The sequence below is a fragment of the Cetorhinus maximus genome, chromosome 29, assembly GCF_964194155.1.
Source record: "Cetorhinus maximus chromosome 29, sCetMax3.hap1.1, whole genome shotgun sequence".
In the NCBI taxonomy this organism is placed as follows: domain Eukaryota; kingdom Metazoa; phylum Chordata; class Chondrichthyes; order Lamniformes; family Cetorhinidae; genus Cetorhinus; species Cetorhinus maximus.
Window position 1 is genome coordinate 23,597,012 of NC_135907.1, and position 144,179 is coordinate 23,741,190.

General features: G+C 46.2%; 1 protein-coding gene across 1 annotated transcript; it reads right to left on the reverse strand.

The window, feature by feature from the left end:
- Positions 1 to 8,351: 8,351 nt before the first annotated feature.
- Positions 8,352 to 71,590, reverse strand: cacng2a (calcium channel, voltage-dependent, gamma subunit 2a). The gene is made up of 4 exons (XM_078531859.1): positions 71,312 to 71,590; positions 25,632 to 25,715; positions 21,031 to 21,171; positions 8,352 to 8,966 (listed from the first exon to the last, which is right to left on the reverse strand). The coding sequence occupies exons 1-4, from the start codon at positions 71,520 to 71,522 to the stop codon at positions 8,434 to 8,436; spliced, it is 969 nt and encodes a 322-aa protein (XP_078387985.1). The 5' UTR covers positions 71,523 to 71,590; the 3' UTR covers positions 8,352 to 8,433.
- Between the last annotated feature and the right edge of the window lie 72,589 nt (positions 71,591 to 144,179).

Below are 144,179 nucleotides of genomic sequence, written 5' to 3' on the forward strand. Positions count from 1 at the left end.
GTTACCCTCCAAGTCACTCACTTGGAAATATATCACCATTCCTTCACTGTTGCTAGGTCAAGGTCCTGGAACTCCCTCCCTAACAGCACTGTGGGTGTACCTACACCACATGGACTGCAGCGGTTCAAGAAGACTTTCATCTTCACATCTTCGCAAAACAGCACCACCTTCTCAAGGGCAATTAGGGATGGGGAATAAATGCTGGTCTAGCCAGCGACGCCCACATCCCATGAATAAAGTTTTTAAAAACCCACGCAAAATGAAGGCTGGATGACCTCGTTCTGCTTCACTGGCCGCCCACTTTGGGAAATTCCCCCAAGGATTTCCACATCCCATGACTCTGGAGTAAACTGTCCAGATTTTGTGCCTTGATATTTCATCCTTGGACATTACTGTCTGCACAATTAATCAATCCATGACAAATCTCTCATCCACTATTTTAAGAAGACACTCAACATATTCAGTGAAATGCAGGGCAAATACATTTCATAAACAAAAAAGAAAAAATTAAAAGAAAAGACAGAAGAATGGATTTCAGAGGATGGCTCTTTCCGAGAGGCAACACAGATGTGAAGGGAGGAATGGCCTATATCTGTGTTATAAAACATGATTGCACACAGAACGTTAAACACTCAGGAGCTGAGACTTGAATACGAAGGTCCACTCTACATTCTAAAGACAGTCCCTCACCCTTCATGCACAGCCCTACCACCCTCTGTTCATGTAACTTTCATAGCCAGCAAACGACAGATCAAATTCCCTCTGTCCTTGTTTCAAAGTGCTTTACCAATCGAGGGATTTAGTCTCTGCCTCTGTATCGATGCCTTGTAGCCGCAGTAGAGGGGAAGATGGCTGCAGTAATACAAATATAGACAGTGCCATTCATCATAGTCACTGGGAGCAAATTCTCCTGATCCATTTTCCAATGTAACCCCTACACTGCTGGACTGGCTGAAACCACAGGAGAATGGATGAGATTGTGTGTTTGTGCCTGTGTGGGTGTGAGTGTATGGCCCTGAGTGTGCATCTGTGTGGGTGTTCCTATAAGTGGGTGTACGTGTGTGAGCTACAACTGATTAACAGGAGTTATTAACCCAATGTTTGCTGCATTTATCTCACAGTGTGAATCACAAGCTTTACTTCCATGAAGTCCTGGAGCCAGATTTTCTGGTTGTTAATGGTGAGCTCTGCACCTCCTACAGTCCATCAGCAGTGCTTGATGAGATGCTCTGCTTCGTGTAACAGTGTGCACAGGCAATGCTAGCCAGGAAAGCAACAGGTGGGTGCATTTTCGAAATTGTTAATCTTTAGCCCTCAGGTTTCCTGATCCTTGTTTTGGTCAGGAACATCTATAATTGCTCAGTATTCCCAAGAACAGACTCTTGCATGCCAGTTGCAGTACAGAAGTTTTTCTGGCTGATCTGCTTGTGGCTTTAATCCACATTCCTTCCTCCCCACTCCCATAACCCCCGAGTCCCTTGTAGATCAAAAATCAATCTAACTCAACCTTGAATATGTTCAATGATCCAGCCTCCGCTGCTCACTGGAGAAGAGAATTCCGAAGGCAAATGAGCCTCTGAGAGAAAAAAATTCCTCCTCATCTCTTCTTTGGAAACTTTGCCATCTAAGATTCACCATGAGGGGAAACATTCACTCAGCAACTAGCCTGTCAAGCCCCCTCGGTTATATGTTTGGTTTCAATAAGATCGCCCCTCATTCTTCCAAACTCCAATGGCCCAACCTGCTCAACCTTTCCTCAGAAGACAACCCCTTCATCCCAGGAATCAAACTAGTGAACCTTCTCTGAACTGTTTCCAATGCAAGTATATCCCTCATTAAATAAGGAGACTAAAACTGTACACATTTCTCTAGGTGTGATCTCACCAATGCCCTGTATCGTTATAGCAAGACTTCTCTATTTTTATACTCCATCATCCTTGCTATAAAGGCCAACATTTCATTTGCCTTCCTAATTGCATGTTAACATTTTATGATTCATGTATAAGGACACCCAGATCCCTCTGTACCTGGTGTTAATCTGACAGCAATGACCTGAGAATGGAATCAGTCTCCTACCCAGCACATTAATCATAACAACGCAGCTGCCGCCATTTTGAAAGGGGCCTTCTGCAGGGCCACCTGTTTCCATTGACAGGCTTCATTTAATAAAGAAAAACCCAGGGTCCTATTACCTCAAATTTAGAAGATGAAGGGGTGATCTAATTGAGGTGTTTAAAATGATTAAAGTAGTTGATAGGAGAGAGGGAGAGAAAATATTTCCAGTGGGGTTATAGAGGGGAATTCAGAAGAAGGGGGCATAACCTTGAAGTAAGAGCCAGGCCATTCAGGGACGATGTCAGGAAGCACTTCTTCACACAAAGGGTAGCGGAAACCTGGAAATCTCTTCCCCAAAAAGCCGTTGAGGCTGGGGGTCGGTTGGAAGTTTTGAAACCGGGAATGATAGATTTTCTTTTGTTAGCAAAGGGTATTAATGGCTCTGGAATCAAGGAGGGTAAATGGAGTTGAGGCACAGCTTGATAGGCCGAAATCCATTGAATGGCAGAGTAAGCTTGAAGGGCTGAATGGCCTCTCCCTACATTCCTTCTTCCCCTCTGTGTTTTAGCCGGAGTTGCATTTCCACAACAGAAAGATTTAAAGATCTGTGGCACGTTTTGTGAGCTCACAACATCCCAATAGAGGCAATGAATTTTTTTATTTTGGAGTGTAGTCACTGCTGTAATGTGGCAGCCAGTCCGCGCACAGCAAGCTCCCACAAACGGCAATGTTGATAAATCAGACATGAACCTGCTCAGAATGGAAGCTGTCTTACTTTCTGGCCAGACGTTGTTGTTGGAGTTGTTTTGCACCACCGACAGTCTTTGTTGGTGTGATTTCACACTCCCCGCAATTGAAAGTCTCTTTTATCTGGTTATCGACCCTCCAGGTCATGGCACAGTTAACGATTAACATGGTGGAAACTGCAGTTAATATGGATGTCCAACTCTTCAGGGACCTCGCTGTGCTAGAAACCTAGATACAGTCCACCTCAGTTTATTTTTACCCACAAGATATTTAATAAAAGATGTATATATATTTTTTTAATTAATTGCCATAAATTTATGGCCTCTCCCAGGTTGCGTAGGACGGGGAGGGGGAAAAGGGGTGGGGGAGGAAAGCGATGCGAGGGGTAAGCAGTTTGAAGGGGGGAAGAGGATGGGGAAGGGGGAAATGACTGTGGGTGGCAGGGTGGCCAACTGTCCCATATTTTAAGGATTGTCTTATTTTGACAATCTCGCCCCCCACCCACATCCCTTAAGGGACACCTTTTAACCCGAAGGACAGCCTGTGGGAGACTGAGCCTGGGAGTCTCTGTTGAGCAGGGCTGTAAGTTCTGATTCAGCCAGCAGAGAGATGATATTGTTGTGACTCTTAAGTTATAAGATTTGGTCACTTTAAGCCACCCCACCCTCTCCCCCCATTCTTATGGGCATTAGAAACACCCCAACAACCCTCCCCCCACCCAACTTTAACACTTAACCTCCCCCCCCGCGGCTCTAATGTCTTATGGTCACCAACCGCACCCCCAATCCCCAACCCCCAACCCCGAATCCCTTCCCCACCAATCCCACAGTCAAAGTGTCCTTTATTTTATTTCATAAGAGTTGGTCACCCTGGTGAGAAGGCAACATGGGTGTGAGGGGGTATGGGGATGGGCAAGGGAGTGGGGGAAGGGCAATGGGGTAGGGGATGGGCAAAGGGGTGGGGGAGGGGCAAGGGTGTGGGGGTAGGCGAGGGGGTTGGTGTGGGCGAGGGGGTGGAGGAAGAGCAAAGGGGTGGGGGATGGGCGAGGGGGAGGGGCAAAGAGGTGGTGGGTGGAGGAGGGCCGAGGGGATGGGGGGTGAGCGAAGGGGGTGGGGGATGGGCAAAAGGGTGGGGGAGGGGTGAGCGGATGGGGGAGGGGCGAGGGCCTGAGGGAAGGGTGGGGAAAGGGTGAGGGGGTGGGAGAGGTGCAAGGGAGTGGGGGAGGCGCAATGGGCTGTGGGCAGAAGCAAGGTGCCACTATGTTTAAGTGAGTGAGAAAAATTGTGGTAGATCGAGGTTCGACATGGGGAGGTACAAAGTCACCTATCCATCCTCTTTGGAGTAAGAAGATAGGTCAAAATATTTTTTTAGAACAGTACAAGTTGGGAGCTGTGGAGGAGCAGAGAGGGAGTTAAAGATCCATGTATAGAAATCAGTAAACACTCATAGAAAGGTACAAAAAAATTCAAAGACAAATGAATGTTGGTCTTTATCTCAAGGGAGATAGAATACAAATTACTAGTAGTTGTGCTGCAGTTGAAGAAAGTTTTAGTCAGACCCCATCTGGAGTAACTGTGTTCAGTTCTGGGCACCACACCTCAGGAAGGATTAACTGGTCCTGGAAGGGGTGCAGATTCCCCAGACTGATACTAGGTCAAAAAGGGTTAAATTGAGGACAGGATGCATGGACTTGGCTTGTATTCCCTTGAGCATAGAAGATTAAGGGGTGAGCTAACTGAGGTGTGTAAAATGATTAGAGAATATGATAGAGTAGTTAGAGGGAAACAGTTTCTATTGGTGGGAGGGAAGGGGATATAACCTTAAAATTAAAGCTAGGCAGTTCAGGGGGTGATGTGAGAAAGCACTTTTTCACACAAATGGGAGTGGAAATCTCTTTCCCCGCCCCCCCAAAAAAAAAGCTGTCAAGGGCAGGATGTCTATTGAAAATTTCAAAACTGAGATTGTTCAATTTTTGTTAAGCAAAAGGTTTAGGCTCGATGGAACCAACCGAGGTGGGTAGATGGAGTTAAAATACAGATAAGCCATGGCCACGCTGAGTGATGGAATAGCCTCGAGGGGCTGAATGGCCTCCTCCTGTTCCTATGTGCCCAGCCCAAAACCAGACTTGCCTTCAAAACACAATTGGAGTGAAATTGCCCAACTACACTACACCACAACTAGTTTTATTTCTTTTCAAGTTAGAAGTCTTTGTAATTCCCATTTTTTTGTGGTTGCACAACCCGGCATTATGTCCCAGGATTCATTTTGTGTCTTCTTTCTCTGGGGAAGGCTCAATCTTCTATTCCCCACCCCCACCCTCCCCCACAGTAAAGATTAGTGCCAAGGAGCAGCAGATTGGACCTCCCACCTCCACTTGCATTAATCACCTGATCTCCATGGCACCCGTTTAGAAAATCCCATTTTCCATCTTCTGACCCAGAGACATTAGAGATAAAAACCCGTTGTAAACTTAGAGCAAACTGACCCTTCTCTTTACAGTCTGGATTTGGCGAGAGGTGGTAACCCAAAGGCTTATTGTCGGGCTGCCTATTGGCTCCCACTCTCACCTCCGAATCAGAAGGTCATGGTTTCAAGTCCCACTCCAGAGGCCTGAGCACAAAATCCAGGCTGACAATCCCAATGCAGTACTGAGGGGAGTGCTGCACAGTCAGAGGTGTCTTTTGGATGAGACATAAAACCAAGACCCTGTCGGCTCCCTCAGGTGGGTATAGAAGATCCCATGACAATATTTCAAAGAAGAACAGGGGAGTTCTCCCTGATGTCCTGGCCAATCAGCATCACAAAAAAAACAGATTGTCTGGTCATCATCATCATATTGCTGTTTGTGGGATTTTGCTGTACAGAAATTGGTTGCAACATTTGCTACACTGAAGCCACATGTTGGCCCAGACTGGGTAAGGACACCAGCTTTCCTTCCCTAAGGGACATTAGTGAACCATCTAAGCTCCTCTGACAATCCCAATAACTTCACAGTCACTTTTGCTGATCCCAGTGTTTTTTTCCAGACTCAATTCCTTGAATTCAAATTCTCAATTGGTGGGAATTGAATTCATGTTCTGTGGATTATTCATGATTCGCAGCATAACCCCTACTGTATCCTGACATTTATTGCCCATCCCTAGTTATAACTGTGACTTGCAAGGCTTCAACAGCTAGCAACCAGAAATGAAGGAGAGACATATGAACGAAGAGAAAGAAGGCAGAGAGACTGAATGAGGAAACAGGGATGAGAAAAAGAGAAGAGAAAAAGAGAAAAGGAAAGAGGTGGGAGGGAGAATGAGAGAAGGACATGAGGGAGGGGAGAGTGTGAGGATAGTAGGAGGTAAAAGAATGGAGGTGGACTAAAGTGAGAGGCAGAGAAAGAAACAGTTATCAGTAATTTATGACCATGAAATGACCAATAAAACTCACTAATGGTTTACTAATGTCCCTTTAGGGAAGGAAACTTGCCATCCTTAACCAATCTGGCCTTATAAGTGACTCCAGTCCCACATCAATGTGGTTGACTCTTAATTGAAGTGGCCCAGAAAATGATTCTGTTGTCACAGGGAAGGGCAGTAAATGCCGTCCATGCCAAACCATCCCCGCATCCAGTGAATAAAAAAAACACAGAGATGCAGAGAGAGATAAATGGCCACAGGAGTCAAAAGAGACAGAAGAGGAAGAGGTCAAGATTTGGTTGAACCACCATTTGGTGGTCGAGATTCACAGGAAGCCTAAGATAGCTCAAAAGTTGACCCAGCAAACAATTCAGTCTGACTCAAAGGCGAATTAATCAGTCACAGCCTACTCACTAGTACAGATCCAACTGATTGGAGCAAACCAGGTTGTGTCACCCCTGTCCCTGTGCTCCTCACCCCTTAGATGACTGGATGTGGATGGATATCCCATGAATAGATTAGGGATATATTTTTTTTTTAAAAAAGACAAAGAAATCACAAACTTCTTATAAAAGTTTTTATTTGAATGTCTCAGGTTTTTTTTTAACAGTCTGCAAACAAAAAAAGAAAATAATTGTAACAATTGAGATAAATCGATGGGTTTTTATTTCTTCCTATGAAGTGAATCATTAATTACAAGGTAAACAGCCCGCTTCTCTTTCCCACGACCCAATCAGGTTTAGTTTCTGTAAATCATTTTTTTTGGGGGGGAAAAAGAAAGATTTTGTTTTGGTAAGCCAAATTTCTTTAGCTTGCTGAGAATTATGTTTTTATATGTTCAAAAGCCCCTCCAGTTGAACAATCATCTCAGCTTAAAATTAATTTTTCAATTCTCAAACCCACAATGTGTTTTTTTCTCTGAAACTATATTTGAAATATTCCATTGTGGACTTTTATCGGATCTTTTGAATTGAATTTCTTTGTTATTCCCTGTTCAAACCATAGAAAATGTTTTTTTTTTATTTTTGAAAATAAAATATATGAAAAGCTTTTTTTTGGTCAATTTTATTTAATTTTTTTGAAATTTTTTTAATTTTTTTTTTAAATTTGGCGTGAAATGAATTAAACACCACAGTACCACACTCGCACAATAGTTTCCTGATTTAGAGAGGTCACTCACACCACCTCGCCCTCCTCTCCTCCCCCCCTCCCTCCAATCCCCCTCTCACTCCCATCCTCAAGCCTTCGGAAGTTAGAATGGTCACTCTAGCTTTGGAGAAAACAAAATTAGGAAACTTTTGGAAATAAAGCAGATGCATTTTCCCCCACCCCACCCCTTTTTACCCCTCTCAGCTGAAAATTCCTGCTTTGCACAACATTCCATTCCATTTTTTATCTTTTTTTTCTTAAATAATAATTGAAATCGTTAAAAAATTTTCTCGGTTTTAAATTCTTGACTTGAGCTTTTTGGTCGGAAGAGGGGAGTTATTACCCATCCATCACATGCAATTTTCTCAAATCCACAGCTTGCCACACTCCTGTAGAATGTCTTTTAAAAGAATATATATATATATATATAGTTTCTTTTTTTTGTTGTTCAATTTCCTGTGATGACTGATCGCTTCATTCAGCGGCTGAACTAATTAAAAACTGACATTGTGTTGCTGTTGTCTCTGTCCTGTTGTTGTTCTCACTTTGTTTTATTCTCTCTCTTCTGTGTGTTGCGGTCGTAGCAAAGAATGAATTTCTGTGTCCTTTTTTACATTTTTATTTCAAACTCTTCAGCAAGCAAACAAACCTTTTTTTTTTAAAAATGAAAACCATCTCTTTTCCACCCTTGTCCCTCTCGGTGAAATCTAAGGCGGGGGGGGGTCGGGGGGAAAGTAATACGAGAAAGAATTTCAACAATAAGTGGCGTTTAAATTTCATTTGAGAAATGAACAAAAATTCCCTTTTCCTCATTGTCTCTCTCTCACTCTCTCTCTCCATTTCTCTGGCAGAAGTTCGAGGATCTTCCCTTTTTCCTTCCTTTTTCTCCTGGTTTTCGGTTTTAAAATCTTTTTTGTTTGACAAAGTAACTTTTGCATTTTTGTTTTTTGCAATGGAATTCGGGTTTTCATGCAATAACTTTTAATATTCTCCCTTTTTGTAAATTATTAATCGTTTATTTTTGTTCTCTTTCCTCTCTTTCTCTCTCTCTCTTTCTCTTTCGGCAACGGTTCAATAGTTTTTATACAGGCGTTGTTCTCCGGTTGGCCGTGTTGGTGTGTAACGAATCCTTAAGGTCTTTCTGGATGCAGTTGTGAACCTGGAGAAAATTGTGATCACGCTCAGAGTTATAGGTGGCAGTCGAGGTGGTGGTCTTCAGGGGGTCCCTGGTGAGGGTGTACATGGATATCTCGGTCGAGGGCAGGGTGTTGAAGCCTTTCAGACCGACGGGCGAGGCGTCCCTGGAGTGCGAGGGCTCGGTGGAGCGGGAGCTCGACCGGCTGCGCCGCCGGTAACGATACCGGTAGCTGGGGATCCGAGTGATGGCGGAGGACTGCAGGTAATCCGTGGATCTGGCCCCCGCCCGTATCTGTTTGTGTCTGTCAATGAACATGTGGACTGCTAGCACTCCCACCATCTCCGCGATGATAAAGGAGAGGGCTCCAAAGTAAAAAGACCATCCGTAGGAGTAACTGTTCTTTTTTGAGTCGCTCTTGGCTGGGTCTCCAGCGTTGGCCGATATGTACACTATGATCCCGATGATGTTACTCAAACCTGGAGTGCAACAGGAACAGTAAAAACAACACACAATCATTTACGTTCAAAGAGGGACATTGAGGGGAGGAGAAACCCAAAGGCCAGAGGGAAAGAGCAGGGGAGTTGAGACCCTTTCAAAGGGTCAGCACAGGCAGGATGAACCGAATGGCCTCCTCCTTTGGTACAGCGTCCTATCATTCTAAAGAATTTGTTTCTACTCCACCAAACCTAAAAGGAGAGGAGACGAGGCAAAAGTTTCCTTCATTCTGTGGACATCGCTCTCAACCCCAAGTCAGAAGGTGGTGGGTTCAAGTCCCATTCCAGGGTACAAGTAAAAAATCGTCATACTCCCAGTGCAGGACTGAGGGAGTGCTGCACTGTCGGAGGTGCTGTCTTTCTGCTGAGACATTTGAACAAGGCCCTGTCTGCCCTCTTGAGCTCTCATTAAAAACTCCCACGGCCACTTCCACAGGGGAGTTCACCCCAGTGTCCCAGCCTACATTTCTCACTCAGCTCACACCTTAAATCAGATGATCTGGTCATGGTCACATTGCTGTTGTGGGAGCTTGCTGTGCACACATCGCCTGCTCCATATCCTACATTACAACGGTGCCTACACTTCAAGCAGTATCTTCATTGGCTGTAAAACTCTTTGGGGAATCTGAGCGGGTAAAAGGCGCTACCAAAATACAAGTTATCCTTTCTGTCTGTCTCCACAAGTTCAATGCTCAGTGTTTTACTCTGTTGGGTTTTTGTGCTGGACAGTGAAAATTAATCTCAAAGACATATCTGTGAAATGCGGAGCACTATTCCATCATCAGCCCTGCACTTTGCACATTTCAGCTGGAGAGGCGCTAAAATATTGGCATTCACAGAGACCCCTATAAATAGTGACAACCAGTAAATACTGACACACTCCCTGAGGACCCCCTGTAAATACTGACACACTCCATGATGACCCCCTGTAAATACTGACACACTCCCTATAAATACTGACACACTCCCTGTAAATACTGACACACTCCCTGTAAATACTGACACTCCCGCGGATCCCCTGTAAATACTGACACACTGCCTGTAAATACTGACACACTCCCGCGGATCCCCTGTAAATACTGACACACTCCCTGATGAACCCCTGTAAATACTGACGCACTCCCTGATGACCCCCTGTAAATACTGACACACTCCCGCGGATCCCCTGTAAGTACTGACACACTCCCTGAGGACCCCCTGTAAATACTGACACACTCCCTGTAAATACTGACACACTCCCTGTAAATACTGACACACTCCCGCGGATCCCCTGTAAATACTGATACACTCCTGAGGACCCCTGTAAATAGCGGCACACTCCCAGAGACCCCATGTCAAAGCTGATACACTCCCGTGGACCCCCTGTAAATACTGACACACTCCCAGTAACCACCTGTAATCAGTGCCACACTCCCGGGACCCTTTTTAAACATTGACGCACTCTCAGGGACTCCCAGTAAACACGAACACACTACTGGGGACCCCCTGTCAGTACTGACACACCCCAGGGACTGTTTGGTAACTTATATCTCTTGCACTGACTGAGTTGTACGTTAAGCAATAAAACCATTGGAGAGACGGATAGAATAAACTCACCATAAGAATGAATAATTAAACATCACATTCTGTTCGGATAAATACTGTCAGATTTGGGATATCACTCTAGCTATTGCTGCTCCTCATGCACCTGCGTCATATTTATATGTGAGTAACACGAGCACCAATTAGTGGAGGTGGACTGAAACTTGATGTTTAACACCTATTTTCACTGTGTGAGCCAAGTATATTTACTGGTGAATAAAATGACTTCACGTGATCTATGCTCAAGGAGCAGAGATTGGAGTTGTTTGCTTATTGGTCCAGCCGACTCTCAGAACGTCAAGAGTATGTCCTGATTGGACACCGATTTTGATGGATCAGAGTTCTTCTGGGAGGCCTGGCTAACACTTATCCCTCAACCTATGTTACTGAGATAGGTGGTCTAGTCATTATCACATTGCTGTTTGTGGGAGCTTGCTGTGTGCAAATTGGCTGCCACGTTGCCTACATCACAACAGCAATTTGATTGGCTGCAAAGCACTTTGGGATGTCCCAAGATCATGGTGTCACAGAGCCATTTACGGCACAGAAAGAGGCCATTTTGCCCATCGAGTCCGTGCTGGCTCTCTGTAGAGCAACCCAGTCACTCCTATTCCCCTGCTCAGTCCACGTAGCCTTGCAGGTTAATTTCCCTCAAGTGCCCATCCAATTTCCAAATCACTGATCATCTCTGCTTTCACTTTCCTTGTGGGCAGCGAGCTTCAGGTCACTCACTGCATAAAAAATTGTCCTTCCTCACATCCCCCTCACATATCTTCATCTAAAACCTTAAATATGTGTGCTCTAGGCCTTGCACCATCAGCTAATAGGAACAGCTTTTCTTTGTCCACCTTATCTAAACCTGTCATCATTTTGTACACCTCTAATAGATCTCCCCTCAATCTCCTTTGCTCCAAGCAGAACAACCCCAGCTTCTCCAAGCTAACCTTGTTGCTAAAATCCCTCATCTGTGGAACCATTCTGGTAAATCTCCTCTGCAGCCTCTCAAAAACTCTCACATCCTTCCTAAAGGGTGCGGTGAGCAGAGCTGGATGCAATATTCTAATTGTGGCCTAACCAGAGCTTTATTAAGATTCAGCATAACTTCCTTGCTCTGGTGCTCCAAAGTCAAGGTGGCTACCATTGAGCTATAGTGGGTCCCAGGACAGCAATTAAGATTTGACCCTCTCGGGCTATGCTTAGTCAATCGCAATGTCCACGTAACTAATCACCATGGCTAAGGTCACCTAACTTGGCACTGCCGGGGAAATCAAACCTAGAAAATTCTGGATATACATTATTTAAACCCACTGAACTGTTGGGAGAATGGCAAGACCCCTTTTAAAGAGGGTCTCTCATATATTTGTCTTCAGAATGTTTGATCGGAAGGATGTTGGATAAGCAGTGTGGAGACAGTAAGGAGGTCGATAGAGGTAGTAATGTGGTACAGCTGGGTGTCATCAGTGTACACACGGAAACTAACATCTTTCGGATGATGATCTCAAGGGACAACATGTAGATGAGAAATAGGAGGAGGCCAAATATAGATCCTTGGGATACTCCTGAGATAACGGTGCAGTTGTGGGAAGAGAAGCTATTGCAAGTGATTCTCTGGCTACAATTATTAAGAATGGAACCCAGCTGGATGACGGTGGAGAGGCATCGGAGGAAGATAATGTGGTCAGCAAAAGCTGCAAACAAGGCGAGAAGGACGAGGAGGAATCATTTATTTTTGTCACAGTCACGCCTTTGATAAGGTTTGTTTCAGACTCTGATGGGGTGGAAATCTGATTAAATCAAGGATAAATATATCTGTAAATCCATATCTGAGCACAATAGCGAACACGTTCAGATATGCCCACAGAAATTGCCCAAACCCATTGAAAACAGATCCAAATGAATCTATAAACAAAAACACAAAGCCACCATCGCTATATCATGTGACTCACCAAATACAAGCCAAGAAACTCCATAATTTATATATTTCAGCAAATCTAGATCGACCTTGATCTTGTTGAATGGCAGAGCACAGTCAAAGGGCCTAATAACCAACTCCAACTCCCATTTCTTATGTTTTGCCACAAATATACTAATGTCCACTCAGATAAATCTCTAAAGCCATCAATGATATATTGCAGCAAATCTACAATAAACACTATTCGTGATCAATGTAAATAACACCCCCCACCTGCCCCAATACCACACTCCCCAAAATCTGAAATATACCAGATATCCCAACTCAATAAACCCATCGAATTTACACCAAACTCACTCAAACCCCATGCCCCAGATACACTAGTAAGTACATCAGAAAACATCTACAATATGCCAACCTCACCCACAATATGCCAACAAAATTCACCAAAATTACAGCAAACACACCCAAGTGTAATGGTGAAACTATAAGGTAATGGACCCAACACATCAACAATATGAAAGCACCAAGCTAGTATCACCTACTGTTAAGAAGCCGATAAATGCAGTAATCACAGTTACACAAATGTAACACACAAAGATAAAACAGAGAGAAAATAAATTGACCCCTTGGGGACTCCTTCCTTCTCCAGTTGTGACAGAATATTAACAGATCTTTTCTGATCTTTGGTGCTGGTGGAATGGTTGGGTAATCCCGACAGTTAAGAGTTTTTTTCATCTCTGCAATGTACAAACAATCCCCCCAAGGTGACAATTAGAAACAGGCTGTATTGTAGTTACTGGAAAAGGAAGAGGCTGTCAGTCTCTTGAGCCCATTCTGCCTTTCGGTTAGATGTTGGCTGATCTGACCCTTGACTCCATTTACCTGCCTTTGATTCATGTTGCTTGACATCATTACCGAACAAAAATCTATCAATCTCAAAATCTCCGATCGTCCCTCAGCCTTTTTGGGGAGAGAGTTCCAGGTTTCTGTTAACATGTATGTGAAGAAGTGCTTTCTGATTTCACTCCTAAACGGCCTAGTTCTAATCTTAAGATCATGGGCAGGTTGGCCCTCCCGCCTCTCTCCAACCTGTCCTGAAATTTTATGGGGAGCGGGTGAGGCCTAGGTTGACCAACCTCGATTGGCTACTTAAGGTCCGCTTCCCACCCGGCCTCAATTTTGAGGCCGGTAGAAGGAGTCCAGGGATAGGGGGAAAGCCCAACAGCCCTGCACAAGCCTTGGGGTGGGAAGGAAGGGGCGCCTCCCTCAAGGTGCCCCTTTCCACATTGGGAGCCCCCTCCCAAGGCCTGCCCCTCCTGGGTGTTCCCTCCCCACTCTGGCCTCTCCATTAAGATCCCAAAACCCCCTATCCCTACCCTCCTTAGGCCTCAGTTCCCCTCCCTGCCATGAGGCACCAGACCCTCTGCACTTACCAGGTCCTGGACTCCAGGATGGCTGCTTGTCACCCCAATCCTGGCCAGACCTGGTGAATCTATGCTGCGCCCTTCCACGGCCAATATATCATTCCTGAGATGTGGCGCCCAGGATGGAACACAGTTACTCTAAATGGACCAAGGCTCTGTACAACTGTAGCACCCCTTGCTCCCCTTTGTATTCTGGTGGTCATGTTGATTTTTATTATCTTCCTTCATCTGATTAAAATGACTCTGGCTATTGCTCCTCCGAATTTTCCTTTCTCGTTTCTCCTAATCTGAAAATATTCCCTGAACTCCACAAGCGGGCCCTCAGTTTGATCAACAGTCATAAGTGAATTGAAGAGTGTTGAATGGACACTAAAATTAACTGAGTGTGTGTACATACCTGGTGTGCAGCTGCGTGCGTACATGTATTAGATACACACTTCTTGAGGTATTTCCTTGAATGTTACAAATAAAACAAGACTACTAACTCCTCTAGATCCACTCGCACAAGTTCACAGACTGACCAACAACATCAACTTGCATCTATACCTCTATCATAGCAAAAAGTCCTGAAGTGCTTCACAGGAGTGCAGGCAAACAAGGTTTGATAACACGACATGTCAGGAGATGTTAGGAATAGTGGCCAAAAGCTGGGGAAAAGGGACGCATTTTAGAGAGCGTCTAAAAAGAGTAGATGAAGGTAGAGAGGTGGAGAGTTAACATGAGGTAGGATTAATAAGAGATATTATACTTATAAATCTTCTAGGAGGTAGCGATCACAACATGGTGGAATTTCAAATTCAGTTTCAAAGTGAGCAACTCGGGTCTCAAACCAATGTCCTCAATTTAAATAAGGACAATTACAGAGGTATGAAGAAAGAGTTGTCTAAAGTGGGCTGGGAAAATAGACTAAGGGGAAGTTAGTGGATCAGCAGTGACAGACATTTAAACAGATATTTCATAACGTTCAGCAAAAATTTATCCCGGTCAAAAATAAGTGTTCGTTGAGAAAGATGAACCACCCGTGGTTGACAAAGGTGGTCAAGGAGAGCATCCAATCAAAAACTAAGGCATACCAAACTGCAAAAACTAGTGATAGGCCAGAGAATTGGGAATTTTTTAGGAACCAGCAGCGGGTGACTAAAAACCTAACAAAGAGGGAGAAAACTGATTATGAAAGTAAATTGGCAAGAAATATAAAAACAAACAGCAAGATTCTACGGGTATATAAAAAGAGAGTAGCTAAAGTGAGCATGGGACCCTCGGAGGATGCAACTGGAGAATTGATAATGGGGAACAGGGAAATGGCAGATAATTTAAACCAATATTTTGCATCGGTCTTCACAGTGGAGGACACTATAAACATCCCAAAGATATCAGAGAAGCAAGGAGCTAATGGGAGGACAGATCTTCTAACAGTCTCTATCACGAGGGACAAAGTATTTGACAAACTAATGGGACTAAAGGCAGACAAGTCGCCAGGACCTGATGGCCTGAATCCAAGGGTTTTAAAGGAAGTGGCTGCAGAGATAGTGGAGGCATTGGTTGAAATATTTCAGAACTCACTGGATTCCAGGAAGGTCCCAGCGGATTGGAAAGCCACTAATGTGACTCCGGTCCAAGGAGGGAGGGAGACAAAAAGCAGGAAACTATAGGCCAGTCAGCCTAACATCTGTCGTTGGGAAAATGTTAGAGTCCATTATTAAGGAAGAAATCGCAGGACATTTAGAAAAGCTTAACGCAATCAAACAGTCAACATGGTTTTGTGAAAGGGAAATCATGTTTGACAAATTTGCTAGAGTCCTTTGAGGATATAACAAGCAGAGTTGATAAAGGGGAACTGGTAGATGTAATGTATTTGGATTTCCAGAAGGCATTTGATAAGGTGCCACATAAAAGGTTATTGCACAAGATAGGAGCTCACGGTATTGGGGGGTAATGTATTAGCATGGATTGAGGATTGGTTAACACACAGAAGACAGAGAGTCAGGATTAATGGGCCTTTTCAGGTTGGAAAGACATAACTAATGGAGTGCCACAAGGATCATTCCTAGGGCCTCAATTATTTACTATCTATTTTAATGACTTGGAGGAGGGCCAGAGTGTAATGTATCCAAATTTGCTGATGATACAAAATAGGTGGGAGGGCATGCTGTGATGAGGACATAAGGAATCTGCAAGGGGATATAGGTAGGTTGAGTAAGTGGGCAAAAACTTGACAGATGGAGTTTAATGTAGGAAAGTGTGAGGTCATGCACTTTGGTAGGAAGAATCAAAAGGCAGACTATTATTTAAATGGAGAGAGACTCCAAAAAAGTGCAGCACAGAGGGATCTGGATGTTCTTGTGCATGAAACACAAAAAGTTAGCATGCAGAAGCAGCAAGTAATTAAGAAGGCAAATGGAATTTTGGCCTGAATTGCCAGGGCGTTGGAGTTTAAAAATAGGGAAGTCTTGTTACAACTGTACAGGGTGTTGGTGAGGCTGCACCTGGAGTACTGTGCACAGTTTTGGTCCCTGTATTTAAGAAAGGATATAGTGGCATTGGAGGCAGTTCAAAAGAGATTCACTAGGCTGATTCCTGGGATGAAAGGGTTGACTTATCAAGAATGGCTAAACAGGTTAGGCCTTTATTCATTAGAGTTTAGAAGAATGAGGTGTGATTTATTGAAACGTACAAGATTCTGAGGGGCCTTGACAGGGTAGATGTTGAGAAGATGTTCCCACTAGTGGGGGAATCTCCAACCAAGGGACATAGTTACAGAATAAGGGGACACTCATATAAAACTGAGATGCGAAGGAATTTCTTCTCTCAGAGGACAGTGAATGTCTGGAATTCTCTACCCCAGAGAGTTGTGGAGGCTAGATCACTGAAATTATTTAAAGAGGAGGTAGATAGATTTTTGAAATATCGGGTAGTTGAGGGCAATGAGGAGCTGGCACGAAAGAGGAGTTGAGACCTGGGGCAGGTCAGCCATGATCTTCTTGAATGGCGGAGCAGGCTTGAGGGGCCGAATAGCCTACTCCTGCTCCTATTCCTTTGGGGGTGAATTCCAGAGCTTAGGGCCCAGTCAGCTGATATTTGGCCACAGTGGTAGAGAGATTAAAATCAAGGATGCAAAAAAGGCTGGAATTGGAGGAGTGCAGAGATCACAGAGGGTTGCAGGGCTGGAGGAGGTTACTGAGATAGGGCGGGTTGAGATTTTAATCTCTATAAATGCTCCAAAGTACCCATTAATTCACAGAGGATTCATTCCAACCACTCAGCTTGATTCCAGGTTGTGACTCACTCTGGACTACACTACCTATCATTCTATGTATAAACTATCCGACCTCCTCGGCTAAATTGCAAATCACTTTCAGCTTTACTTACATTGGCCTTACAGCACAGAAACAGGCCTTTCGGTCCAACTAGTCCATGTTGGAATCACATGACGAGATTCCTCTCACCCCTCTCCATCTCACCCCATCACCATATCCTTCTATCCCTCATGTTTATCCAGCTTCCCCTTAAATATATGCTGTTTGGCTCAAGTTTCCCATGAATTCCCAATTGGATTTATGAGCGACTATCTTATATTTATGACCCCCTAGTTCTGGTCTCCTCCACAAGTAGAACCAACTTGTCTGCACCTACCCTATCAAAGCCTCTCATCATTTTAAAGATCCCCATCAGGTCTCCCCTTAAGCCTTCTCTTTTCTAGAGAAGAGGGCTCCAACCAGTTCAATATTTCCTGATCAGTATAACCTTGCAGTTCTGATGTCATTCTGGCCAATCTTTTTTTGGCATCTTCTCCATTCCATCGGGTGCCTCAATATCCTTTTAGCAATACAGAGAGCAGGACTGCCCACAGTGCTCCAAGTGTCATTGAATCTCTGCTTTTCAATTCTATCCCTCCAGAAATGGAACATGGTGTACATCGGACATCAAATTCTCCATCATGCAAAACAAATTGGTGGTAAATAAAGCTATAATTTAGATCAAAACAGGAAACGCTTAAATGTACAGTCGATCCATTAGCATCTGGTTAGAGAAATGACCGTTTAAAGTTTCAAGTGTTTCTGCTCCTCAAAGGCTCTTAATCCAATACAATAACCTGACTTACATTCCCAATAGTTTCTGTTTTTATTTCAGGTTGCTAGCATTTAAGGGCTTCCATTTCATCCTGACTCATAACCTGAGCTCCTACATTAATTAAAAACTGAATTGCCCGAGAAGCCACATCACAAGGGAAACAGAAATCTGCATCCTGGTGGAATTGTACGTTATCAGTTCACAATGTTTTTTTTACTGAAAACCCAATGGGTATGACACAGCAAACTCCGGTGATTGGTGCACATTGAAGCAATGGAAAAACCAATAAATCAGCGACCAAAAAGTATAATTGTTGGTGCTGTTGCAGTTTTCAGCACAGACCCGAGACTCAGTATCGTAGTATCATTTGGGAACAATACATAATGTCAAAAGGAGGGTCCTCATAAGGAATATTGCACACACGTAATTTGGAACTTGCTTCAATTAGGTTCAGTTGCCAGAGCTGAGGGCATTTTTAAAATCTGTTGCATTGTCAAAAGAGTGCCCCCATTCCCTCAGGAGCTTAAAGTTTCAAACATTCTCTTTATATCAGCCCTTCAGGATCCAAGACTTCATCGTTTGTTTTGTTCGGAGTTGTGAACAAGATCACCCATTGACTTGCTTTATCTCCCTTATTTATGTCATTGAAGTCCTCCATTCTGGCAAAACAATCATTTGTTCCTTTTCTTACCGTGTGAACGGTATTTGTCTTGGTGAATGGTGTACTGAGGTCAGCCACGCTGACACAGTCCTCAAGCTAGATTATTTTATATCTTTTATTGTTTAACAGCGCCTCCCAAATTTGTGGTCTCCACCACCTAGAAGGACGTGAGCAGCAAGTGAATGGGAACACCATTGTTTCCAAGCTCCCGCCCAAGTCACGCACTATCCTGACTGGGGCACGTATCGGTCATTCCTTCATTACCTCGGCTTCAAAATCCTGGATCTGAACTCCCTTCCCGACAGCGCTGTGGGTGCAGCTTCACCACAAAGACTGCAGCGGTTCAATAAGGCGACTCACCACCACCTTCCCAGGGAGCAACCAGGGATGGGGGTAATAAACAGCAGCCCTGCCTGCAATGCCCACATTCTGAGAGTGTATTTTTTTTTTTAAATGACTCTGTTCCTTATCCGTGATTGTCAGTTCAGCACGTTTACAGCTATTAACGCGAATTCTTAATGCAATTTTATATCAATCGGCCTTCCTTCTGAATACATGAAAACATGGAAAGTGCCATAAAATGTCGTTTCAGATTGCACACACACTCCTCAAATGTCTACACATCTACCCAGTATCAACTCCTCTCTCTCCCCTCAAAGTTATTTCTTACCTAATACCATGAAGGAAGGTGGATGCTTTCATGGTCACAGTTTTTAAAAACTTTGTTATATTAAGTCACTGTTTAAATCGTTCCCAATTAGCTGCTAAATTTCCGTTCACTGGAGTCATCACTTTATCCATTTTACTTCAATCAACTCAGGTTTATGATAGCAAAGAGGCTATGTTTCTGGACAAGCAACCCAGAAACCTAGACTAACAATCCGGTAATGAGAGTTCAAATCCCACCATGGCAGCTGGGGCAATTTAAGTTAAATAAATCTGGATGGCGACCATGAAATGTTCAGGTTGCTGTAAAAACCCATCTGGTTCACTGGTGTCCTTTAGGGAAGGAAATCTGCTGTCCTTATCCGGTCTGGCCTGCTTGTGATTCCAGACTCGCAGCAATGTGGTTGACTCTTAACTGCCCTCTGAAATGACCTAACAAGCCACTCACTTGTAACAATTAGGGATGGGTGATAACTGCTGGCCTTGCCAGTGATGCCCACATCCTGTGAATGACCAGCAAAGGAAAGCTGCACAAGACTTGCTCCATGCCAGGTACTCACAGCGAGTACATACTTCATTTTCTCATTTCTCATTCAGCAAAACTGACACCTTGCTTTATATTGCAACTGTTTTGCTAATAATTCAGCATTGAATAATAAAGAGAGGGAGGGGAGCTCAGATTTATTGTGAAGCTTGATATTCAGGGAAGTTTCTGCTGTCTGCTACCTGCTAAATTCCTCCTCACAGACTGAAAGGTGTCATCAGTCTGTACCAAGTGTCGCTTAATTGAAGCTTTGATTGTCTCACATTCAGACCACTACACCATCACACTTGCACTGTGTGGACCTGAATCCACGTTACATCACATTATGGTACAATACATTCATGCAGCATCACCTTATCACTCATTCACTGCCACCCTCAGTGCAGTAATTCTCTAACTTTCTTTTAAAATTCTTACTGTTAGCAATAGTAACATAACGGACACACTCTTCTAGTCCAAAGTCTAAAATTGTCATCTGCCTTGCTATGGATGGGTCAGTCTGCTTCTACACACAGACACACACACAGACACACACACACACACAGAGAGACACACACACAGACACACACACACAGACACAGACACACACACACAGACACACACACAGAGACACACACACAGACACACACACACACAGACACACACACACACAGACAGGCACACACAGACACAGACACACACAGAGACACACGGACACACACAGACACACACACAGACACACACACACACACACAGACACACACAGAGACACACACAGACACACACACACAGACACACACACACACACACACAGACACACACACAGGCACACACACACACAGGCACCAACACACACACAGAGACACACAGACACACACACAGGCACACACAGACACACACACACACAGACACACACACAGGCACACACACAGACACCAACACACACACACAGACACCGACACAGACACACACACACACACACAGACACACACACAGGCACATACACACACAGACACACACACAGAGACACACAGACACACGTTATTGAGATCTCCAATGAATTTTAACCCCGGAAAATTGAAACCATCTCATTCTTCTCTCCATCCCTATTCTGCCCCCCGCCCCACTCCTGTTTTGTTTCAAACCTAGTCAAAAACGAAAGGTGAACAACTCAGATAGACGTGAGATTAACAAAGGTCTCTCACCTGCAGATACGAAGAAGATGCCAGCACTAAGAATGATGTTGTGTCGAGTTTTGTAGAACTCACTAGCTGCGATGCAGAGGCCACCCATAAAGAGCAGGATCACGCTGAGGATAGGGAAGATACTGGATGCTCGAACAGCTCCTGGGAGGGGAAAGGAAGGGATTGAGTGGGGTCAAAAATAGGGGGCAAGATAGAGAGGACGAGAAATGGAAAGATAAAGCGGAAATAAAGAAACAATGAGAGAATTTATTTTCCTTTTACAAGCCCGGGCACGCTGATTCATAAAATAAAGCATCCGAGATCACCTTGAAACATAAGATTATATTAAACAGGTTCCAGATCCATACTGGGAGACTTATCTTGTTATGTGAGAAATTTTAACTGTTTCCAAGATCTTCTCTCCAGTCTATCTTCTCTGCCTCTTGTTTCATCTCAATAGATTGGTTCAGGTGAGGTTGGAGTTGGTCACAAATATTACTTGGGGTCATCCCTGAATGATAAGCACAGGCTATGAGGGGTCAGAGGGCGCAGCCCATAATTGTCCATCTGTAATGGAAGGAGGACAGTCGGCCAGGGTTGAAGAGCAACAATGGGAGGGTGGGTTTTACCCAACACGGGAAGGGTAGACGTTTAAAAATTCACTCTTCTGACACAGAGCAGCGGGACCACTTGTCAGGAATTCATCTAAAATCCATGGATGGAGCGCCCGTAGGATGAACCAATCTCCACACAGGAATTTCCAAGAAACCCCCTTGGTGTTTACATTATGCTGCATGCCAAGACTGTGGGTTTGTGAAGTCCATCCTTACACATGTCAGGGGAGGATCCACGATGGAGGGGATTGGACACTGTAAACAAAAAGAATTTTCCCCACTCCTACTTCCGTATAGAAATTGGATAGCAGTACCAAGCACTGGTCTCAGTCCCGCAATATGAAGGGGCCACTGAGAGAAGAGTCCGTGAGACTGATCCTGGTGTTAGATGGACGGGGATAAGGAATAACATGATGGCTGGGCCTAAATGGTTAAATTGTGAGGACGTGTTGCATTAACCTGGGCTTACATTTCCTGGAATTTAGTAGGTTTGACCTAATTGTGTACTGAAAATGTTAAAAGGATTAGATAGTGTTGAAATGGAGAAACTATTTTGTCTGTTGGGGTGAGTCCAGAACAAGAGAATAGAGCTGACCGTTCAGGAGTGACATCAGAAAACACTTTTCCACAAAATGGGAAGTGAAAATCTGGAACTCACTCCCCCAAAAGCCCTGGTCAAATGAAGCTTTCAAGATTTTGTTCAATACACATTTGTTGAGTGAGAATATCAAGGGATATGGGGCAAAGATTAAAAATGGGGTTGAGGTACAGATCATCATCGCCTGTTAAGGTTGCCAACCCTCCAGGATTGTCCTGGAGTCTCTAGGAATTGAAGATCAATCTCCAGGACACTGTGTAACCCTGGAGAAAAATCATCCGGACATTAAATAAGGTCATTTTTACATTTTTTTTTACATTTCTCTTTACAAGATATGAAAATATTGAAAATGGTGGGAGTGGGGAAAGCTGTTTGGCTGACAGCCAAGAGTCATCCAATTGGGTAATGAGTCTTTTTGTTTTCAAGTAGGTGTAGGAAGGCAGTATGTCACAAGGATGAGTTCCGAAGAAGAGTCATTTTGGACCCAAAACGTTAACTCTGTTTCTCTCCCCACAGAAGCTCTCAGACCTCCTGAGCTTTTCCAGGGCGTTCTGTTTATATTTCAGGTTTCCAGCATCCGCAGTATTTTGTTTTTATTACATTACAAGGATGGGTGTGTTGGCCAATAAATGGCTGGAGTGTGGGGGCAAGGCATGTGATGAAACGTCCAGGAATACATTTAATCACAGTAGGCAACCCTACCTATCGTCCTATGGGTTTACAAACCACCTTATTCTACGATGCAGTTGGAAGTTGTGAAGGGTTGCAGTGTTCGATAGAATAGCCAAGGCAGGTCTTTATCTTGTGCCGTGAGACCACATTGCTTCTGAAGATGGGAGTTAACACCATTAATGTAGGTGGTGCTCTGAGCCTCTGGTGGTTAATGTACCAACATCTCTAGCATTGTGTCATGACTGCAAACTTTAAAGACAGCATTGCTCTTTTTATATTCAGCAAGTTGTCGTCAATTGGGACACACCCCTCCTGAAAGGCCAGTGGAAGCAGATTCAACAGTAACTTTCAGAAGAAGAATTGCATAAATACCTGAAAGGGAAAATACTTGCAGGGTCATGGGGAAAGGACAGGAGGATATGGGACTAATATAACTCTTTCAAAGGAGCCAGCACAACCACAATGGGCTGAATGGCCTCCTTGTGTGTTGTATGAATCAACAGCAGTAGACTCACATGACAAATTGGGCCATAAATTGGTTGGGTTAAAAGCTGGGTAGCAATACAACATTCCATTTGATGTCATATGGGCTGGGGCTAGTAGCCAATTGTTGGGCCACAATGAATCCTTTGTTGTAAAATAGTCCAGTACAAATAAACAGCAATGATTGGCCTAGAAACAACCAGACTCATTAGCAGTAATTAGTTCAACTGATTCCTTGTGGTCTGTGATGTAACCTAAGCTCTTTGATTGTGTAACTGGCTTAAAATTCAATCATTGTCATCTATTATTCAATCAAGTGTAGGGTTTTTTTTCCCCTCGCTATATACTTTTCAATAGTAGAACAGCTTTGACTGGATAATGTCCAACTTCATCATGAGCCCAAGGCTTTGTTTGCACAATGGGAGGAGACCTTTCAGCCCCTCAAGCATGCTCTCCCTCTCAAGTTAGATCATGGCTGATCTGTATCGCAACCCCATTTACCAGTTTTTTTCTCCATATTCCTCAATACCTTTATCCAAAGATCTCTTGTTCTTAGCTTTGAAAGTGCCAATTGTCCTCCAGCATCCACAGCTTTTTGGGGAGAGGGTCCCAGATTTCCATTATCCCCTTTGTGTGTGAAGAAGTACCCAGAAAGGAAAAAACAGTAAAAACTGGAAAGTGAGAATACTGGCCCAAACTGTTTTTTCTTTCTGGGCTCTTCCTGATTTCACTTCTGAACAATCCAAGTCTAATTTCAAAGTAGTGGATGAATATCTCAGGCTGATTAACATTCTTGGCAGGCCACAGCTCGAACATTCCTTCAATGAGCTGTGAAAATCCCTGTCCGAGCCGATAGTGGGATAGGGACAAGGAGAAGGTTCACCAATACTCACCGGATGTGAGGATCCTGCTGAACATCAACTCGCAATTCCAAGCTGATTCTCCAGCCTCCAACGCTGAGAGTGTCTGGGATGGGGTTTGATCACAGGACCGTTTGACTCAGAAGCAGGGGAGCTACCATGAGGCAAAGGTTTCCAAGAGACTGGAGCATCAAACATTCTTTTAAGAGGGGCCTAATTGAACCAGCCTGAGTAATTTTGTCCAGAAACATCCTTGACCAATGTCCTATAAGGAAGGAAATCTGCCTTTCTTACACGGTCTGATCACTATGTGACTCTAGACCCTCGGTAATGTGGTTAACCAATAATTGCCCTCTTTAAAAGCCACACATTTGTACCAAACATGGACTGAAGTGGCTCAAGAAGGTGGCTCAGCACCATCAATTAGGTATGAGCAATAAATGCTGGCCTTGCCAGCAAAGCCCACATCCCATGAATGAATAAATAAAATAATTTTGTCATTTTTAATATCAGGTTCCAATATTTGAGACTAGAGAATTCAGGACTGTTCTCCAGAGAAAGTAGGTTAAAGGGAGGTTCAAATTTGTTAATGGCTTTGATAAACTAGATAGAAAGTAACTGTTTCCACTGGCAGGAGGGTCAATAACGAAAGGGCACAGATTTAATATAATCAATCAAAGATGGGATGAGGAGATTTTTTTTATGCAGTGAGTTGTTGTGATATAGAATGTGCTGCCTAAAAGGACAGTGGGAGCAGCTTCAACAGTAACTTTCAAAAGGGAATTGGGTAAATACTTGGGAAGGAAACATTTGCAGGGCTATGGGGAAGAGAAGGGGGTGAGTGGGACTAATTGGATAGTTCTTTCAAAGAGCCAGCACAGCCAGGATAGGCTGAATGGCCTTCTTCTGATTCATACCCCCATTTTCTGCTCTCTTGTGGGGCACCATTTCTCATGGGAAAAGAGCTCCACAGAGGCTGAAAACCACCCCAACCACCTGGCCACACTTCCTGTATTACCAACAAGCGATCAACCCAGCTCTCACCTGATGATGGCAGGACACACAATCAGGAGACTGGAACCCTGGCTGCCTTCCCCCCTTCCTTAATCCAGCGACACTGAGCCCAATTAATATCAGTCACCATGAGAGAGGTCAGCACACGCCAGGAATTGAATCTAGGATCTATGGGTTGTTGGGCTAACCATAGTTGTCACCTTGAACCACTAGATTATCAGGGATGTGGGGTGCCTCCAGCCCATTTATAAATGTAATCCTCCAACATTTATGGGTGGATGACCTGCAGTTAATACTTCCCCACAAACAAGCAACCCACCCCTTTCCTCCTGACTTTTTACAAAACACCTTTAATGGAGGTAAGAGGGAAGGCAAGCTTACGTAAGAAATATTCAGCGGCATCTGCTTCGTAATCCGTGTCTTCCGGGAAGTGGTCGATCTGTTTACATAAACCTTTAAAATTTCCTGTTTCAGGAAAGACATAGAAAGAGAGAGAGAAGTCAGTCACCTCTCCCTGTGTGAGCGATGAACACAAAGGCAGTGAATGAACTTGCAGTTGCATCAATGTGTAAAACAGATCAATTAATTACAATGTGTACAATAATTCCCAGTGTTCTCTGGATAAGGAGACCTGTTCAGTCAGGGCGGGGGTACCATTCGTATGGGGCTACCGAAATTCAGGTATCTGGGTGAGGAGGGAAGGGGCACACCAACTTGCAGCCCTGTTTCTATTTATGCTGAGTGGTGTGCCCTGTCCTGAGCATTGTCTCACATACATCCAACTGAGGCAACAGGAACCCATGTCCACACAGAGATAAGGGCAGAAGAAATACGAGCTGGAGTAGGTCATTCAGCCCATTGATCCTGCTCAATCAGATCATTGATGAGAGTCTACATCAACTCCACTTTCCCACCCTATCCCTTAGAGCCCAAAAATCTATCGATCCCAGCCTTGAACGTACCCAACAACGGAGCATCCACAACCTCTGGGGTAGAGAATGCCAGAGATTTACAGCCCTCTGAGTGAAGAAATTTCTCCTCCTCTCAGCCCTAAATGGCTGCTTCCTCATCCTGAGGCACTCCTCTTGAATCTCCTAGATTTTTAATAATCCTGACATGATGGGCGTGTGACCAACTCTGAGCCTTGCCCGTGGGGTCCTGTCGAGCGTGATGAGAGGGTGGTTCGGCAAGACAGTTATTTGTATAGTCGGAAATAAAATTGCTATAGGATCTATATGGAGAGTGAAGCATTCATCATGTATACCACACTCATAGGAATAGGAGGAGGCCATTCAACCCCTTAAACCTGTTCCACCATTCAGTAGATCGTGGCCATTCTGCACCTTAACTTCATCTCCCTGCCTCAATTCTGTAACCCTTAATCCCCTTGCCTAACAAAAATCTATGAATTTCAGTTTTCAAATTTACAATTGACTCCCGACATCAACAATTTTTGTGGGGGGGGTAGAGTTCCTGATTTCCACAACCCTTTGTGTGAAGGCATCACACTGGAACAGCCTGCCTCTAATTTTAAGGATATGGCCCCTTGTTCTGAATTCCCCCACCAAAGGGAATAGTTTCTCTCTACCTACCCAATGACAAAGTAACATGTAAGCCACTTGTATGTTTCAGAAGCTACCACAAGTATGTCTAGGAGGATGATAGTGGGACATATGATAACACAGAAAAGTAAACTGCTACTATTTATAATTTGGTAGAGCGTTTCCAATCACAATGGGATAAAATGTCAGGAGAAAGGAGTGGCACCTTTGAAGTAATGCTTATTTTACTGATTAAACCAAACTTAAGATACATACCTCCACTCAACATGATCGCAGATATGTTTCAGGTATAGAGCTTTGGAACTCTCTGTCTCAGAGAGCTGTGGGTACCCAGTGGCTGAGTATATTCAAAGTTGAGGCATTAAAGGAATCAAGAGATGTTGGGATAGGGCAGGAAAGTGGAGTTGAGGTTAAATTTCAGCCTTGATCTTGGTGAATAATATGGATGGTCCAAGAGGCTGGAGGAACTACTCCTGCTCCATATGCTCTTGTGACCAAGTTGGCTAAATTCTGTCCATTCATTCTCATTGTATAGAGCACCAAAGGATAAAACCCTTTCTCTCCACTTCCATTGTACAATATCCAATAGATTAAACCCCTTCTTGATCAAATCCATCAGAAAGACAATCCAAATAGTCCTATTTAGTCTCATTAAAAGAATTCCAATTAACCAGAGACCATGTGGTCCACAGTTGATGTGGAATTTCAGGACCTTAAACAGTTTTTTTGCATCAGTATTTACTCAGGAAACTGGCATAGTGTATAAGGAAGGAAGGGAAACAAGCAGTAGTTTCATGGAGCATATAGAGATTAAAGAAGAGGAGGTGCTTGCTGCCTTACAGCGAATAAAGGTAGATAAATCCCCCGGGCCTGACATGATATTCCCTCGGACCTTGAGGGAGACTAGTGTAGAAATTGCAGGGGCCCTGGAAGAAATATTTAAAATGTCCTTAGCCACGGGTGAGGTGCCGGAGGATTGGAGGGTAGCTCATGTTGTTCCGTTGTTTAAAAAAGGCTCCAAAAGTAAACCAGGTAATTACAGGCCAGTGAGCCTGACGTCAGTAGTACGTAAATTATTGGAAGGTGTCCTGAGAGATCGGATATATAATTATTTGGACAGCCAAGGGCTGATTAAGGATAGTCAGCATGGCTTTGTGCGTGGTAGGTTGTGTTTAATGAACCTGGTAGAGTTTTTCGATGAGGTTACCAAGAAAGTAGATGAAGGAAAGGCTGTGGATGTTATCTACATGGACTTTAGTAAGGCCTTTGACAAGGTCCCACATGGGAGGTTAGTTCAGAAGGTTCAGACACTTGGTATCCATGGAGAGGTTGTAAACTGGATTCGAAATTGGCTGTGTGGGAGAAGACAGAGAGTGGTAGTGGATGATTGCTTCTCAGACTGGAGGTCTGTGACTAGTGGTGTGCCTCAGGGATCTGTGCTGGGACCATTGTTGTTTGTTGTCTATATCAATGATTTGGATGATAATGTGGTGAATTGGATCAGCAAGTTTGCTGATGACACTAAGATTGGAGGTGTTATGGACAGCGAGGAAGGCTTTCAAAGCTTGCAGAGAGATCTGGACCAACTGGAAAAATGGGCCAGAAAATGGCAGATGGAATTTAATGCAGAAAAGTGTGAGGTGTTACATTTTGGAAGGTCAAACCAAGGTAGGACATACACAGTAAATGGTAGGGCACTGAGGAGTGCGGAGGAACAAAGGGATCTGGGAGTTCAGATACATAATTCCCTGAAAGTGGCGTCACAGGTAGACAGGGTTGTAAAGAAAGCTTTTGGCATACTGGCCTTCATAAATCAAAGTATTGAGTATAGGAGTTGGGATGTTATGGTGAGGTTGTATAAGACATTGGTGAGGCCAACTTTGGAGTATTGTGTGCAGTTCTGGTCGCCTAACTACAGGAAGGATATCAGTAAGATTGAGAGAGTGCAGAGAAGATTTACTAGGATGTTGCCGTGTCTTAAGGAGTTGAGTTACAGGGAAAGATTAAACAGGTTAGGACTTTATTCCTTGGAGCGTAGAAGAATGAGAGGAGATATGATAGAAGTTTACAAAATTATGAGGGGTATAGACAGAGTAAATGCGAGTAGGATCTTTCCACTTAGATTAGGAGAAATAAACACGAGAGGACATGGCTTTAGGGTGAAAGGGGAAAGGTTTAGGGGGAACATTAGGGGGAACTTCTTCACTCAGAGAGTGGTGAGAGTGTGGAACGAGCTACCATCTGACGTGGTAAATGTAGGCTCACTCTTAAGTTTTAAGAATAAATTAGATAGATACATGGATGGGAGAGGTCTGGAGGGTTATGGACTAGGTGCAGGTCAATGGGACTAGCGGAATAATATTTTGGCACAGACTAGAAGGGCCGAATGGCCTGTTTTCTGTGCTGTAGTGTTCTATGGTTCTATGGTTCTATGGTTCAATCTCCTCATATGATATCCAATACTTGCCAATGGGATCATGAACTGTGAGTACCAATAAACCTTCTAACACCCATTAGCACCCTGCATTGACAAAACAAGTCACTGAGAAAAATAATAGATCTCTTCTCAATCCAGTGTTGAAATGTTACTAATCACAGACAGGGTATCTGCTGACTATCACTCTCTGAATTGGTGAAATTGTTTCTAATGAACTGCATCAGCAGTGAAAAGATCTGAAAATGTGTGCAAGACCTTAGGAATATTTGCATATTAGTGAACGATTTATTTCTCACATTCCTGTGCACCATTTTGAAACTGATAGGAGTCGTGTTCAGCAAGGATTTTTTTCAAATTGTTGTTTTTACTTTAATTGGCCAGGGTTTTTAAAAATCTGGTTTCTCTCCTCTCCCAGGAGATTTACATGGCTCCAGGTGGGTGGTGAGTCTGCATCAAGATGCATCACGTCTCACAACTAAATGGGATAGAAAAGATCACCAGTGGGTTTCTTCCTGCTTTTCATTTTTACAGTAACAGGAGGAGGCCATTCAGCCCCTCAGAGCTGCTCCACCATTCAATCAAATCGCGGCTGATCTGTACCTCAACTCCATTTTGCTCCATATTCCTCGATACCCTTACCCAATTAAAATCTACCAATCTCAGCCCTGAAAGCTCCAATTGTCCCTCGGCATCCGTAGGCTGGGATTTTCCGGCCCAGTTGTGGGCGGGACTCACCGTGGGTGAGGCGGTGCCCCAGCCAGAAGCCCATTGACTTGCCGTGGTGGGCGGGTGCAGAGAATCCCGCTGATCATCTTTCAGGGGAAAGAGTTCAATCCAGTCTGATTATTTTCTGACAACCACTTTGTGTGACCAGCTCCCAATTGTGAACACCCTCCCTGCACTTAGCTCCATACAGCTGAATAGAGACAGCAATGTCTTGGTGGGACATTTTTTGTTCAGCTCCAGTCTCATAAACAGCTTAATTTGGGTGTTCTTGGGCTTCAATTTTTGGTGGGTGGAGGTGGTGGGGGTAAGTTTGGGAATGGTGAAGAGGAATGATTCCAGCCAGAAGTGACTTACCCCCCCAGCAAAATAAAACACTCAGTTTCCACTTAAATGCTAACAGAAATAAACTGATAGGAGTAGATACATTCAGTGAAGTAGTGATGCTATTGTGGTCTCAGCCCTGTCTCAGTAAGTAACGCTCTCACCTCTGTGTCAGAAGGTCATGAGTTGAATTCCCAATCCAGGGACTTCAGTAAAAAATCCTGATCTACCCAATGCCGTACTGAGGGAGTGCTGCACTGTCAGGGGTGCCAGATTTTGGATGAGACATTAAATTGAGGCACTGCCTGTTCTCTCAGGTGGGTGTAAAGGATCTCATGGATCTTGTTTGATGAAGGGCGGGTCTTCTCCCCAGTGTCCCGCCAATATTTATCCCTCAACCAAGATCACTAAAACAAATTATCTGATCATAACATTGCTGTTTCTAGGAGCTTGTTGTGTGCAAATTGGCTGCCTGCATTCCAATAATGATTACTCTTCAGAAGTAATTCATTGGCACATTGGGACATCCTGAGGTTGTGAAAGGCGATTTAGAAATGCAAGTCTTTCTTTTTATCACAGGTTGTCCCAAACTCTAAATGAAATAAAACATCTTGTAGGTGTCTTTCTTGTGATTATACCATAATGTCAAAGCAACTTTGAGCTCACTGTTACAGTGAAAATGGCAATAGCTGCCATTTATGTAGCGTATCCATAAAACACCCCAGTGTCCCAAACAGAAAGGAAAATAGGCATCGGGTGGCAATGTAAGAGCTGGAAGTGACCAACGGTGTGATGAAAAACATAGACTTCAAAGACCAGGAGGGACGCAGAAAGAATGTTCAATTGCTTAACTGCCCAAGATACATTGAAGGGAGGGGGTGAGGAGATGCACAAGAAATCAGATTCAGGAGGATTGTAAGTCATGGGGTGCAAGGAGTTTGCTGAGAGAGACAGGAGGGTGACTGACTTGTAAATAAGGAAGTCGAATTTGAGGCTATAGTTCAGCACTTATACTGACAAGGCCAGTTGAATTTAAAAATGTGAGGATCAAATTGAAGCAGCACTTTGTTGGGAAGTCTATTGTGTTGCTAAGCAGAAGGATAGGAGGAGGGCTCATCCGGTGGATGTTTACGCAGAGAATTCCTGAGCCCAACTGCGCTACTAAGAATAGAAAGCAACAATACACATTTCAACTCCTCTCAACCAGCAAGGTCCCCATCATGTCCTCATCCTTGGAGAATGTGTGTGACAGAAAACAAAAGACAAACACCAAAGATCCAATATCGTTATTTTGCTTGGAGAAGATATTTTTTGTTACAAGATGGCTTCGTCAGTAAATACTATCGTTCATTTAAAATAAAAAGAATGTTTCTTGTACACTGACCATGGTGGGTTTTGCTCCCTATCTGTATTATTGTGGTTCTGCTGATTAGTAAGCAGATTGCTGATCGCAAATCGCATTATCGTGAAGAGGCCACTTTGTATTCTCTGCTCCCACACGAATAGCCCTGAGGATGTACCTCGAGGGAGAGAGTTAGCAGATTGGATATTTTGCATTCACATTATTCTTATGTGGATCATTTTTCATTCCATTCCACTGACCCTCACAGCTGAAATTCAGTCCACCACAGTCTCCAGTATAGGTGACTATGACCACCGGGGATTCTCTGATATGCTGCCCAACAATGTCCAGCCTTGAGGCACAACCAGTTGTCCATAGGCAGCAACCCACCTGGAGTAAGAGCTGGACATTATTCAGGCTTGGGCTGAAAAGTAGCAAGTAACATTCGCGTTACCATGCAATGACAATCTCCAACAAAACACACTCCAACCATCCCCCCCCTTGACATTCGATGTCATTGTTGTCATTGTATCCCACATCTTCAACCATCCTGGGGGTTACCATTGACCAAAAACTGAACTGGACAAGCCATATAAATAATGTGACTGCAAGAGTAAGTCAGAGGCTGGGAATTCTGCAGTGAGTAACTCACATCCTGACACCTCAAGGCCTGTACCCTGACAAAGCACAAGTCAGCACCACTTTGGAATACTCTCCACTTGACTGGATGAGTGCAGCACCAACAATACTCAAGAAGCTTGACTGCGTCCAGGACAAAGCAGCCACTTGATCAGCCCACGGCTTTCCAGAATCGTCCTCTGGATCAGGAGCAGGACCAGGAAGACTAGCTGTTTCTTCCCCTCCTAGCTAGCACAAGGGCGCTGACACCAAGACTGTGCCTGTCCTACCATCACCATCTGAGCAGACCAGGATGTGGGCATCGCTGGCTAGGCCCATCCCTAATTGCCCTTGAGGTGAGCTGCTTTTTTTGAACCGCTGCAGTCCCATGTAGTGTAGGTACACCCGCAAAGCTGTTAGGGAGGGAGTTCCAGGATTCTGTCCCAGCGACAGTGAAGGAACGGCGATATAGTTCCAAGTCAGGGTGGTGTGTGGCTTGGAGGGAATTTTGCAGATGGTGGTGTTCCCATGCATCTGCTGACCTTGTCCTTTTGGGTAGTGGAAGTCACGGGTTTGGAAGGTGCTGTCGAAGGAGCCTTGGTGAGTTTCTGCAGTACATCTTGCAGATGGTGGCTGGGAGTAAATGTTTAAGATGGTAGGTTGCTTTGTCCTGGATGGTGTCAAGTTTCTTGAGTGTTGTTGGAGCTGCACTCATCCAGGCAAGTGGACAGTATTCCATCACATTCCTGACTTGTGCCTTGTAGGTGGAAGAAATATTTTGGGACTTCAGGAGGTGAGTTACTCACCACAGAATTCCCAATTGTAATGGTTATATTCAGATCTTGGGTTGGGATTCTCTGGAGGGAAAAAGACATCAGACTGAAACTTTTCCTAAGAATGGGTGAAACTCTGATTTGTGATTTAATTGTCTTGTTCTGGAATTGTTCTGTTCTGCAAGCCTACAATGATTCATTTCTCATAATTGTTTCATACATTCTTTAACAGAGCAAAGTTAAAACACAGCAATAATTTGACAATCATTGGAGAGGTTCTGTTTATAATAGGAACATGAATCGTGATACCTCCTTAGCCACAATATACATATAATTAAAATCATAGAATCTTACAGCACTGCATGAGGCCATTTGGCCCATCATGACTGAGACAGCTCTTTGAAAGAGCTATTCAATTAATCCCACCTCCCCTTCTTTAGCCCTTGCTGATGTTTCCTTTGAGTTTTTATCCAATTCTCTTTGGAAATTTACTATTGAATCTGCTCCGACCGCCCTTTCAGGCAGCGCGCTCCAGATCACAACAACTCGCTGTGTAAAACAAAATCTCCTTATCTCCGCTATGAGTCTTTTGCCAAATATTTTAGATCAATGTCCCTCTGGCTACTGACCCTCCTGCCAGTGGGAACAGAGTAAATAAGGAGAAACTATCGTATTTTAAGCACGTATATTAAATCTCCCCTTAACCTTCTTTTCTCTAAGGTGAACAAGTCCAGCTCATTCAGCCTTTCCAAGTAACCGAGGTCCCTCATCCCTGGTGCCATTCTGATAAATCTCCTGTGCATTTGCTCCAAATGCTTAGCCTCCTTCCTAAAGTGTGAAATAATGGGCGGGATTTTCCACACTTTGCCGGTCCCGCCGCAGGTCAATGGACTCCTGGCTGCGGTGCTGCCTCGCCCGTGGGGGAGTCCCATCCATGACGGGGCCGGAAAATCCCGGCCAATATAAACTGAACCAGCCAAATTCTCCGGGAAGGTCCCCAGTTCAACTTTACACCCATTTTTGAAGTTCTGACTTCAGGACTTGATGTCCAAAGAAGGAGTGTCCATAACATGGATTATCAGCCTGTAAATCCTTCCAATACGCCTGATGGCAGGCGGTGGGAGCGGGAGAGAGTTTCCTGGTCAGCCAGACTGCAGAAGGCAACGGCAAACCACTGCAGTACTTTGCCATCATAATCATGGACCAATCCAATGGAAGTCCGTGGTCACCAATGCCCTTTCGGGCAGGGTACCTGAATGAGGAGGAGGATATACAGAACTGCACCAACCCAGAAACAAACCTTCACCCACTTAACTGTACAACTATCACTAACTTGTAACCATCTATGCACCCAGAGTTAATCAGAGACCAGCTCCTGAAATTTACCCCTTCAATTTCATATACATTGATTTGTATATCTCCATTTTTCTCCTTTGTGTCATCGCTCAGTGTTTTGTTTCATTTATCTATGAAATGCCTGTGTTGCAATTCTCTGTAACCAGCACCCCCGCCAGCCCACCCCTACTTAAACCCCTCTGCCTCACCACCTCTCTCCTGGCCTATAAACAACTTCTGAAAATGTAATCATTCAGCCAGTCCTGCTTTCCTGACTTACGCCTAATATCTAATTTAAGTACATAAGAAAAAAACGAGCTGGAGTAGACCATTCAGCCCCTCGAGCCTGCTCCGCCATTCTACCTCAACTCCACTTTCCGCCCTATTCTCATATCCCTTGATTCCCTCAAATTGCCCCAAAGTCTATTGAACTGAGTCTTGAATATAATTCAACAAAGGAGCATTCACAGCTCTCTCTGGTAGAGAATTCCAAAGATTCACAACCCTCTGAGTGGAGAAATCTCTCCTCATCTCAGACCAAAATGGCTGACAATCCTAAGACTGTGCCCCCTAGTTCTAGAGTTTCCAGTCAGGAGAAACAGAATCTATGCTGTCAAGCTCTCTAAGAATTTTGTAAGTTTCAATGGGATCATCTTCATTCTCTAAACTCCAGACAAAAATAGGTCCATATTGACTCCCCTGTAAAACGCCTTGGGAGGTTAAAGATGCTTTAACTGTCCTCATCTTACTAAAACCCACTTTCTTTCCACCTCTCCCTCCTTCTGCCTACCTTCTCCATCCAGAATCTCTCCTCCTTCCTGCTGACCCCCTCCCCTCATCTGTCCCACTCTGACACAAAGGCCCAGCACAGAAAACCAGCTACATTAAGAAGGGCAGGAGAGAAGATGAGTTAACTCAGCAAGTATTGGATGGCCGACACCATGCTCGAGTTGTGAAAGATTGTGGGAGAAGGGTTGAGGAAGAGAGCCAAAGAGTCCTTCTGTGTTTTCGAGGGATCCTCAGTGGAGGCAATTAATAGTTAACTCTTGCCTCTGAGACAGAAGGTTGCGGGTTTGAGCCCTAGTCCAGGGAATTGAGAACGATCGCTTGGTCAACCCTTCCAGTACAGTATCCTGTTTTGGGTGAAACATTAAAACAAGGTCCTGTTGCGACTCTCAGGTGGATGTGAAAGATTCCACAGCCACCACTTCAAAGATGGCCAGTGGACTTATCCCCAGCGTCAATCAGCATCACTAAAAACAAATTATCTGGTCATTCTCACATTGCTGTTGGTGGGAGCTTGCTGTTCACAAATTGACTGCAGTGCTTCCTACATTACATCAGCGACTACACTTCAAAAACATACTTCGTTGGCTATGACGTACTTTGGGACATCCTGTGGTCATGAGAGGCACCATAGAAATGCAAGTCCTTTCTCTTTGCTTAATGGAGTCAGGACTATGGAATATTAACTACTCACATAGTTTGAGATTGTTGGGCCAATAACGAGAGGCAATTAGAGCTCATCGCTTCTTCAGATGTCCAGTAATGAGATTCAGTGAACACACAGCTCACTGAACAAAGAGACAGGCCCTGCTGTGATACAAATGACAGCCACAGGATGCAAAGATTTTACCTGCTCCCACACTGGGCAGGCACAGCCAAGACTGAATGGAGCAGAATATGTCACCTGGGGTTTTTGCCTTCCAAGCCAATAAATATAGATTGTTTAAAGGCAGTGAGAAGGGCAGATGTGTGTGTCTGTGTGCCCTTCCCCCATCCACACTGACAATCTGTCTTTAAACAAGGCTGTTAAAAAGCAGAAACGTAGAAACATGGAAAAAAGAATCCGGAGTAGGTCATTCAGCCCTTCGAGCCTGCTCCGCTATTCAATATGGCCATGGCTGATCCTCTATCTCCACGCCGTACTCCCGCGCTCTCCCCATACCCCCTGAGGCCTTTAGAGTCCGGAAATCTATCTATTTCCTTCTTAAATATATTCAATGATTTAAAATGAAAAGGTTTAAAACTTTAATCACTAAGGAGGTCTTGTGGTCCAATTCCCCCTTTACAAAGAGTCTGGATGGTCGGAGACCCCATTGCAAAGGAACAGATTCATCCAACGTGAGGATCCCACTGGATTCTGAGTGGAGCTTCAGTCTCCACTCACTGGGACTGTTAGGAATGTCTACCACTGAGAACAGAAGGAAGCCATTCAGCCCCTCAAATCTGTTATTTTTATTCATTTACGGAATGTGGGTGTTGCTGGCTGGGCCAACATTTATTGCCCATCCCTAATTGCCCTTGAGAAGGTGGTGGTGAGCTGCCTTCTTGAACCGCTGCCGTCCATGTGGTGTAGGTACACCCACAGTGCTGTTAGGGAGGGAGTTCCAGGATTTTGACCCAGCGACAGTGAAGGAACGGCCGATATATTTCCAAGTCAGGATGGTGAGTGACTTGATCGGGAACTGCCAGGTGGTGGTGTTCCCATCTATCTGGTGCCCTTGCTCTTGTTCCACCATTCAATGAGATCATGGTTGATCTGCAATCTAAATCCACATTCCCAATTTTTCCCCATATCCCTTTATATCCCTCAGATAACAAAAATTTAACAATCTCAGTTTCAATATTAACAATTCATCCAACATGCCATTTACAAAAGAAAGTTCCAAATTCCTACCACCTTTTGTGTGTAGAAGTGTTTATTAATTTCACTCCTCAAAAGTCTGGCTCTAAGTTTTACACTGTGGCCCTCTAGTCCTAGACTCCCCAACCAGCGGAAATAATTTCTCTCCATCTACCCAATCAGTTCCCCTTAATATCTTGAAAACTTCCATCAAATCACCACTTAACATTTTGAATTCCAAGGGATACGACACTAGTTTCACTAGTTTGTGTAATCTCTCCTCGTGATTTAACCCTTGGAGTCCGCGCATCGTTCTGGTAAACCTACGCTACTCTCCCTCCACGGTCAATACAGCCTTTGCGAGGTGCAGTGCCCAGAACTAAGATGCAATCTGGTTCCTTTAGGTTCTGAAAGGAACCTTTAAGAAACTGCGATGGATCAGGCCACCCCTGATCTGATCCCGTGACCAGGAGGAGAAGTGGGAAAGACAGAGCCAGGAAATCCAAATCATTAAAGCAGCCTGCGGTTAACCCATTGATTTCATTATGTGATCTATGATAGTGCACTCAACACCGACAATTGGTGATATTAAGAAGATTGATGCATTGCGTGCTTGGGGGCAAAATAATATCGGACTTACAGTACATGCTGAGCAGGTCCTCAGCACCACATCAGATAGAGAGATTGTAGCTGGTATTGACATCTCTCTGCCTTACAACTGGGCATGTTTGATTCGGCTCTGACAAAGGAATAAAATCAGGGACAGCAGAGAGGCTGGAGCACAGGATGGGAAATTTATTAAAAAGGAGATCGAGGCATCTGGTGTTGGGCTTTCTCACTGCCCTAAGTCAGGCAGGTGGAAAGGGGGAAAATGGTTTTGGATGGGAAGAGGAGGCCAGTTGCTGTTTTTTTTTTAGGATTTTAAAAGGACTGATTAAAGTCCACAGTGATGAGCTGTTTCACTTTGTCCCAAACAGTCAGTACAGAGGACACGGCCCGAGCTTGAAGGGAGTAAACTCACAAACTGATCTACAGAAATAATCTTTCAGCGCATGAGTGACCAACTTGTGGAATTGGTTCCCTATGGAAGCAGTGGGAGCTGTTCATCCTGATTCATTCCAATCAAATTAGATAGATTTATTGCCGAAAGTATTATTTGGGGGATCCAGGGCACTTTGAGACATGACGTGTGGTGAATGGAGTTTGGGAGGACCAGGTGAGTTTAGACCTATAATTCCCAAAGTTCTCCACCACTGGGAGTTTTCCTCACCTCATGTCTGGGTCTGTTGTAGACTCATTGATAGAGATTGATCACTGCAATTAGTCAATAACTCCATTCTCATTGAAGCATGTGACCACAGGATGGGAGACAGAGAACAAGATGGATAATGGTCTTGTCCAGTACTGTCGGTAACTGCCACCTACCTACCTGTCCCCGGCAGCACTCTGCAAGTGACCACCTGACCCTAGGTCACCCCGGTGTGTTCACATGCCACAGGGGAGTGCAGAGCCCAAACAGCCATCTCTACTGCTGCTGCTCATAGAGACTGACCAGAGAGACAGTGCAAGAGGCCCAGGGCTCCCAGAAACTCACTATTTGACAATCCAAGACCAGGCCATCAAGTAAGAAAGCTTTGATAGCCAAACTTTGCCCATTTAAAGTGGGTCAGCTGGGCAGCAGCAGAGATACGATGGGTAGGATGTCCCTGGGTCAAAGTTCCTGGAACTTCCTACCTATCAGCACCGAGGAGCAGCTTCACCATAAATACTGCAATGATTCAAGAAAGCTGCCCCCTCCCCAACCACCTTCTCAAGGGGCAACTAGAAATGGGTATTAAACTACCAACAACACCCATTTTGTTTAAATCCTGAATGGAGCTCAGCTGGTATTTTACCATCTCCAACTCAGGGAAATTGTTCTGGCAGAATTAGAGTTTCCCACAGTAAACATCACATGAAGCTTCACTGAGGAGAGTAGGCTTGGAAAGACAACCAAGATCCCCATCCAAACAGGTGGGTTTTGAGAAAGGCAAGAAGGAAAAGATTTGCATTTCTGTAGCGCCTTTCATGACCTTCAGGTTGTCTCAATGTGCTTTACATCCAGTGAAGTAGTTTTTGAAGTGTAGTCACTATTGTAATGTAAGATATGTGGCAGCCAAATTATGCACAGCAAGCTCCCACAAACAGCAACGTGATAGCAACCATGTAATCTATTTTTAGTGGTGTTGGCTGAGGGATAATTATTGACACCAGGGTAGCGGGGAAAACTCCCCTGCTCTTCTTCCAATATTGACCGTGGGATCCTTCACATCCGCCTGAGATGGCAGACAGGGCCTCAGTTTAACACCTCACTGAAAAGATGGGTTGAGATGAAAGGTTTTAAAAGGTGGAGGTGAGGTATAGGTGGGGACAGGGGAGAGTTGAAATGAAACAGCTGATGGCTATTCTTCTAGCAAGGGGACAAAATGACACTGCAGGTGCCGGAGAAAAAGTGGGTCAGAAGGTTGAGTCTGGACTGTAGGGTGTGGAGTTGAGGGATGAGTTCGGGTTGAGGGTAGGTGATGTGGTGATTTTTGAGGGGATTTTGCTTTGTGCAATATTTTCTTAGACATGAGCTACTCCTAACTGTAATTAATTTATGCAGAGGGTACCTCAATGATATTAAACAAGCTTTTCATATATTTTACTCTGCATAAAAGCCTGAGCGAATGGAGAATTTTGTCCATGGCTATCACATCTCCATTTCCACTGCTGAATCACTGAAGGAGAGTCTTCCCTTCAGAGATAAACTAACATTCAGCATTCTCCCCAGTAAAGAATGGTTTCCAAGATGATTGCTCACACTGTCTCAACAGAAGTAAGTCAAGGAGGCCACTCAGCCCATCTCATCTCTTCTAGGAAAATGTTTTTTTATTTATTCTTTCACTGAATGCAAGAATCGCTGACTAGATCAGCATTTATTGCCCTTAAGAAGGTGCTGGTGAGCTGCCTTTTTGAGCCGCTATAGTCCATGTGGTGTAGGTACACCCACAGTGCTGTTAGGGAGGGAGTTCCAGGATCTTGATCCAGTGACAGTGAAGGAACGGTGATATATTTCCAAGTCAGGTTGATGAGTGGCTTGGAGGGGAACTTGCAGCTGGTGGTGTTCCCATCTATCTGCTGCCCTTGTCCTTCTAGGTGGTAGAGATCATGAGTTTGGAAGGTGCTTTCGAAGGAACCTTGGTGAGTTGCTGCAGTACATTTGGTAGATGGAACACATTGATGTCTCTCTATGTTGGAGGTGGAGGGAGTGAATGGTTACGGTGGTTGATGACGTTCCAATTCAAGTGGGCTGCTTTGTCCTGGATGTTATCGAACTTCTCGAGTGTTGTGGGAGCTGCACTCATCCAGGTAAGTGGAGAGTATTTCATCACACTCCTGACTTGTGCCTTGTAGATGGTGGACAGGCTTTGGGGAGTCAGGAGGTGAGGTACTCACCGCAGGATTCCCAACCTCTGACCTACTCTTGTAGCCACAGTATTTATATGGCTGGTCCAGTTCAGCTTCTGGTCAATGGTAACCCCCAGGATGTTGATAGTGGGGGATTCAGTGATAGTAATTCCATTGAATGTCAAGAGGAGATGGTTAGATTCTCTCTTGCTGGAGATGGTCATTGCCTGGCACCTGTGTGGTGCAAATGTTACTTGCAGCCCTCTGCACAATATCCCACTGTTTAGAGATTAGAAACTGGGATTGGTCCCCATAAAGCAGAAAAGATTAAGGGGAGATTTGATAGAAGTGTCCAAAATCATGAAAGCTTTTGATAGAGTAAAGAAGAAGATTTTGTTTCCAAAGGCAGGAGGCTCAGTAACCAGAGGGGCACGGATTTGAGATACTTGTCAGATCACCCAGAGCAGAGATAAGAATGTTTTTTTTATTAGCAATGAGTTGTTGTGATCTGGAAGGCGCTGCCTGAAAGGGCGGTGGAAGCAGATTCAATAGGAACTTTCAAAAGAGAATTGGACAAGTACTCAAAGGGGAGAAAATTGCAGGGCTCAGGGGAAAGAGACCAATTGGTTAGCTCTTTCAAAGAGCTAGTATAGACATAACGGACTGAATGGCCTCCTATGCTGTAGGATTCGATGATGCTTTTAACTGTAGAGAACAGAACTAAGTTGAATCAGAAAACCACGGATGAGTCAACACCGAGGAGTGCTTCATCCAAATTCCACACCTCACTGGGGTCAGTAACGTCATGAAGCTAGCTGCCGCAGTGACAAATCACAACTCACTACTTAAACAATAAAGGCAGCAACATCGGGGTATAGAACAGAGGGGAACCATAGTCATCAGTAATAGTCATTTTATCAATAGTGGCCTGATGACGAGCGACTTGTTAATGCCTTTACAGAGGAGGCGGTTTTCTACGCAGCACTGTGGAATCTGACAATACCAGTGTGCACGCTCAAACAGTTTGAAGGCAAAGGACTCATGGCTGCATGGTCTGGGTGCCCACCCCTCTCTCTGGACAGAGGTGTACACAAGCGGGGTGATGTGTTGGTGATGTCTAACGATGGTGGAAGGAGGGCACCTAGAGTTTACTCCATTCGGCAGCTGAGGACAAGGTGACACAGCCAGCACAGGTTTCACCCAAACTGGATTAGCGCAGAAGGCGTGGCAACCAGTGGTGTGGAGCTTTGCTATCTGCTGCCTCCAGGTAACCAGCACATCGTCGCTGGGTTTTGGCATGTCAATGCTGTTTGCAGCTCCACATTTACTTGGCATTGCCTAATGCCAGAATTCAGCATTGCCATCAGCACGGTGCCAATAAGGCACACGTGACACAGGATGACTAATCAGCAACAACAACACTTTGCATTTCTATAGCGCCGTTAACATAGCAAAACATCCCAAGACGCTTCACAAGAGCAATAATCAAACAAAATTTGACACCCGAGCCATGTTAGGAATTATTAGGCCAGGTGATAGGTCAAAGAGATAGGTTTTAAGGAGTGTTTTAAAGGAGGAGAGAGGTAGAGGGGTTTAGGAAGAGAATTCCAGAGCTCAGGGTCCAGGCAGCTGAAGGCGCAGCCGCCAATGGTAAGTGGGAGATGCGCAAGAGATCAGTCATCAGAAAGTTAGAATGCTTCTGTCGAGAGAAAGGATTGAGGGAGATGGTAAGAGGATAGAGAGGATTCAACTTGTTGGGCACAATGGTCTTATCCTGTTCCTATCTTTGGCAGTTAGTGCCTTGATGATTAGTCTTGTTACTGCTACAGCAGAGTTAACCTCACTTAGTTTATAATGTGTAAATACTGTCATTAAACAGTGTGCAGAGACTGTTCAAAGCACATATGACAGAAAATAAAGCTTTTCTATTCAGCATTTAGGTAATTATGATTATGTGTGAAAGACCAAAATTAAGCCCATGAAGGTAATCATTGATCATAGTCTGAAGCTGGGCCTGCACTGTGCACAGCCACGCAGGAGCTAGGCTCAAACCCTAGCTGAAATACAGCTAGAATACAGCAATAGAAAGGGGCAGCCAGCACTCCAGAGGTGACCAATTAGCGCACACTTTCTCCTGATCCACAAATCGCATGAGCTGCAAGTACAACACGAAGACCTCCTCAAACACGCTGTTGTCCGATGAGAGATAATTGCAAATGGTCATATTTCTGGACGTTTCTAATGGACCGGGACCTCCGGCTTGGAATTTGCAGGAGTCATCGATGCACTCTAGAAAGCTCTTTCCCCTTGAATATTTAATTGGTTTGCAACATGAAAGACATAAAAAAAACTAGCATTTCTATGGCGCCTTTCACCACATCAGGACCTCCCAAAGCGCTTAATGACCAATGAAACATTTTGAAGCATAATCGCTTTTATAATGTAGGAAATTCAACAGCCAAATTGTGCAAAGCAAGATCCCACAAAGAGACTTTCTTTTCTCAGTGATGGTGATTGAAGGATAAATATCGGCCAGGGCACCGGAGAAAACCCTTCTTTGAAATAGTGTCCATGGAATCTTTTACGTCCATCTGAGAAGCTTGGTGCCTAATCTGAAAGAAGACACCTCTGACAGTGCAGCACTCCCTCAACACTACACTGGGTGTGTCAGCCTGGACTGTGTGCTCAAGTCTCCGGAGTGGGTATCAATTACTCTCTGTGATAAATCCCTCCTGTGGATCTATTATTCCCTAAATAAATCTCCCTGGGATTTCAATTATTCTGTACATAAATCTCTCCCAGGTATCTATTATTCTCCATAATAAATCCCTTTTGGGTATCTGTTACTTCATATATAAATCACATCTGGTATCCATTATTCTGCATATACATCGCGCCCGGGTATTTATTATTCTGTACAGAAATCATCCTCGGGTTTCTTTAATTCTGTATGTAAATCACTCCTGGGTATCTATTATTCCCTAATTAATTAGTCCCCAGTTTCATGAACCCTCATGTTACAAGAAATTAGTGTAAGAAAACACTATGTGTTTTGGCTGAAATATTCGAAAAAAAATCTAACTCGACTTTCTCCATCTGTTGCCTTAACACTTGCATGAAGGTGAGATATTACATAGAGTGCCTTAGGCACACACACACACACACACACACAGACACACAAGAGATAAACTATGGCCTGTGGCAACTTAAGTTCCAAGTATATTTGGCTGGATTGCCACACAATCCTTAATGTTACAGAGGGAGTCGTTTATCAATGTCACAGATCCCCTGCTGATCCGGCGCATAATTTTGTCAAACAGCTGGCCAGAGGCGACCTGGGAGAAACCATTCTGAACCAAAACCCACCCTTGCTGGAACTGGCTGCACGAACTCTGCTTCCATTGACGGTATCACGGACAGCAATTCTACATAAAATGGCTGTCTCTCATCAGCAAAGTCCAGGCATAAAAACAGGGTGACAAAGTGTGCAGATCGACAGTGATCAGTCATTGCGCACGCAGGATTATTGGTATACTTCAGTTGTCTTTAACCCGGAATAAAATAACATAAGCAATAGGAGCAGGAGTTGGCCATTCAGTCCTTCGGGTCTGCTTCGCTATTCAATAGTGGCTGATCTACGTCAATTCCACCTTCCCTCACTATCCCCATATTCCTTCATTGTCCTTGTATTCAAAAGTCCATCGATCCCAATCTTGATAAACATAAAACGTAACCTTAAAACCTACCTCTGAGCATGCTTTTGGTCACCTCCTACTGTGGCTCAGTGTTGATTGTTCTCCGATTACACTCCTGTACGGCTTGGGATGATTTATTATGTTAAAGACACTATATAAATGCAAGATGTTTTTTATACCATTATTGTCACTGTCTGTCTGATCTTTCATCTCCTGCTCTTTCTGAACTGCAACTGTCCTGCTCGCTCCATTCCAGAAAACTTTGTGCTGAAATTAAGATTCATTACACCATCAATACATTGTGGTTATACAACGTGCTTAATGTATTCAAACATTCCCAAGGTACTTGATGAGGGCATTATGACACCAAGCCAAAGGAGGAGGTATTGGGACAAATAGGAAGGTTTTAAGCAATGTTTTAATGGCGGAGGAGTGACGTAGAGAGGTGGAGAGGTTTAGGGAGGAAATTCCAGAGCTCAGGGCTTAAATGGATGAAGGCACGGCTGCCAATGATAGGGTGGGGCGTAGGGGGCAAAGGAAGTGGTGAATGTACTAGAGGCTAGAATCAGAGGAATGCAGAGATCTCGGAGGAAGTTACAGAGATACCGTCCAATTCTAACCCTTTCCCGCGGTGTCAATAATGTGGAACTCCTCATTTAACATACACCTCTTCCCAAGGTCCCCAGCCTTTCAAAACCTAAGCTAGTCTCACCTTTTATAAGACAATTTGCATGAGCATTTGTAGACATTCCTTTACTTCAGTAATTGCCAATATCACGGGTACAGTAGCGTGGTGATTATGCTATTGGACTAGTAATCCAGAGGTCTGGACTAATGATCCAGAAATATGAGTTCAAATCCTACCATGGCAACTGTGGAATTCAAATGCAATTTGTTAAAGAAATGTGTAATAAAAAGCTAGTGTCAGTAATGATGACTGAAACTATCAGGCTGTCATAAAAACCCATCTGATCCACTAATATCCTTTAAGGAAGAAAATCTGCTGCTCTAACTCAGTCTGACCTATATGTGACTTCAGAATGTGGTTGATTCTTAACTGCCCTCTGAAATAATCTAGCATGGCACTCAGCAGCACCTTCTCAAGACTAATTAGGAATGGGCAATAAATGCCAGCTTTGCGATTGGCATCCGCATCCTGTAAATGAATTCAAATAAATGTTGCACATCAGTTTGAGTATGTAAATTAGCAAAATTACCTTAACCATTAGTACCTGATAATATTTAAATTAATTGACAGGTTTGGAGAAAGTGAAACTGCAAGCTGAAATTTAATGCTATGCCAAGAATTGTGCAGTTTGAAGCTTTTAATAATTCTTTTTCATAAACCTTCGATTACAAGAAAAATTTCTGCAGCTAGTTCAAGGGCATAAGTATTTCACTATTCTCTTCAAATTCCACTCTGAGACTTGAGCAGCTAATCTAGACTGGCTTCAATGCAGTACTGAAGCAGGTGCTGCATTGTCAGAGGTGTGATCCTTTAGGTGAGATGACTTGTTTGCCTATTACTGCATTTCAGGTTGACTTTTTAAAAATTAACTCATTGGATGCGAGTGTCATTGGCAAAGCCAGCATTTGTTGCCATCCCTAATTGCCCTTAAAACTGAATGGCTTGCAGGGCCATTTCAAAGGGTAGTCAAGCCATTTTGCTGTGGGTCTGGAGTCACATGTAGGCCAGACCAATTAAGGACAGCAGATTTCCTTCCTTCCCTAAAGGACATTAGTGAACCAGATGGATTTTTACAACAACCAATAATAGTTGCATGGTCACCAGTACTGAGACTAGCTTTATATTTCAGATTCATTAATTGAATTTAAATTCCACCAGCTGCCAAGGTGGGATTCGAACCCATGTCCCCAGAGCATTATTTCTGGGCCTCTGGATTACTAGCCCAGTGACATTACCACTATGCCAATATCTCCCCCATTTTTAGTTCAGATATTCAGGAATAATATTTAAAGGAGTAAGAATTCTGAATCTCACTTGCAGCATGTATCAAGACAGCACTTCCTGAAATTATGCATCCATTTATTCAATCTAACAGGTTTCACACGCTTGGAGCTCATCACTTCCCAAGATGTGCTCTCAAGGCACCTGATTGGCTAATTTGAATTTAAAAGTGATGTTCTTTTAAACCTGACTAAGTTACCACGGTAAGTTTTTCTTAATTAAAAAAGATTTCCTGCAGCCTTTGTTTTCATGCAACCTATTGCCCTTTAATCTTTCAGGCCTTTGCTAAGTGGTGAGCGTAACACTAAACAGGGACTCCAATCCAACCTCTCCTCCGAAAGTCAGCTCAAGCCCAGATAATTTGAACGCAAATCATAAATAAGAATGCTCAACTCATCCCAGGAATCACTGACAAGAGGAATAAAAAAGACCCTGGCTCAGATCCAAGGATTCAGCTGGAGAAGAAACAGATTTTGCACATCCATGCCAACATATTACCAATTGAATGACACACAATCTCGAACAGTGAGAGATGGACTCAGTGTTTATTTGACATATTTGCAGCTGGTCACGCAAGATGGGCATTGGTGAACTGTGCCGACAGATGAAGGAAAAGAGTTTGAGGGAGGCACCTGGGAGGTAAAGGAAATAAACCGATTGGGGCTCCCTCATGATCTGCTAACCTGGAATAAGAGTAGAGATAACAGAGCAAAGATAAGAACAGGGGTAGGTCTTTCAGCCCCTCAGGCCTATCCCACTATTCTATTAGACCAGGCACCTCAACTCCATTTTCCCACCTTAATAACTCTAAAGAGCTCGAAGCCTCGGGTAAAACAAACAGAAGGTTAGATCACTATACAAAGAGTTAAGGAAGATATCTTTATATGGAAAGGTCAGACTAATAAGGGATTCTAATCAACCCTAAATTGCTATATCCTGGGGTCTAGAATGCATAAGGACTGTGTCGAAATAGAGAAAACGGAAAGTACCAGTTAAGAAAGTGTTAGTGGGTGGAAGAATGCACTGAGTGGAGTCCCAAATCCTCACAATTCCTAAAACAACATAAATGACTGGATTCATAAATACAGAGGATACACATCCAGAGTGGGGTGGGGAGGGCAGAACCCCAATCAAGTCTGATAAAGCTGTCAAGAGGTACGGAAGGAGACAGGGACTTTGAAAGTGACAAATACAGCGCATAAAATCAGGGTAAACTATTATTTGTGCTGTCTCAGGTTGGGCCCAATTTTCGCTACTGAGGCGGGCGGCTTGAGTCAGGAAATTTCACAATTAGCCCGAGCCACCTCAGTAAAAAGTGCTCCACAACACACAATTTTTGCTCCAGTGGGGCAGGTGTGGGTTGGAGTGGGGCATAGGTGACCATGGGAGTGGGTGAGTGCCAAAGTAGGCTGGTTAGAAGGCTGAGACTTTGGGCCAGATTTGAGAGGAATCAGGCAAACTCTGCAGCCCATGATGTTTAACGCACAGAAACAGGGCATTCAGCACAACAGGTAATGATCCACAGAATTACTTCCTACCCTTCTTTAGCCCCATCAGTATATCCTTCAACTCCTTTCTCCCTCATGTGTTAACCTAGCTACCAATCTAGAATGCATCTATGCTATTCGCCTCAACCACCCCCTGTCACTCTCACCACTAGGAGTTTCTCCTGAATTCTCTAATGGGTTTATTAGTGACTACCTTATATTTATGGCTCCAAGTTCTAGTCTTGCACGCAAGTGAAAACATATCTTCTTCACTTCTACAATGTTAAGCTCCTTCATCATTTTAAATGCCTCAGGTCACTCCTTGGCCTTCTCTTTTGTAGAGAAAAAGATTCCCAGCCTTTTCAAACTTTCCTGATTGCTATAATCTCTCAGTTCCGGTATCATTGTTGCAATTCTTATTTTGCACTTTCTCCAGGTACCTCTTGACAATTATGGAGACCAGAACTGTCAGAGTGTTCCAAGTATGGTCGAACCATGATAAATTCTGTCGAGCTTTTTTCTACTCCGAATGGTCTTAACCAGCACTGAAGGCATAAAACACCATTCCTCATGTAATGAAAGAATTGAAAATGCTAAGCTTTACTAGAGTGAAGGAGTCAATTCAACATGACCACATGTAGGCCAGACCAGGTAAGGACAGCAGATTTCCTTTGCTACAATAATCAATGATAGTCACCATTACTGAGACTAGCTTTACATTACAGATCTTTTTGATTAATTAATCGATTTTAAATTCCACCAAACCACATCACAGCAGATGGTGAAATTCAAATTCAATTTTTTAAAAATCTCTGGAGTTGAAAGCTAGTCTCAGTAACAGTGACCATGAAACTATCATCAATTGTCATTAAAACCCATCTGGTTCATTAATGTCCCTTGGGGAAGGAAATCTGCCATCCTTACCTGGTCTGGCCTACCCCTGACTCCAGACCCACAGCAATGCGGTTGACTCTTCACTGCTCTCAAGGGCAATTAGGGATGGGTAACAAATGCTGGCCTAGCCAGTGATGCCCACATCCCATGGATGAATAATAACAAAAGAACTGACTGAGTGAAGTGGATGCAGTAGATGGAGAACATTGTATGTTCAGGAGATGCTCGATAGGCCTCACTAAAGACCAGTTGGAGATGTCTGCTCAAAGGGGAAATGTAGAAGCTCAGGTTGTAAATTGGTTGACAAACAGAGGACAATGAATTTGGATAAATGGGCGCTCGTTGAATTGGAGAAAATTGGAAGTGGTGCACGGTAGGGTTTCAGTGTTCTTCCCGTTTTCGTCCTTGGTCTGGTGGAAGGGCTATTTCCAAGGACACAAAAAGTGAGTTTTGCGAGAAGCTGTGAAAAACGTTGGGAGGATTAGTAATATGGGCAAACAGGTAACAGGAACGATTTAATGTGGATGAGTGTGAGGTAATACATTCTGGGACAAAAGCGAGGGAAAAAAAGTGTACACTCATGAAAAGATATTGAAAGATGTGGATAAACAGAGAGAGTTAGCCATTCATATGCAGCGTTTCATGAAAGGGAGATAAAGACATAAAAATGGCAACCGGGCTTTGGGTTTTCTTAATAGGAGCATGAAGTACAACATTTGTACAAAACATTGCTTAGACTACATTTTGAGTAATGTCTGCAGTTTTGAGTATCCCCATTCAAAATGCTAATTAGTGGCACAGAGAGTGCAATGGAAATTCACCAGGGTGATGCCAGGGGCGGGGAAATGATAGTTACAAAGTCATCACTGAGACTGACAGAAGGCCAATGGAAGGAGACATTGGAAAGACGATTCCGTCATTTAGAAAAGGCTTTTGTGAAACCAACACTGAAGGTCAAATCGTTCAAATCGCCGTCACTCCAAGATTTTGTTTTCATTTCATTCTCACTGAAGCTTCACAGAATGTCCTAATAAACGTAGACAAGGAAGGTTAGAATAGCTACTAAAATGATACCTTCATCCACCACAGTCAGGGATCCTTTCTACCTGGACTAGAGACTCCAATTTTCACTGTCGTTACTTGAAAATTCACAGCTTCAGAGAAGTCAATGGATGTTTTTCAAAGAATTTATTTAGTTATAAATGGGTTGTGAATAAAATCAAAAGATTAGGAGTGACTGAAGCTCAAACAAACTGAATTCCAGATGGGAAGTCAGTGCAAGGGAGAAACTTACTAAGAGATATCAAAACTGATAAAAGTTGTAACAATACGGACAATAATCCTGTGTCAAAACTATCGTAGAATAGTAGAGGACAGGAGGAGGCCATTCAGCCCAATCTGCACGGACTCTTTCAAAGAGCAATCCAGTTAACCCCACACCCTCACTCTTTCCAAGTAACCCTGAAATTTGTTCCCCTTCAAGCACTTATTCAATTCCCTTTTGAAAGCGATTATTGAATCTGTGTCCACCATCCTATCAGATAGCGCATTCCAAATCCTAACCATTTGTTGTGTAAAAGAGTTTTTCCTCATGTCGCCTCTGCTTCTTTTGCCAAACACCTTAAATCTGTGTCCTTGGTTATCAACCCTTCAGCCACTGGAAACAGTTTCTCTTTATTTACTCCTATCAAAGCCATTCACGATTTTAAACACCTCGATGAAATCCTTTCAAAAAGGTGACTCAGGCATGATGGGCTAAATTCCTTCTGTGCTCTATCGCTTTATCAAACCTCCCCTTAACATTCCTCTGCTCTAAGAAGTACTAGTGGTACTTTATGAAAAGCATACCTTCAAATAATGAAAGTTTAAACAGTCTCAATTTCTTGCTTGGTCACTTCTCATGCTTAGCTGGACGCTGTGGTGATTATACTGACTGGACTAGTAATCCAGAACACGTGAATTCACTTCCCTCCATGTTCAAATGAGAGTTTGAATTAATTTTTTTTTTAAATGGTGGCATCCTTTTTGGGAAGGAAACCTTCTGTGCTGACCCGGTCTGGGCCTGTGCGTGATTCCACATCCACACCAATGTGGCTGACCCCTTAACTGGCCTCTGAAGCGGCCTACAAAGCACTCGGTTATATGAACCACTACAAAGAATTGCACCTTCACCACAAGAACTATAGCGGCTCGAGAAGTTGGCCAAACTATCACCTTTGTAAGTAGGGATGGGCGAGGAATGCCAACCTTGCCACCGACGCCCACATTTCAAAAATGAAAAGAAAAATTAACTCACGCACGAACACTCGAGGAAGGTTATACAGATGTGAGACGGCATTAGAATGAATGCCAGGCATACCAGGCGGCTGCTGGGTTGTAAAGGACACCGGGATAAGATGTTGCCACGGGCAACCGTACGTGACGTGGCTCAGTGGGTAGCCCTCTCACCAGAGTCAGAAGGGCTTGGGTTCAAGACCCACTCCAGACACTTGAGCACGTGACGGACACTCTCAGTGCAGTCCTGAGGGAGTGCTGCACTGTTGGAGGTGCTATCGTTTGGATGCTGTCTGCCCACTCAGGTGGAAGTAAAAGATCTCATGACCACTATTTCAAAGAAGAGCAAGGAACCAACTCCATGGTGTCCTGGGCCAATATTTATCCCTCAATCAACACCTAAACAAGACTATCTGGTCATTTATCTCATTGCTATATGTGGGAGCTCGCTGTCTGCACTTTGGCAGCTGTTTCCTACATATGACAGTGACTATGCTTCAAAAAGTACTTCATTGGCTGTAAAGTGCTTTGGGACTGGAGCTCATGAAAGATGCTACAGAAATGCAAGTTCTCCCCTCTCCTCGGGGAAACTGACCACAATGCTGCTGAACATGAATTAAGCCTTGAGTTAAGGATGCAGTTGATTCTGGAAAGTTGATGTGTTTGTTCTACAGAGAGGGAAGTGTGGAGGTGGTCTGTTGTTATGGAGACAGAAATTCATCCCTTTAGAAAGCATAGAAGGAAAAGCTGATGAAGTATCAACATTTGGCAGGAGCTGCAAGTCCTGATTGGAGGGACTGAAATAAACCGTTTCAGTTTTATTAGCAGGCCCAGAGGAAGAGGTTTCTGAAGGACAATTCACTAATGGGATTTTTGCACATTATAGGTTATAAAGCCTTCTGCATACCGTATTTCCAGATTGACATTACTTCTAACACCGGCCATCTTATGAATGTTCAGTGATCAGGCAGTTGACTTTTCATCGATTTTGACAAGTAGAAGCCAGCTCTCGCTAATACCCATCACACTCCTTTTTAGTGTTACGAATTCCAGTTATCTTATAGCAGCAATGAACAGAGCAAATAACGTGCAGAATCCACTGCTCAATCATAGAAATATTCAGCTCGGAAAGAGACCATTTGGCCCATCATATCTGTGCCAGCTCTTTGAAAGGCCTGTCCTTCTAGTCCGACTCCCAGTCGCTCTTTCCCCATAGCCGTGCAATTTTTCCAGTATTTATCCAGTTCCCTTTTGAAAGTTCCTATTGAATCTGCTTCCACCGCCCTTTCAGGCAGCGCCTTCCAGATCACCATAACTCACTGTGTAGGAAAAGTTCTTGTCTCCCCCTCTGGCCTGATGTCATTTTAAAATTCCTGTGAAGCACATTGGGCTGGTTAATTCTGTTAAATGCACAATGGAAACGCACATTGTTGTTGGTTCTTTTGCCAATTACCTTAAACCTGAGTCCTCTGATTACCAACCCTCCTGCTAGTGGAAAGTATTTCTCCTTACGTGATCTAACAAAACCCTTCATGATTTTGAGCACCTCGATTATATCTCCCCTTTAACCTAAAGAGAACAAGCCTACCTGTGCCTTCCACCATCCTATTAGACTTTGAAGCTTCCTCTGCAGCTTGCTGAGAGATGTTTGGGTCCCAGCTATCTCTGAGTACATTTTGAAATTATCCATTTCTGCATCTTTCATCTTTCCCAGAACCTGTCGCTTCCCTGCAGCAATGGGTGGCCTTATAACCACCTTTGCTTATACTCAGTGCCAGCTGTTGATGGTTCTTGCTAAGACTGGCATCAATCCATGTCAGAAAGCTATGGGTTCAATGGCACACCAACGAGCAGTGCCACCCTGCCAATGTCAGAGTGAGGAATTGGTCTATGATTCATAAGGTGCTTAGCATCTTTACCAGCAGGAGGCAAAATTGTCCTAGCCTTCCTCACCACAGGGGCTACTGAAGCAGAATTAGGCACATTGAAGAAGGGATTAGATATCACAAAGAAAATATTACAAATGAAGCAAGGAGGTGGGAGCAGGGACATGGGATTTCAGTGAAGGAACTAGGGATTACACAGGTACAAAGGGCTGAATGATCTTTGTAGGAACGTAGGAACAGGAGAAGGCCATTCAGCCCCTCCAACCTGTCCCCTCACTCAATTAGATCGTGGTTGATCTGAATTTTAACTCCATCTACCTGCCTCGGTTCCATAACCTAATACCCCTTACCCAACAAAAATCTATCAACCTCGGTTTTGAACTTTTCAACTGTCCCACAGCATTCACATTCTTTTTTTGGGGAGAGAGTTCCAGATTTCCAACACCCTTTGTGTGAAGCAGTGCTTCCTAACATCACTCCTGAACGGCCTGGCTCTCATTTTAAGTTCATGCCCCCTTGTTCTGGACTCCCCCACCCAGAGTATCTCTCTCCCTCTACCCTATCAAATCTTTTAATCATCTTAAACACCTCAATTAGATCATCCCTTAGTCTTCTTTCCTCGAAGGAATACAAACCTGGTCTGTATAGTCTGTCTTCATAATTTAACCCTCTGAGTCCTGGTATTAATCTGGTGAATCTGCACTGCACCCCCTCCCAGGCCAATATATCCCCACTGAGGTGCTGGCATTTATATTGGGGGTAACTTGCCTCAGGGGAAATTCCCATGGAAATAACTTTTGTCATCCACCCCCCTTCCCCTACACCATTGGGGAGGTAATGGTGTAGTGGTATTGTCGCTGGACTAGTAATCCAGAGACCCAGGGAAATGATCTGAGTTCAAATCCTGCCATGGCAGATGTAATTTGAATTCAATAAAAATCTGCAATTAAAAGTCTAATGATGACCATGGAACCATTGCTGATAGTTGTAAAAGCCCATCTGGTTCACTAATGCCCTTTAGGGAAGGAAATCTGCCATCCTTACCTGGGCTGGTCTGGCTTACATGTGACTCCAGACCCACAACAATGTGGTTGACTCTTAAATGCCCCCTGAATTAGGGATGGGAAATAAATGCTGGCCCAACCAGCAATGCCCACATCCCATGAATGAATAACCCCCCTCACATAACTTGCCTTGCTTTCTCTTCCCTTCCAAGAGCTTCCTCAAACCAAGGTTGAACTTCTGCCCTGTTCACTACTCAATGTCCATAAGCTTCTGGGAAGCTGCTTTGGAGCATGTTTATTGAGTGACAGTTGCCTTCAGGCTGGTGCAGTGAGGCTGCACTCCCAGGGCAGAGGAGACCAGACCCTGGGGAAAGACTGCTCACTCCCCCACCCACACTCCTCTCTGCTCCATGCTAAACACAGGGCCTTTGTCAAGCTTGACCACTGCCCTCACAACATCCCATCCTGATGTTAACAGATGCTCTTAATGGTAATTTTGCGACATTCCCACACTCACTTATACTCAAGTTTAGCACGTTAGTATAGATTTACAAGACACAGCCTGCAGTCCAGAACCTGCTTCACTGTGTGCTTTAAAGCCAGTGCAACTTGCCCATGGACTCCTGCCTCTACTGACGGTAGCTGAAGATCTGTGTTATTCACTTAAATTCAGAAAATGACCACACACAGCAGTCTCCCTTCCCCCACGTGAATGGTAAAGGTGATCATTCCCTTGTCTGTCGTGTCTTTCAGGACCCCCAGGTGTCCCAAAGCACTTTACAGCCAAGGAAGTAATTTTATGACGCGTAGTCACTGCTGTAATGTAGGAAACACAGCAGCCAAGCTGCGCACAGCAAGCTCCCACAAACAGAAATTTGATAATGACCAGTTTATCTGTTTTAGTGATGTTGGTTGAGGGATAAATATTGACCAGGAGATCAGGCAGAACACCCTTACTCTTCTTTGAAATAGTGGCCATGGGATTTTCCACCTCCACCCTAGACAGCAGGTGGATCCTGAAAGACAGCAGCTCAGACAGTGCGGCACTACCTCAGTACTGCACTGAGAGTGTCAATCTAGATTATGTGCTCCAATCTCTGGACTCATTGGAACTCAAACCCACAACCTTCAAAAACTCAAGCGGCCAGAGTGCGACCCACTGAACCACAAGTGAGTAAATCAAGAAACACCAATTGCTACAGGCCAAGTCTAATTAAGTTAAGCCGCTCTGCAGATTCCATATTTCAAATCACTAACGCCAGCAGTTCAGTAACTCATCAATCGAACCCAAACATCACAGCTACTGACTGATTTACAGTGAAACACTTAAAGTCTTTTTCTCCTCCCCGCCCCCATCCTCCCCAACACTGACAGAGTTCTTAGAAAGAATGAGTGCTCAAAACTCTCTGATGCATTATAGCGCTCGGTGAAGTCCTGCTAATGTAAATCAGCAACTATGTTGTTCAGTCCGATGGACATGCAAGAAGACAACTTGCTTTATTTTGCATTGCTGCAGTGCACTAAATGGATATTTCATTAATATTTGCAACTGTCCCCGAATTTGGAGGGCATCTGAAATGTGGCACCCGACTGGTAACGGACAGGCTGCTGTGTAAACGATTGTCCTGCTTAGAGCAAAGAAGGTTAAGGGGAGATCTAATCGAGGCGTTCAAAATCATGAAGGGTTTTGATACAGCAAATAAAGAGGAACTGTTTCCAGTGACAGGAGGTTCGGTAACCAGAGGGACACAGATTGGAGATGATAAAGAAATGAACCAGAGGAGAAATAAGGGGAATGTTTTTGTCCTTACACAATGAGTTATAATCTGGAATGTGATGCCTGAAAGGATGGAGGAAGCAGATTCAAAAGTGACTTTCAAAAGGGAATTGGATAAATACTTGAAGAGGGTAAATTTGCATGGTGAGAGAGCAGGTTAGTGGAACTAATTGGATAGCTTTCTCAAGGAGCCAGCAAAGGCACGATGGGCCCAATAGCCTGCTGTATTTATTGAAGAGTGTGTATCGTGGTCCAAAATTACAAAAGTTTTAGAGGAAGGTACCTCATTGGTTCAGTTCAAGGACAAGAGAAAGTTTTTGTAAATATCTTTTGATAGGCTATTCTGTCTCTTAAATATCTCTTTGTGAAAGCTTAAGGAGGATATGAGTCAAAAGAAAACAGAGAATGCTGGAAATACACAACAGGTCAGTCCACATTTGTCTCCATCCCTGCCTCAGCTCATCTGCTGCTGAAACCCTCATCATGTCTTCGTTACCTCCAGCAGCAACTATTTCAATGCTCGCCTGGGTGACCCCCCACTTCCCACCTCATGTAAATTTGATCTTGTCCAAAACTCTGCCCCCTGTATTCTAATTTGCACCGAGTTGCTTTCACCCATCGCCCCTGTGATTGCTGATCCTGTTTTCAAATCATTCCATGGTCTCGCTCCCACCCCACCCCCATCTCTGTAATCGCCTCCAGCCCTAGAACCCTCAAGAGATCGTTGTGCTCCTCCAATTCATGCATGTCCCCCCATTTCCACCTCCCCGCCTTTGGAGGCTGTGCCTAACTGCCTTGCGCAGTGAGGTCTGGAATTCCCTACCTAAACCTTTCCGCCTCTCCCCGCTCCTTTAGGATTGCTCATGAGAACCTGAACCACTTTGAACATGCTTTTGATCACCTGCCCCATACTTCCCCATGTGACTCAGTGCCAAATTTTGTCTGAGAATGCTCCTGTGAAGTTTCTTGGGATGTTTTACTAGCCATGTATAAATGCAAGTTATTGAAAGCAGGAGAGAGGTAGGTTAATCTCTCGGACTGGTCACAGTTCTTCAACCTGCCAGTTCCCAGTCTGTGTGCGCAGTTCCGACAAGAATCTTCTTCAGGCGTTGACCAGATCTCTGAATCCCAACACTTCCTGCATAGCTGGGTGATTTTCAAAACGTACGCTTCTGATTTGTTTTCTACAGTTCGTGGAAATGTGACGTTGAGGTGATACACTCATAGCCAACTGTTAATTCCTGCACCAGGCCTGTTTACACAGAACTGAAAATCTCATGCAAACATCTGTGTTTATTGTGCTTGAACAGCGAGGTGTGAATCAGATTGGATTCTGCATGGGGCATATAAACACTTACAAAAGCTAGGCTACAGAGAAACAAAATCTTCCCAGCCTCACCATTACCTCCCTTTCAGCTGTGGCACCAGTTCCTTCTGCTGTCACAGGGTCACGGCCTTGGATCCGACTTCATGAACGCTTGGTCCTGACGGGAAGTCTCAGTCTCCCAGAGAGAGATCTCCTCTCACTCCCCTCGATATTCATGGGGAAGGAGCCAAGAGCCCAGGTAACAGGTAACGATCCCAGGGACATGGTGGCAACAACTAGGGCCTCATTTCAATAAAGCCACGCAGGGTCGCCTCTGCCAACCAGCCAGAATGACTGCTTGGCCAGTGTGTGGGGGTGGGAATTTCACTGCAGCACCCATGGGGGAGCGATCCCCCAGGAGTAAATCAAAAGGGAGGTGCAGTGGTTCGGGGGTTGCAGTGAGATCAGGTGGGGGCGGGAGGGTGTTTGGGAGGGGTGGGGAGGGAGTTAGCAGTGTTCTTCCATCCAGCTCACTGGAGCAGGTCTTTAGTATTACCATGGCCATTTGGCATCTCCCACCTCGGAACTGTTGCCGGGCAGCCATCGGCTCAGAACTATCCCAATCATCAATCATCCCAGTCCCAGGACATCACTTCAGGAGTTCCTCAGGGTAGTGTCCTCGGCCAAATCATTTTCAGCTGCTTCATCAATGACCTTCCTTCCATCATAAGGTCAGAAGTGGGGATGTTCGCTGATGTTTGCACAATGTCCAGCACCATTTGCGATTCCTCAGATACTGGTGCAATCCGTGCCAGTATGCAGCAAGGCCTGGACAACATTTAGGTTTGGGTTGACATGTGGAAAGTAACATTCACACCACACAAATACCAGGCAATAACCATCTCTAACAAAAGGGAATCTAAACATCTCCCCTTGATATTCAATGGCATTACCATCACTGAATCCCTCACTATCAATATTCTGGGGGTTACCATTGACCAGGAACTGAACTGGACTGGCCATATAAATACTGTGGCTACAAGAGCAGGTTAGAGGCTGGGAATCGTGTGACGAGTAACTCACCTCCTGACTCCCCAAAACCTGTCCACTATCTAGAAGGCACAAGTCAGGAATGTGATGGAATACTCCCCACTTGCCTGGATGAGTGCAGCTCCAACAACACTCAGGAGGTTCTACACCATTCAAGATGAAGCAACCCCTTGATTGGCACCCCATTCACCCTCATAAACATCCACTCTCTCCACCACTGACACACAATAGCAGCAATGTGTACCATCTACAAGATACACTGCAGGAATTCACCAAGACTCCTTTGACAGCACCTTTCAAACAAGAGACCCCTACCACCTAAAAGGACATGGACAGCAGACACATGGCAGCACTTGCAAATTCCCCTCCAAGTCACGCACCATCCTGACTTGGAAATATATCGGCCGTTCCTTCACTGTCACTGGGTCAAAATCCTGGAACTCCCTCCCTAACAGCACTGTGGGTGCACCTACACCACATGGACTGCAGCGGTTCAAGAAGGCAGCTCACCATCACCTTCTCAAGGGCAACTAGGGAAAGGCAACAAACGCTAGACTTGCAAGTGACACTCATATCCCATGAATGAATTTTTAATAAAACAAGTTAATTCTATAATGTAACACTGATGGTGGTAGTGTTTTGAATGCCTTTTGTAATAGGCTAGATTATGGGATTTGTAAAGATTTAAGCAGCTGGTAATTTGATAGTTTGGAGCCCCCAGTGGTAGAAGTTTTAAATCTTAACATATCCTGCGCACTATTCCCACCCTGACCCAACCTCACCATATTGTCTAACAGAATAAACTAGAGTTTATAACAGCCGCACATTTATAAGGTGCCTTTATCATAATAAAATGTCCCAAGATGCTTCCCAGGAGCGTTCTAAAGCAGAATTTGACACTGAGCCGCCCCAGCAGGTACTAGGATAGGTGGCCAAAGGTGTTAGGGAGTGTCTGAATGAGGGAGGGAAGAGGCGGGGAGGTTTAGGGAAGGAATTCCAGAGGTAAGGGCCCCGGGCAGCTGAAGGCACGGCCGCCAATCAGAGACGTGCAAGAAAGAGGCCAGAATTTGAGGAGTCCAGAGGTCGGGGAGGATTGTGGGGCTGGAGGAGGTGACAGAGATAGCGAGGGGAAAGACAAGGGTGAGAAAACAATGATGAGAATTTTAATATAGGTTCTCGAACCTTAGAGATCGCTGTTGGCAATATTAGGGGAATAATTTGTATCTCGCCCACCCATTGGAAAACTGACAGAATTGTTGCTTTTTATACATTACCCTATATTGAAATGAGATTAATGTGGGGGAGGGAGGAACCCGTGTTCCATCCAATCAATTGGGCTGGTGAATTAGTTTACAATAACCCAATTTACAAACAAAGGCTGAATTTGTTAGTGCCACACCTTCCCTCTGCTGTTTAACTGGACCCATTAGCCTGTTCAAGCAATAAATTGCTGCTCTGTCTTAAAGCAGAGGGAGTAGCCAAGAGCTGAAGGATATTTCTGAGCTCCCTGAAGCCTCCTCACGTGGAGTGCTAGATGCAGAGATTCAGCCAGATGCCATTCTACCCCCAGCTCATAGCCATGACCCCACCCAGTGATTCCAAGCCTGTCAAATGTACTCCTCACCACATCCTTAGGTGGGGAGCAGCCCACAGGGGTTGCCAACCTTCCAGGATTGTCCCTGGATCTCCAGGAATTAGCTCTAAAAATTGTTGTGAATGTGTAAGAAAGGTCTGCTTCACTGACAGTCAGGAAACATCCAACCCGGTAATGAAATGTCTGTTCACTTTGCGATTGGCTATAGGGAGGCAGCAGGTTGGATGACCAGTGAGTCGAGTGCGGGGCAGTCGGAGGCTGTAGGTCACATGATGAAACTCCCAGGATTACAGCCAGCTGCAGCTGGGAACCCTAAACTCCAGGCTTGCATCTTAGTATAAATTTGATGTAATTTTCTCCCCCTCATCCCCACATTAGGGTTACAGTCACATCAGCCCATGTAGTGAATGCTGGGTAGCCCAGTCCTGGGTTCAGTGCATCAGCAGAGAGAGGCTACAAAGCAACTAAATGGTATTTAGGACAAATGAAATGTTTGACAGTGCTACAGTATGGATTGCAATGTCTCCAGAGCCTGTGTGGCTCCTCTCTGCTTGTCCCTTTGTCCTTCATCCTGTATTGGACACATTATACATACTGTTCTCCTCTAACTATAAAACCAACGTGTCTCAGTGGGTAGCACTCTCACACCTCCCAGTTAGAAGGTTGAGGGTTCGTGTCCCACTCCAGATACTGGAGTGCAAAATCACTCTAAAGCAGCACTGAGATTGCTGAACACCAGAGGTGCTATCTTCCAGATGAGACATTTAACTGCCCTCTCAGGTGGATGTAAAAGGTCCCTTGCCACTATTTCAAAGACAACCAGAGGAGTTCTCCCCAGTATCCTGTCCCTCTGCCAACGTCACCAACCTGGTCATTATCCTATTGCTGTTTGTGGGATCTTGCTGAGCGCAAATTGGCTGCCGCATTTCCTAACATTACAACAGTTGGCCAGGACACAGGAAGTAGTGGAGCAGAAGGCACTGCAGGATGGGGGAGCAGGTGACAGAGCGTTGGGCATGTTGAGGTTTGGAGACGGTGGACCTTAGGAGACCTAATGTGAATGCTGGAGAGGTAGAGCCAGGAGAAACAATGAGTGTTTGGGCACCCAGTGCGAGGTGCAGATTGTCAATCCTACAGAGGCAGAAATAGGCTGACTACGTCATGGGAGGGATCTGAAATTAGAAGCTTTGCTTAGGAGCCAGCAGCCCAGTCAGGTCGTTCCCTGTTGGGTTCTCAGAGAGCAGCCAGGGAACTGAATGAAACCGGGGAAAGGCGGGAGGACTCCAGTACAGGCTAGCCAGCAGAAGTGCCAATGCAAAAGGACCAGGAAACAGCTCCAGAGAGAAAGGATGAATGGCTGAAGACTATCTTCATAGTAAAGCTGGGGGTAGACTGTGGGCCGAGAGGGACTCACACCGAGGGTGGGGCAGGCGGGGTGGGGATGGTGGGGGGAGGGTTCACACCAAGGCCGGGGGAGGGGGTACTAATGCCAAGGCTGGCGGAGGGACACGGGACTCAATCTCAGTAAATCGAGGGCCCCTTCCCTGAAAAATGGACAGCTGTTCATAAATTAGCTGAAGTTTCCAATTTTAAAAAATCTTGTTCTTAACCTTAACAAGAGCTCAATGCTTCTAACTGATTGAGTAATTTGAGCCTGGGGAGTGGCGGGTGTTGTGAGGGAGGGTGGCTGTTGGGGGTCAGAATTACAGTTAAACCCTTTGCTCTCAAACAGTAAAACTCAATGTCATACATGTCCAAAAGTAAAGGAGGCTTTCTCTGGCAATGAACCACCTCACGAAGAGAATCCCAGGTATCTCAGCAACACTGGAGGAAGATGTGGCGCCAACATCTTTACACTTTTCACCACTGGGCCACTCAGACAACTTTAATAAACAAGTTCTCGGGATGTGCGTACCGTGAACAAGACTGGTATTGCCCATCCCTCACTGGTATTAGTGGAGGTTCGAAACCGTTGAGTGACGATTGCTAAACCACTTCAGAGAAAAAATTCAACCACTTTGGTGTGGACTGGAGTCACGTATAGGCCCAGGCTGGGTAAGGACGGCAGGTTTCATTCCCAAGAGGGACGTTAATGAACGAGTTGGCTTTTTACAACAACCCAACAGCTTCACTGTTACTTTTACTGATCACAGCTTTTTTACGTTTCTGTATTTAATTTTTCAAACCCAGTGAGAGTTTGGCCAAACCTGTTGAATAGGGGTGGACTAAAATGATGAGTGTAAGTGATCTTGTCCTGCACTATGACTGCTGGTGTTGCTCCAATCATTTCAATGCTTGGTGTCAGGCATGCAGTTCAGTTTGGGGGGGTGAGGTACAAGTCTCACATTCACCTCAAGGGCCAGGCCCTAATTTCTGAACATTTCTCATTTCCAAGTGATATTTATTTACCAGGATATCTTGTGTCAAAAGGGAATTAATGATGAGTTTGCAAAAACCTAATGGTTTCTGGGGTCTTCAGGCAAGCTCCTGACTCAGTTTGGTCATCGCTTGACTTGGAGCGGATGTAGAATGCATTCCTCGGAATTCCCAACTCGGATGGAGGACTGCCCAATTGGAAGCATTTGACCCTGATAGTCCATTTTGCATTCCAGGGACTTGAGCCCCGCAACCTATGCTGTCCCAATACTGAGGGAGCGCGGAACTGTCCAAGGTATCTTTCCTTTGGGTGGGACATTAAACCGAGACACTGTCTGCCCTCTCAGCTGAACAGAAAAGATCCAAGGGCCACTATTTCGAAGAAGAGCAAAGAGGTCTTGCCAGTGTCCAACATTCATCATTCGAGCAAAGGAATATGTTTTCAGGGGCATCTTAAAAGGAGAGAGAGGTGGAAAGATCTACGGATGGAATTTCAGAGCTTGAAGCCTTGATGGTGGAATGAAGGGTGTTGGGAGAATATGCAAGGCACCAGAATTGGAGGAGTAAAGAGATCTCAGGAAGTTGTATGGTTACAGAGGAGGTCACAAGGATAGCGAGGTCATGAGAATATGGTGGTACTCAAGAATGTGAATTTTAAATTTGAGGTGGAGCTGGTGGACCAGGAAAGGCCTTCTCACTACCCAAGAAAGACTCTTTGCAGCTTAAATTATTTGTGATATCCTCGTCTCCAAATCCACAGCATGGAGGTGGTGTGCAAGACAGGGCCAATATTTGGGTTTCTTAATTATCAGCCAGTATCTATTATGCAACATAGTTGGGATGGGAGAGGGAACTCCATTTTGGCAGACAGAGGAAACTCTACTAGATTTTGAAATGCATGAAGCCAGATAGCCTCCGATCAGATCAAGCCATTCCCCAGTCATTCCCATTACACAGAATGACTGATCTCGATACACCCCCATGGCTAATCTCCACCATGCTCTCTTGTTTACTGCTGGCTACTACGTCCAACTCCGGTCACTCAACTTTCATGCACAAAGAAAATTCTCCTGTGGAGGATAAGAGCATCTTAAAAATGTTGTATTGGTCGAATGTGTAATGAGCTAAGATGAGCAGAAACCACAGCAATTTTGGTCCAGGCCTATCCCTGAGTTGGGTAGAATATTTCTTCTTAAACAAGCTACACACTTGTTGAAATCTAGCTGTACATTTATATATAATAAACGGTAAGTTGTGCATTACACAATATTACTGGTGAATTCACAATAACGTCTCGGTATAAACATGGCACTGAAACAGTGAGCAATGAAGAGCGACAAATATGAAGCACTCAAAAATAAATGAGAAAATAGGTTAATATCTAAAAAGAGCTACCTCCTCTCAGTCTATCTCTGAGCCATTGTATCTGTAACAGAGATGGACAGGAGTTCTTTACAAAATATGCTTAGGTGACCCATCAGGTTCACTCATAAAGTTTGAATATTGGACCATTTTGACTTCAATAACATTGTTTTGCACAAGTACCCTGCATGATACGTGAACACTATTAAATACTCTTTAAAAAGGCAAATTGTGTGAAAAATTTAGCAATTGTGTTATTATAACACCACCACCTTAGCCTTAAATATATTGAGTGCGGTGGAACCTCTTAATGCATCCTGACAGTCTATACAGGCCAATCTAGTAACCTGACAACCATAAACCAGGCTTTACTGTAAAGCCAAGCACTCAGTATCTAACACTAAATAAGCTCCACAGAAAAAGGAGTGCTTGATTTTGTTTACAAAGTGCAGTCCATCTTTTTTTGATACAAAATGAATTGGGTGCGGCTGTTGGTGACATTAGCCTCTGTTTCTTACAAAAAGCAGTCAGCCTGTACCAGAATTGATCCCAAGGTTTTACCTTGGAAGGTTGTTTCACTCCTCCACCCTCCCCCACCACCCCCCTCCAATTCTGTCACTAAAGGTCAGCAATTCACACAGTAAATAGTACATTGAGGAATATTTCCAAGCACACCCTCCAGCAACTGAGCTGGAGAACGCCAGTTTTAAAATTCGGCACCAGTGATGCTATCCCATGAAACGGGCTTTGCTTAGCAAACATGCGGCTGCCCTATAAATTGTACAACCATTGCCTGCTGATGTTGGGGGGGGTAACAAACAGACTCACTGTGAATTTCCAGCATTTCTGAAGCCTTGCTCATTTTCCTCCACCCTTGCAGCCCCTTGTTGTCTAGTCTGGCCAGCTTCCCAACTTCCGCCTTCCATAAACTTGACCTGTGCTCGCTGACCTCTATTGGCTCCCAGTCCAGTAATGTCTCCATTTTAAAATTCTTATCCTCGTTTTCAAACCCCCTCCATGGCCTTGTCGCTTTCCATCTCTGTAACCTCCTCCAACCCCATTTTCCTCCAAGATCTCTGCGCTCGTCCAATTCTGGTCTTTTGCGTCTCCGCAATTTTAATTACTTCACATTGGCAGCTGCCCGGGCCCTAAGCTCGGGAATTCCCTCCCTAAACCTCTCAGCCTCTCTCTCCTCCTTTAAGATGCTCCTTAAAACTTTCCTCATTCACCAAGACTTTGGCCGCCTGTCCTAATACCTCCTTACGTGATTCAGTGTCAAATTTTGCCTGATGATGCTCCTGCAAAGCCCCTTGGGATATTTTATTATGTGAAAGGTGCTATATAAATGCAAGGTGTTATTATTGAGGTCACCAACGAGGTTTCTGCCCTTGACAATTGCTTGTGCATCTACTTCTGATACCAAGGTTGGAAAGGTTGACCAGGCTAGGTTTGCATCCACTGGAGTTTAGAAGAGCAAGAGGTGACTTGGTTGAGGGGTCTTGACAGGGTGGATGTGGAGAAGATGTTTCCTCTTGTGGGAAAATCTAGAACTAGGGGGTCACTGTTTAAAAATAAGGAGCCACCCATTTCAGATGGAGGTGAGGAGAAATTTTTTTCTCTCAGAGGGTCATGAGTCTTTAGAACTCATCCTCAAAAAGCAGTGTGAGCATAGTCTTTGAATAATTTTAAGGCAGAGCTAAGTAGATTCTTAATAAGTAAGGGGGTGAAAGGTTATCAGGTAGGAACATGGAGATGAGCTTACAATCAGATCAACCATAATCTTATTGAATGGTGGAGCAGGCTCGAGGGGCTGAATGGCCTACTCCTGCTTCTAATTCGTACATTCATATGTATGTAATATGATAATCTCAACCTCCCCAAGTTCATGATACGTCAAAAAAAATCAGCCGTGAAGCATTTACTGTCTTGTTTTGTAGAAGTCTGTGGGGTTAATCTCACTCAGGAACCAGAACCACTGAACACATTTTACATGAGAGATAAATGTATGAAAGAGAGCAGATAAAGTAAAAGGCATGTATCTATAAAGCACCTTCACAATCTCAGACACCCCATAGAACCTACAGCCAACTGAAGTAATTTAAAGTGTACACATTGTTCTGGCTCAGTGTGTTGAACTTTCATCCCTGATTCAGAAACTTGTGGATTCATGTCTCACTCCAGAGGCTTGAGCATAAAAATTTAGGCTGAATCTCCCGGTGCAGCTCTGAGGGAGAGCTACACTGTTGGAGGTGCCAACTTCCGGATGAGAAGTTGAGCTGAGGCCCTATCTGCCTTCTCAGGTGAATGTAAAAGACCCCATGGCACTATCTTGAAAAGGAGCAGGGGAGTTATCCCTCGTGTCCTGACCAACATTTATCCTTCAGTCAACATCACTAAAACAGAAGGTCTGGTCATTATCATATGACTGTGGGAGCTTGCTGAGTGTAAATTGGCTACCACGTTTCCTATATTACTTCATTACTTGATTGGCTGTAAAGTGCTTTGGGACGTCCTGAGATTGTGAAAGGCTCTTTGGAAATGCAAGTTCTTTTGTTCAGGACAGGTGTATCGTGCCTTTCCTGTCCTGGGATGGTGTATACTCTGTATGGTGCCATGCCTATCCTCTCCATCCTATTCCCCTCCCACTCCACAATCTCCCAGGAGAGACAAAAGAAAGAGGGAAACTATCCCAGGAGGCTACATGGGGAAAAGAACTGTGAAATACCTGTCTCACCCAACATGATCGAACAAGCTCCATTGTGACCATATCTTAAACTGAGGGGCTTACTGCTAGGACAATTGTGGGACTGACTGCTAAGTGGAGGCCAGCACACCCCACCACACCGCCCCCACCTCCGATGGAACAATTGGGTTTGGGGGAAGGGCAGGGGTATGTCACCCAGTGCCTGCTGCTAGTTAGGCTGGAGGGGCAAATAAAGACAAGAAGGGAAAAAGTAAGGAGACCTACAGGGAGAGAAATAACCAGATAAAAATGATGGCAGCAAGCGGGAACACTACAGAGTCAAGAAAAAACTGACCCTTAGTGTGATGATTAAATCTTTTTAAAGCATTGAAAAAGACTCATCATGAAGGTCTCTCAGTGAGGTTAATGAAAAGTCCATCACTTGCCCAGAGATTGCTTTAATTCATTCCTGGAACATGGCTGTTGCTAGCCACGCCAGTATTTATTGCCCATCCCTATATGACAGAATAATTCACTGAGCCATTTCAGGGGGCAGTTAAGAGTCAACCACATTGCTATGGGTCTGTAGTCACCTGTGGGTAAGGAGGGCAGATTTCCTTCCCTAAAGGACATTAGTGACCCAGATGGATTTTTACAACAACAGCTTCATGGTCTCCATTACTGAGACAAGCTTTGTTATTCCAGATTTAATTAACTGAATTTAAATTCCCCAGTTGCCGTGGTGAGATTTGAACTCAAGCATCAGGATCATTAACCCAGGCCTCTGGTCCAGAAACATAACCACTATGCTACTGTACTCCCTTAAACTGTACCTCAGTAGCGATGAGGGACCAATGAAGGTCTTCCAGCTGGGAGAGAGGTGGCCAATAACCACTCCATCACTTGTACTCAGTTAGTCTCCTTTTCATAACAACTTCCAGTTTCTTTGTCAAAGGGAAGATAATTTCAACAAAATTTGTAGACAATCCTGAATGTTACAATTTTTTTCATTCTTTTATGGGATGTGGGTGTCACTGGGAAGGTCAGTATTTGTTGCCCATCCCTAATTGCCCTTGAACTGAATGGCTTGCTAGGGCCATTTCAGGGGGCAGTTAAGAGTCAGCCACATTATTGTGGGTCTGGAGTCACATGTAGGCCAGACCAGGTAAGGACGGCAGATTTCCTTCCCTAAAGGACATTAGTGAGCCAGATGTGTTCTTACAACAATCGATGACAGTTTCACAGCCAACATTGCTGCTAGCTATCAATTCCAGATTTTATTCATTGAATTTAAATTCCACCAGCTGCCATTTGAGCCCTTGTCCCCAGAGCATTAGCCAGTGCCTCTGGATTACTAGCCCAGTTACAAATGGACTGTGCCATGTGCTGGCCTTCTCAAACATCACTTGTTGCTGCGTCCTGTATCTGGTTAATGGAGTGGGGAAGAAGGAGCTTTTTTTTTTGTATAGAACACCCACTGGAAATGATGTCACAGAGCTGCACTCAAACACCTCCCACTGCCCCCTCAGTCATGACCTCACTGGAACGGAACCCGATGGCATCATCACAGAGAGCCTTTCATACAAGATGCCTCTTCTCAGACTGCCTGTCACCAAGAGGGTTCAGGCAAAATGTGTAGCAAACAACACATGGCTGATCGATGTTCCCAAGTGTTGAGATATCTCCCTGAGTTTATGATAAACTCAGGAGAATGCACCTTCCCTTTAAGTATTTTTAACTGGTTAATTTAGAATCAAACACGACTTAGTTATAAGCCTTGTCCCTCAGTCTTCTCCAAGGTACTAGATATGTTAGTTTTTCCACCAAAAGCAGCCATCTTATTGTGACATTACAAACAGCGACAGAACTAACATCACAAGCATCAATAACCAGTCATCAAAAAATGGAATTCTAGCCTATCACAATGGATCACGTCATTAATTCCTGGGTCATTGTGTTGGGAATACTGCATTTTGGCTGCCCAGTATTGCACGGAATTAGATTGAGTAAAACTTCCTCTATGCTATCCCATCAAACACTCCCAGGACAGGTGCAGGATGCGGTTAGATACAAAGTAAAGCTCCCTCTACACTGTCCCCATCAAACACTTCCAGGACAGGTACAGCACGGGGTTAGATACAGAGTAAAGCTCCCTCTACACTGTCCCCATCAAACACTGCCAAGGCAGGTACAGCACAAGGTTAGATACAGAGTAAGGCTCCCTCCACACTGTCCCCATCAAACACTCCCAGGGAAGGAACAGCACGGAGTTAGATACAGAATAAAGCTTCCTCTACACTGTCCCCATCAAACACTCCCAGGGCAGGACCAGCATGGGGTTAGATACAGAGTAAAGCTCCCTCTACGCTGTCCCCATCAAACACTCCCAGGGCAGGTACAGCACGGGGTTAGATACAGAGTAAAGCTCCCTCTACGCTGTCCCCATCAAAACTCCCAGGCCAGGTACAGCACAGGATTAGAAACAGCGCAAAGCTCTCTCTACACTGACCCCATCAAACAAAATGATCCAACCTCCGAAAAGCATCCCTTTAATATCAGTGACTACTTTCTATTTCCAACATCAGCTATTCTGTGATCTCAGCACAGAGTGACAATTGAGCCATATATTTGAACAAAAGTGAAACGTGACTATTGGGGGCAGTGATGCCCATTATTCCCACCTACTGGATGGAGCCCATTGATAAATATTCTGATCCATTATTTTGCGTTGTGGCACAAAATACCTTTAAAACATTCATCCCATCAAGACTCTACGTTTGGCAGAGTTTGAACAACAGAGGCAATATATAAAATTGAATTGCAGAATTGACACAGTAGACAAGCCAGTAAAGACCATGAACTGGCTGGTGGGGGGCAAAATACACCCTTGTCCAAAAGCTCTGAGTCCAAAACTGAACATTCAGTCAACTTATTATAACTTATCCATGCTTTGGCTTGGTTTCATTGTAGAAAACACAGAAAATGTTGTTCACTACAGAGTTAGGCAGTGCGCCCCCTGAATATGTAATTTATAATATTCAGCAAGCAAGGCATCCATCGTCAATTCAAAACTGCAATGGACATTTAACACGCAAAGAAAATCCATTGGACTTACAACAGAGGTTGGCAGTTACAGGAGAAATTCAAGGTATGTTTCATATGCCAGAACATTGTTCATTTAACACAAGGAGCTCATCATTTTTCGTTTGCAAATTGAAACAAAGGATCTAAGAGCAATGCTGGTAAAAAATTTACCCAAGCAGGTTACAAAAGTAGCAGATTAGCTAGTGGTTTAACTCCACTTTCTATAAGGGGTAAGATTGCAAGCAGAAAACATCAGAAATTTTAATCAAAGTTAAATATAAAAGTGTAATAGAAAGGAGTTGAACCTTCTTTTGAACACCAAGCTTGCTCACAAAGATTCTACTGTCTTTGCAGGCATAAACAGGCAATAGTGTCGATGCTATTGCTCGCTGTTCGCACTCACGGAAACCAATTGCCTGCTGACACTAATTAGCAGAAAATTGTGAAAAATTCCTTTGTAACACCTGAAGGCTTTGAAACCAATCATGCTTAGCTCTTTGATCCCGGGTTGTAATAATACTGACGAAGGGAAACTGCATCAAAGCCAAGTTCGAGCATCTGAAATCTATCTGACAGCTCCCTATCAAAGGTCTTTTCTCTTCTCGCCCGCCCCAAACACTCGACAACCTTGCGTTTTGCTAAACATTGAATGATAAATGTCATTTTACTTCTAAGCACAGGCACACCACACACTTCAGATAAAATGGATTTTCGCAAACCCCCCTGAGTTAGTGCGAGAAACGTGGGGCCAGTTTAAACCCTCAAGAGATTCTAGCTGGGCTACCTGAGAGATGAACGGGGGGTGGGGGTGGGGTTCGGTCTTGTAGTTTACTGGAAGTACCACTTAGATTGAGCGGAAACAAAAAAGGTTAAGCCCAACTTGGGTCTGTAAAAAAGATCTTTTTAAAAATATATAAATAAAAAAGGTTAACATTGCAACAAAACACATCTGAACTGTGGATGAAGTTTTGACATTTTTAAATAGACTAACATGATTATTTTTACAGAAAAATCCAGTGTATTTTAGTTTACAACCAACATGAGTCATATTTGGCTTTTTAAATGACAAGTCCGGTGACGTCACGACTTTTTTTTAGCTGTGTATTTTAAGGATGAATTCTATATAATATGTCTTTTTTAAAAAAAATAGTCGAGGGTGGGAAGGGTTTGACCACAGGGGTTTACAGCCGAAAGGAGAATAGGAACACAGAATTCACTCACCTATGTTTAATAACAAGGTGAGTTATCCCAGAGGGTATTAATGTTCCCCCCTCCCCCTTCCCAACTCCCCATTTATTGCAGTAAGGCTCACCCCACCCCAGAAGATAAATGGAACCCACCCACCTCACTGCAATCCAACCTGTAATTGATGAAATTGCGCCACCCTGAGCTATGCGCCCGCCCCATCAAACCCCAATTCATCTGATCGGTTTCAATCATTAAATTAATATACATTGGTTTTTTTTTTAAAGAAAACAGCTCCTGTGAACCCGAGAGACTATAATTATAATGCAGCCTGGACACAAAGGGTTTCATTTTGATCTCCCCCCAAGTGATTTGTTAATGTGTTAGGATGTGGAACCTAAATTCTTTTGAAATAATCCCTTCCTTCCAACGGTCCATGTTTCAAGACGCAAAAATGCATCCTAATTTTACAAAATCATTCACAGGGCATTAGCACGGGGAATATCCGTTTCTGTTATTGCCCCTTAATAATATTGCCCCTTCTAATTCTTCAATTCCAAATTGTCCTCCCTTCTAGTACTACACCACTCGCCCAGGTTTCAATAATCCTTTTCGTCCTAGAAATGTTTTTTTTTTCCTGTTGGGCTTTTTTGGGGTGGAGTGGAGGGGGGGGGAGGGGGAGGGGAGAAGGACGGAGTTTAATTTTATTTATTAGAAAGAAGCAGAGATAACCTAAAAAGAATACATGTTCCCATTTTGTCTTTGATAAGCATTAATTCTGACACACCCAAAATGGCTGTTTTCTTTCTCATTGCAATAAAAAACAGAGCTTAAAAAACAATCCTGCAAATAACAGAACAGAATGCACCTTTAAAATAAAAAAAATATGAAATTAATATTTCATTAATCCGTCAGACCGATTCCTCATTCAAAGATCTCCATGTGTGAATAATGACATGCTCCTCCAATGATTCCCTTTTGGTTACTAAAATACCCCTGATTAATTCGTGCTATTGATTTTTTGGGGGGGGTGGAAAAACATATAGTATTCAGCATGTTACCCTACTGCAGAATATGGTAACGGGAACCTGGATGGTGGAAAGGGGAAGATGCAGAATGCGTCAAACAGCACCATTGAGGGGAAACATTTTGCTATTCATCCCATGTTCGGCCATCAGTCTCCCATACACAATAAACATGGGGGAATGGGGGATGGAGTGAATGGGAAAAAAATGGTGTATCTGGGGGAGGGGGAGGGTAAAATACCTTCAAGGCAGCAGGTTCTCCATAATCCGGAGTGTGTCATCACTTCTTCGTTCTTTTTGCTGGTCTCATTTTCACTGACAGTCTTGCTTTTGCAAACCCCCCTGGAATAGAGCCAGTAGTCTGTTCCTACAGCAATGGTCATTAGACTGAAGGCAGCAAAAGCACCCACAGTAGTCAGGAGCATCTGTACACCGCGGTCAAACAGCCCCATAATTCTTCATTATATTCGGACCCAGACACAACACACACTTCTTTTCTCTCTCTCTCTCTCTCTCTCTCTACCTCCTTTTCTCTCTCAGGTAGATGAGAAAATATCCCCCTTAAAAAATGAAAAAGGGGGGGGGAGGAAAGAGATCAAAAGAGGGGCAGGAGGGATCACTTCGAGTTCCAGTCCAATATATATGTTTTTATATATATATATATTTATATTTTTTTAATAAAAAACAAAGGAAAGCCCCAAAAATAGATAAGTTAATCCTTTTTTCTAAAATTCTGATCCCCAGTTTCCATAAGTGATGGCTATTTTTGAGAAAGCTTCAAAAGAAAGATGGGGATGAGTAGCAGCATCCGTTTAACAGCTCCTCATCAGCATCTAGGCAGATGGAGTCAGATTCAATGCAGCCGTCTTCAGCCTTCTTGCTTAGACTTGCTTCCAACGCCATGAAATCCTTCCAGTTCTCTTGTTCTCAGAGAAGCACGGGTTTGATATCGTGTCTGTATATGGATATTTCTTTCTCAAATAATGCTTAGACTTGAAGAGGAGAGAGGCTGAATGCCATGCAGTTCATGTTTCGTGAAGACATTGAGTTGTTCAGCCGCTGGTGCTGAAATGGACAGCTCCTTTTAGATCATGTTATTGGGAGGGCTAGTTCCTGAGACGCATTTCTTTCTCTTGTTTCTCTCTCTCTCTCTCCTGTTTTTCTTTCTTCCCCTCACCTTCTTTTCCCCGGTCCTCCTCTCTCTCGCTTTCTCTCTCTCTCGATTCCTCTCGGTAACTGAAAAGAACAGCTCCCAGGATCCGGAGCACAAAGGAGGCGTTGCTAGTCCTCCCTAGCCTTCCTCGTCACTGTACGTGCCCACAGCTCCCAATGCAGCCCTCACATCGCAATTAGACCGGCTCACACACAAAAAAAGGGAAAAATCGCATGGTTCTGGGCAAACACACCCCAAGATCAGCAAGTGGAAGGGATTGTTTTTTAAAGTTAAAACATACCTTTGCTCAGTTGCGAGAACCCGTTTACCCACTTAAACCAAGATTCGACCAAAACTGGGGGGTCGCCAATATCGTGATGGCTAATAAATCCAATAAGGAATTCACTGAGGAAACTACCCAAAATGGTTAGAATGTGGAATTCGTCGCCACAAGGAGTGGCTGAGACAAATAGCATAGATACAATTAAGAGAAAGTTCGATAAACGCATGAGGGAGAAATAAATAGGTGAATCTGTTGATGGGGTGAGATGAAGTAGAGTGGGACGGTGGGACGAGGTTTGTATGGGACATAAACACCAGCAGGGACTAGTTTCTGTGCTGTAAATTCCAAGCAATATACTCCTGTTCAAACCATTTTGACTCAACTTTCCAAAAGTTCAGTTCTGTCTTTTACCCTTTTAGAGTGAAATTCTGACCCATTGATCTTTATACATGAACCAAATGGCTAATCATTCAGAAAATGTGAGTTCAAATCCAGCAATAGCAGTTTGAGAATTTGAATTTGTTTTTAAACATCTGGAACTGGAAATTTCGGATCAGCAAAAGTGACTGTGAAGCTGTTGGATTGTTATAAAAACCCAACTGGTTCATTAATGTCCTTTAGGGAAGGAAATCTGCCCTTCTGACCCAGTCTGGTCCTATATGTGACTGCAGTCCAGCACCAATGTGGTTGATTCATAATTTGCCTCTGAAGTGGCCTTGCAAGCTATTCAGAGAGGTAACTAGAGATGGGCAATAGAGGACGAGGCCCACATCCGAGAGTGATTTTTCAAAAAAGAATTATATGCAATTCTACAGAATCCTTGACCCAGGTTGCGTGTGGAGTCACTTTAATTCCAGAGTGGCAATCTGATCTTCAAAACTAGTCATAGCACATAGAATTCTAAAACCAGATGTGACATTTAAATGTGTAAATTCTTATCTGCATGATTGGCACTTACAGAATATTATCAGGAAACTCTAAAGCAGCATCTTGTAGGTTTTCTACTTATCTCAATTATTTTTAGCTCTGCCACCTTTCAAGAGAAAAAGAACTTTGTCCTGTTTCAAACAAAAAACTATTTTTCAATTGTGTTCAGTTGCTGTTTTCCAACCCCTTCATAGATTCCCAGGCACTAAAATTGTGGAAAGTTGCATTGCAAACTGTTGTGAGTCACGGACAATAATGGGTATCAGGAAATGTTCAGATGCAGCAAAACAACAACAATAACAACTTGCATCTATCTACATAACAGCTTTGACATAGTAAAATGCCCCAAGGTGCTTCACAGTGATTATGAAACAAAATTTTGCACTGAGCCCCATAAGACAATATTGGGACAGATGGCCAAAAGGTTTGTCAAGGATTTAAGGGGTGAAATAAAGGAGGAGAGTGAGGTAGAGAGCTAGAACAATTTACTTGGCATAAACGGTTTGGATGTGAATTTTGTCAGGTATTCCCTGACTGAATAACTTCATAATTTGGCATTATCAGAGGATAACCAGGGCACAATTCCATAATTGTCAGGTCAGTGCACAATCCAGCACAGTTTCATCTTCAAACCTTGTAATTCACAGTTACAGGATATTAGATACTTGTTTCTTTGTCCTTGGTAATTCTTTATCTCGTGTTGCTCAGAAACTCCTGAGTTTATTAGTTCCCCTTTTCCATTTGATGGGAACAGTACAGCTTTCAAGTGTTATCACTAGTATTAGCATCAAACTCCCAGGGCAAGTACCCCTACACTCCTCCCTCTACACTGTCCCCATCAAACACTCCCAGGACAGGTACAGCACGGGGTTAGATACAGAGTAAAGCTCCTTCTACACTGTCCCCATCAAACACTCCCAGGGCAGGTACAGCACGGGGTTAGATACAGAGTAAAGCTCCCTCTACGCTGTCCCCATCAAACACTCCCAGGGCAGATACAGCATGAGGTTAGATACAGAGTAAAGCACCCCCTTACACTGTCCCCATAAAACACTCCCAGGAAGGTTCTGCATGTGTATTGATCCAGTTCAGGCATAGGTTGTATACAGGGCTCGTCTCCCTCTCTATCACCCACAAGTTCTCCATGGTCAGATAAAGCTCACTTTAGCCTGAATGCCAAACTCACATCAACCATTCTGTATCCGTGTGACATTTCTTTCCACATCCCAGCTGTTGTTAATCTCTTTCTGAGTGCTATTGCTCATTTAGGCCAAATTGTGCTCAATTATGTCCTGTGGGTGTCAGACACTAGGTAAAAGTCAGTTCAAATCTATGTGGGAGCTTTAAAACCTCTCTGTGTGAAAAAAACATTCATCCCATTAAAGTGATCTACAATCAGATTCATAATAAGAGAAATTCCTGGATTGCAATTCAGTTTTCCTCAACTGGAGAGTTTAATCTCGATATTGAAGCAACCAAACGCTACTGGGATTAAGTATCAATCTCCCCAAGGAGTTGGTTGTTATGATTAGTATTGTTTGCAGAAGTTATGATACATCCAGGAGGAAGAAGCGGCTGCTCGGAAGGAAGCAATTAGGCTTGCAATTCAATCCTGGGGTTCAAGTGACTTTAACAGCCTCCTTCAGATGCACTCTCATGGCTTGTGAAGTCATCCTCTGATTAAATTACAGCCTTCTTATTTCCAAGAACCATCGAGGTGACATGTATCTCTGCTTCACCCAGACCGTGCGAGGTACTCGAGAAAGGAATTCAGAAAACAACACAGTTAAACTGTGTCCTAGAATGGTGGAGTGTTTCGTAACTCCTGACTTTGCTGAGTTCTCGATCTCAGCTGCTTCTCAAAGAGGAGGACATTTGGGAGTCACTCCCTTGCCATACCTGTTAAGTGGTGAATTTAGATTGCTACTGTTGTAGGTGGGAAATGGGTCACTTTTTCTTCCTGGAGCACAGAAGTGGACCATTCTACCCAACTGGTCCATACCGGTGTTTATGCTCCACATGAGCCTTCTCCCACCCTTCTTCATCAGATCCTACCAGCACAGTCATCTATTCCTTTCTCCCTCTTGTGTTTATCCAGCTTCGTCTTAACAGTATCTCTGCTACTTGCATCAAATACTCGCTGTGGTCGCAAGTTCCGCATTCTCACCACTCTCTGGGGAGAGAAATTTCTCCTGAATTCCCGATTGGATTCATTAGTGACTATCTCACATTTAGAGCCCCAAGTTTTGGATTCCCCTATGAACATCTCTATGTTTGCCCCATCAAATTGTTCATAATGTTAAAGACCTCTATCAGGTCTAGAGGAGAGAGCCCCAGCCTGTTCAGCCTTTCCTGACAGTTGTAACCATTTAGTTATCTCCATCTATCCATCTCCATCTTGAAAGCTCCAATTGACGCTGGGCATCCACAGCATTTCTGGGAGAGGGAGTTCCAGACTTTCACAAGCCTCTGTGTATTCAAAGAGTTTCCTGATTTCATTCTGAACAGCCTCTAATTTTAAGGTCATGCTCTCTTGTTTAGTACTGGCCCCCCAACAGTGCAAAACTCCCTCAGTACTGACCCTCCAAAATTCAAACACTGCCTCAGTGCTGATCCTCCGAAGGGGCTGCACTCCCTCAGTACTGACCCTCCAACAGTGTAGCACTCCCTCAACCCTGACCCTCTCTCAGTACAGCGTTCCCTCAGTACTGACCCTCCGACAGTGCAGCACTCCCTCATTACTGACCCTCCGACAGTGCAGCACTCCCTCAGTACTGACCCTCTGAGAGTGCAGCACTCCCTCAGTACTGACCCTCCGACAGTGCAGCTCTCCCTCAGTACTGACCCTCCGACAGTGCAGCTCTCCCTCAGTACTTGATTCCAGTACCACAGGATATAGTTTCTCCATTTCCACTCTATTAAAACCCTTCATCATTTTAAAAACTCGAGCAGATCACCCCCCACCCTTTTAAACTCCATGGAATAGAAGCCAAGTTTACATAACTGGTCCTTGTAATTTACTCCCCTAAACCCTGATGTTGTTTGTGCGAAGAATGCATCAAGTTGCTGTTATGTGATGGTGCTGTGTTTAAAGTCTCTACACCATGGGGGGAAGGGAATGGAAGGTACAGACATTGAGTTGTTAGGGGAGATTTGGAGCTGACCAACTAATCCAACAACCCATTGGGTTAGTACTGGGCCTGAACTCGACAGTGGGTGGGGGTAGGGGAGGGGGATGTTGCAGTCAAAATGGGTGACAATCCCTCTGACCTATCCCCCACCCCTGAAGATTTTGAGGACCGATGGTGAAGAGGTCCATATATTTAAATAGCCTATCTCTCACCCGAGATGGCAGGAATGAGCACCAGTGGGTGGGAGCGGCAATTAGAGGAGGGGACTGAACTCACCTCTCCCCCAAAGGGAATGAAGCCCTCCGGCTTAAAAAAAAATGCTGGGGCTGGGAGGGAGAGGGAGGCCTGAGGATTCACCACAGGGTCCTGAAGGTGCTCTCTCCTGACACTAAACTGCCTCTTGCCGTGTTTCTGTTGTTCCGGCTTCAGGACCCCGGCTGGGTCAATGGCAGCTTTGGACCAGGGCACAAGCTGGTAAAGTAGGTTTCCCCTCAACCCCCCACCACCTCCCACCCCTCTCGCAGCCAGGATTCCGTCTGACAAAATGGCCGGGACGTGGGGCAGGGACGGAGAGATCTTTAGAAGAAATCTCTTGCAGCCCAACTGCACAGCACAGTAAACATGGCGAGAACAGAACACGGCAAGCTGATCAATTGTACCTTTACACATCAGCTGTAACAGCTCCTCAGGCTTTTGTTTTGTTGTGTCACTGTGAAAATTTAGTGAGTAATGCAACACATTGGGAATAGTGTAAATATTACACACCATAAATACTACGCCGAGAGTATACATGCTTTTCAATTTTTATAAACAACCGAGACTCGAGTGTAGGGAGCAGCATGATTAATTTTGCAGATCATAGTAACCTGGCAAAGTAATAGGTAGTGATGAAGTTAGTTGCAGGCTTTAGAATGATAGGGTCAGGGTGGTGAGATGGGCAGCAATGTGATAGATGGAGCTCAATGCAGAGGGGAGCAAAGTGATTCACTTTCAGAGAGAAAGACCACGCTATAAATGGTCCTCTTTTGAGAAATGCACTTGAGCAGAGACACCCTGGTGTCCACATACACACACATTCAAAAAGATGACAAGGCAACTTGATATTAAAAAGCAAATGGGTCACTTGGGTTTATAAATAGCAGAATTGAATATAAAAAGCAAAGGGATCTTGCTAGAATGAGCGGAAATCAACACTTGTCTCTCCTCCCCTAACTCAGTGCTGTCTCCTGGAGCCGTCCGGGACTTTGGTTGATGTCCCTGTCTGTTCCCTTGTGGATGTCACCCCTTGGGACTGGCACTCATAGCTCGGAGGTAAAAAGCAAAATGGCAGTGGATTGATTTGCTGCTGTCTTGTCACTGACCTCACTGGACGCACGCACCCTGTGTTGAACCAGCCTGAACCAAGGCTTGCTCAAAAGTAGCACTCTGATATAGGAATCAAAGGGTCGTAGGTTCAAGCCTCCACTACCGATTTAAGCACAAAATCCAGGCTGACAGTCCCAGGGTGTTACTGAGAGACTGCCGCACTGTCGGAGAATCAGCACTGAGGGAGTGCCGCACTGTCGGAGAATCAGCACTGAGGGAGTGCCGCACTGTCGGAGGGTCAGTACTGAGGAAGTGCCGCACTGTCGGAGGGTCAGTACTGAGGGAGTGCTGCACTGTCGGAGGGTCAGTACTGAGAGACTGCCGCACTGTCGGAGAATCAGCACTGAGGGAGTGCCGCACTGTCGGAGAATCAGTACTGAGGGAGTGCCGCACTGTCGGAGAATCAGCACTGAGGGAGTGCCGCACTGTCGGAGAATCAGCACTGAGGGAGTGCCGCACTGTCGGAGGGTCAGTACTGAGGAAGTGCCGCACTGTCGGAGGGTCAGTACTGAGGGAGTGCTGCACTGTCGGAGGGTCAGTACTGAGAGACTGCCGCACTGTCGGAGAATCAGCACTGAGGGAGTGCCGCACTGTCGGAGAATCAGTACTGAGGGAGTGCCGCACTGTCGGAGAATCAGCACTGAGGGAGTGCCGCACTGTCGGAGAATCAGCACTGAGGGAGTGCTGCACTGTCGGAGAATCAGCACTGAGGGAGTGCAGCACTGTCGGAGGGTTAGTACTGAGGGACTGCCGCACTGTCGGAGGGTCAGCACTGAGGAACTGCTGCACTGTTAGACTGATACTAATGAGGAGTGCTGCACTGTCAGAGGGTCAGTACTGATGGAATGCCGCACTGTTGGACAGTCAGTACTGAGGGACTGCTGCACTGTTAGACTGATACTAATGAGGAGTGCTGCACTGTCAGAGGGTCAGTACTGAGGGAATGCCGCACTGTTGGACAGTCAGTACTAAGGGAGTGCTGCACTGTCTGAGGGTCAGTACTGAGGGAGTGCTGCACTGTCTGAGGGTCAGTACTGAGGGAGTGCTGCACTGTCTGAGGGTCAGAATTGAGGGAATGCTGCACTATCTGAGGGTCAGTACTGAGGGAGTGCTGCTCTGTCTGAGGGTCAGTACTGAGGGAGTGCTGCCCAGTCTGAGGGTCAGTATTGAGGGAGTGCTGCATTGTCCGAGGGTCAGTATTGAGGGAACACCGCTATTATATGGCAGTTGGTATTTGCCAGGCTGACTAAATCCCAAAGGGAAACTTGGCCAGGCTATCACAATGATTTTGCAATTTGTATTTATTACAAGAAGGCTTGTGCACTGAATTCAGAAGTAATGAGTCCATTACCACCTACTGAGATTTTAAAGGTTAACTTAAAACATTAATTAACAAAAGAAAATAAAATTTATACACACAAGACTACAGTTACACAGTTAGATTTAGTGTAATGACTGTTCTCACAAGATTTCTACTGAACTAACCTCCCAACTACACACCTCTTTCAGGGAACACTCCAGATAGATTCATAATCTATAAAATACTCAGCAATATTACCACAAGTGTCCACTGCTGCTGTAAGGGAGGTATTTCACAGCTTCTCTCTCCCTCTCAATTGACAATGAAACTCCAAAGGCTTTTAACACAACCTTGGTTATTGGAACAGCAAACTTCCCCAGGGTAGCTAGAGGCTTTTTCCCCAAGTTTGTTTCATACAGTGCACCTTACAAGGTCTCACATGGCCACACCCCACACAGCTTTCCATCTTTCTTTAAATATATGTTCTCCCTTTTGATCTGTAAATCCCATTGTTTCAACCTTTCTTTGGAACTTACTTTTCCCAGGGTATAAAAATCCTTCATGTTGTCCTTATGGCCAGCACTTTGGGGAAAAAATAAACTTAGTAACTTTGCCTTATTTATCTTGCCAGTTGTAAACATCTTATCACGTCCCTTTGAAAATCAAACAACCTCTCAACTTACCTAAAAATGCAAAATCCATTCACACTGTATCTACTGAGACCTCATCCTAGCTTACCCATCTCCATTTCAAAAATGCCTGTTTACACCTAATCCCTTGTTATGATCCAAACCTTGCAGTCTGACTGTCTGCAGTTCACAGAATCGCAGAATTTTAACGACACAGAAGGAGGCCATTTGTCCCATCATGAGCATTATGACTCAGTGCCAAATACCTTGCCTTTTCCCTGTACCCTTGCACATTGTTTCTATTCTAATAATCATCTAATGTCCTCTTGAATGCCTCGATTGAACCTGCCTCCACCACACTTCCAAACAGTACATTTCAGACCCGAAGCACTCATGTGAAAAAGTTTTTTCTCACATCACACTTGCTTCATGTGCAAATCACTTTAAATCTGTGCCCTCTCATTCTTGATCCTTTTACGAGCGGGAACAACTTCTCCTTATCCACTCTGCCCAGCCCCCTCATGCTTTTGAACATCTCTGTCAAATCTCCTCTTGGCCTTCTTCTCTCCAAGGAGAACAGTCTCAGCCTCTCCAATCCATCTTAGAAACTGAAGTTTCTCATCCCTGGAACCATTCTTGTAAACCTCTTCTGCATTCTCTTCTATGTGTTCACATCCTTCCTATAATGTGGCACCCAGACCTGTACACAATACTCCAGCTGAGGTCTAACGAGTATCTTATTAAAATTCAGCATAATCTCCTTGCTCTTGTACTCTATTCCCCTATTAATAAAGCCTAGGATATTATACGCTTTATTAACTGCTCTCTCCACCTGTCCTGCCACCTTCAATGATCTATTCACATATACACCCAGGTCCCTCTGCTCCTGCACCCCCTTCAAAATGTCACCCCTTATTTTATACTGCCTCTCCATGTTCTTCCTACCAAAATTCATCACCTCACACTTCTCCGCATTAAACTTTGTCTGCCATCCATCTGCCCACTCCACCAACTTGTCTATGTCCTCTTGAAGTTCCACGCCGTCCTCCTCGCAGTTTACAACACTCCCAAGCTTCATATCATCCGCAAACTTTGAAATTGTCCCCTGCACATCAGGATCTAGATCATTAATATACATTAGGAAAGGCAAGGGTCCCAATACCAACCCCTGGGGAAATCCACTACAAACCTTCCTCCAGCCCGAAAAATATCCATTGACCATTACTCTCTGCTTCCTATTTTTTAGCCAATCTTGTATCCACATTGCTACTGTCCCTTTTATTCCATGAGCAATAACTTTTCTCACAAGTCTGTTGTGAGGCACTGTATCAAATGTCTTTTGAAAGTCCATGTACACCACACCAACAGCATTACTCTCATCAACCTTTTCTGTTACCTCTTCAAAAAACTCTAGCAAGTTAGTTAAACACGATTCCCCCTTTAGAAATCCATGCTGACTCTTTCTTATCAACCTATATTTTTCCATGTGACTACTAATTCTATCCCAAATAATTGTTTGTAGAATCTTGCTCACCATTGAAGTTAAACTGACTGGTCAGCAATTGCTGGGCTTATCCTTACAACCTTTTTTTGAACAAGGGCGTAATGTTTGCAATTCTCCAGTCCTCTGACACCGCCCCTGAGTCTAGGGAAGACTGAAAGATTATGGTCAGTGCCCCTGCAATTGCTCCTCTCACTTCCTTCAATATCCTTGGATGCATCTCATTCGGTCCCAGTGCCTTGTCAACCTTAAGTACCAACAGCTTATCCAATACCTCCTCCTTATCAATTTTGAACCCTTCTAGTGACAGAGTGTCCTCATCTGTCACCATGGCCTGGGTAGCATCTACCTCCTTGGTAAAGACGGATGCAAAGTATTGACTTAATACCTCAGCCATGGCCCCTTCGTCCATGTGTAAATTTCCTTTTAGGTCCCTAATCGACCCTACTCCTCCTTTTAACACCCTTTTACTATTTATATGCCTATAGAAGACTTTGGGATTCCCCTTTACATTGGCTGCCAGTCTTTTCTCATAATTCCTCTTCACTTCTCTAATCTGCTTTTTCACCTCCCCTCTGAACCTTCTGTATTCCTCTTGGTTCTCAATTGTATTTTCTACCTGACACCTGTCATAAGCACACCTTTTCTTTTTTTATCTTAATTTCAATCTCCTTTTTCATCCAGGGAGTTCTGGGTTTGTTTGCCCTGCCTTTCCCTTTCGATCGAATATACCTTAACTGTGCCCGAACCACTTCTTTTTTGGAGGTAGCCCATTGTTCAGCTACAGTGTTTCCTGCCCATCTTTCATTCCAGTCGCTCTGGCCCAGCTCCGGCTCTTGTCCAGTTAATTATTCTTACTTCAGATTGCCTATCGTCCTTTTCTATCATCATCCTAAGACGTACAATACAATGATCACTGTCTCCTAAATGTTCCCCCATTGATTCTTGATCTACTTGGCCCACCTCATTTCCAAGAACCAGGTCCAACAGTGTGTCTTTTTCTTATTGAATTGGACATATACTGCAGTAGAAAATATTTCCTGAACACAATCTAGGAACTTTTGCCCTTTACACTACCACTGTCCCAGTCTACACTCGGGTAATTAAAGACCCCCATTATAACTACTCTATAATACTTGCATTTCTCTGTAATTTCCCTGCAGATTTGTTCTTCTACGTCTTTCTCACTAGTTTGCGGTCTATAGACCACACTGAGCAATGTAATTGCACCTTTTTTGTTCCTTATCTCAAGCCAAATAGATTCTGTCCTTGAACTCTCTGGGACATCCTCTTTCTCCAGCACTGCAATGCTCTCCTTAACCAATGCCGACACCCCTCCTGCTCTCCTTCCTTTCCTATCTTTCTGAACACCTTGTACCCGGGAATATTTAACACCCAGTTCTGTCCTTCCTTGAGCCAGGTCTCTGTTATCACCACAACATCATATTTCCACATGGCAATCTGCGCCTGTAACTCGCCAATCTTATTTACTATACTCCGTGCACTCACATACATGCATAGTAATCCTGATTTAGATTTTGTTACTTTCTCCCTCACCCTGACTTCACCTATTAACTTACTATTTTCTAGACTAGTGCTATCTGTCTCTCCCAGTATTTTGTGCACCCTGGTATTCCTCTCTAACATTTTCTCTTGGTTCCCACAGCCCTGCCGAGTTAGTTTAAAGCCCTCCCAATAGCACCAGCAAAACGCCCCACAAGAAACTCAGTCCCGAATCTGTTCAGATGCAACCCGTCCGGCTTGTACAGGTGCCATCGCTCCCAGAGCCAGTCCCAGTGTCCTGGGAATCTAAAGCCCTCCCTCCTGCACTATCTTTCCAACCACGCATTCATCTGCCTTATCCTCCTATTCCTGTACTCACTTAAATGTGGCACTGGGAGTAATCCGGAGATTACTACATTTGAGGTCCTGCTTGCTAATTTTCTACCTAGCTCCCTAAATTCTGACCACAGGACCCCCTCCCCCTTCCTACCTAAGTCATTGCTACCAACGTGGACCACGACATCTGGCTGATCACCCTCCTCCAGAACAATGTCCTGCAGCCGCTCTGTGATATCCTTGACCCTGGCACCAGGGAGGCAACATCCCATCCTGGAGTCACATCTGCAGTCACAGAAACACCTGTCTGTTCCCTAACTAACGAATCCCATATCACTATTGCTCTTCCTTTCTTCTTCCTCCCCTCCCAGAGCCACAAGCTTGGCTCTGACTGCACTTCCCTGAGGAACCAACATCCTCACCAGTATCCAAAACGGAAAACCGATTAGCGAGTGGGACCCCAGGGGACTCCCGCACAACCTGCCTACTCCTCTTGGTCTGCCTGGTGGTCATCTATTCCCTGTCTGACTCCAGGCCCTTAATCTGCGGTGTGACCACCTCTCTGAACATGCTATCCATGTAGCTCTCAGCCTCGTGGATGCGCCACAGCGACTCCAGACCCCGCTCCAGCACTGAAATCCGGAGCTAAAGTTTCTACAGTTGACAGCACTTCCAGCACATGTGGCCATCTAGGACACCAGCAGTGTCCAGACTTCACACATATTACAGGACACGCATTCCCCATGACCGAGCTGTCCTGCCTTGCCTTAACTCTACTTTCCTTACGTTAACTTTATTCTACTTTGCTTTATTTATATTACTTTATTATATTGGCCCTAAATTTCCCTTATCCCTGACGCTTCTCAGTTAAATCCAAATATAGCTACTTGTTTAAAAATATTACACTTTCTTAATTTACTCACCATGTCCTCCTTACTTAGGCTGCTGCTCTTCTTCCTGAGGAAAGGTAGAAAAGGACAGAAGCACCTCCTCCCTCCTCACCGAACTCCCTCCTTCACCTCTGCTCCTCAACTCTCACTGCTTCTCGTGCTGTTTTTATAGCTCCTCTGCTGACTGCCTATCCCAGGGTCCTCCTCTCGCACTCTCCTCCAGTTTAATTAAATTAGACACACACAAACAGATGCACACAACACAGCTGCACAAGCCTGCTTTAAAGTATCCCACAGTAACATCAGAAAAAAAAATCTTTCCTTTACACTGCACTGTCGGAGGGTCAGTACTGAGGGAGCGCTGCACTGTCGGAAGGTCAGTACTTAGGGAGCGCTGCACTGTCGGAAGGTCAGTACTGAGGGAGTGCTGCACTGTCGGAGGGTCAGTACTTAGGGAGCGCTGCACTGTCGGAAGGTCAGTACTGAGGGAGTGCTGCACTATCGGAGGGTCAGTACTGAGGGAGAGCTGCACTGTCGGAGGGTCAGTACTTAGGGAGCGCTGCACTGTCGGAAGGTCAGTACTGAGGGAGTGCTGCACTGTCGGAAGGTCAGTACTGAGGGAGTGCTGCACTGTCAGAGGGTCAGCACTGAGGGAGTGCTGCACTGTTGGAAGTCAGTACTGAGGGAGTGCAGCATTGTCAGAGGGTCAGCACTGAGGGAGTGCTGCACTGTTGGAAGTCAGTACTGAGGGAGTGCTGCACTGCCAGAGAGTCAGTACTGAGGGAGCACTGCACTGTCGGAGGGTCAGTACTGAGGGAGCACTGCACTGTCAGAAGTCAGTACTGAGGGAGTGCTGCACTGTCGGAAGGTCAGTACTGAGGGACTGCTGCACTGTCAGAGGGTCAGTACTGAGGGAGTGCTGCACTGTCGGAGGGTCAGTACTGAGGGAGTGCTGCACTGTGAGAAAGTCAGTACTGAGGGAGTGCTGCACTGTCAGATGGTCAGTACTGAGGGAGTGCTGCAGTGTCAGATGGTCAGTACTGAGGGAGTGCTGCACTGTCAGATGGTCAGTACTGAGGGAGTGCTGCACTGTTGGAGGGTCTGTATTGAAGGAGTGCTGCAATGTCAGAGGGTCAGCACTGAGGGAACACTGCACTGTCGGAGGGTCTGTACTGAGGGAGTCTGTAACTGTCGGAGGGTCTGTACTGAGGGAGTCTGTAACTGTCAGAGGGTCAGTACTGAAGGAGTGCTGCACTGTCAGAGGGTCAGTACTGAGGGAGTGCTGCACTGTCAGAGGGTCAGTACTGAGGGAGTGCTGCACTGTCAGAGGGTCAGTACTGAGGGAGTGCTGCACTGTCAGAGGGTCAGTACTGAGGGAGTGCTGCACTGTCAGAGGGTCAGTACTGAGGGAGTGCTGCACTGTCAGAGGGTCAGTACTGAGGGAGCGCTGCACTGTCAGAGGGTCAGTACTGAGGGAGTGCTGCACTGTCAGAGGGTCAGTACTGAGGGAGTGCTGCACTGTCAGAGGGTCTGTACTGAGAGAGTGCTGCACTGTCGGAGGGTCTGTACTGAGGGAGTGCTGCACTGTCGGAGGGCCAGTACTGAGGGAGCAGTTTTGTTTGCTAACACTCCTGTGAAATTCCTTGGGGTGTTTTATTACTATAAAGACATTAAGTAATTGCAAATTGTCGTTGAAATGGTGATTGTTTTCTTCTATTTTGCCTGGGATCATGACCCAGTTCAGATATGATCCAGGTTCTGGGCCATGGAGATTCTTGTACTAAATAATGCTGCTGTCTGGCTGCCAAGAAAGAAAAAAATTATATAGCACCTTTCACATCCTCAGGAGGACCCAAAGAACTTCACTGCCAGTGAATTACTTTAAAATGCAATCATTTCATTCAGGAAAATAAGTAGCCAAATTGTACACAGCAGGATTCCATAAAGAGAAACTGAGGTGAATCTTTTTGTTTATTTATTCCTTCATGGGATGCGGGCTGGTGCAGACATTAGACAAAATAGCTGGTTGCCTAGGATGGCAAAAATCTGGGGGGTGGAAAGGGGCAAAAAGCTGAACTGAAACTACACGGAGCTCTGAAACAAAATTAGCAACTTTCCACGAGTGGCCAAAATTTCCACAGATGTCACCTTATCATCTCGATGTAAAGCTCCATGTAGTTTCAGCTCAGTCTGAAAATCTGGAATTTTCTGAAGCAGCTCTGACACACCCACACCCACACACCCACATACACACCCACACACACACCCACACACACTCATACACACACACCCACACCGACACACCCACATACACACCCACACACACACACACACACTCATACACACACCCAAACCCACATACACACCCACATACACACCCACACACACACCCACACACACACACCCACACACACACACACACACACACCCACACACACACACCCACACACACACACACACACTCACGCACACACACACACCCAAACCCACACACACGCCCACACACACACACCCACACACACACACACACACACACACACACCCACACACACTCATGCACACACACACACCCAAACCCACACACACGCCCACACACACACCCACACACACACACACACACACCCACACCGACACACCCACATACACACCCACACACACACCCACACACCTACACACCCACCCACACACACACACACACACCCCCAAACCCACACACACACACCCAAACCCACACACACACACACACACACCCCCCTCAAACCCCCCCCACACACACACACTCCCAAACCCCCCCCCACACACCCACACCGACACACCCACATACACACCTACACACACACACCCCCCCAAACCTACATACACACCCACATACACACACACACACCCACACACCCACCCACACACACATCCACACACACCCACACACCCATACACACACACACACACACACCCCCCCTCAAACCAGCCCCCACACACACACACTCCCAAACCCCCCCCTCAACACACACACACACACTCACACACACTCATTAAACCTCCAATGACAAAAATCCATCCCCTTCGTGCTCGCCGATCCACCAGTGACAGCTTTGCCTTTCGCTGCCCTGCCCTCAGCCCAGGTGCTCGCTGATCCTCCAACCACAGCCTCCCATTCCCTCCCTGTGTTCACTGACCATCCAATCAACTCGCCCTTTCCTTGCCCGTCCGGCAGGTGCTCACTGATCCTCCAATCACGTGAGTTCGCCTCTGCCCACGATCCCGTGACCTGTTCCCTGCCGCCTCCCGTGCTTTTCTCATTGGCTGGATTTGATGCTCAGCTGCTTGTGGCTGCCCTTTGACCCAATCAGCCGCTTTCACCGATTGGTCCACAGTGTGAGGGCCTCGCGCTCTTCTGCTCTGAAGCTCAAAGTGACAGCCTTTAAAATGGAAGTGATCTGAACAGAGAAACAGAAAAAAGGTAGGGGGAGGAGGTTTCACCTGACAGACTGGGTGAAGGAGGCTGAGAATGGGGTGAGGGACAGGCCGAGGACAACAACTACCAGTGAGTTTGACAATATTTAGCGGTTGTGTGAGAGTGGGACTGACGGAGGGACAAGTGGGACCTGCCGTTCTAGTGCATTCATTTTTGAAAGTTAATTGTGGGGTGGGAGCATCAAGCTGAATGTTCACCAAGGGCACCCAAATAGTCTTGCACCAACCCTGATGGGATGTGGGCATCGCTGGCTGGGCCCAACATTTATTACTTATCTCTAATTGCCCCTTGAGAAGGTGGTGGTGAGCTGCCTTCTCGAACCACTGCAGTCCATATGGTGTAGGTACACCCACTGTGCTGTTAGGGAGGGAGTTCCAGGATTTTGACCCAGCGACAGTGAGGGAACGGCCGATATATTTCCAAGTCAGGATGGTGAGTGACTTGGAGGGGAACTTCCAGGTGGTGGTGTTCCCATCTATCTGCTGCCCTTGTCCTTCTAGTTAGTAGTGGTCATGGGTTTGGAAGGTGCTATTGAAGAAGTTTTTCTGCAGTGTATCTTGTAGATGGTACACACACTGCTGCTACTGTGCGTCGGTGGTGGAGGGAGTGAATGTTTATGGATGCGATGCCAATCAAGTGGGGCTGCTTTGTCCTGGATGGAATTGAGCTTCTTGAGTGTTGTGGGAGCTGCACTCGTCCAGGCAAGTGGAGAGTATCCATCACACTCCTGACTTGTGTCTTGTAGACAGTGGACAGGCTTTAGGGAGTCAGGAGGAGAGTTACTCATTGCAGGATTCCCAGCCTCTGACCTGCTCTTGTCGCCACAGTATTTAGGTCAATGGTAACCCCCAGGTTGTTGATAGGGAGCAGCATTATATTTCTTCTAGATAAGATGATAGCCAAGAGGCAACAACAACAACTTGCATTTATATAGCACCTTTAAGACTGTAAAACGTCCCAACGCTGTTTCACAGGAGCTATTATCAAACACAGTTTTGACACTGAGCCTCATGAGGAGAGATTAGGGCAAGAGGCCAAAAAGTAGGTTTTTCGGAGAATCTTAAAGGAGCAAAGGGCAAGTTAGACAAGTGGCGAGAGTTAGGAAAGGAAACTCCAGGACCTGGAGCCCAGGCAGCTGGAGGCACTGGTGAAGCGATTAAAATATAGAATGAACAAGGGGCTGGAACTGGAGGAGCACAGAAATCTGGGAGGTTAGTGGGACTGGAGGATGTGGCAGAGATAGGGGTGAGGGGGTAGTGAGGGTGAGGCCATGGGGGGATTTGAAAAGGAGAGTGAGAGTTTTAAAATTGAGGGGTTTTTTTTGAACCACAGAGCGGAGAACTGCACGCTTTGCTTTGAATATTCCTGTCGGGTATTTTACGTCCACCTGAGCAGCCAGGCCAGGCCAGGCCTCAGTTTAAAGAAAGCACAATATCATCAACACTTGCTCGTTCTGCATGAGAGTGTCAGGGTGGATGAAGGGGCTGGATGAGGGCACAGACCCGCGGGATCATCGCTTGGAAAACTGGAACGCAGACCCAGGGGAGAATGGGTATGTGTGTGATTCAGGCCTCACTGGATCCAGCAGATGGTCACCATATCCCTTACCAGCGACCATAAAACCTCAGGAAGGTAACGTGAGCCATCTGCAGCGATGGCTTCAGAACCATCCTGGAGGAAGGGAGCCCACAACACACTGGGGGCTGAACGGGGGTATGTTGCTGGGCGGGCTATGCTGTTTACAACGCCGCATTCACATAGCCGCCCCCAGCATCCGGGCAGACAGTCTGCCCATTCGCAAATCTCCAACTGGAACTGTCTATGTGAATCTACCTGAAAATCGTTGTAGTTCAAGACAAATTCTTACTTTTACACAGGAAAGAACACCCTTTCTCCAAAAGTGTATCCATGTTCCCTGTAAATATGGTGAAATTCCTTCTCTCAGGGGCTGCCCTTCTGTCTGTCACTGTCAGAGGGTCAGTACTGAGGGAGTGCTGCACTGTCGGAGGGTCGGTACTGAGGGAGTGCCGCACTGTCGGAGGGTCAGTACTGAGGGAGTGCTGCACTGTCAGAGGGTCAGTACTGAGGGAGTGCCGCACTGTCAGCGGGTCAGTACTGAGGGAGTGCTGCACTGTCAGAGGGTCAGCACTGAGGGAGTGTTGCACTGTCAGAGGGTCAGTACTGAGGGAGTGCTGCACTGTCAGAGGGTCAGTACTGAGGGAGTGTTGCACTGTCAGAGGGTCAGTACTGAGGGAGTGCTGTACTGTCAGAGGGTCAGTACTGAGGGAGTGCTGCACTGTCAGAGGGTCAGTACTGAGGGAGTGCTGCACTGTCAGAGGGTCAGTCCTGAGGGAGTGCTGCACTGTCAGAGGGTCAGTACTGGGGGAGTGCTGCACTGTCAGAGGATCAGTACTGAGGGAGTGCTGCACTGTCAGAGGGTCAGTACTGAGGGAGTGCTGCACTGTCAGAGGGTCAGTACTGAGGGAGTGCTGCACTGTCAGAGGATCAGTACTGAGGGAGTGCTGCACTGTCAGAGGGTCAGTACTGAGGGAGCGCTACACTGTCAGAGGGTCAGTACTGAGGGAGTGCTGCATCGTTTGTACTTTTTGTTGTTTGTATATTTTCTGTGTCTTTCCCTGGGGATCATGTTTCTCTAAAATAACAACACCCGAAGCAAAGGGCCAGAGTCCAGAGAGTCGAACTACGCCAAGTCTGGAAACAGCTGCAGAGAAAGATGATGTTAAGTGGAGTACTAAGAGAATCAGTGATACCAAGATTGTTAGTCATGTTTACTTCCGAATCAATGATTGGTCAATTCCTTTCACAGTGACATGTAAATAAAGTAATACCTTTAAATTATTAAAGCAGTTTAAGGAAATCGGCAAAAAACCTTGGGGAGGTGGGGAAGTGAGGAGGAACTGATTTAGGGGGTGACTGGTTAAGATGCGTAGTGCAGTGCCTGGAAGAAGTAACTTTCAAAAGGGAATTGGACCTCTATTTAAAAAGGAAGTATTCCCAGGGCCACGGGGAAGAAGCAGAGGGCATGGGATAATTGAATAGCTCTTTCAGCGAGCTGGCATAGGCATGATGGACTGAATGGCCTCCATCTGTGCTCATGATTCTGTGTTTTTAAGATTACATAAGTTGCTTTCTGCATCACCAAAGACCTACCAAGGTGCACAGTTGGCCCAATGTTCATTCGCCAAGACAACATCGTGAGCTGCAGCCCTTTAAGTGCTGCTGCCCCTCTTGCACTGCACTTCCCAACCTTGTGGGTTACAAGGCAAAGTTCGAGTTAATCTCTTCCTGTATCAGTAACTTATTTTAATCAGTGGGGAGCGGGCTGCGCGGTTCAGTTTGCAAAATGCAGACAAGCCGCACTCTGAGCTACCTGTACAGGTGCACTTGGAGCGAGAGCCAGCAGCGAACCTAATTTAGCCTGTTTCACAATATCAGCATGTTGTTTTTTCCAACCTTGAGTTTTCTATGTTAGATTCCATGTGAATGAAACTGAAACAAATCAATAATAGCCCTTTGCCAAGTTAATGATGTCATGTTACCTCCACTTTGGATTAGCTGCTGATGTTATATGTGGCACGAATTGGCAAGCAAGGCATAATTTCAATGCTTTATTCTGTTTTCAGTGTTGTCAGCCGAGGCACAGTGGCTAGTGCTTTCACCTCGGAGTTGGGAACTCATGATTCATGCCCCACTCCAATGACTTGAGCACTAAATCTAGGGGGACACTGCAATGATAGCACTGAGAGTGTGCTGCACTATCAGAGGTTCAGTACTGAGGGAGTGGTGCACTGTCGGAGGGTCAGTACTGAGGGAGTGATGCACTGTCGGAGGGTCAGTACTGAGGGAGTGATGCACTGTCGGAGGGTCAGTGCTGAGGAAGTGCTGCACTGTCAGAGGGTCAGTGCTAAGGAGGTGCTACACTATCAGAGGGTCAGTATGGAAGAATGATGCACTGTCAGAGGGTCAGTGCTAAGGGACAGCTGCACTGTCAGAGGGTCAGTACTGGGGGAGCGCTGCTCTATCGGAGGGTCAGTACTAAGGGAGTGCTGCACTGTCAGCAGGTCATTACTGTGGGAGTGCTGCACTCAGAGGGTCAGCCATGAGGGAGCGCTGCACTGTCAAAGGGTCAGTACTGATGGATCTCCGCACTGTTGGAGGGTCAGTGCTGAGGGAGCACTGTTCTAGTGGAAGTTCAGTACTAAGGGAGCGCTACACTGTTGATGGATTAATATTGAGGGAGCGCTGCACTGTCAGAAAGGCAGTACCGAGGGATCACTGCTCTGTGAGAGGATTAATATTGAGAGATGTCTGCACTGTTAGAAGGAAGAGTTGAGCTAACATCTTTCAGACTAGATGTCATACTCACACCCAGTCTACCCTTTCTGTTGGATGTAAAAAAATCTCATGGCACTACTTTGAAGGGGGAGTGCACTCCTGTACCTTGGATCAATATTTATTCCTCTGCAAGCTGTATTCTGGTCATTATCAACACCAACACTGTTTTGGAATCTTGCAGTGCGCAAATTGGTTGCAGCTTTTTCTAAATTTCAACAGATACTTGCACTTTATTGGCTGTGAGGTCATGAAAGGTGCTGCAGAAACATGTCTTTCTTTATTCGAAACCAAAGCTCAGTTTTGTTTATAATTATCAACTCAGAAATTCCCAACCCGATAAACAAGACTGTCGAGAATTTACAAGCAGATTCTCATTACAACATCAGCAGAAATGGCCATTGATTCACGGTGACCAATCACAGGGCTTTGCTGGTGAGCTGACTGAAGAGGTTGGAATGACCCTCAATCCAATGAATCTCATTCACCCAATGCAAGACCCATTGCAGCATCCAACCATTTGTTGGATGGTTCTGGCCCAGCACGATGACCCTCCTCCGCTGTAATGGTCCAAAAGCCCAGTTGCCTGATAATGCCATTCACTGTGGACTGATGCTAGTCTTTGACATCAACTTGTCAGTCGGGACCCTGAATGTTATTGTCTTCATTTATCACCTGGGCAACTCACGAGAGAGGCAGGAGGGAGACAAGAAACAAAAAACATGATTTCACCACCACCCCCCAGCTTTTTTTTACAAGTTCTTATGTAAATATTCTGTGGGTGGCAGGAATAGAGAGAGTGAGAGATGAAAGAGAGGATAGAAGCGGGGCAAAATAGAGAGTGATTAAAATGTTACACTTCATGATCAGAAGCAGAATGTGAAAATTGCATGTATTTTAAAACAAGCAGGACTAGAGACCAAGGTTAATGGGTCCTTCAAGGACATCAACACAAAGGTTCAATATCTATGAGTAAATTTGTTGACTGCAAGTTTTTGAATTTGGTGCATTAGAAAATTAAGTGACATCTTAAACATATGGCCATACACAAACACACACTTACACAGCTGGAGGGGAGAGGCAGTCGGGAGTGTGAACACAGCGCGAGCAGAGAGGCTGTCGGGAGTGCTGAGCCAGAGTGGGTGAGGACACGGAGACGGTAACCACCCCACAGAAGAGCAGGCGAAAAGAGGGCCCGGAGACAGCAATCACCACCCGGAAGAGTGGGTGAGGACCCAGAGACAGGAATCACCACCTGGCGGTTACTGCCCGGAGCGGCGCAGCACAGGCCAATAGTGAGATCGCGGGGCCTCCACTGCTCTCTTTATGAATCCCAGGGAGAGAGATCCAGTTGGAAGGAGAAAAGAGGTCAGTAGGAGCATGTGTGTCTGTGTGTCCTAGGCCCACACAGCGGAGGCTGGTCTCCAGTCATCTCGGACCCCTTGCCACAGGACCAATGCCTTGCTCCATGAAGCCTGTGGGGTAGCTGGTGTACAATGGCCACCCCACATCAAAAGGCATCTTCCACCCCCTTAAAATGAAGTCCAGGACCTGGAACGTAAGCACCCTCAAGGACAACCCCAACACCGACAGACCGGAACAGGTTAGTGCTATCATTGCCCTGGAGCTCCGACATGTCGACATTGACATCGCCACCATAAGTGAGACAGGCAGGGGACAGCCAGCTCAAGGGACAAGGTGGCCGTTGTGCCGCCTTCTGGAAAGGTAAAGCAGTCGAGGATCGCTGCCTCCACGGAGTTGGCTTTGCTTTGGCTTAAAAACAAACTAGTTGGCCGTCTTATGTTCGTACATCTCAAAGACACGCCTTGCAGGATAAACGAGTACCTCATGACCCTTCAGCTCACCCTAACCCAGAAGCAATGCTAGCGCACAGCCCTCAGCACCTCCGCCCCAACACCGGGTGGTACAGACGAGTCCAAAGAGGAATTTTACTCCAGCCTCGGACAATCCCTGGCCCGAGTCCCAGCAGGCAATAAGCTTCTTGGCGACTTCAACGCCAGAGTTGGGAAGGACACAGACCTCTGTCTGGGGAGATGTAATTGGCAGAGAGGAGGCAGGGAAATCCAATGCCAATGGTACCCTGCTCCTAACAAAATGCCTAGAACACGGCCTTGTCATAACCAACACCTTGTTCCATCAGTGAAATAAGCACAAGGCCTCATGGCAACACCCTCGCTCCAAGCACTGGCACCTGCTCGACTATGTCACTGTCCAAGCGAGGGACCACAAGGACATGCATATCACCTGCACCATAACAGGAGCCAACAACTGCTGGATGGATCACTGTCTAATTCGCTCTGTCATCAACATCAATGTAGCCTCAAAGCAGCAACAGCAACAGGAACAATGCTGCAGGAAAATCAACACTGAGGTGTTCAACGACCCTGATAAGACATCCTTATTCAGCCAACGCCTCACTGCTTACCTGGTGGCTCCCGGTGACCCAGAGGCACAGAGTGCCCACAGCGCCTGGTCTGCCCTCAAGGCTTCCGTCATCAGCACCTGCGAAGAGATACTTGGTCACTCGACCAGGAAACGCCAAGAATGGTTCGATGAGAATGACCAGGAGATCCAGGAGCTGATAAGCCGCAAGCGCAAAGCATTCCTGAACCTGAAGCAACAACCCAACTCAAGAGCAAGAAAGCAGCTCTACAGACGGCTGAAGGCTGAGGTCCAGCAAAAAACCCACAACCTAAAGAACAGATGGTGGGTGGAGAAAGCGCAGGAGATCCAACAGTGGGCCGACAACCATGACGTGTGAGGTTTCTTTAGCACAGTCAAGACCACCCACGGCCCAAGCACCCAAGGCCCCACTCCACTGCTGGCCAAGTCGTTGTTGAGACGCTCACCAAGAACAGAGAGGCTGTCAGCGCCTGCTGGAAGGAGCACTTTGAAGATCTTCTTGACAGAGACTCTGTCTTCAACGCGAGTGCTCTAGACTCCATCCCACAGCATGTTACCCACCACCATCTCAGCACAGCCCCAACCTGGTACAAGGTACAACAGGCACCTCAAAACTCTGGGGAGAAACCACCAGCGCTGCCTCTGCAAGATCCTGTGAATCCATTGGCAGAATAGGCACCAACGACAGTTTTCTCTCACAGAACATCCCCAGCATCGCAGCATTGACCACACTCGATCGGCTCCGCTGGATGGGCCACATCCTCCACAAGCCTGACACGAGACGCCCGAAACAAATGCTCTACTCAGAGCTTCAACATGGCGAGCGAGCCCCAGGAGGGCAGATGAAACGCTTCAAGGACACCCTCAAAGCCTCCTTGAGAAAGTGCAACATCCCCACCAACATCTGGGAATCCCTGGCCCAAGACCGCCCGAAGTGGGGGGAAAGTGTCTGGGAAGCAGCTGAACACCTCGAGTCTCATCGCCAAGGACAAGCTGAAGCCAAGTGTTGACAGTGAAAGGAATGAGTGGCAACCCTGGCACCTCACCCACCCCGTTCCCCCAATCACCATCTGATCCACCTGTGACCGAGACTGTAGGTCACTCATTGAACTCTTCAGTCGCCTAAGAACCCATTTTTAGTGTGGAGGCAAGTCATCCTCGACCCCGAGGGACTGCCTCAGACACTTACACAAACACACACCCAAACACAAACACACACACATACACAAACACACAACCCATACACAAATACACACACATACACAAACACACACACCCATACACAAACACACACACATACACAAACACACAACTCATACACAAACACACACCCATACACAAACACACACCTCATACACAAACACACACACATACACAAACACACACACATACACAAACACACACACATACACAAACACACAACTCATACACAAACACACACCCATACACAAACACACACCTCATACACAAACACACACACATACACAAACACACACCCATACACAAACACACACCTCATACACAAACACACACACATACACAAACACACACACATACACAAACGCACACCCATACACAAACACACACACATACACAAACGCACACCCATACACAAACACACACACGTACACAAACACACACACATACACAAACACACACCAAACCATCACACAGACATCTAAAGGGGTGGAGTTTCATTTTTTATTGTTCTCAGGATGTGAGTATCAATGGCTGGGCCAGCATTTATTGCCCATCCCTAATTGCCCTTGAGAAGGTGGTGGTGAGCTGCCTTCTTGAACCGCTGCAGTCCATGTAGTGTAGGTACACCCACAGTGCTGTTAGGGGGGAGTTCCAGGACTTTGATCAAGCAACAGTGAAGAACAGTGATATATTTCCAAGTCAGGATGGTGAGTGACTTACAGGGAAACTTGTAAGTGGTGGTGTTCCCATGTATCTGCTGCCCTTGTCCTTGTAGAGGTTGAGGGTTTGAAAGGTGCTGACAAAGGAAACTTGGTGAGTTGCTGCAATGCATCTTGTAGATGGTACACACTACTGCTACTGTGCGTCGGTGGTGGAGGGAGTGAATGTTTGTGGATGTGGTGCCAATCAAGTGGGTTGCTTTGTCCTGGATGGTGTCAAACTTCTTCAGTGTTGTGGGAGCTGCACTCATCCAGGCAAGTGGGGAGTATTCCATCACACTCCTGACTTGTGCCATGTAGATGGTGGACAGGCTTTGGGGAGTCAGGAGGTGAGTTACTCATCGCAGGATTCCTAGCCTCTGACTTGCTCTTGTAGCCACAGTATTTATATGGCTGGTCCAGTTCAGTTTCTGGTCAATGGTAACCCCCAGGATGTTGATAGTGAAGGATTCAGTGATGGTAATGCCATTGAATGTCAAGGGGTGATGTTTAGATTCTCTCTTGTTGGAGATGGTCATTGCCTGGCTGTTGTGTGGCGCGAATGATTCTTGCCCCTATCAGCTCAAGCCTGGATATTGTCCAGGTCTTGTTGTATTTGGACGTGGACTGATCCAGTATCTGAGGAATTGTGAATGGTGCTGAACATTGTGCAAACATCAGCGAACATCCCCACCTCTGACCTTATGGCTAGGATTTCGATGGGAAGCGCTGCAGGCCAGACAGAGAATTCGGAGAGTCAGCCTAACGTCCATTGACTTTGGGTGGGAATTTCTGGACCTCGGCCTATGATGGAGGGAAGGTCGTTGCTGAGACAGTGAAAAAGGTCAGTCCTAGGACACTACCCTAGAACCCCCGCAACAATGTTGGACCTATATTCTCTGGAGTTTAGAAGAATGAGAGACGATCTCATTGAAACGTAAAAATTTCTGAAGGGGTGGACACTGAGAGATTGTTTCCGCTGGTCAGAGAGTCTAAAACACAGGGGCACAGTCTCAGGATAAGGGGCCGATCATTTAGGACTGAGATGGGGAAAAATTCCTTCATTTAAAGGATTGTGAATGTTTGGAAGTCTCTACCCCAGAGGGTTGTCGATGCCCCATCACTGAATACATTTAAGACTGGATTAGACAATTTTTTGGTCTCTCAGAGAATGAAGGGACATGGGGATTGGGCAGGAAAGCCCAAGGTCGGCCATGATCGAACTGATTGGTGGAGCTGGCCAAAAGGGCCGCATGGCCTACTCCTGCTCCTATTTCTTGTTTTCTTTCATGGGGCTGAGATTATTAACTTCCAACAACCACAACCACCTTCCATGGGCATCGAACCTCAGGAAGGATATATTGGCCTTGGAGGGTTTGCAAGGGCAGATTCACCAGACTGATACCAGGTCTAAAAAGGATTCCATTGTGTGGCTTTGTTGCATAAATGTATCCCTTGAGTTTAGAAAGTTGAGGGGTGATCTGACTGAGGTGTTTAAATTCAACCTGATCATGGCTGATCTGCACCTTAACTTCATTTTCCAGCCTTAACTCCATTCCTTCGATTTTTAAAAATATATATTCTTTCATGGGACGTGGGCGTCGCTGGCTAGGCCAGCATTTATTGCCCATCCCTAATTGCCCCTTGAGAAGGTGGGGGTGAGCTGCCTTCTTGAACCTCTGCAGTCCACAGTGCTGTTAGGGAGGGAGTTCCAGGATTTTGACCCAGTGACAGTGAAGGAACGGTGATATATTTCCAATTCAGGGTGGTGTGTGGCTTGGAGGGGAACTTGCAGGTGATAGTGTTCCCATGTATCTGCTGCCCTTGTCCTTCTAGGTTAGACATCCTAACCCAACAAAACTCCATCGATCTCAAAAGTGCTTCCTGATCTTACTCCTGAATTTTCTAGCTATATTGTGTTCCCTTGTTCTAGATTCATTCACCCACCAGAGGAAGTAACTGTCCTACTGAATTCCCTTAACACTCTTCAAGGCTGAGGAGAAGCTCCTGGCTTCAATCCCTGTTCTGTACAGTGTTAACCCATCTCAAAGGGGGTTGTGGACAGGGGAAGGGGGGGTGTGACCATGCGCGTTGTGGAGGGGGGATGCTACAATCATTCTCAGCGAGGGAAAAGGAGGGACATGGTTGTCCAGAGTTCTTACTCCAGTGATCTCTGTGGCTGCCAGATGTGGACTTGACTGCAATGGCCCCACCACCCCATCCCCGCTCGCATCAACAGATTACTGTCACCACGCAAATCAGAATGAACATTTAGACAAAGTCCCGGGGGTAGCGGTTGATGTGACCTGAAAGGCTGGACAGGGTGAAGGGTAGGAAAGCAGAATAGAAAAAAAAACGTAAAACCTTGAACGTACACAAAGCCATCCTCCATCGAGCTGGCTTGTTACAGAAGGAGTTACGAGCTGGATCTCTGGTTAATTAAATTTTATTGGCTTCCTGTACAGAGTTAAAAATGGCCATATCTGTATGAAGGGATTCGCCCTTCAACCTGGGCATTGCAATGTCAGTGTCACATCTCCTGCACTCTGCAACTCTGTAACTCGATGAGGAGCTGGAATGCCTCAGAGTTAGAAGGTTTAAGGGTTCATTGTCCCATTCCTGGGACCTGTGCACAAAATCCAGGCAGAGACTCCAAAGCAGTGGTGAAGGCGGAGAGGGTGTTAACAGTGCTGTCGGAGGTGTTATAACAAGGACCCATCTGCCCTCTCGGGTGGATGTAAAATAACAATGCTGAAGAAGAGCGAGGGAGTTCTCCTCAGTGTCCTGGACAATATTTATTCCTCAATTAACATCACAAAAACAGATGATCTGGCCATTACCACATTACTGTTTGTGGGAGCTTGCTGTGTACAAATTGGCTGCTATGTTCCCTGCATTACAACAGTCATTGCACTTCAACAAGTACTTCATTGGCTGTGAAGCACTTTGGGATGGCCGGAGGACATGAAAGGTGCTATAGAAATGCAAGTCTTTCTTTCCTTATTAAACAGTCCCTCTTAATCTGCAGTTAGCACCCTCTCCACCTTTGTCAGTCTGATCTTAGCCATGTTGGCAAGAATGAGGTGATTAGAATACATATAAATTTGCTCTTAATTTACTGGGCTGTTAAATCACCAGCAAGACGCTTAAAATCAGAGGATCATTCCGCACAGAAGGAGGCCATTCGGCCCATTGTGTCTGTACTAGCTCTTTGAAAGCGCTATCCAATTAGTCCAGCTCTCCCTGTCCTTTCCCCATCTCCCTGCAATTCTTTTCATTTCAAGTATTTCCCCAATTCTCTTTCGAGAGTTCCTATTGAATCTGCTTCCACCGCCCTTTCAGGCAGCGCCTTCCAGATCACAGCAACTCGCTGACCTGAGTTTTTCAGGCAGCGGGCAGGCTCGCCAGGAGCGGGCGGGGGTGGGGGTGGGGGCGGGTGCCGATCGCCACCCGCGATCGGGCTCCGAGCCGCCATTTTACGTGGGGCGGGGCCAATTAAGCCCGCCCAGCGTCAGGCGCGAGCGGTAACGCTCAGCACTACCTGTGCGGGCAGGGGGGGCGGGGGAGGAGAGAGAGTCAGGGCCAGCGCTCTCCCACGCATACCCGCGAGAGAGCGCTTCAATCTCCCTGAGGCACGGACTGCGTCACATGAGACGGGACACGTTTTTATATGTAGGAAAATTTTTTAATTAAATTGTTAAAAGCTTCAGGAAACCTCGTCCCGCCCATGGATGAGGTTTCCTAAAAAACGTAAAGGCCACTTGGCCTTTTCGCCCGCCCGCCCGCCAACCTTAAGCTTGGATGGGGAGCGTTAACAATTAACTTAATCACATCCATAATAGGCCGTTTACATATCGGTGGGCGCGCAGCCACCAGACGAAACAACGCGACGATGTCGGGACACACGCCCAACGTCATCACGCGTCATTTTACATGTCAGCGCGTTGGGCCCACCCCAGCACGCCAACCGAAAAATCCTCCTGCCCGCTGTGTAAATAATTCTTTTCTCACGTCGCCTCAGGTTCTTTTTCCAAACAGCTGAGATCTGAACCCTCTGGTTCCTGACCCTTCTGCCACTGGAAACTGTTTGTTCTTATTTACCCTATCAAAACTCCCCATGGTTTTGAACGTCTCTATTAAATTTCTCCCTTAACCTTCTCTGCTCCAAGGAGAACGATCCCAGCTTCTCCAGTCTCCCCACATAATTGAAGTTTCTCATCCCTGGAACCATCCTGGTAAACCTCTTCTCCAAGGCTTTGATATCCCTCTTAAAGTGTGGTGGCCAGAACTACACCCAATACAGGGACAACATCCCAAAATGGGCAAACTCTGGACCAGGTTACAGATCTTGCCAAATTTCGGAGAAAGAAAATTGCTACCTTAATTCAATTAATAGGTGACACAGGAAGTCAAGTGAATGAGTTTCTTCTTATTAAATTTTATAAAAAGAATACATAATAGTGAAAAAATAACGTTTGAAAAATATTTAAGTAATAAGGTAAGCAAGGCTGATGGGTTGGGTCAGGTAGATCAGGCCAAGCTGGGTCAGGTAGGGGTCAAGGGTCACTCAGAGCGCAGGGAAAGATCAGCGTGGGAAGCCAGGAACTAGTCCAGCACCAAACTGAATTGTCCCGGTAAGTTACTTTATTCATTTAATAACAATTAAAATTGATGCATGGCAGCTTTAAAAAGTGTCCTGTTTTCGGAGAGCAGGATTGGAGGCACTGCACCTGTACTCCAGCCATGAACCAAATAGTGTTTTATGAAGGTTTGGAATAAATTCCATACTTTTGAAATCTATGGGTGGAATTTTACGCCTGTGGGATTTTACAGTCCTGCCGAAGTCAATGGACAGCTCACCGCTTTTTACAACACCACCCCCACCGTGACAGGGCTGTAAAATTCCACCCTGTGTCCCTGTCTATAAAGTCAAGGATCCCATAACCTTTTTAACCACATTTCTCAACGTGTGCTGCCACCTTCAAAGAGGGACCCAGGTTTCTCTGGACATGCACCATCTTTCAAATTGTACCTCTTCTCATTGCTCCTCCCTTAATGACAAATTTCACATATCAATTAATTATAATTAATCTGCCATCTACCTGCCCATTTCACCAGTGTCTCTGTCGCCTCCACAAGTCTCTTATTGTCCCCCTTACTGTTTACTAACTTCCTGAGGTTTGTGTCACCTACAAACTTGGAAACTATGCTCTGTATATTCAAGTCCAGTCATTAATAAATAACGAAAAGAGCATTTACCCTCATACCAATCCTTGGAGGCACCAGCCTTGGAAGCTGGGTCAAAATCCTGGAACTCCCTCCCTAACAGCACTGTGGGTGTACCTACACCACAGGGACTGCAGCGGTTCAGGAAGGCAGCTCACCACCATCTTCTCAAGGGGCAACTAGGGATGGGCAATAAATGCTGGGCCCAGCCAGCGACGACCACATCCCACAAACGAGTAAAACAAAACTCTGTACTTTCTTCCAGTCTAAAAAACAATTATTCACCACTTCTCTCTGCTTTCAATGCTTTAGCCAAAATGTCTATTCAAACCCCTGAACAAACTGAAATATGCTGCGTGCGGTTAGAGCAATGCAGCTGCTGCACCCTCTACACTGACTGGCTCAGTGGATAGCAGAACAAACATATTCAGGTGACTGCACATGTTCAGAGGCAGATTGGCAGTCTCTCCTAGACTCTATCATTAGTGTCAGCTGAGCTTCAGTGGATAGCATTCCCTCTGGGTCAAAAGGTTGTGGGTTCAAATCCCAATCCAGGACTTGAGCACAAAATCTAGGCTGACACATCTAGTGCGGTACTGTGGGGGCACTACACTGTTGGAGGTGCCGTCATTTAGATAAGATGTTAAGCCAAGGCCCTGTCTGCCCTCTTGGGAGGGCATAAGAGATCTCATGGCCACTATTGGAAGCAGAAGATGGGGAGTTCTCTCTGGCGTCGTGGCCATTGTTTATAGCTCAGCCAATATTTACATATATATGGCAGCATCTGTGGAGCGAGAAACAGAGTTAACATTTTGAGTCCAATATGACTCTTCTTCGGAACTCTGAACTTCAGGCTCAAAGCGTTAACCCTGTTTCTCTCTCCGCAGATGCTGCCAGACCTGCTGAGTTTTTCCAGCACTTTCTGTTTTTATTTCAGATTTCCAGCATCTGCAGTATTGTGCTTTTACTTAAATATATTTGCGCTGGTCATTATCACTTTGCTGTTTGTGGGATCTAGCTGTGTGTGAATTGGCTGCTGCTGTGTATCCTACATCACAACAGTGACTGTACTTCAAAAATATTTTGTCGATTGTGAAGTTCTATGGGATGCCCTGCATTAAAATAATGCACAGCTGTGTAGACATCACTAAATCCCTGCTGTAAACTGTGAGAAGAAAATGAAATCGGATGAATGGACAGGAGTGAAATTTTCACCGTCTTACAGACATCACACAATTGAGTTGTGTCTTCAGAATCGCTTTTCTTAAAAGCTCAGGTGCACATTCCTCAAATTGCTGAGTTTGTATTATTTTAGGCACTAAAGCAATAAAGTATGACTGGACTTTCATCAAATGTGATCTATAAAGGGAAGGATTGTGATCCTATTTCCTGTTTCTCCAGTAGTTCGGGCTGTAACAGCTAAGGAGATGGAGTAATTCATGTAAGAAAATAGCAGCAATAGGGGTCAGCTCCTAACGAGCTGTCATTATTCTCAGGGAATGTCATGGATCTGTCAGGTTGACTCAATGGATATGCCTTCCCCTGCTGGAACAGCTGGTTTTATCTTCAAGCCTGAGTCCAGGGTGTGAACATAATAATGTTAGTTGTTGGAGGTGCTGCCTATTGAATGAGGTATTGAACTCAGGTGAATGTAAAAGATCCCACAGCCCCACTTGAACACAGAACATAAGAAATAGGAGCAGGAGTAGGACATTCAGCCCTTCGAGTCCGCTCCGCCATTCAATGAGATCAGGGCTGATCTTCTCCTTCAACAGCATTATCCTGCACTATCCCCGTATCCCTCAATGTTTTTAATATGTAGAAATCTATCGATCTCTGTCTTGAACATACTCAACAACTGAGCCTCCACAGCCCTCGCGGGCAGAGAATTCCAAAGATTCGCCACCCTCTGAGTGAAGAAATTCCTCCTCATCTCAGTCCTAAATGGCCTACCCCTTATCCTGAGACCATGTGCCCTGGATCTAGACCCCCCAGCCAAGGGAGCTTCCCATCCTTCCTGCATCTACCCTATCGAGCTCTGTAAGAATTTTGTATGTTTGAACGAGATCACCTCTCATTCTTCTAAACTCCAAAGATTAATGGTCCAGTCTATTTAATCTTTCCTCACAGGACAATCCCTCCATCCCAGGAATTAGTTTGGTGAACCTTCGTTGCACTCCCTCTATGGCAAGTATATCTTTCCTTAGGTAAGGAGACCAAAACTGTACGCAATACTCCAGGTGTGGTCTCACCAAGGCTCTATATAATTGCTGTGAGACATCTTTACTCCTATACTCAAATCCTCTTGTAATAAAGGCCAACATACCATTTGCCTTTGTAATTGTTTGCTGTACCTGCAAGTTAGCTTTCAGTGACTCATGAACAGAGACACCCAAGTCCCTTTGAAGTTCAACAGTTCCCAGCCTCTCTCCATTTAAGAAATACTGTGTATTTCTGTTTTTCCTACCAAAGTGGATAACCCCACACTTCTCCACATTTTATTCCATCTGCCTAATTTTTGCCGACTTGCCTAGCCTCTCCAAATCCCCTTGAAGCTTCTTTGCATCCTCCTCACAACTCACACTTCCACCTAGTTTTGTGTCATCTGCAAATTCGGAAATATTACATTTAATCCCCACATCCAGATCATTGATATCGATTGTGAATAGCTGGGGCCAACTTGAAGAATTACATCGAATTTAACAGCACAGAAACAGACCACTGGGCCCAACTGATCTGTACCATCTTTCTGTTCCACCTGAGCCTCCTCCCACCCTCATTTCATTTAACCTGTCAACATATCCTTTCTCCTTTACATGTGTTTATTCAATTCCCCCTTAGATGTACCTCTGCTATTCGCCTCAACCACTTGCTGTGGTAATGAGTTTCACATGCTCACCTCTCTTTCTGGGTAAAGGTGTTTCTCCTATTGGATTTATTAGCGACTATCTTATATTTATGTCCGTCTCGAGCTGGTCTTCCCCACAAGTGGAAACATCTTCTCTACGTCTACTGTATCAAATTGGGAAACCTGGGAAAGAGGAAATATCAATTTAAGATGATAAAGGACAGTTCATTAGCAGCTGTTAAATTCTGTACTCATGTTATTCAAATGCCCATCAGATGGGTCCACACTGTAGAGTATCAGTTGAAAACAGCAATTCACAAATTCCTGAAATCTAATCCATGACCTGCTGGGGATTTTTTTTTGTTATTAGCTTTAGGAAACATTAATTATTGGTTTCCTAGATTGATCAGAACTGAAAGATTTTTTGATATTTTTTTTAGCCCTCTCATCTTTCTGACCAGTCACTCAATCTGGCTGCGGACAGTTCCATCCAACACTTCACAAATGGAGGCCAGTGCTTGTGATTTACCAACAGCGGCTCTTACATCAGAAGGTTCTAGAAAATAGGAATAGTAACAGGGCTTGCTTCATTCATGCGGAAGTAATAGGAGCAGCAAGCAACTTGTCATCAAAGAGGGATTCAAGATCAGCCAGCCCTTTCAACAGGCTACGGTGGTATAATGGTTATGTGACTAGGCTCCTAACCCAGAGACGGAGTTTAATTTGAGAATTGGAATCTCTTTTTCTTTTAGATTGGAAGCAGTAAACGTGACCATGAATCTGTCAGGTTGATGTAAAAATCCAGCTGGTCCATGAGTGGCCTTGAGGGAATAAAACCTGCCGTTCTTACCCGACCTGGGTCTATACGTGACTCCAGTCCCACACCAATGTTGTTGACTCTCCATTGTGTGCTTTTACACACATGTGTACGTGTGTATGTTGAGGTATTCAAGTGAATTGAAGAGACTGGTCATGGACTCTGCGGCAGTGATATAGCCACGGTGTGAAGGGACAATAGCTTTTGCCTGGAACCTCACACACGGAGCAGACACAGAGCCAATTCTGAACCTCAGTGCCGCCTTAGGGAAAGGCGCAGAGGGGCACTCAGACATATCCTCAAACCTCCCAGCATCAGCTCCCCGTGTCCCTGGGAGACAGAGCCCTTCTCGCTTCTCACTTGGCCAGGGATTTCAGTGTGGGGTTTGGGGGGGTGGGGAGGGGGAGGGGGGGTGGTGGCGGTGGGTGAAGGAAGAGAGGGACAGGAAGCGGAGGTAACAAGCCACAAGTCAAATTCCGAGGACCATCACGTCCTTCTGCCATTTGAACCAAAATGCCAGTAGACGTCCTCTGCAATCCGATTGGCTGATTGGAGATAAATGAAGATAGCCAAAGAAAATCGACCTGTCATTGGGCCAGGGACAAAACTGCTGCTGGTCAGAACGCCCAATCTCGTCACGGGAGGAGTTACTGTGACATTCCCCAGACCCGATGAGGGTGACAGTTTTACCCATGTGCACAGGAAGAGAAATGAATCAAATACTCAGCTGGGTACTGTGCACATTCCGTGTGATTCAAGAAGCACCAAGCACATCTCCAGTGTCTGCGGCAACTAAATAAGGTGGTGAATTATATATTTGCAGTGAAATTTACTGATTGGGTCTTGGCTGTCGGGAACACAGAGACCAAGAACTAGAAATCAATCCAAACAAGTCTCTGAGCTACACTCCCCTCAGGCTCACCGGGAGCACGGGGTCGGGAGATGTAGCACCTGTAAGGCAGAAGATCGAAAGTTCTAGTCCCCACTCCAGAGACCTGGGCATAAAATTCAGTACTGAGGGAGTGCTGCACTGTCAGAGAGTCAATACTGACGGAGTGCTGCACTGTCAAACAGTCAGTACTGAGGGAGTGCTGCACTGTTGGGGGTCTGTGCGGAGGGAGTGCCGCACTGTCCGAGGGTCAGTACTGAGGGAGTGCTGCACTGTCCGAGGGTCAGTACTGAGGGAGTGCTGCACTGTCAGAGTGTCAGTACTGAAGGAGTGCTGTGCTGTCAAACAGTCAATACTGAGGGAGTGCTGCACTGTCAGAGAATCAGTACTGAGGGAGTGCTGCACTGTCAGAGAATCAGTACTGAGGGAGTGCTGCACTGTCAGAGAATCAGTACTGAGGGAGTGCTGCACTGTCAGAGAATCAGTACTGAGGGAGTGCTGCACTGTCAGAGAATCAGTACTGAGGGAGTGCTGCACTGTCAGAGAATCAGTACTGAGGGAGTGCTGCACTGTCAGAGTGTCAGTACTGAAGGAGTGTTGCACTGTCAAACAGTCAGTACTGAGGGAGTGCTGCACTGTCAGAGAGTCAGTACTGAGGGATTGCTGCACTATCAAAAAGTCAATACTGAGAGAGTGCTGCACTGTCAGAGAGTCTATACTGAGGGAGTGCTGCACTGTCAGAGGGTCAGTACTGAGGGAGTGCTGCACTGTCAGAGGGTCATTACTGAGGGAGTGCTGCACCGTCAGAGGGTTAGTACTGAGGGAGTGCTGCACTGTTGGGGGTCTGTGCTGAGGGAGTGCTGCACTGTCAGAGGGTCAGTACTGAGGGAGTGCTGCACTGTCAGAGGGTCAGTACTGAGGGAGTGCTGCACTGTCAGGTATCTGTGCTAAGGGAGTGCTGCACTGTCAGAGAGTCAGTACTGAGGGAGTGCAGCACTGTCAAAAAGTCAGTACTGAGGGAGTGATGCACTGTCAGAGAGTCAGTACTGAGGGAGTAATGTACTGTCAGAGAGTCAGTACTGAGGGAGTGATGCACTGTCAGAGGGTCAGTACTGAGGGAGTGCTGCACTGTCAGAGGGTTAGTACTGAGGGAGTGCTGCACTGTTGGGGATCTGTGCTGAGGGAGGGCTGCACTGTCAGAGGGTCAGTACTGAGGGAGTGCTGCACTGTCAGAGGGTCAGTACTGAGGGAGTGCTGCACTGTCAGAAGGTCAGTACTGAGGGAGTGCTGCACTGTCAGAGGGTCAGTACTGAGAGAGTGCTGCACTGTCAGAGGGTCAGTACTGAGGGAGTGCTGCACTGTCAGAGGGTCAGTACTGAGAGAGTGCTGCACTGTCAGAGGGTCAGTAATGAGGGAGTGCTGCATCTTTGGACGTTTCACATCAGATTTTAAATTGAGGCCCCGACTGCCCTCTCATGGCCTATTGAAAAGCAGGGGGATAGTTCTCAGTGTCCTGGGCAATATTTATCCCTCAACCAACAACACCAAACAGATTACTTAATGATTATTACATTGTTCTTTGTGGGAGCTTGCTGTGCAGAAATTGGTTATTGTGTTTCCCATGATACAGCAGTGAGTACACTTAACAATGCTTAGCTGGCTGTGAAGTGCTTTGCGATGTCCTGAGGTCCTGGAAGGTGCTATAGAAATGTAGTTCTTTCTGTCAGAGTGGCAAAAAGGCTCAGCTTCTATCCACGAGTGAGCATCCCAGGAATTGCGCATCAAGTTTGATGGTCCTGGCACCATTGTTGCCATGGTTATCTGGTCATTCTGTGACTCGCTCCAGTGCTGGAATTCAATGGTAATTTGCAGAGCTCTGTTGAAGTGGAGTGGATGCTTTTTGTGAAATGCTTTCTGCTCAGTGCTTACCTTTGAGTTTTTACACTGTGAAGACGGACTACGGTCACCTTGACGATGGGAGTGGTAAATAATAGCTCACTGAGACCAGAAATCATAGTTGGTATATTAATGCTTTGGGCCATTGTGTGACGTTCATTCTGGTGGCTGTTTCCATCTTAAACCCACTCAGTACAAAAAAGTTCAAAGCCAGATTTAAAGTGAGAAGCACAGGGAGTATGTGACCACACCGGGCTTTTGTCCATTCAGGTCTCGGCTGCACAAATGGTAGCACCAATAAGCAGTCTGCTCCCCTCACCTTCGACCAACCGATTCCCAACACAACATCAGGAGCCAAGCAAGGAATTGCTTCCCATTTCCCTCACCGTACTCAATGAACTACATTAACTCCCGACCTCCCTACACCGCTACCTCATTTTCAAATTTCCCGCACCCCGCCACCCCTTTCGGACTTACCCACCCCCCCCTCCCTATCTCTGTAACCTCCTCCTGCCCTGTGACCTCACTGAGTTCTCCGCACTCCTCCGATTCTGACTCCCTTCTTCCTGGCTCAAGGTCACCCCCACCCCACTCCCCAAGTGTCGCCAACCCTCCAGGATTGCGCTCCGGGAATTGGAGATTAATCTCTCGGATGCTGCGCGCAGTGACACCCAGGAGAAGAAAAAAAAATGTGTGTCTTTCTTCGTTTTCCCTAAACTGTTCTGTTTATTAGCTATGAGAATGTTGGAGATGGAAAGAATTCTCTTTGAACTTCAAGAATCAACCAATCCGGAAATGACGAGTGGGACAATGTATCACCGCAAGGATGGACGTGTCTGGTGACCCAATGGCGGGAGAGTGAGGGTGGGACAATTGGGGGCTGTCAGTCAGGTGAAGGAACGTCTGAGAATGGCTCCAGCCAGAGTTGGCAACAACTCCCTGCAACCACCAGCCCTGTTCTGGTCAGGAGAGAGGTAATCGACTTGGATATCGAACACTGTGAAGGCGCTTGCTACACATTGGGGCAGCAAGGTCAATCGATTCAACACAACGAAGAGAGACAAAACAGTGACGGAGGGAGGGAGAGGGAGAGAGACAGAGGCTAGGGGACGGGGATCTGTTCCTTGTATAACATCCAGCAGAGCCGTGAGCTACACCAGGCAAATAAAGAGAGGAAAATAAAGAAGGAAACACCTCAGAAAAATATATTAAAAATAAATAAATCTGACCTTTGTAATCTTCCTTAAAACGTTCAATTAATCTTCAGTTTAGCAAAGCTGTGTATCCAGGCATCAGTTATTCTTTAATTATATATGAAGACAGCTCCATTTCAATGCAATCAGTAACTCCCACTTAATTGCATAACACTTAATTACACGAGACTCTACAGTGTCAATCGTCCCCCATTCATTAAAGGCTTCTTACAACAAAAAAACTGCTCATTCCCAGGAGATTTTCATCCCAGTTAGCAATTGCCACTGAGCTCCTCAACCCAGAATCTACCAACCAGGCCATCTCCCCTCGTCTCCTCATTCTCAAAGCTGAGCCAAGTGATCTCGGTGTGTGACCAGAGGGGCGGTCTGGCAAGTTGAGGCCTGTCCTGTTCTCTTACTAAAGTTCGCACAAGTTTATACACTTCATGGCCTGGTAACCATTGAAAGACAGGACCCTGGCAGAGAGTTCTCTCTGGCTGAAGGATGCTGAGGCTAATGATAGCATCCCTGCAATTAAGATCAACGAGCTCGGCACCTGAGCTGTGCATTTCATTGTTAACGCAATTGAAATACCTGCAGTACCCGTTTTTCCTGTAGGAAGCACTGTGATCTGATTTCACCACCACCCCCCTCCCTCCCCCCCAACCCCCACCACCACAATGTTATAAATGTCACACTGTGTGACACACAATAGATGCTATTTTAAAGCAAAGAGCATTTCACCCTGTCATAGGACCATTTGGCCACCAGACTCCTACAGATCACTCAAAATGCTTCCTGAAATTTCTTATCCAGCTGCAATTTTTTTTCTCAGTAACTGAAAATTCTAATGTTTGAAATAAGGATTTGAACAATTTTTTTTAAATTCTAAAAACAACATAATTTCACATTGGCATGATTACTTATTGCCACTATGTTCTTTAATTACTTAAAGATTTCACCCGAGGCCTCAGCCTCTCCTGAAAGCCTCGACTTGGGGTTCTTTTTTTGCTCAGAGTTGTGATTTTGTCAGATAAATTTGGGAATGCACGGGGTAAGCAGTATGCGAGATTTCCTATGGAACTCCAATACTGCTCAGTAGCCATTCCGTGTTATGGAGAAGCATAACCCTGCAAGGCTGTTACTGTTTAGTTTCAAGCAGTGTTCCACATTTACCTTTTTCTATCCCATTTACTATCTTACATAACTTAACAACGTCACTTCTCAGTCGCCTCATTACTGGGCACAGCAGTCCAACTTTTCATAGATTTCATAAAGCGATACAGCACAGCAGGAGACCATTCGGCCCATCGTGCCTGCGTTGGCTTTTTGAAAGATCTATCCAATCAGTCCCTCTCCCCCTGCTCTTTCCACACAGCCTTACACATTTTCCCCATTAAAGTATTTATCCAACTCCCTTTTTGAAAGTTACCATTGAATCTGCTTCCACCGCCCTTTCAGGCAGCACATTCCAACAACAACAGCAACAACTTATATTTATATAGCACCTTTAACATAATAAAACCTCCCAAGATACTTCACAGGAGTGTTATAAAAGAAAATTTAACACCGAGGCACATAAGGCGATGTTTGGTCAGATGACCAAAAGCTTGGTCAAAGAGGTGGGCTTTAAAAAGTGTTTTAAAGGAGGAAAGTGAGGTGGAGGAAAGGTTTTCTTTTATTTTTTGTTTTGTTGGGTATGAGCTTCTTGACTGTCATTGGAGCTGCACTCATCCAGGCAAGTGGAGAGTATTCCATCACACTCCTGACTTATGCCTTGTAGATGATGGACAGGATTTGGGGAGTCAGGAGGTGAGTTACTCACCGCAGAATGCCCAGCCTCTAACCTGCTCTTGTGGCCGCACTATTTATATGGATGGTCCAGTTCAGTTTCTGGTCAATGGTAACTCTCAGGATGTTGATATTGGGGAATTCAGCGATTGTAATGGCATTGAACACCAAGGGGCGATGGTTGGATTCTCTCTTGTTGGAGATGGTCATTGCCTGGCACTTGTGTGGTACGAATGTTACTTGCCACTTGTCAGCCCAAGCCTGGATATTGTCCAGGTCTTGCTACAAATGGCCTGGACTGCTTCAGTAGCTGAGGAGTTGCGAATGGTGCTGAACATTGTGCAATCATCAGCGAACATCCCCACTTCTGACCTTATGATGGAAGGAAGGTCATTGATAAAGCAGCTGCAGATGGTTGGGCCTAGGACACTACCCTGAGGAACTCCTGCAATGATGTCCTGGAGCTGAGATGATTGGCCTCCAACAACCACAACCATCTTCCTTTGTGTTAGGTATGACTCCAACCAGCGAGTTTTTCCCCTGATTCCCATTGGCTCCAGTTTTGTCAGGGCTCCTTGATGCCACACTCGGTCAAATGCTGCCTTGATGTCAAGAGCAGTCACTCTCACCTCACCTCGGGAGTTCAGCTCTTTTGTCCATGTTTGAACCAAGCTGTAATGAGGTCAGGAGCTGAGCGGCCTTGGCAGAACCTAAACTGGGCATCAGTGAACAGGTTATTGCTAAGCAGTGCCGCTTGATAGCACTGTTGACGACCTCTTCCATTACTTTACTGATGATCGAGAGTAGACTGATGGGGCGGTAATTTGCCGGGTTGGTTTGTCCTGCTTTTTGTGGACAGGACATATCTGGATGATTTTCTACATTCAGTTCTGCTGAAGGGTCATGAGGACTCGAAACATCAACTCTTTTCTTCTCCGCCAATGCTGCCAGACCTGCTGAGTTTTTCCAGGTAATTCTGTTTTTGTTTTGGATTTCCAGCATCCGCAGTAGTTTTTTGTTTTTATATCTGTTGTGATTTTCTACATTGCTGGATAGATGCCAGTGTTGTAGCTGTACTGGAACAGTTTGGCTAGGGTTGCACAAGCCTTCAGTACTATTGATGGAATGTTGTCAGGACCCATAGCCTTTTGCAGTATTCAGAGCCTTCGGCCGTTTCTTGACATCATTTGGAATGAATGGAATTGGCTGAAGACTGGCATCTGTGGTGCTGGGGACCTCCAGAGGAGGCTGAGATGGATCATCCAGTTGGCACTTCTGGCTGACGATTCTTGCAAATGCTTCAGCCTCATCTTTTGCACTGATGTGCTGGGCTCCCGCATCATAGAGGACGGGGATATTTGTGGAGCCTCCTCCTCCAGTGAGTTGTTTAATTGCCCACCACCATTCATTACTGGATGTGGCAGGACTGCAGAGCTTAGAACTGATCCGTTGTTTATGGGACCGCTTATCTCTGTCTATCATGTGCTAATTTCACTGTTTGGCATGCAAGTAGTCCCATGTTCTGGCTTCACCAGGTTGACACCTCATTTTTAGGTATGCCTGGTGCTGCCCCTGGCATGCCCTTCTACACTCTTCATTGAGCCAGGGTTGATCCCCTGGCTTGTTGGTAATGGTAGAGTGAGGGATATGCCGGGTCATGAGGTTACAGATTGTGGTTAGCACAATTCTGCTGCTGCTGATGGTCCACAGTGCCTCATGGTTGCCCAGCCTTGAGTTGCTAGATCTGTTCAAAATCTATCCCATACAGGACGGTGGTAGTGCCACACAACATGATGGAGGGTATCCTCAATTTGAAGGCAGGACTTCATCACCACAAAGACTGTGCGGTGGTCACTTCTACCGATACTGTCATGGACAGATGCATCTGAGACAGGTAGATTGGTAAGAATAAGGTCAAATAGGTTTTTCCCTCTTGTTGGTTCCCTCACCACCTGCCGCAGACCCAGTCTAGCAAGTATGTCCTTTGGGACCTGACCAGCTCAGTCATTAGCGGTGCTACCGAGCCACTCTTGGTGATGGACACAGAAGTCCCCCGCCCAGAATACATTCTGCACCCTTGCCACCCTCAGTGCTTCCTCCAAGTGGTGTTCAACATGGAGAAGCACTGATTCATCAGCTGAGGGAGGGCGGTATGTGGTGATCAGCAGGAGGTTTCCTTGCCCATGTTTGACCTGATGCATTGAGACTTCATGGGGTCTGGAGTCAATGTTGAGGGCTCCTAGGGCAACTCCCTCCCGACTGTATACCACTGAGCCGCCACCTCTGCTGGGTCTGTCCTGCCAGTGGGACAGGACACACCCAGCGATGATGATGGTGGTCTCTGGGACATTATCTGTAAGCTATGATTCCGTGAGTGTGATTACGTCAGGCTGTTGCTTGACTAGTCTGTAAGACAACTCTCCCAATTTTGGCACTAGCCCCCAGATGTTAGTAAGGAGGACTTGGCAGGGTTGACAGGGCTGAGATTGCCATTGTCGTTTCCGATGGTCTAGGTCGATACTGGGTGATCCGTCCGATTTCATTCCTTTTTTGTAGACTTTGATACAACTGCTAGGCCAGTTCAGGGGGCAGTTAAGAGTCAACCACATTGCTGTGGGTCTGGAGTCACATGTAGGCCAGACCGGGTAAGGACGACAGATTTCCTTCCCTAAAGGACATTAGTGAACCAGACGGGTTTTTAACAATAAAAAAAATCAAATAAGGTAGAATTTTCCCCTGTTGCGGGGGGGTTGTGTGGGGGTGGGTGCAGGCGGGCGCAGACCCAATTGGCGCCTCCGATCAGGTCCACACCGCCATTTTACATGGGCTGGCCAATTAAGGTGGCGCGCTCCCTGTGCGGGCTGGCGGGGGCTGGGGGGGCGGTGGTTGCCTGCGATCAAAAGAGCACAGAAATCTCCCTGAGGCAAGATAAGTTTGAAGTTTTAAAAGGTTAATAACGTGGAGAAATAACTTTTACGACGTGTCCTCTGAGGTGAACCTGCCACATGAACTGGGACGCGCGCGTTCATTTTAATAAAAATTTGCGTGAAAATTTAAAATCATTCACGAAACCTCGTCCCGCCCGTGGATGAGGGTCCATGATAAATGCGAAGGCCGCCTGGGCTCTTCTCCTGCCCCTCCGCCAACCTTAAGGTTGGACGGGCAGCTCGGGTAATTGCTTAATTGCCTTTTTAAATGGCCTTAACAGGCCTTTGACAGTTCGGCGGGTGAGAATCCAAGTTGGCCACGCGCCCGCCGAACTGAAAACCTAAATGGTGTGCGGTGACATCGGGAAGAACGCCCGACATCTCCCAGCGCCATTTTACACCTCGGCGAGCAGGCCCCACCCTCCCACCGCACCCCCCCCCCACTCGCCGAGCTGAAGGTTCAGGCCATGGTCACCATTATGAAGACTGGCTTTTTAATTCCAGATTTATTAATTGAATTTAAATTCCAGCAGCTGCTGTGTTGGGATTCTCGAGAGAGCATTAGCTCCGGCCCTTCACGTTATTAATTGGTTGACGTTACCAGCACAGCACAGTCTCCCCCTGAAGTTTGGGGCAGGGAATGAAAACAATGGCTTTAGTCTTCCCGATATTTAACATTCCAGATCACAACTTGCTACGTATTTTTTTTCCCCCTCATGTCACCTCGTCTTGACACAAACCTCAAACTTTCAACATCTCTCAGGCCCGGATTTTTCAGGCACACGCGGTTGGGAAATAGGCCCCCGACCGGGATCGGTCCCCCCGACTGTGATTTTACGCTGGTCGGCCAACTAACGGGCAGTCAGCGTGAAACGTGCGCTGAAAAAGCTCAGCGCTGCCGGGGTGGGGGCGGGAAGAGGGTGGTTGCCGATGTCACCGCGGGCGTGGGTAAGCGCAGCGAGAGAACCCCCTGAAGGCAGACAGCTGCCTCGGGGGTGGGGGGGGGGGAGGGGGGCCTGCGGACCTGCAAATAGTGAACTAAAGCACTTAGGTTGTTTTCGTTGGAGCAGAGAAGACTGAGGGCGACCTGATCGAGGTGTACAAGATTATGAGGGGCATGGACAGGGTGGATAGGGAGCAGCTGTTCCCCTTAGTTGAAGGGTCAGTCACAAGGGGACACAAGTTCAAGGTGAGGGGCAGGAGGTTTAGGGGGGGATGTGAGGAAAAGCTTTTTTCCCCAGAGGGTGGTGATGGTCTGGAATGTGCTGCCTGGGAGGGTGGTGGAGGCGGGTTGCCTCACATCCTTTAAAAAGCACCTGGACGAGCACTTGGCGCATCATAACATTCAAGGCTCTGGGCCAAGTGCTGGTAAATGGGATTAGGTAGGTAGGTCAGGTGTTTCTCACATGTTGGTGCAGACTCGATGGGCTGAAGGGCCTCTTCTGCACTGTGTGATTCTGTGATTCTGTAAAAAGCTGCAAATAAATCTCCATGCATCATCATCAAGCACCTGAAAGCATACCTCATAAAAATGCTGTTCCCAAATATTTATTTTATTTCCTAATGGAGATCTCATCCCACCCTTCGACGAGCTTTACATGAAAAATGTGAAGCCGGCCCTGGCTGATTCACCTGTCTGCCAACCGTAAGGTTGGATGGGCCAGGAAAAATCACTGACAATTGCGCCGTTAAGTCTTTTTTATGTCTCACTATTCAAGGTGCAGTTTGACCAAAACGTTATCTGATGGTTCACAAACATGATTGAGTTTATTATATGGATTAGATGGTTTTTAACTCATTCTCCAGACAAGGACGTTACTGGCAAGGCCAGCATTTATTGCCCACCCTCAGTTGGCCCTTGAGAAGGTGGTGGTGAGCCACGTTCTTGAATGACTGGTGTAGGTACATCCACAGTGCTTTTAGGGTTTTGACCCAGCGACAATGAAGGAACAGCCAAGATATTTCCAAGTCAGAATGATGTGTGACTTGGAAGGAATTTGAAGACAATGGTGCTCCCTTGCGCCTGCTGCTTCTAGATGTTTCTTGCATTCCCTGGATGGTATCTTCACCACAATCAGGGAATAGTAGGGAAACGGTTGGGATATTCTCCAAAATGATGGTTCCAGTGGTTCGGTTGGACTTAACCCATCAGCCGTCAGAAACTGTTTTCCAAAGGGTCTGTGTATTCTTCCCAGCCTGGTTACATAGCCATGGAGTATTGGGCATGTCCAGTCTGCCCTGTATCACTGGTCCCAAGGTAATGGCCAAATGAACAACGCATGTGTGTGATTGTAGGTTACCGAGAAACTGAAACACAGCATCAACACTAAATCCAATCCCATCAAACCCAGAAAATAGAGAGTTCACCTCGAGTAACAGGTGGGCGGAACAGTGGCAAATAGGGTTCAGTCTCGAGTTGTGTGAGGTATCACATTTGGGGAAGGCTAACAAGGCAAGAGAATACACAATAAATGATAGGCTACCGAGGAGCGTAGAGAGAACAGAGTAGAGTGCATATGCACGGATCCTTGAGGGTGACTGCACGGGTAGACAAGATGGTCAAGAAGAGAAACAGGACACTGTGCCAAGGCATAGAATACAAGAGCTGGGAGGTTATGTTGGACTGTATAAAACACTAGTCAGGCGACAGCTGGAGTACAGGGTGCAGTACTGGGCCCTACACTATAGGAAAGATGTGGAAGATGAGGGGATTACAAGAATATTACCTGGACTAGAGAATTTTAGTTATGAGGAGAGATTTGATAGGCTGGGCTTGTTTTCTTTGGAACAGAGAAGGTTAAGGGGAGATTTAATTGTAAAATACTGAGGGGTCAGGATAGGGTGGATTGAACAGTCCTATTCCCCTTGGCTGAAGAGTCTATAAGCAGGAAGCATAGATTTAGGATAAGAGGTGCGAGGTTTAGAGGAGATTTGAGGGGAAATGTTTTCACCCAGAGGGTGGTGGGGACCTGGAACTCACTGCCTGGAAGGGTGAAGAGAGGCAGAAACCCTCATCACATTTAAAAAGTACTTGGATGTGCCATTGAAGTGCAGTAACTTTCAGGGTTATGGACAAAGAGCTGGAAAGTGGTTAGGCTGGCTAGCTCCTTGTTAGCCAGAGTGGACTTGATGGGCTGAATGGCCTGCTTCAGTGCTGCAAATTTCCATGATTCTGTAAATCTGACCGGTGGACCTCTGAAACTATGGCTTGGGGTCAGCGATGTGATGCCAATCCCGCACCAGAGTTAACTCTTAATGCTCCTGTGTACTGGTTTAGGTATCAGCTGTGGCATCATGAGTAGTACTGACAGCCTGGAATCATGGGTTCAAATCCTATACCAGCTACTTGAATGCATAACCTGGGCCGAGACTTTCAGTGGAATGAAGGAGTGCTGCACTGTCAGAGGTGCCATCCTGCAAACGAAATACTCTGCCTGCCCTCTCAGGGGGGTGTAGAAGGTTCCATGGACCTATTGGAAGAAGAGCAGGGGAGTTCTGGCGTCCTAGCCAACATTTATCCCTCAACCAACATCACTAAAAGAGATTATCTTGGAGTCTTGCTGTGCACAAATTGGCTGCTGCATTTCCTACATTAAAACAGTGACTACACTTTTTTTAAAAAGTACTTCATTGGGTGTAAAACACTTAAGGACACCCTGAGGATTCGAAAGGTGTTATAAAAATGCACGTTCCTTCTCCTATCAAAAGCGAGGGCCAACACCATTTTCCCAGGTCAATCAGACAGGAGTGTCCCATTCCACCTGTCCAGTAAGACCCACGGCACGAGAGGGGGCAGAGAAACTAAAACTCTGCATATACAAAGTGAAACTGAATTATTCGTTCTGAGCCTTGTCCTTATCCTGACAGCAAACTCAGACTCCTGCTCTACACCTCCTGTCCCGCAATTAGCTGCAGCTTGACATCATTTTTCAAGTTTGAACCCTGCACACAAAGGTCTTTGCAAATGAGGGCTGCTGGTTCCCCACGGCAACCTCAACAGAGAGCCACTTTCACACCTGCCAGGCGGTCATTTCTTGTCTCTCCCTGTGAGCCGCCACTTTCCCTTCACCTTCCTGTGTCTGTAGAGAGCTTCAAGAGCGTACAATTTAAAGACCAGCAGTTTCTGAGGAGGCAGCTGAGAACAAAACCATCATCAGCCAACGCCTGGAAGAAGACATACACTGCAAGGGTCCGGCTAATGCTACCCTGTAAGGAACCAAACGATCGCATTGGGCATTTTAAAAATTGTTTCACGAGGTGTGCGTCTTGCTGGCTGGGCCCCAGCATTTATTGCCCATCCCTAATTGCCCCTTGAGAAGGTGGTGGTGAGCTGCCTTCTTGAACCGCTGCAGTCCACGTGGTGTAGGTACACCCACAGTGCTGTTAGGGAGGAAGTTCCAGGATTTTGACCCAGCGACAGTGAAGGGTTTGCTCTGAGTTTTCAGCTAATCATCCAACATAGGCAGAAAATGCCCCCCCCAATCCCCCCACCACCTCCCGATAGCCATGTGGGCGGGTGTACCCCTGAAGCCCAAATGAGACACCCTTCCCTCGCAACCCCAGGCAAATTCTTAGCATTATCCTCAGTAACGTTACATTCCATATTCAAGAAGAATGATTCTTCCTGGTAAATTTACTGTTGCTGTGTCATTACAAACCCTTCATGCCTATTGTTCATAATCCAAATAATTGTAAGTTACCTCAGCAGGTAACCAGGGGAAAAGCAACAAGCCGGATTCCTACTCCTGACGTAGGGGTCCCTCCTGATAAAGATGTATCAGTTGTGGCTCGCTGGTTGTCTCGCCAAAAGGTTGTGGGTTCAAGCTCTGCTCGAGAGACTCGAACACAAAACTCCAGGTTGGCAGGGCCAGTGCAGCGCTGAGGGAAATGCTGCACCGTCAGAGGTGCTGCCTTTCAGGTGAGGCATGAAACTGATGCCCTGTCCATTCTCTTAGGCAGACGTAAAAGACTCTTACTGAAAGACGATCAGTGAGTTCTCGGTGTCCTGGGGCCAATTGTTATCCAATCAACGTCACTGAAAACAGATTATCTGGTCATTACCATGTTGCTTTTGTGGGAACTTGCTGTTTGCAAATCAGCTGCTGTGTTTCCTCCATTATCACTGTCACTACACGGCTATAGTACTTCGCTGGCTGCAAAGTACTTTGGGACATCCCAAAGCCATAAAAGACGCTATATGATCAAGTTCCTTCTTTAACGTTAAGAGTAGAAATGAGACACAAATCCAGAAGAATGGAAAACAGTCTGGGCTCATTGGCATCAGTATTGCAGAATCTCAGCCTTCCCCACAACTGAAGGACAGCAGATTTAACCTAATTTCCTCATATCCTTTAATATCCCACCCAGTCTAATCCCACCCTCCTCCTCACTCCCCGTACCATTTAATATCCCACCCAGTCTAATCCCAACCTCCCCCTCACTCCCCGCACCATTTAATATCCCACCCAGTCTAATCCCACTCTCCCCCTCACTCCCCGTACCATTTAATATCCCACCCAGTCTAATCCCACTCTCCTGCTCACTCCCCGTACCATTTAATATCCCACCCAGTCTAATCCCACTCTCCCCCTCACTCCCCGCACCATTTAATATCCCACCCTGTCTAATCCCACTCTCCCCCTCACTCCCCGTACCATTTAATATCCCACCCAGTCTAATCCCACCCTCCTGCTCACTCCCCGCACCATTTAATATCCCACCCAGTCTAATCCCACTCTCCCCCTCACTCCCCGTACCATTTAATATCCCACCCAGTCTAATCCCGCTCTTTAATATTCCTCCTTTATCAGTGGTTATCCAAGGGTCAAGTCGGCACCTGTATAAGGTGAACACGTTGGGCAGGATTTTGAGGTGGTCGGGCGGGCACAGTGGGTGGGCCCAGGAGCAGCCAGGAAACGGCCCGCAGCCCGCGATCAGACCCCGGCCGCGATTTCACGCTGGCCAATTAACGGGCAGCCAGCGTGAAGGGCTCAGCGCTGCCGGGGTGGGGGCGGGAGGAGGGTGGGCGCTGAAGTCAGCGGAATGAAAGCTCCCTGAAGGCAAGGAGCTGCCACCGGGGGCTGAAGAATTTAAAACCATCAAAAATAAAGATTTTAAAATGCAGAAGAAAATGTCCACCCGCCGGGTGCCCTCACCTAAACATCTCGATCATAAAAACTCTGCCCAAACTTTTTTTAAGTTAATACCGGGAACCGGGAACCGCATCCCACCCTTGGATGAGGCTTCCTCAAAAATGCAAAGGCCGCCCGGCCGATTCGCCCGCCCGCCAACGGCAACCATTGGACGGGCAGCGAAAAATCCAGGTTAATTCATAATTAATGGCTTTAATAGGGTCTCTCCATGGTCGGCGGGCGCGCTGCCAACTCTCGCTGGCGCCCACCAACAGAAATATGCCGCGAGTGTGTGATGACGCTCACCGGACCACACCGCGCGTGATTTTACGCCCGATCGAGTCGGGCACGCGCCCACCCACGGGATGTAAAATTCTGCCCCCCACCCCCCCTCCCCCACCCCCACCCCGTGATGGGAGGAGGGAGGAATGCAAGGGACGTTGCACTCTGCTTGTTTCATTTACCTGTGCCAGGTGTTTAGGTGTTTCCTCCCACGCCTGCTTCTCAAAGTGTCCTGGCTGGTATTCTGTCATACACGGGCATGCGTGTGTACATGCCCACACACATACAGAGACACGCGCACACAGACAGGCTGGTTTATGGGGGAAAGATGACTGTATATATCACTTTATATTGGTTCCTGCGGCTCAGACAAATGCTTGTTCCAGTTAATTGACCCTGACACAATGTGGTATAACTCACTGATGAATTGTTGACCTTCTCAGACAATGTCAGATGCAATGTGAGTATGCACACTAACTCCTGGTAATGGCACTCGCTCTCCTGAAAAATCTTTTTCCACTTTTTAATAGAGGGACAGTTATTTTCCACAAAATTTATATAAAACCCTGTGTTCCAATTAACGAAATACAAACTAAGTAAATTAGCACTTGCTAGTTTTGTGGGTTGTCCACAGGTTTATTGTTACTTTGACAATAACCATACTTTCTGTGGAACTTTAATGAGTTAAAGAAACACTTGCATTTCTATAGCGCCGCTCACCACCTCAAGACATCCCAAAGTGCTTAAGTGCTTTTTGAAGTGTGGTCACTTTTATAACGTAGGAAACCCAGCAGCCAATTTACACACAGCAAGATCCCACAAACAGCAAAGTGATAATAACTAGGTCATGTGTGTTTTAGTAACATTTGGTTCAGAGACGAATATAAGCCAAGACATTGGGGAGAACTCCCCTGTTCTTTAAAATGGGATCTTTTACATCCACCTGAGCGAGAGAAGACGGGGCCTCGGTTTAAGATCTCATCTGAAAGACAGCACCTCTAACAGTGCAGCACTCCCCCAGTCCTCTGTTGGCAGTGTCAGCCTGGATTTTGTGCTCAAGTCCCTGAATTTGGTTTTCCATTCCAAATATAAAATAATTTAATAAGATTAAACAATGCGTGCTTTGCTAGATCTGACAATACTGTATGCAACCCATCAGGAGTACAACAACACACTTGCACCAGCCATTTTATTGATAGATTGCAGCCAGCTCCAGACATTAAACTAATGGTTATGTGTTGGAATCCCAGTGTGGTATACTTCTCAAACCAGCTTGCTGCCCCGTTCCTAATGGTTGCGAATTGATAGCACAAAACAGCACATAATACGGTCCTAATTAACACTAAATTATCGGCCACAGTCAGAACAACAATAACTTGCATTTATATAGCACATTTAACGTGGTAATACATCCCAAGTTGCTTCACAAGAACGTTATCCAACAAAATTTCAGACTGAGACGCAAAAGGAGATATAAGGAACAAGTGACTAAAAGCTTGGTCAAAGATACTGGTTTTAAGGAGCATCTTAAAGGAGGACAGGGAGTTTGAGAGGTTTGGGGAGGAAATTCCAGAGCTTAGGGCCCAGGCACCTGAAGGCACGGCTGCCATTGATGGAGTGATCAAAATCAGGGATTCACAAGAGACCAGAATTAGAGGAACGTAGGGATCTTAGAAGGCAGTGGGACTGGAGGAGATTACAGGGATAGGAAGCAGTGAGGTCATAGGGAGGCTTCACAGAAGCAGGTAAGGATGGCCTGTGAGAAAAACAGGCAAGTGTCACCATTGGTAACAGGAAGGAGTTCTTCCTTGAAGCTGATACTAGGAGCACTGTTCCACTTCCCAATGCGAGGAGCCTTCTGTTTCATCAATAAGGAAGATTTCCATTAAAAAAGTATAAATAGAAAGGGAGGGACTATGTGATGTTGATGAGGATTTTTTTTTTGTCCATGTAGGGTCCTCCTTTCCTGACACCTCTCCGTGTGTTCAATCTGCTGATAGCAGAGCAACAGAAGATCTGGTCTCAGCATCAATCCCGAGTCCTTTTGCCAATCACCTTAAACCTGCGCCCTCTGGTTACCCAGCCTTTTGCCACGGCCACAGATTCTCCTCGTTTACTCTCTCAGAAACCAGGGTGGGAGCAGGAGAAGGAGGAGGGAGAGGGAGAGGGAGTTGGTGTGGGGTGGGGGTGGAGGGGGGAACCTGGTTGGGGGGTGTGGGGGAAGCAGCCTAGATAGCCCCATTCAGGCTGGGCCGGCCATGAATGTGATACCAGTAAACACAACCCGAGTTCCCAATTCACCATCACTCCTACCTCTTCCCTTCCCTCTGTCACTGGACAGCACAGTATCCTCCAGGTTCCAATGCTAAAATAAATGCCACCACAAAATAAACATTCCAAACCAAATGTGTAAACTGAATTATGCTATATTGCACACTAAAGTCAACTAATCACCATTCTGCATTCTCTTAGTGCCTGTCTTGCAGGTACCTTTGCCTGTCTTGGTGCTCCTGTGCATTGCTACCCCAACGACTGCAACATGGGCTGGTGAAAGGCTATTGACTTTCACTGGGGGAGATTGCAGGTCAACCTCGTGCATCACTGGGCTAGAATGCTCAGCTTCAGACGGCACCAGCTCAGCATGGGCAGCAAACCTGGGCTGGCTGACAGGGCAATGCTGGAGTATGGGAGCACGGAGGCTGTCACCCTGAGAGAGAGAATGGCACATTCGTGCACCATGGAGCCACAGCCACTCCCACCGAGGGCAGCACCTCAGCAATCCTAACAATGTGCGAGAGGACGGACTACTGACATTGTGCTGCACTGCCCAGCAAGACAGGAGGAAGTGCATCACTGAGCGTGGTGCAATCTGTTTGGATGATGTGGCTTCACAGTTGAATGGCTGGCAGTGTGTGCAGGCTGTGAGGTGTGGATTTGAAGCTTTGAGCAATGCTAAGTGTGTGAGGGTGAGATGGAGTATGTGAGGTACGAGTTCTGATTGTTAGAACTTGTTAGTTGATGAGCGATGGGCTTGTGGTGCATTGAGCAGTGTGAGAGGCCAGCAGTGGGATTGGCGTTTGAAGGTTCATTCACTGACCTTGACCACTCATGTGAGGTCATTGAGCTTCTTGTGGCACTTCACCCAGGTCCTCAGGGCTAGACTCCCGGCATTGATCTCATGGCTATCTGCTCTCACTGGCTTCCTGAGCGTCTCGCTGGAATGTCTCTGGCAGATACAGGACATCGGCCATCCTTTCTACCTCCTCCACAAGGGCTTCAGCACAGCTTCAGGAAACCTTGGAGCTCACGCTCTCCCATGTTGTGCTGCTGTTCAATGTTTCCCAGGTCAGATTCACTTCCTGCACAACTGCCAGTACCTGCTCTAGCCACAGTGCAGCTCCCCTTTAAGAGCTGCAGACCAGCTTTAAGTGGTGCTAGCCACTGACAATATGGATGCCCAGCTATCATGTCCAGTGGATGAATGCTGGCTGGACACTGAAATCACTGAAACGAGCGGGCAGTGCCAAATGGGCATTCCACCTGCATCCCAATCAACCGATTCGGGTTAATCATGCATCGCAACCCTCCCCACTCCTATTGCCCCCGAATTTACCCCTTAAACTCTCTTGCACAGGAGATATCTCCTTCCTAATTCCCAAGGACACTTCCAAACAGAACCAATAGGCTGCTTCTTCGATTCCAGGACCCAAATATTCCCACCTTGTGACAACCAGGCAGCGGCATAATTTACAGCAGAAATCAGCCAGAAGAAAATCATCCTGGAAAAGAGTAAACGGCCAGTACCCCTGAGCAGAGACGACCTAGATTCGGGAAAGTGCGATGTACTAGCTGCCAGATTCACAAATTTAATAGGTTCTATAGTTAGAACCTTTATTGTGCTCAGTAACCTTTGAGTATAGTAACATATGGACTTATTTTTCATTGTGAAATATCTGTGATCACTGTGGCAATGATACTGTGCAAAATGATTAACCTGAAATCTATAAAGTTACTCTATCTAGCACATACGTATGTTACATTACTCTGCATTTTCCAATGATAGATTCCAAAATCTGAGTCCAGTGATGGTTTCCCCAATACAACGGCCAATCAATCCCCAAAACTCACGTTGCCATGACTACTTTTTTAAAAATTCTTTCATGGGATGGCCATCGCTGGCAAATCCAGCATTTGTTGCCAATCTCCAATTGTCCTTGAACCGAGCGGCTTGCTAGAGGGCAGTTAAGGGTCAACCACATGGCTGTGTGTCTGGAGTCACATGTAGGCCAGACCGGGTAAGGACGGCAGATTTCCTTCCCTAAAGGGGCATTCGTGAACCAGATGGGCCTTTACGGCAATCGATGATATTTTCATGGTCACTGTCACGGAGACTAGGGCCGGAATTTTCCGGCTCTGTTGGCGTCGAGCGTCATGGCGATCGGCGGGGAGCAATATGGCGAGAAGGCCAAAAATTGGCTTCACGCCATCGTGAAACCAGTTTGCGATCGTCTGCTTCACCCGTCAATGGTGGGTCGTGTATCCTGCTGCCTCATGTCCAGAACCTAATTTCAATATTTTATAGCATCTCATTATAAACCCTGCTCGCTGAAATCACCCCCCTCCCCACTCCGATGCTGGATCACCCGAGCACGTCGGTGTGATTGCCCAGTGATGTGTTTCACAACAGCACATAGCAATGTGCACCTGGTGAGCTGCACTTCACTCGGGACTTCGAGGTTTGTTTACCTACCTTGCTTCGGGCAGCACTCGCGGGCATCAGTGCCAGGCTTCACAGGCAGCACCACATCAATTTTAGCGAGGGCTCACGGGCAGGTCTCTACCTACCAGACCAGCCATAAGGCGGGGGTGACTTTTCAATGGCTGCAGGGCTAGGGCTCCGTTGGGGAAGGGGTAGAAGTGGCTTCAGACAAGGGAAGAGGCTGCAGGGCGAGGGCTGTACTGGGGAAGGTGGGTATCCCAGGGTGTGTGTGGGGGCCACATGTTGATCTGTGCAAGTGGCCTCAAGATGGTGAGGGCTGAGGAGGCAGCCTCCAGAGGAGATGAGGCCGGATGGAGATGTGAGGGTGTGTGTGAGAGAGTGAGTGGTGATGTCCCTTGAGCTGGCAGTGAGTGAGATGCCAGTGAATGTGTGATGGGCTTGTGAGTGTGTGAGTTTAGAGTGAAGAGATGGTTGCCTTACCCTAGCGGCACAGATTAAATAATTCATCCATTTTCTGCATTGGATGGCCAACCTCTTCTGTGCAGCATTGGCACTGACCAGCACTGCCATCGCCTACCAAGCCGGAGTGGTGCGACTGATGGGCCTCGTGCAGCCAGACCGGGGGTAGAGGACATCGCAGTGAGCCTCCACGACACCCAGGAGGCATCCCAGGGATGTGTCACTGAATTGGGGGGACTTCACTCTTCTTGGCTTTTGGGGGCCATGTCTTCACCGGAGCAGCCCTGGGCTGGAAGTATTGAGAAGTGTGCACGCGGCTGCAGTTTAAATATGGCGCCCGGCGTGAGGAATCGGTGAGGTAATGGCGTGGCGGGTGAATGGGAGGCCGCCCGCCAGTGAGACACCCTGTTTCCTGTGGGTGTATATAATTAATAAGGGGGGGGAATGGGGCAATACAGCGCAGAAACCCACCATTGCGGCCGGCGGGTAAAACAACTGCTTTCCCAGCTGCTCCCGCACTTTGTGTAAATCTGGGACCATTTCGCCCCAGTTTTCAATTCCAGATTTTTCTTCATTGAATTTAAATTCCACCAGTTGCTGTGGTGTGATTTGAACCCGTGACCCCTAAGCATTAGCCTGGAGCCTCTGCATTACTGGTCCGATCACAACACCATCTCCCCTTACTACAACAGGAACAACAACAACTTATATTTGTATAGCACTTATAACACAAGGAAACATCCCAAGGCACTTCACAGGAGCATTATAAAACAAAGTAGACACCGAGACAGGCACGGAGATATTAGGACAGGTGACTAAGATTTTAAGGAGCATCATAAAGGAGGGCAGAGAGATGGCAAGATTTATGGGAGATAATTCCAGAACTTAGGGCCCAGCCAACTGACAGCACAGGCACCACAGATTAAGCTTGTGGATGCACAAGAGACCAGAATCAGAGGAGCACAGTGATCTCGGAGGGTTGTGGGGCTGGAGGAGGTTACAGAGATAGGGAGGAGCAAGGCAAATGGAGGGGTTTGAAAGCAAGATTGAGAATTTTAAAATCAAAGCGTTGCTTAACTGGGAGCAATGTAGGTCAGGGACACAGGGCCGGTAGAGGAATAGCTGCTGTGAGTTAAGGCACGGGCAACAGAGCCTTGGAACGTCAAAACCAGCGCCAACATCAACACAGGCCCAATGCCCAGCCTGACACCATCACGAGTCAAAACAATCCCAGCACCGACTGTCAATGCTATGAACCCCTGTAATTCCAACACTATTGCCAACACTAACTCCAATATCAGCATCAGTTCCAACACCACTATCTCCGCCAATATCAATTGTTCAAACATTGCCATCAACATATTACACCAACATCATCACAAATACTCCCCTACCCCCAAGCCCCTCATTGTCCCCCAGCCCCGACCTGAACTCTATTCAGGGTTATGAACCTCCAGATCTGTCCTGGAGTCTCCAAAGATTGAAGATCCATCTCAAGGACAATTGCTGTGTGCAACCCTGGAGAAAAATCATTGGGGCTTTGAAAAAGATTGTTTCTTTTGTCATTTTCTTTGTGCATTTCTCTTTATCAGATATAAAAATATTGAAAATGGCAAATAAAGGCTGTTTGACTGACAGTCAATCATCATCCAATTGGATAATTAATCTTTTTGCTTTCCAATTGGTGTAGGAAGGCCGTACATCACAAGGATGGAGGTGTTGACCGACCAATGGCTGGAGGGTGGGGTCAAGTCATGTGATGAAACCTCCAGGAATACATTTAATCACAGTTGGCAACTCTAACTCTACTCCTCTATTCCTTCACCTGGCTGGCAAAGGGATGGCTTCTGACTGAGGAAGACTGGTCGTCTCAATTGAAGATCCAGTGAGGTGATGCCTGCTGCTCCATCTAGTGGTCTTGTCAAAAACTCCTTATATTACATCTTGATTTTTCCTCTCCATTTTGAGAATTCTAATCACAGGTTCAAAGCTGTATCCTCTGTGCCAGATGTGGGTTCATTACTTCTGCCTTTTTTCCACTCCTATCCTGAGGGTAGTCCTTTGTGGTAAGGCATACGGTGTCAGTGAAGGCTCAGTGGCATAACTCCAGGTTCGAGGTAGAAGCTTATGGGTTTGAGCCACCACGCCATAGACTTGAACACATAATCCAGACTGACACTCCCAGCGCATTACTGAGGGAGTGCTGCACTGTCAGAGGGTCAGTACTGAGGGAGTGCTGCAGTGTCGGAGGGTCAGTGCTGAGGGAGTGCTGCACTGTCGGAGGGTCAGTACTGAGGGAGTGCTGCACTGTCAGAGGGTCAGTACTGAGGGAGTGCTGCAGTGTCGGATGGTCAGTACTGAGGGAGTGCTGCAGTGTCGGAGGGTCAGTACTGAGGGAGTGCTGCAGTGTCGGATGGTCAGTACTGAGGGAGTGCTGCAGTGTCGGAGGGTCAGTACTGAGGGAGCGCTGCAGTGTCGGAGGGTCAGTACTGAGGGAGCTCTGCACTGTTGGAGGATCAACACTCACAGGAGTGCTGCACTGTCAGAGGGTCAGTGCTGAGGGAGTGCTGCACTGTCGGAGGGTCAGTGCTGAGAGAGTGCTGCATGATCAGAGGGTCAGTACTGAGGGGCTGCTGCACTGCTGGAGGGTAAGTGCTGAGGGAGTGCTGCACTGTCAGAGGGTCAATGCTGAGGGAGTGCTACACTGTCGGAGGGTCAGTGCTGAGAGAGTGCTGCACTGTCAGAGGGTCAGTGCTGAGGCAGTGCTGCACTGTCAGAGGTGCCGTCTTTTGGTTCAGAAGGTAAGCTGAGTCCCTTCCTGGCCTCTCTAGTGAACGCAAAAGATTTCATGGCACTATTTTGAAGAAGAGCAGGGATGAGTTCTTCCAAATGTTCTGGGGTTTATATTTACCTCTCAATGAGGATCAATGAAATACAGATTATCTGGTCATTATCATATTTCTGCCTGTGGAATTTTCTGTGCACCAATTGGTTGCTGAATTTTGCACCTTGCACAGTGAGTACACTTCAGAAAGCCCCTCCGTGGCAATAAAGCAATTTGGGATGTCCCGAAGCTGTGAAAGGTGCTGCAGAAATGAGAATCCTTTCTTTCTTTAATCCATTTCCCTATAAATAAATTAATAAAGTCCAACACTGAGACCACACAGCACAGACGTGTAAGAGTGAAGGTGAGGAAAATCAGGGCACTGTGCTGTTGAGACTAGATTTTACCAGCGTGTTAGGCAAGGTATAGCTTTGTAGTCTTTGGAGGATTATGACATTGAGAAGGGAATTCTTTAATTTCAATATATCGCTGCTGCTGTGTTTGGCACAGGGAAAGATAACAATAAAAGACCTCATATTTAGGCAAAAAAAAGCAAGAAATAGACAGTGTGAATTTGATAATGAGTTAAATGAAAAGCAAATTGAATTATGACCTGAAGTCAAGGGAATGGTCACCAAAGAGAGGCTGTTGACAATGAAGCTCACTGTCAATCTGCAATGGGTTTGGGTAAATCTACAGAACGATGAACTAATAGGCACTACAATTAGTTTCAGCTTTGACCTTCAAGACAGTTAAATGGAAAATAAATTGACCTGATAAAATAGAGAGATATACGCACAAAACACACAGACACAACACAAATACAAAGCACTCACACAATTTATACAGACACCCACAACGTACACACACACACACACACACACAAAACACACGGGGACAGACACAAAATACATAGAGACACACATAATACACGCAGAAAATACACAGACAAACAACACAAATGCAAAACACACACACAAAATATAGACATTTGCAACATATACACACACTCACAAAACACACAAACACACAAAATACACAGACATACATGACATGCGCACACACAAAGCACACGCAAAATAGGGTTGCAAACACGCAGAGTCACAAACAGACAAAAATCGCACAGACACAAACAACAGACACAAAATCCACATGCAAACAAAAAACATGCATAAAACACACAGAGACACAAACAACACGCAGAAACACGTGCAAATATACAAACAAAATACACGTGCAAACACGCACAAAAACGCAAACATACACAAAAGAAACATACTGGTAAGGAGTTAGGGGGGGGAGAATTCAGATGAGAGGAAATCACCTGTCAAACGACAGAAATCCACCACAAACAGCCCCTGTCCAGCTGTCCGAAAGTGTGCTCCCTGAGCCAGCAAGGGTTACTGGTGGGATCTGCAAGGTGGCACATTACTTGCGACTGATACTGCAAGCGCTCAGGAGCCTAGTGCAGCATAGCAGAGAGCGCAATGTAGCTCTGTGTCCATTTTGCTGGGAGCCAAACACATGGCAACACATGTGCATGCTGTGTCTGCCTGATCGCTCCATGTCAGGAGCTGAGCGTCTCATCTCTCTTACAATAAGCAGATGGTCCCTTAATGGCTTTTATAGTCAGCGGGGCACAGGTTGCAAGGCTGACTGACACACTGGAATGCAAGCCACATTCCCTCCCATGCCTACGCACAAAGCCTTTCCCAACACCACACCTCCCAATCTCATACCCTTCGACAACCTCTCGCACAGCAGCTCCTCAAAGAATGTTTGAGGAAAGTGCAAAGCAGTCGTTAGAAACTTTAGCCATCGCTGCGTGCTGTCTCAGCCATTCAACGTGAAGAGCTAAGTCTCACCCGAGTCTAATCACAACTGCAATCCTAACACAGTTAGCATTTGCTCCAGCATCACTCCGTCCATTCTTTACTGACCAAACACCTGAGCAAAAAAACCCAGGCTGACACTTTCAAAGCAACACAGAGGGAGCGCTGCACTGTCGGAGGGGCAGTACTGAGGGAGTGCTGCACTATCAGAGGGGCAGTACTGAGGGAGTGCTGCACTGTCGGAGGGGCAGTACTGAGGGAGTGCTGCACTATCAGAGGGGCAGTACTGAGGGAGTGCTGCACTTTCGGAGGGTCAGTATTGAGGGAGCGCTGCACTATCAGAGGGGCAGTACTGAGGGAGTGCTGCACTTTCGGAGGGTCAGTACTGAGGGAGCGCTGCACTATCAGAGGGGCAGTACTGAGGGAGTGCTGCACTTTCGGAGGGGCAGTACTGAGGGAGCGCCGCACTGTCGGAGGGTCAGTACTGAGGGAGTGCCGCACTGTCAGAGGGTCAGTACTGAGGGAGTGCTGCACTGTCAGAGGGTCAGTACTGAGGGAGTGCTGCACTGTCAGAGGGGCAGTACTGAGGGAGTGCTGCACTGTCGGAGGGGCAGTACTGAGGGAGTGCTGCACTGTCGGAGGGGCAGTACTGAGGGAGTGCTGCACTATCAGAGGGGCAGTACTGAGGGAGTGCTGCACTTTCGGAGGGTCAGTACTGAGGGAGCGCTGCACTATCAGAGGGGCAGTACTGAGGGAGTGCTGCACTTTCGGAGGGGCAGTACTGAGGGAGCGCCGCACTGTCGGAGGGTCAGTACTGAGGGAGTGCTGCACTGTCAGAGGGGCAGTACTGAGGGAGTGCTGCACTGTCAGAGGGTCAGTACTGAGGGAGTGCTGCACTGTCAGAGGGTCAGTACTGAGGGAGTGCTGCACTGTCAGAGGGGCAGTACTGAGGGAGTGCCGCACTGTCGGAGGGTCAGTACTGAGGGAGTGCTGCACTGTCAGAGGGTCAGTACTGAGGGAGTGCTGCACTGTCAGAGGGGCAGTACTGAGGGAGTGCTGCACTGTCAGAGGGGCAGTACTGAGGGAGTGCTGCACTGTCGGAGGGGCAGTACTGAGGGAGTGCTGCACTGTCAGAGGGTCAGTACTGAGGGAGTGCTGCATTGTTGGAGGGTCAGTATTGAGGGAGCACTGCACTGTCGGAGGGGCAGTATTGAGGGAGCACTGCACTGTCGGAGGGGCAGTACTGAGGGAGTGCTGCACTGTCAGTGGGGCAGTAGTGAGGGAGCGCTGCACTGTCAGTGGGTCAATACTGAGGGAGTGCTGCACTGTCAGTGGGTCAGTACTGAGGGAGTGTGTGCTGATGTCCTTCGGATGAGACATATGGTGAAAGGTGGTTCACGTGGAGTATAAACCAGTGCAGCTCGGCTGGGCTGAATGGACTGCAAATTCTCTGAAGCTTTAAAGAGTGAGGGCCCTCTTTGTCCTTTCAGGCAGGCTTAAATAGCCTGTGTAATTAATTTGAAGAAGAGGAGGGGAGTTCTCCCCTGTGTCCTGGCCAATATTCAAGCGGAGAGGAAAGGAGAGGTGAGCGGAGGAGAGGAGAAATGTGGAGAGGAGAGGAGAGGATAGATGGGGAGAGGAGAGATGGGGAGAGGAGAGATGGGGAGGGGCAATGGGAGGACATTAATCAGGAACCATATACCGATGCATCCAGCTCTGAAAATTACCCCAGAAAAGAGAAAAGAGAGGACAGTGAAGATGAGGAAGCCCGAAGCAGCTGCTATTCTGAAAATGGATAGGATTGAAAAGGACAAAGGGTGTCTCCCCATTTGTATGACACCCCAGAAGTATTCCCAGTAGAAGGTGTTAATGTTCTGTTTAGTATTGGGTCAGGATCCATGTAGCAATGGCTGCTTTTGAACTATAGATTGTAGTCGATTAAAGTCTAGGTTGAGGTCACAAGCATTTTCCTATTTTAGTTGCTTTCAAAAATAGGTTACAGGCATCCTAATGAGGTAATTATTGTGAGAAACTGGCCACAGGCTAACTCCACAGTATGGCACAGTTTTCTGTGTCACTTGTCCCAGGCCTGTTAAGGGTTTGTTTATATCTGGGGTTATTGTTTTAAATACTGAGAGACACAGCCACCTCTCCTCTGTCAGCTACTCAGAGCCCCTCAGCCCCTTTCTCAACCTGACCTTCATCGCTAGGAGACGGGGAAGAGAGGACAGCGAAGATGAGGAAGCCTGAAGCAGCTGCTCTTCTGGAGACGGACAGGAGTGAAAAGGACAAAGGGCGTCTCCCCATTTTGTATGACGCCCCAGAGGTAGCCCCAGTGGATGGTGTTAATGTCCATCACTAGGCCTCAGGACCCTCTCCTTCACCCCCGCAATTTCCCCGAGGCTGGTCTGAGAGTCGGCTGGTTGCAAATGCACCTCTCTGTCTGCAATACAGACCTGGCAAGGCAGAACGCAGTTTATCAGAGATTGAACCAACCATTAAAGTTAGGCTGCCTGGCAACAGATGGACTGCCATGTTGAAGTGATTAACCCTTTCTGCCCAGATTACAGCAGCTCAGCACAAGGCATAAATCTTAACCGAATCCAAGGCCTGCAGGTCGCAGCTTCTTGGTGATCTAAATACTTCCTCTTGTAATTCTCTTTTTACCAATTTCTCAGTCCAGTAACCCCATCACCAATCTCCTTCACAGCACAGGCTGCCTAAGGAGCAGGGGCTGGGATAGAGAGGAGACAGGGTGGGGTGGGGTGCGAAAGGGACAGTGAGAGTGGAGGGTGAGGAGAGGGGAGAGTGAGGTTATAGGGAGGGTGACAAGAGGGGAAGTTGAGGAGGGCATGAGGAGACGGGAGAGGAGGGGAGGGGAAGGTGACGATCGAGGGGAAGGTGAGGAGAGGGAAGGGTGGGGGGAAGAGAGGACAAGGAGGAGAGGGGAGGGGACCATTGGGGAGGGTGAAGAGCGGGGAGGGGTAAAATGGGGAGGGTGAGGATTGGGGAAGGTGAGGAGGAGGAAGGGGAGGATTAGAGAGGATGAGGAGAGAGGAAGAGAGGGGAAGATGGGGAGGGTGAAGAAAGGGGAAGGGAGGAATTGGGAGGTGAGGAGAGGGGAGGAGAGGGGAGGGCGAAGAGAGGGGAGTGGGGGAATGAGGAGGAGGAGAGGGAAGGGGAGGAAGGGGGAGGGTAATGATTGGGGAGGGTGAAGACAGGAGAAGGAGGAATGGGAGGCTGAGGAGAGAGTAGGGGAGAAGGAGGGAGGATCTGGGAGGATGAGGAGAGGGCAGGGGAAGTGAAAGAGATGGGTAGGGTGAGGAGAAGAGGGAGGAGGAATGGGGGGGCGAGGGGAGAGTGAGGAGATGGGAAGGGGGTGGAGAGGGGAGGGGAGGAATGAGGAGGATACTAAAGGCAGTGCAAGGCCTTCCTGGTAAGTGGGTCTGCATCAGGCTAATGGCCGCCTTTTGTCTGGAAAAGAAGCAAAGATGAGAGACTGACAAATAAATAGCATCTGCTGCATGGAAGGAAAGGTGATCAGCTGATCAGACTCAGATATCCTGTTGTGGGCAGTGAGCAGAGTGGGTTGTCTCATGTCTCGCCAGGAACTGGAGGCTCTGACAGGTAGAAGTTGCTTGCATCTGTTTCTCTGATGTAAGTGGAGGTCCAGGTTTCTGGGCATTGCTGAGGCAGATGGAGATCTGAACATGGAGGTGGTCTCACCAGCCAACACAGGAGAGCTGCACTGAAAGCTTCTGAAGCTGGTATAGGGACATCGGGGTGCGGAGGGGGGGGGGAAACACCCTTCACAGGGGTCAGATGTGTCTGTGATTGTGGCTTTTCATCGAATGCAGCCCCATCATTGGGACATGGACCTCAGGGTCTAATAGTCCTCCCCAGCCTGTCGGGGAGCTGGGGGCCTCCAAACACAGAGTGGGGGGTGGGGCTGGGGGTCTCTCTGTCAGGGGGAAATTTCCAGTGACACCTTAAAATTGTCCCAATTGAGGTGTTAGCTGCCCTTATTGGCTGCCCATCTCCGTGGATGAGGCAGCTGATCTTTTTACTGTCCCGACCCTGGGAAGCTTCATGTGCCAATGAGGCTGCCTGCTATTTTCCCAGCCCCATCGGTACCCCACTCCCCCTGCCATTCCACCACCCCACCCCCCCCAAAACCCCCCACAAGCCACCCGCCTTCAAGAGGGCTGGAAGATACAGTCCATTCTCTTCCCCTGTCTCACGCTGTTTCACTCCCCAACCTGATAGAATTCTTAGGGGAAGCAACAGGTTTAGGGCAGGGGAGGTAATGCAGTGGATGTGGAGTACATGGACTGTCAAAAAAACCCTCAACATGGCACTGCACAGGAGATTGGCAAATTGGATTAAAAACTGTTTGGAAGGGAGGAAATGGAGTAGAGGTTAAGGGGTGTTTCTCAAAGAGACTGGAAGTGGATTCTGTTGTGGGACAGTTTCTGTTCACTACGTGAGTCAAGGATTTGGATATTCAGCTAGTGGAGACGGTGTCCAAATCTGCAGACTCTAAAATAGGAAACACAGTAAATAATTCTGAGGTTCACAGGAAGCTTCAAGGAAATATTGATGTAACAGTGGAATGGGCATAGATGGGCTTCAATGTCGGTAAATATGATGGCACAATTTGTTTAAAAGAGTATTAAGTATACTTTGTATGGGGGAAGGCTGGGTGTGTGGGGAAGCAGAATGGGGGCGGGGGTGTGGGGGGGAGGGAGGGGAGTGGTGCACAGGTTCACAAAACATCAAAAGCAACATTTCAAGCAGATACGACCATAAGAAAATGCTGATGGAATTATTCTTTCATGGGGTGTGGGCATCACTGGCGAGGTCAGTATTTGTCACCCACCCCTAATTTCCCTTGAATTGAGTGGCTTGCTAGGCTGTTCCACAGAGCCAGCCACATTGCTGTGGGTCTGGAGTCACATGTAGGCCAGACCAGGTAAGGATGGCAGATTTCCTTCCCTAAAGGACATTAGCAAACCAGATGGGTTTTTACAACAATTTCAATGATATCTGTCACTAAGACTAGTTTTTTTTAATAATTCCAGACTTTATGAATTGAATTGAAATTCCACCAACTACCACAGTGAGAGTTGAACCCATGTCCCCAGAGCATTACACCCCTGGGTAACTAGTCCAGTGACAGTACCGCTATGCCACCATCTTGCCTAAAACCACGATCGAAGTACAGGTACAGTACCCCAAATCGGCAACCTCAGGACCAAGTCCATGCCAGATTTCGGATATTGCCAGATTTTGGGTCAGGCAGTTTGGGTCAAGCCAGGCCGGGTGGGGTCAAGGGTCGCTTGGAGCACGAAATAGAGTGCTGTGCAAAGCAACGGAGCCAATAACTAGCCCAGCACCACGCTGCGCCAATGCAGCGCTGTGAAGAATTGGCCAGGTAAGCTTTTTTTATTTAAGGGGAGGCAATGGTGTGATGGTATTGTCACTGAACTAGTAATCCAGGGACCCAGTGCAAAGCTCTGGGGACCCAGGTTCAAATCCTACCACAGCAGATGGTTGAATTTGAATTCAATTAAAATCTGGAATTAAAAGTCTAATAATGACCATGAAATGATTGTTGTTAAAAACCCATCTGGTTCACTTAATGTCCTCTAGGGAAGGAAATCCTTACCTGGTCTGGCCTACATGTGACTCCAGATGTGGTTGACTCTGAAATGCCCTCTGAGCTAGGGGGCAACTAGGGATGGGTAATAAACACTGGCCTAGCCAGTGACACCCACAGCCCATGAATGGAAAAAAAAAATTTAACTTTACTCCATTCAAATTGACACACAGACAACTCCAGTTTTTTGGACAGCCAGAGTTGAGACACTACTTCATTGGCTGTAAAGCGCTATGGGAAGTCCTGATAATAGGTGCTATATAAATACAAGTCTTTCCTTGTAAAAGTCAAAGTGTAATGGTGACTCTATATGAAACCTCAGTAAGACCACAGTTGGAACTCTACGGCCGGAATTTTCCAGCCCCTCACGCCAGTGGGATCTTCCGGTCCCGCCGATGTGAACAGGCCCCACTGCAGGGAAACCCACCGTGGGCGGTGGTGGGGGGGGCGGTGGGAGGGCTGGTAAATTCCGGCCTATGAGTTGTTTGAGCTCTACAACAGGCAATCGAGTCATCAGGATTCTGCCTGGTCCGATGAAAGGCAAATGCAAAATAAAAACTTGAGAAATTGGGGCTGTTCCCATCAGCAGCGAGGTGGTTAGGGGTTGGTTTGTTAACGGTGGTCCTAATTCAGGCAGAGTGGGGCGGGAATAGATAGAAGCGGACTGAGTAATGGAAGGGGCACGGGCATGAGATTCAATGGAAGAAATCTAAAGCAGAAAAATATTTTTACAGGCAGTGAGGTGAGATCCAGAATCAGGGTGAGTGAGTGAAGCAGAGGATATGCCAACATTTAAGAGAAGCTTGGATATGACACTTTCAGGAAAGGTGAGCAAAGGGATCAGGATCCAATGACTCTATTTGAGGATAAACATCAACTGTCTCACTGTTGGGCCGATTGCCCTGCTTCCAAATGGCAGCTTCTATGTAAATCTATATAGTGATGGTTCTACTTATGGAGAGTCCAAAACTGGGGCCATTAATACAACTTAAATCACCAATAAATCCAATCAGGATTTCAGGAGAAACTTGAGAGTGGTGAGGAGGTGCAACTCAGGGAGTGGTTGAGGTGAATAATGTAGATACTTTTAAGGGGAAGCTAGATAGACACATGAGGGAGAAAGGAATTGAAGGAGATTTGATAGGGTGAGAGGAAAGGAAGGGTTGGAGGAGGCTAATGTGGACAGAAACATTGGCACGAGCCTACTGGGCCGAATGGGCTGTACCAGTGTAATACTCCGCCTCGCTATGCCTCGCTATCTCTCTCCTTCACTCCCGTTTGTTTTCCTCTCTCTCTCTCTCTCGTGCTCTATCTCGCCTTTTCATTTTCTGCCTCGCTTTACTGCATTAGCAGAAAGCAGCAGAAGTTAACAAAAGAAAAGGAAAGGAGGAAAAAAGAAATCGATAGCTTTTCAATTTGCAGAGTTTAAGCTGTGGTTTACATCGCAATCAGTACAAACCCCTCTCTGTTCATTAACCCTACAAGCGTAGGGAGGGGGGGTGGTGCTGCGGGCAAGGGCCCTCCTACATCCTGTCACTACAAACAGCTCTTTAACCCTCTTTGCCCGGTGCTTGGACTAAAGGGCATCTTCCCATCTGTTCTCTGCAGTAACTGGAACAGCTGCAGCTTCAGATCCTGCAGGTCAGGTCAACCAGTCCAACCAGGATCGCAGTACGACCTTGACAGAGGCAGGAATCTCCATTCCCACCCCCCCACCCCACCCCACCCCACATCCCCCATCGCTTGACCCTGGCATGTTTCATAGGTCGGGGGGGAGTCATGAGGAGAAATAGGTATAGGTTCCCAACCCTCCAGGATTGCCCTGGAGCCTCCAGGATTACCCTACAGGAGCGAAAACCCAGGAGAAAGTTCACAGGGCTATTAAAAATAAGCCGTTTCCAAGTTAATTTTCCTTGAACACATTGGCTTATTTGCTTAATGGAATGTTAGAGATTTGGGGGATAAAGCTGTTTGACTTTCCGGGGGGCAGGGGGAGGCAGTTGGAGATGTATGGTCATGGAACCTCCAGGAATACATCCAACCAGAGTTGGCAACCATGTAAGGCAGGAGTTTTGTGACAATTTGTAACAGTTTGAGGGCAGGGGCTTGTTATGCTGCCTTGAGGCCATGTACCATACTGGACAATGCCAAATGAAACTAAGGAGGAGCTGAAACAATTTTTGAAAGTTGAAATCTCATCTCAGCTCCAGGACATCACTGCAGGAGTTCCTCAGGGTAGTGTCCTCGGCCCAGCCACCTTCAGCTGCTTCATCAATGACCTTCCTTCCATCATAAGGTCAGAAGTGGGGATGTTCACTGATGATTGCACAATGTCCAGCACCATTCATGACTCCTCAGATACTGAAGCAGTCCATGTTCGATTGCAGCAAGACCTGGACAATATCCAGGCTTGGGCTGACAAGTGGCAATTAACATTCGTACAACACAAGTGCCAGGCAATGACCATCTCCAACAAGAGAGAAATTAACAATTGCCCCTTCACATTCAATGGCATTACCATCACTGAATCCCCCACTATCCACATCCTGGGGGTTAGTATTGACCAGAAACTGAACTGGACTAGCCATATAAACACTTTGGCTACGAGAGCAGGTCAGAGGCTAGGAATCCTGCAATGAGTAACTCACCTCCTGACTCCCAAAGCCTGTCCACCATCTACAAGGCAAAAGTCAGGAGTGTGATGGAATACTCCCCACTTGTCTGGATGAGTGCAGCTCCAACAACACTCAAGAAGCTGGACACCGTCCAGGACAAAGCAGCCGCTTGATTGGCATCACATCCACAAACATTCACTCCCTCCACCACCGACACACAGTAGCAGCAGTGTGTACCATCTACAAGATGCACTGCAGGGACTCACCAAGGCTCCCTAGACAGCACCTTCCAAACCCACAACCGCTACCATCTAGAAGGATAAGGGCAGCAGATAGATGGGAACACCACCACCTGGAAGTTCCCCTCCAGGTCACTCACCATCCTGTCTTGGAAATATATCGCCGTTCCTTCACTGTCGCTGGGTCAAAATCCTGGAATTCCTTCCCTAACAGCACTGTGGGTGTACCTACACCACAAGGACTGCAGCGGTTCAAGAAGGCAGCTCACTGCCACTTTCTCAAGGGCAATTAGGGATGGGCAATAAAAATGCGGTCCTAGCCAGTGAAACCCACATCCCGTGAGCAAATATATAGTATTAAAAAAAATCATAAATTTGTCACCTAATCAACATTTGAACATTTGACATTTGAACTCTACTCTTTCAACTGTGACCCAGAGCAACATTTGAAGCCGTGCACCCCACATTGCTAAGGGGAAAATCGTTCCATGATGGTATCCCATTATTTGTATCTTATTCTTGCGTTACCTGCCTATATGCAGCAAGAAAGTTACTCTAAGCCTTCTCAGCTGGAAGTGTGTGTCCCATCCTTTAGGAGGGATAGCAAGTCCTTGGAGAGGGTGCGGGGGGAGAGATTTACCCAGAACAATACCAGGAATAAGGGACTTCAGTTCTCATTGGACCACAGAAGGAGAATTGTTCAAAAGTGTGAAGGATTTTGATAGAGTAAATAGGCAGAATAGGCAAGAGAGTCAGAAACCAGAGAATGCAGATTTAAGATAATTGACAAGAGAACTGAGAGGCAGCACGAGGATGTTTTGTGATCTGGAATGTGGTGCCAGAAAGAGCAATGGAAGCAGGCTCAATCATAATGTTTAAAAGGGAATTAAATAAATACTTGAAAAAGGAAATTCTGCAGGGCTGTGGGGAAAGAGCAGGGGATGTCGGGGTAACTAGATAGCTCTTTCAGCCAGCTGGTGCTAAATGGCCTCCTTTAGGTGGGTCTATGGGAGGGATCAGCTAGGATTTACCCATCTGAAACTACCCTGTGTAATAAGGAAAAGGGAGGGAACAACATTGACTGTTTTATTGAGAAGCTAACATGAGGACCGAGGTCTGCAGTGGAGGACAATGTCGCGGTTGAAAACACCCCATAGAGGGTCAGATCACGAGTAAAAGCCCCAAGGCAAATGGAGCAGGAAATCAGCAGAGGCTCCCAGATGAAAGGGAAACAGGCCCATATATTACTGCAGCAAGCTTCCATTCAAAATTCACCTTCCTACTGCATCCTTCCATCCATCCAGCCAGGAATGAGACCAAGGCAAAGGCTCCAAGGGGTCTAACCATCTTCCTCTATTCTCTACTCTCATACTGTTTGGACGTGTTATTAACTCTTTCCTTCTCGACATCCATCTCATTCCTTTCCTTCATATCTTTCACCTATTTCCCCCTTTCTCCCATTTATTCCCTCCCTCCCGGTTCCTTGACCATCCCATTGCCCTTCACAATGAGCCTAGTCATTCACAGCGGGAATGATGGGAAATTCAACAATTGACAGCTAACTTCTCCACCCCACTCCCCCCCACAATCCCCCACTCTCTCCCCATCCCCGCTCTCACCCCACCACCACCCCACTCTCTCCCCATACCTCTTTCTCCACCCACCCCCCCACTCTCCCCCTCAATGCCCAATCCCCCTACCCTCCCACTTTCTTCCCATCCTCCCATTGCTCCCCAACTAACCCCACTTCTCCTCCAACCCCCCACCTCTCCCCCTGCATCTCATCTTCCCCAACCCTTCACTCACCCTGTAACCTCCACTCCCATTGTCCAATCAGCCCCACACTTTGCCCCCCCCTCCCCATCATTCCAACCCCACTCTACCCTCACACCCCCGATTCTCACCCCAGTCACCATTCTCCCTTCACCTCCCACACCTCCCCCAACCCACACTCTCACCCCACAATCCATTTCCTGGGGAAAGGAGAGAGTGCTGGAGGAGGGAGTCAGGGAGGGAGCCATGGGTAACATGTCCCTGGGGCAGGAGGATGTTGGGGTCGAGTTGCAGTGGTGTTCAGATTTGTCTGTAAGAATGCTGGCCTTTCTGATCTCACAGACCTCGGTGTGGTTGTCACTGTGGGCCCTCCCGGGTGCAATATCTCCCATTGTCTCCTGCTCCACTGCTAACTGTGCTGATCCCAATTCCAGATCCTCAGCCCTAAGACCTATCAGAGCGATGGGGTCAGTGGGATTGGGATCAGGATAGTGACCTGCTACAGTAAAGTGCCCACCGACAATCACTGTCCAGGCAAAGCATCATGGGGGCACAGTATCAGCGTTGGGGGGAGTGGGTGGTCTTGTGGTATGTATGGAACTGTAGCCCAAAGAGAAAGAACAAACTTTCACTTATATAGCACCATTCACGACCTCAAAACATTCCAAAGTGCTTTCTAAGCAATGAGTGCTTTTGAAGTGAAGTCATTGACCTAATGTAGGAACAATTTACTAACATTTGCAAATTTGGGGTGGTTTTATGTCCTAGGGTCACATCTGGTAGGAACTACGCTCAATCAGCTAACCTGTACACGGGAAGATCCCACAACAACAATCGTAATAATAACCGGATAATCTGTTTGAGTGATAATTATTGGCTCAGGTCACAGGGAGAGCCTCTTGCTCTTTTTCCTGAATAGTGGCTGTGGGATATTTCACATCCACGTGAAAGGGCTGAAGGGGCTTTGGCTTTACGTTGTCCAACAGACTGCACCTCCAACAGTGCAGCACTCCCTCAGTACTGCACTGGGAATGCCTGCCTGAGTTACTCCTCGAGTCTCTGGAGTGGAGATTTGAACCCACAGCATTCTGACTCTAAGCTGAAGCGCTAAGCCATGGCTAAGGTGGGAGGGTCAGTGCCTTTGCGAGAAGAGAGGGATTTTTCTGTTTAATTTGCTGCTGCCCGGTCAGGGATCAGAGACACAGATTCCACTCCTCACCCAGCTGCACATTTGACTGATGTGCCCTCTACATGTTGTATAGCTGCATTCTGACACAGCTGAGTCACCCTAAATTTAAATCCTTTCTATCTTTATTCAGGGTGTCCATTCCAATTTGCTTTCCGATGTGTTTTTTCTTTCCTCCCTTCTTTCTCGCCCTCGCTCTCTCCCCTCACCGCCCCTCCTCCTGCACTCCATGGCATCAAGCCAAGGAACTGCGGACAGAGAATGATTCCCCTTCTGAGAGACCGAGGGGAGACTATAGCGATTCATTAAACAGCTACGAGTGAGCGCCAGGTTTCTCTGCATTCAATTAACTTTGCCACACTCAGCAGATCAGCAGCCTGTTCCCCAGGGAGACCATGCCTGCTTTTGATGTGCCTCTCCCACGCTCCCGGGCTAGATGCAGTTCAAAGCTGTACATTTAAATCAGCTTCCAACAATCTGTAAAACTCCTGCCAACCCCTGGTACCTGTGAAGCTTTTTTTTAAGATCCCAATTTCTTTCACGGTCCGACGACACCGATGCCCTTGATTTTAAACCCGCTCAACGAGATTGGTTAAGGCAGCACCAGAGGCTGATTGCCGCTGTGTTCTCACTGCACTCACGCCCACCGCCAATTTAACCATGCACTTTTCCAAAGCAGCAGAGGTCCCTGCCGCAGGCAACACAGGAACACAGGAAATAGGAGCATGGGTAGACCACCTGGCCCACCAAGTCTGCTCCGCCATTCAGCATGATCAGGGTTGACCTTGGGCTTCAACTCCAGTTTCCTGCCCACTCCCCATATCCCTTGATTCTCTGAGAGGCCAAGAATCTGTCCATCCCAGCCTTATATGTATCCAACAATGGAGCATCCACAACCCTCTGGGGTAGAAAGCACCAAAGGTTTAGGGGAGGTGGAGGCACAGTGGTATTGTTGCTGGACTAGTACTCCAGAGATCCAGGGTTAATGCTCTGGTTCAAATCCCACCACTGCAGATGGTGAAATTTGAATTCAATAAAATTCTGAAATTAGAAGTCTAATGATGGCCATGAAACAATTGTTGTAAAAACCCATCTGGTTCACTAATGCCCCTTTAGGGAAGGAAATATGCCTAGTCTGGACCTCTGAACAGGGTGGGGGGGATGCATGGTCCCCTTAAATATACTTAATAACTTGGATCCTACAACTTAAGTAGGGTTATTCCCTAGTGCTATTTTAACATAGTACCCCAAAGCTTGGTAGAAATGCTGGTGTCTCAGAGACTCCTAAAGCAGGATGCAGAGCGACACTCACCGGGAGCTGAGTGAACGGTGGGGTCTTTGTTGGATTGGATCATCAGCGTAGATTCCAGTTTCTCGCTCGCCTCAGACCCATTATCCTGCCTTATTAACCTCAGTATGCTTTATCTGCATGTAATGGAATTGGGAGTAAAAACTGAGGTGGGGAGTTGTTATGTGGAATGAGTTACCCATTCGCTGTTCCCCATTTCGCACTATCACAGAGTAACAGTGTCTGTTACCCAGTGACTCCCAGGGCTGTGTTTTCAGTGGGCAAGTGACACCAACTTGTAATTTTTCCAAAGTGTGTCAATAAATAGCGAACAAACATTCTGCCCCACAATTTCCCCAGAAAATTTGGCTGATTTTGAAGATAATTTAAGGAATTGATGGAGAGAAACTATTTCCTCAGGTTGGGTGGGGGGCAAGTCCAGGAGAACATTAAAAATAGGGCCAGGCGGTGATGTCAGGAAGCACTTCTTCACACAAATGGGAGTGTAAATCTGGGACTGTCTCCCCCAAAAGCTTTTGAGGCTGGGGGTCAATTTAAAATTTCAAAACTGAGATTGATAGAGTTTTGGAGAGGAAGACAGAGTTACCGTTTCGAGTTCGTATGACTGTTCATCAGAACTTCTGACAAAGAGTCATACGGACTCGAAACGTTAACTCTCTCTTCCCCTCCACAGACGCTGTCAGACCTGCTGAGTTTTTCCAGCAATTTTAGTTTTTGTTTCAGGTTTCCAGCATCCGCAGTATTTTGCTTTTATTTTGATAGATTTTTTGTTGAGTAAGGGGATTAAGGTTTATGGAAATGAGGTGAGTAGATGGGATTAAGATACAGGTCAGCCATGAAGTAACTGAATAATGGAACAAGTTCAAGGTGCTGACTGGCCTCTTCTTGTTCCTACGTCTGGAATTTTCCAGCCTCCACGCCCCGCTCCGTGTGGCAGGGCCGGCGAGCTATTGAAATCTCCGTTCGTGTCGGCGGGAACGGGAAGATCCCACTGGCGTGAGGAGTTGGAAAATTCCGCCCTATGTACCTATTGAGTTAACTGTACCCTTGCCATGAAAATGAGTTGGCAGGATTGGAAGAGTAATCCTCCTCCTCTCTGCCCTCTTTCTCTTCTCTTTGGAACATGGGAAGAGGAGGAGGCCATTCAGCCTCTCGAGCCTGTTCTGTCGTTCACCGAGATCATGGCTGATCTGTGCCCAACCTCCATCTAACTTGGCTCCACACCCCTTTATATCCATGGCTATCAAAAACTTATGGATCTCAGATTTTAAATTATTAACTGAGCTAGCGTCGACTGCTTTTTGTGGGAGAGTTCCACACTTCTACCA

Excerpts from the sequence above, each read along its gene's own strand:
- cacng2a (XM_078531859.1), bottom strand. The coding sequence starts at position 71,522 with ATGGGGCTGTTTGACCGCGGTGTACAGATGCTCCTGACTACTGTGGGT. Across the intron at positions 21,172-25,631 it reads TGCCGCTGAATATTTCTTAC|GAGCTGTTCGAGCATCCAGT; the intron begins GTAAGCTTGCCT and ends TTCCCCTCCCAG. Across the intron at positions 8,967-21,030 it reads CATCTTCTTCGTATCTGCAG|GTTTGAGTAACATCATCGGG; the intron begins GTGAGAGACCTT and ends GTTGCACTCCAG.